Source organism: Rhinolophus sinicus, chromosome 1 (genome assembly GCF_057876585.1).
Source record: "Rhinolophus sinicus isolate RSI-liver-muscle chromosome 1, RSI-T2T, whole genome shotgun sequence".
NCBI lineage: Eukaryota > Metazoa > Chordata > Mammalia > Chiroptera > Rhinolophidae > Rhinolophus > Rhinolophus sinicus.
The window spans coordinates 205678656-205822834 of NC_142501.1; the positions used below are offsets into that span (position 1 = coordinate 205678656).

At 42.8% G+C, this 144179-nt stretch overlaps 2 protein-coding genes and 1 non-coding gene across 6 annotated transcripts; all 3 read left to right on the plus strand.

The window, feature by feature from the left end:
* Positions 1 to 1860: 1860 nt before the first annotated feature.
* PROM1 (prominin 1) lies at positions 1861 to 95647 on the plus strand. 3 transcript variants are annotated; one of them, XM_019713028.3, is made up of 25 exons: positions 1861 to 1998; positions 8201 to 8629; positions 43286 to 43341; positions 53020 to 53225; positions 60801 to 60921; positions 62856 to 62919; positions 64077 to 64166; positions 67730 to 67947; positions 69241 to 69315; positions 71737 to 71800; positions 74654 to 74813; positions 76951 to 77103; positions 78167 to 78290; positions 79690 to 79793; positions 81319 to 81403; positions 83018 to 83164; positions 83775 to 83846; positions 84836 to 84928; positions 86634 to 86687; positions 88444 to 88524; positions 88655 to 88723; positions 90798 to 90890; positions 94184 to 94299; positions 94803 to 94826; positions 95235 to 95647. In XM_019713028.3, the coding sequence occupies exons 2-25, from the start codon at positions 8410 to 8412 to the stop codon at positions 95287 to 95289; spliced, it is 2544 nt and encodes an 847-aa protein (XP_019568587.3). In that variant the 5' UTR covers positions 1861 to 1998; positions 8201 to 8409; the 3' UTR covers positions 95290 to 95647. The 3 variants fall into 3 exon arrangements, with proteins under 3 accessions (XP_019568587.3, XP_088648890.1, XP_088648891.1); XM_088792764.1 differs by lacking the exon at positions 1861 to 1998 and adding an exon at positions 2431 to 2577; XM_088792765.1 differs by lacking the exons at positions 1861 to 1998; positions 94803 to 94826; positions 95235 to 95647 and adding an exon at positions 94556 to 94715 and having other exon boundaries at positions 8265 to 8629.
* Positions 74982 to 75086, plus strand: LOC141570258 (U6 spliceosomal RNA). Its single transcript, XR_012494265.2, has one exon. It is a non-coding gene; the product is annotated as a U6 spliceosomal RNA (small nuclear RNA).
* Positions 95648 to 116183: 20536 nt separating the features above from the next.
* FGFBP1 (fibroblast growth factor binding protein 1) lies at positions 116184 to 120156 on the plus strand. Of its 2 annotated transcripts, XM_088792766.1 has the most exons (3): positions 116184 to 116803; positions 117352 to 117423; positions 119025 to 120156. In XM_088792766.1, exon 3 carries the CDS (start codon positions 119045 to 119047, stop codon positions 119801 to 119803), a length of 759 nt encoding a protein of 252 aa, XP_088648892.1. In that variant the 5' UTR covers positions 116184 to 116803; positions 117352 to 117423; positions 119025 to 119044; the 3' UTR covers positions 119804 to 120156. The 2 variants fall into 2 exon arrangements, with proteins under 2 accessions (XP_088648892.1, XP_019568573.2); XM_019713014.3 differs by lacking the exon at positions 116184 to 116803 and having other exon boundaries at positions 116919 to 117423.
* The last annotated feature ends 24023 nt before the right edge of the window (positions 120157 to 144179 follow it).

A 144179-nucleotide genomic window follows, 5' to 3' on the forward strand; every position in this document is an offset into this window, starting at 1 on the left:
CACGAAAAACGAGGGGGCAATTCCAGAAAAGGAGACCTAATTTTTGCATCTAATGACTCAGTGTATACATGGGAATAACTTCTGGACTTGCATTTAACAGATGACACAGAAATAAATGTACGGGACTGTGGGATTAGGGCTCCAAACCAAACTGAACAGAGCAAATCATGAGGTCCTGTCACAGTCTGCCTAAGGCTGCTCAAAACAGACCTTCATGTTTTGTTCCTGTTTATTATATATTTATTCACTGATTGAACACCGATGATGGTCTAGGTGGAGTAGGTGTTGGGGGTAACGAAAATGGATAAAAACAGTTGAAGCATTCACTGTCACATTGCACTGTCTACTGGGGGGGGGCACAGGCAGGTGGGGGTTTTATGTTATCTATGCACTGGTGTATTAGGGCAATTATGGGCTCTGGAGGCCGGATCTGGCTTTGACATTGGTGCTTCACTTACTAGCTCTGTGAGCTTGGACAAATTATTGAAATCATTTAGCCTTCTGTTTAAGATGGAGTTAGTAATAGGCTGCTGTTGTTGCTAAGATTACATGAAATGATGCACTTCAAGCTCTTAGTGTAGTTCTCATTCACACTGAACACTCACTAAGCCTTAGCACTCACCACTTATAGTATTGTTGTAGGTATTAGTATTATTAGGAATAAAATTGAGCCCTGTGAGGCAGTCTCTTCATTTTGCAGACAAGGAAAATGAGGCTCTGAGAGATAAAGCAGCCAAAGTTACAGTGACGAAAAGCGGCAGGACTGAAACTCAAGGCAGGTCTAGAGCAGCCCACTCTGAGAAGGGAGCGTTCACCTGGGAGCCCATCCGGAGAGGGCTGCTTCTGAGCAGCAGTGCTGGGTTCGGCAGGTGTTCAAGGAGAGGTCCCTGACCAGCAGGGGCTCTACAGGGGAAAACATAAGGCCTGATTAGAAGTCTCCGGGTACCACCTACCCTTGGCAGGCCTGTAGGGAAATTTTCAGAAGTTTCCGAACCAGTATGGGTTGTCCTGGACATATGCACACTCAAGATGAATTTAAACTTTAAATCAAACAACACTCTTTCCAGAAGCATTTTATGCTAGACTCTGGGGTAAGTGAAACAGCCACTGAGTTAATATTCCTGTCCATCATTCAGTTGTCTGTTCATCCTTCCATCCATCCATCGATCTATCCATATGATGAACATTAAACGCCGACTGTGTACTAGCCATCGTCCCGAAGAAAAGGTGCTTTTCTTCCATACGTCTTATTTGTCCAACCAGACAGCATTCTCAGTTCAAGGCAGGAAGTGGTGAGAGAGACACAAGAGGCACACTGGTCAGTGCACTTGGAAGAGGGATTACTTTCAGCAGGTTTCCACTGGGCAGCCTAGCAGGAAGGTGAAGACTGTGGGGGATGCCGGCAACTGACAGCTGCCAGGATCAGACCCATATGAAATGATTAATTAAGGCACCGTGTGTTTCCTGATCAGCGGATGCCGGCAGGCATATATGGGACAATGACTGTTTATGCCGTTTTTTGCTTTTTTTTTTTTTTAAATAGCTCCAGCCACTAGCCTTGTGATTGGTACATACTAAGAAACCAAATAATTTGGCTTTTGTTTTGTTTGGGTAATTTTTTTTTAAATTAAACTCTGTTGGGAGCTGGCAATAGAAGCATCTAAAGCAGCCTGGGACGGAGGGGGGTGGTCAGCTCAGGCAGGTCTGAGTTGGAACCCGAGAGAGGAGGAGTTTGTAAAAGGTCAGCGGCGTTCCAAGAAGAGGGCTCTGCCTAGGTAAAGGAGGCGTGGGTGCTGGGAAAAGGGCGTGCTCCGGTGAGCGGGACTCGCGCCACAGGAAATGGATGCAGTCCAATCTGGTGGTGCCCAGGGCCATTGTGGCGAAACCGCCCTGCTGGTCCAGTGGGAGAGCGTCCAGAACCCCAGGCTTAGCTATCTTTAAAACACCGAGCCGGGTCCCCCACCAGGCACCTGGCCGCATGCACCGTTCCCGCCGCAGGTGAGTAACTTTAAGGAAACACTGCCACGCCGGTGGCTCCATCCACAGATCAGGGTCAGGGAGCAAGGGAGGCCGCAACAGGTCCTGCGGGCCCCTGGGCCTCTCTTACGCGCCTTAAGGGCAGGCGCCTTTCTCCGCCCGACGCGTCCCGGAGCCTCTCCGGAAGCCTTCCTGGTGGTCCCCGAAGCCGGCTCATAAATCATTCATGAGCCGGGGCCAGGCGAGCAAGACTGCGAGGGGAGGGCGCAGAGGCTGCGCGGGCCGAAGCCGGAGCTGGACCTGGCGCACGGTGAGTGGCCGTATCCTCATCCCGAGCACAGGAGGCGCCTGTGGACCCAGCCAGGAGCTGAGCGCACTCCCTTCCAGAGAGCTGGGGGTGGGGAATGGGGAACGGAGGGGCTAGTTCTACGCGCCTTACCTCCCAGCCCTCCACCGCCCCCGCCCCTGCCCGGCGGCAGCAGGTGATGTGAGCCCTGAGAGCGTCTGGGGGGGCTGCAGAGCAGGCGAGTTGGTCCGGGCTCCCGGCCAGCGGGAGTTCCGGGCAGAGCGCGGACGCGCGCAAACTTTGCCGGCTGCCTGGTGGGTCTTCTTTCCATCCAGTGGAGGGGAACTGGGGGCTGTGGCTCGCCGAATGCCCTGCGCGAGCAGGCAGAGGGAGCGGGAGCGGGAGCAGTACCGGGACCCCCGAGGCCGCGGGCTCGCTCTCGGAAGGGCGAAGGACGGATGGGGAGGCCCGTCAGAGTCTTGGGAACTGTTCCGCGGTGAGGGAGTACTGGGGGTTGGTACCGGCGGCGCGGGGCACTGAGCCTCTCGAGTGGGTATGGAAAAGGGTCACCGTTCTCTGATTTGCCAAATGGAGTACTCGGTGCAAGCGACCATAGCAGGAGGGAGCTCTGGGGCTGCAGTGTGAGGCCGTCTTCCCGCGTCCGTGGGGGAGCGCACTCACCCCTGACCTGAAGCATTCCCCCTACCCCCTTTGGGTGCACAGCGCCGGGGCCTTGGCGATTGCGGGATCAAGAATGGGTGCTGCGGGCGTCCCCGGCTGTATGGCGCCAGCCGGGACAACAAAGGGAAGCATGGACAGAGGAAGGGCTTTGCGGTGCAGGAGAGTAGGGGTCGAGGTCAGTTTCACTAAAGCAGGCGCCGAGAGAGGCTAGGGATCCGATCCCGGGGGCGGTACACCTCTCCAGACCCCTTTCTCCTTAGCGACTCCCGATCCATGCCAACCAGGGCCGCGGCGGGGAACCCGCGCCAACGCGCCGCAGGCAGCCAAGTTACTCCGGCAACCCCCGCCCCCAGGCGGCGGCGTATTCCTCTAGTCTTCGCGGTCGGCGGACCCTCAGCCGCCTGTTCTTTTGTGTCCTGCAGCCCCAGAGAGGCTCCTGCCGCGGAGGGAGCCAGAGCAGGGGGCCCGGCCTGGCGACCGGCTGGAGTGAAAGGCTGGGGAAGCCGGTGCCTCAAGCTTCCTGAAGCAACAGGTTGCGGTGCTACCCGCGGCCGCTGCTCATCTTTCTCCCGCCCGGCTGGAGAAAGGTTTTCCCCAGGTCCTGTGGGAGGCCGCTGACCTTGTTAAGATAAGGTGTGTGAGTGGGCACTTGAACGTACCTCCCCGCCCCGCGCCCCAACATAGACCCACTGAAGACACAACTGCGGTTACGTGTTAGGTTGAACCTTGGGAAATTGCCGTTTTTGTGGCCCCGAGACTTGAATGTTGATTCAACTTGTGTGACAGACATTACTTCTTATTTTTCCTTTCTCGCTCACTTGTGAGTTTCCGCTTTCAAAATCCTCGGAGCAGCCCTGTGTTTTCAGGGTGCGAGTACGGATTCTCTCAGCGGCAGTACAGACTCTTCACTGACTGCCAGCTGTGTGCCAGGGGCTGTCCCTAGTCCATCTCGAACCCTCCAACACTATTTGAAACCCCATTTGACGGATGAGCAAAGGAAAGCGTGGAGAAGGTAAACAGCTGCTCCCTGTACAGAGTTAATAAGTGGGGACTAGGGAGTCCTTCCCTGTTGCCTCTTCAGCAGTGCCCTTCAGTTTTGTTCGCTTACTGTGTCCCATAATATTTTTTTATGAACTTCCTTATGAGTACGTGCTGGACTGTTTCTGTGCTTCTAGTACAATGACGCAAGCAACTGCATCAGAGGACAGGTTGAAAACAATAAAACTTTAACCCACATGCGCTTTTGTTGGTGCTGTTTGAAATGTGAAGGGAATAGGTTTTGCAGGGAGTCAGGCGCTCTCTCTGAGGTTTGTTCAACATCAGGACGCTTTGTTACAAATGATAGAAGCCAACTCTGGGTAACTTTAGCAGAAAAAGGACCAGGTCCTGGGTGGCTTAGAGAAGTGACAGGAGGCTGGCTAGCCAGGCTCGGAAGTCAAGGAGAGTGCGTCTCCGGGACGTGCAGCAGGGTCTCTGGTGTATGATGGCTGCCACCATTAAGACTCTGGATGTGGCTCCTGGCACTACTGCCATCATTTCTAGAATGAATTAGAAACAGTCTGCCTCAGTGTGGTGCTCCATTCATAAGCCCAGGAGTAAGCATCTGATTGGCTGAGCTTGAGTCACCCCCCAGGGCACAGTTGGGGCACCTCAGCTGGCCTCACAGTGAGAGTCAGGGCTGCAACCCACAGACTCACAAAGGTGAGCTCAGAGCTTGGGCAGCTCCCATAGCCTCGCCCAGCCCCACCACCAAAACCCCACATGACAAACATCCAGTACAAAGATCTTTTGAAAAGAAGTTCTGGGTGTGCTTTAGTGCAAGCCATTACTTGGTCATGGCAGACCACTAAAAGAAGTTCCGTCAAAAGAAGAGAAACAATGATGCTGGATGGTCACCATGTTTGCTTTTAAACCAGGATTTGAGTGCCGAGCTGTGGTCTCCATGCTCAGAATCATGTGAAATATTTGTTTAAAATTCACACTCTGGGGCCCCTTCCCCAGTTTGAGATCAGTGCTTTTGGAATGGAAACCAGGAAGCTAATGCCCCATAAACCAGAAAAATGGTGACATGACCTTACTGATTAGTCTAGTGCCTGCTTAAGGAGATAGCCCCTGAGGGAGCAATTTCCAAAGCCTGCAAACTTGAGGGTCCCAGGAGAAAGTATGGCCCCCCAGAAGGGTAGACCAGTTGTTCTGCCCTTGGTGACTCCGGTGAGGAGACAGTCTGCTGCCTGTGTGGGAGGAAGTAACTACAAGCAACCCCGCTACTCCCACTCCAGAGGCCATAGGACTGCTCCTAAACAAACGCTTGATACAATTTTAAAACAGGTAAAAATGACCATTTTGTCACTCCTCCCTCATTCCTCCACCATTTGATTTTATCAGTCCTTACTGAGTGCCTAATGTGTGCCTGGCTGTGGGGCCACAGAGGTGAGTCAGTCATGGACCCCACACAGCCACTAGGCTGGGTCAATGCTTTACTTCTGTTGTCCTGCAGCCCTGCTTGGGAAGCCTGCGTGTCTTTGGAAAGTGGTCTGAACGTACTAAGGTGCAACTCAGGAACAGGGCTGGTTCTCAAACCTTAGATGTCTTAAGAATCAGCCACCGGGGGAGAGTGTTAAAAATGCAGACTAATAGGCCTCATCTCTAAAATGAGGTCTGATAATCTGCATGTTAAACAGGCGCCTCATTTCAGGCTGATGCAGCTGTTGGTCCCTGAGTGGTTTCCTGGGTTTTATGCTGGCAGTTCTGGGAGCTGCTCTCCTTCCCGCTTGCTACCTGTGTGGCTCAATAGACGAGCACTCAGAACTTCCCTTTTAGCAGTCAGTTAACACAGGGGAAACACCCTTCGTTTTTCACTTAACTTTTATTGTCTAGTGTTTCATACGTAGTGAGATTTTAATATTTTCTTAATATTCACTCTACACTTTAAGAGGGACCTGCACTTTGGAGCAAGATGTACAGGCGTCTGGACGTGCGGTTCCAGGTGCCTTATAGCTCAACTGCCACATCCACCTTCGCTAGTGAGAACTAGCATCTCCTTTCCGATTTCCCTGCCCCTGCTGTTTCATGGAGGGAATTTGTAAGTCAGTTTATTCACAGCTCTCCCAAGGGCCTTCTGCCAGTCTCTCCTGCTCTGTTTCTCTCCATCCCTGGCTGAGACTTGGTGGCATTACCAGGAAGCCAGTCTTAGCAGCTGAGCCTTTAATCCTTCCTTCCAACTGCTGAGCTCCCTGCCTGTCCTTCAGCATAAAACAAGGCAAGATGTGAGTGTAGTATGAGTGTGTGTATATGGTGTGTGCTTTGTGTGTGATATGTGATTGTGCGCTGTGTGTGCACATGTGTATATGTGTATGTTGTATATGGACATGGTATGTGGTACATGGTATGTACAAGTATGTGCCCCTGTGTGGTGTGTGGGCATACCTGCCTGCCTGCTCAGAGTTGCCCTGTCCTACTTGAATAATCACCCACAACTATCCTTTCATACTTTCCTCCTACCCTGTGCATCTCCAAGAGACTTGCAGACTGAGGGGCCTTGCAAAAGCGGACAGGCTTTGTTTTCTTATTTGTTCTCTCTGGAAACAACTTGAAGACTGAGCAGAGCACTGGTTTCCCATGAGAACCAATGAAAGGCAAGAACACTTCGTAGCTTGATGACAGTTATTTGCAACAGCCATGCCTGGCAGGGAAATTGCCTTTTGGGAACAGTGCCCAGGGTTCTGGTGTATTTGTGGGTGAGACAGAGAGCTGACATGGAAGCTTGGGGTTGATAAGCTTGGTACTGGGAGCCATTGGGGAGCTACAAGAACCACGATTTGAAAAAAGGGGGAGTTTGGGGTGATTCTATTGGTAGCTCTGGGCAGAAGTAATTGGAGTGGGATGGGACTTAGAAGATGAGGCAACAGCTAAGGGGATTCTATATGAATTCACATCTGTATTCAAATAGCTCATGAAATCCTACCTCCGTCTTTGACTTGGTGGAATGTAGGCAGTGATTCCACCTGCCCCTTGTACAATGTGTCACTGTCTTGATGGTCCCTCTGCCCCATCTCACAGTGTTTCAGGAGCGCCTTTGTCCTTATTTGGAAGTTAGTAAGTGTGTCTATAGTAAAAAATAAAATCTGAGTGTTCCTGACACAGGAACAGAGAGGATGAGCAGGACATCCCATCCCCTCTGGTAGGTCCTGTTTTGGTTCGCCTAGCCTCGTGCAACAGCACAAGCGAGTCAGCTGTTTGGGCTTGTTTATGTTTATATTCAGCAGCGCTTACTGAGCTCCGTCTATGTGCCCTGTCTCGTGTATAGTTCCCAGCACAGAAATGAGGAGAACAGTGTCCACGATGGGAATCTCAGTAGACCCTGGGTGGGTATTCCTGTTTCTTTCTCCCTGTCCCCAGGATGAGCAGAAGTCCCCCCTGCCCTGACTCTCACCGCCTGGACCCCCAATTGTCCAGGTGGTTGTGACTTGGGGTGAAGGTTTCCATCAGCTGCCTGATGAGCGTGTGAGAAAGATAGATTTTAGTGTCACCTAGCCTTAAAGAGTTGGGTCCCTGCCCTTGAGGCCATCCTCTTCTGGTTTGTGTTGAGGGTGAGTGGAGAGGGGGATGTTTGCAATGAGGTCAGTGAGCAGTAAGTAGAATAACAGGCAGAGTACAATAGATCTCCAGAGACAGGGACAACCACACAAACTTGGAGCAAAAATAAACCTACAGTCTATTGCTGGGCACCCCTGTGCCTCTGACTGGAGCCTGAGAGACAGGGCTCTGTAAGGAGAGTGTCTTGGTGTCTAGAGCTTGGGCTCTGAAAACAAAATCTGGGGTTTAAATTCTGGCTTCCCCATTGATCAGCCATGACCTTGGGCAAGCCACCAAAATCCTCTCTGCATCAGTCCCCTCATCTGCAACATGGGATAATGCCTTAAACAAGGTCCTACCTGTAAAGCAGGTACAACGGTGTCTGGAATATAGTCAATGCTCAAGAAATGTTAGTTTCTAAGACATCACAGCCATCTCTGCACTAGCGGGTGTTGCTTGAACCCCTAAAGAGTTTGTGTTCTGAGTGTGGCCCCGCACAGAGGGACCTGGTCGCTTTCATGGCCCTGTGGCTCTGAGGCGGCCTCTGCTTGCTTCCTCGCCCCTCATCCGGATTAGGCTTCAGGGCTTGCTCGCTCTGAAAGCAGTGCAGCCTCCTTGGGGCAGCTCCTGTTGCAGGCAGGCTGCTGTGTTGGTGACCGCTGCCCCTTCTCTCCCTGCCAGGCATGCTGCCTTGAGCGACTGACCCCCTGGAGATCGCGCATGCCAGCCCTGCCAGAAACAAGGACTCTGCAGACCCAGTCCTCCCCATACCTCTTCTGCACAGAAACTACGCTCCTGTCTTACCCACCAGAACCACCAGAACACAGCTTCCAGACCTCTGAGGCAGGAGGCCCTCAGTTCTACCTCATGTTTGGGGCCCCTTGCTAACTATGGCCCCGACACTCGGCTTCCTGCTGCTGCTGGGCCTGTGCCGAAATACCGTTTCAGAGGAGCCACCGTCATCCACAAGGGGTTCTGATGTTCCGGAGTTTGAACTGCCAGCAACGAACTATGAGACCAAAGACTCTTATGAACCTGGACCCATTGACGTTCTCTTTCAAATTGTGCAGACCTTTCTTCACGTGCTGCAGCCCAATGCTTTCCCTGAAGGTAAGTGCTGATTGCGGGAAAAGATAGAATCATTTTCCAAACACGCACATGCACATATGCAATATTGCTTGTTCATGCCGAAAACAACCAGTAAGGAAGCTAGTATTTTAAGGTATGAGACTTCAAGTGATTGAATTGCACATGAGCAGGAAGTATCAAAACAGATGTTAAGAAAACTTGTACCACATTAAATAGGTTGTCAGAACTGTGATTATAAGAAATGAAGTCAAACTCTGTTGCTATGTTGGTTTTCCAATTCTCTATCCTCCTTCTCTCCCTCTTTTTGTTTTGTTTTGTTTTGTTGGCTAGAACAATAAATTATTCTCAAGTGCATACCAAAGGTAAAAATTAGCGTAAGAACGAAACTTCTCTGTCATCAAATGAGAAGTTAATAATTGCCTCCTGACTTACAGTTTTAAGTCTCCTCCACCCACCACAAAATGCAATTTTGACATTGCTTAGGGCAAGGACAGGCCTGACCAAACCTATTTACCTGAGTAACTGTTTCACTTCCAAGAGTTTATGAGGGAAGGAGGCACAGCCACTCATCGGAGCTTGCTGGCATCGTGCTATTATTCATTCTTTACACGTTCGACTCCTTGGCCTTCTTACCATTGTTTCCCCTCCTCATCTATATACCCAGTCTCTGGGGTATGCGTTTTCAGGAACAGGATTATGAAAATTAAAATGGTCTGTGGGAAGTGTCTGTGGCTAGGGTTTAGCAGCCTAAATTTTTACTGGTTTAATGTTAGCGCTATCCTAAGCTTGTTCTTTAAACTACAAAGATTTGAACACTATCATGATTACTAAAAACTATTAAAATTTGTAGTAATTTTTATCATTTTCCTTAGCTGTTCAGCTATTGTTCATAAGAGACATGTGTGTTGAGAGAGAGAGAGAGAGAGAGAGAGAGAGAGAGAGAGAGAGAGAGAGAGAGGCAATGTATTTAATGAACTTCAGCACTTTATATACTGGGCAGTTTATAGATTTTGATTAAAATACATTTATATTGAAGTTTTCTGCATTTATTTGCCTTAGATTAAGCAATTGAAATAGTTTGAAGTGTAGTTTTCAATTTTTTGTTAAGTTTAATTTCAATTTAATGAAATAAAGCACTCTGAGACCTATTGTCATTGAAGAGAGTCCTGAAGATTACGGCTTACCATTTATGTCATGGCTTAAAAGACTACGTTTGGAAATCTAAGAGACAGAAGTAGAAAATAAGCTGAGTTTCTTTATTTACATTGAATGCAAATTCACTGTTTTCAGTAGATATCTCTGTTTATTAGCAGAATTGATATAAATATTATTGAATAAACAAATACCTACTAGTGTTTCTACTGGCTTCTTATTTTATGTAAAGGTCATAAAATTTAGTTGTTTACTATGACTTCTTCGAAAAGATTGTGAAGTATCCATGTGTCATTCTAAGGCATACCATGTAATTAGCTAATAGTGTAATCTCTTTCCATGTGTTTTATTTCTCTTCCCCTAGATTTCAGAGGAAGGCATCATCACACTTATTTTACAAGGGAAAGCAGTATTTTAAAAAAGTCTTCATTCAAATGATCGTGTTAAAAGATATCCTACTTCCAGTCCACTTTAAGGTTTTGAACTCCACCATCATTGTTAGTCTAGAAGGAGGCGTCAGAAGCATTTAAATCCTAATGTAATCTGAGCGAGTCAGCCTTGCTTGTATTATACCTTGGCCTTATTCAATACGCATTACTTCAGAGAAAGAAATTCCCAAAAGTTTCAACAGTAGACCAGAGCAGACCAGCACTACCCTTTTTAAAAAAACAATCGTTAGGTTGCTTAAAGAATATAATATTGAATGTAGCAGGTGACATCTTGGAGGGTTGGTGTTTTTTTCTACCATCCTATTATTTATATTCTTTCACCCAGTTACTAGATTTCATAACAGTCTCAAAGTACCCATTTGGTGCTTTGCAGCATAAAGGAAACAGGACACAAACATGGTTTTTCCATTTGAAGCCAGTGCCTTTCATGAGCAGCAAGTCATACGTAGGTGTCTGGATAATTGAAGATGAAAAGAGAGAGAGTGAGAGAGTGAGAGATACTGATACCTATTTATTAACTTAACAAAGTTAATACATTAACCAAAACAGAAGACTTTAGGACGAGTCATCTGTGGAATAACATCTTCACAGAAGCTGTTGTCCCATAGGTATATTCTTTCGTTTGAAATAGAAGTGTTTTGAATGCAAAGTCCCAGTGCAGGAGCAGAAGAGGAAGAGGGGACTCTGGAGTCTGGGTTCCCTCTTTTTCTGCCATCCTACTGAGGAGTCTTCTACTTTTATGTGCACATCCTGTGTTCAATTAAAAGGGTATACTTTTTTTTTGTTTTTGGCATTTGGAACTCTAAAGAGAAGTACATGTTGTATCCTCATAAATATAAGATATTATATTATAAGTAATAGATTTATATTATATTACATTATATAAATAATAGCTAAACAATAGAAAGGTATTGTTTAGCTGGGACTTGAGACAAAGGCCTACTTAACTTCCTAGAAGAAGAAAAGATTAGCTCAGATAAGACCAGGAAGCCTACACACTGAGGCAGAACCTAGACCTGCCCTGGTCTGAAGCTGCAAGGGCAACACAGTGTCCCGGGCTTAGACTCACTAAGAGAGTGATGGCCGACATTTGGGAGGACTCATTTGTCCATTCGTTCAATTTAGAAAGGACATTGATGGCAGGATGACCAGGGGGAGTTGAGGAAAGGGTGGCCAGGCAGAGGGAACGCCATGTCTGGAGAGTAGAGGAGACAGTGGTTTACAGTGGACTCATCGGGTGGGTGTTCATGTAGTAAGACTGCCAAGGTCAGGGAACCAGAGCTCAAAGACCCTGACGGACAGGCCAGGGAGTTTTGTAGAGGGAAGGAAGCTGAGGCAGCAGGAGCGCAGGTTTCATTCATTCTAGAAGTATTTATTAAAAGCCCCTGCCTTTTGTGGTATGTCTTGCTGGGATCTGTGAGCCAGGTTTTGGGAAAAGAATCCAGTAGCAGCTGGTAGGATAGGACACAGGGAGGTGGAGGCTCCCGCAGTGGTCCAGGGGGAGGTCATAACGAACGAACGTAGAACTAAACAACAGTAATGGGGGAAGTGGCGGCAGGATCCATTTTATGTCCAAAGGATGTGGTTCAAATCCTAGCTCATGCCTATTACCTGCTGAGTGATCTTGGCCATGTCGTTTAATGTTCAGAGCCTCTGTTCTGGTAGATATAATATGACTGTGATCATAACGCACTTTATAGCTTTTATCGGTGATGCTTAAATGAGATGATACATGTAAACCCAGTGTGTAAAACCATGCCTGAAAGGCACAGAGAAGAACCCTCAATAAATATGGCTACTATTAATATTATTATTTGAGAGGAAGAACTGGTCGACTTTGATGCCAAGATTGGTGTCAGGAGGGGATGTGGGAAAAAGAAGGTGTCTCTAGATGGTTAAAATGTCCCTGCTGCTGCTTCCTTGGAAACATTCCACATGGAGTTGCCTCGTAAGAGGCAGCTCCATTACTTTTGATGTTAGCTGGGCTGTGTCTGCTGGCGAGTCCCACGGTAGCAAAACTGGGCCAAGAAGCCAGGACTCAGGTGTAATGCTGGTTTACTGAGCAGTCTTTACTCCTCCAAAAATATCTACATCTAATGAACTCTAGCTTTGCTCTGCCTCTTTCTTGTTTCTTGCTGTGCCCAGTATCTGCTGTAAGGCGTACTTTGCTCAGTGTTCGCTCATTTGAATCTCCCAGCAACTTTTGAGAGGTAGATAATGGTGGTCTTACTTCTGTTTATTATATTCCCTTTTACAGATCAGAACATAAAATCCACACAAGATTACATGTTCAAGGCACACAACCAGCCAATGGCAAATTGAGAAACTTGCCTCTAGAACTGGCATTTCTCCTATATTCCACAGTTTATCTTGTGGATAATTTATTTCCCTTTTATTTTATCGTAGTGCTTTCAAAATGGTCATGAGTTACTATGAAAATAGTAATTTTTGCAGAAGATGATCTGGTCTGGTTGGTGAACAGTGCCTTTTTCAATTTGATGTGTCTGTGTTGAATTTGGCAGAAATCATGACCCAGATGAGAACCATTCTAATGGAATAAGAAAAGAAAAAAGAAAAAGTCTCCTCTGCTTTTATTTTTATAGAAATTTTCTAAAATTATTCCATGCCCTGTTTTGTCATATTTTAAATTAAATATTAGAATGGTTGAACAGTGTTCTACTTCAAACAGTGTTTTAAGCTAATCTGATTTGTTCCTTAGATTTGAGGGTCGTGGGAGTGGAGTTGGGTAAGTGGTCAAATAGGGAAAGGAAGAGTGAAGCTTGGTTTCTGTGGAATTGGGATGCCATCAGGATGTTCTGTTACATAGGAGCTCTCTCTGTTGCAGGTAACAGGAAACTATGAGCTCAGGCAACCAAAAGCAAGGACTTCGCACCAGGATACCAAGGTGTCTGGCACTCAGTGAAGGGTCAGCCGCCAGGGACTAGAGCTTGCTCTCTTGGGACTCTGCCTCCCATCTTGGCTCCTCTCTGCATGTAGCCCCTTCATCGCTATCCTTACCCACTCCCACCGGGTTCCCCACCTCCTGAAGTCCTCAGGCTGGGGAACCAGGTGTTAGTCCAGTTTCCTAGAGAGTGGCTGGGCGTTCTTTCTCTTTCAGCCCCAAGTCCCGGTTCCAGTCCTACCTGGGCCAGTCACCAATCATGGGCCCACTGAGTCGCTGTGACCAGGGTCACAATGCGTGGGCCTGATATACCATCCCTGTGTGCGTGGTATCACAGGCAGGGAGGTCTTTCCAGGAAAGAGGTGGCTGGGCAGACAGCCCAATAAGTGTGTCTGTGCCAATATCCACGTAGAATCAGGACGTTACATCTCACCATCTCACATCTGCAAGTTCTTACTTAATTCAGACAAAGCTAGCCCTATCCTTTAGATCATGTGACTCACTGGCAACGGGCCTGGCTATAGAAGGCCATGGAGGGAAATAACTAACATCTATTGTTCCTCCCTACCTGGTGTCACTCATGCTGGGCAGCCTACAGCTGTCATCTTTTTTCCTCCTAACACTTATGAGAGCAAACAGCTATTATGTGCCTGCGTTCAGGGATTTGGACAACTCTGTGGGCTAGGTAGTATTCTCATTTTACAGAAGAGCAAGCTCAGGTCCAAGCAGCCAGCTAACTTAATGAGGGTCACACTCTGCTCAGTGGCAGAGGCAGCGTTTGAATCCAGCCAGGCAGGCTGGCTTTATAGAGTCCAGGGACATAGTGGCCGCTTTTGTTTTGATGATAAGGAAAGTGATACTCAGGGAGAGTAAGGGACTGTTCCCAGGTCACACACACTGGTGGCTAAATAAGTGGCTGAGCCAGGGTTTGACCTAGGGCCTGTGACCCAAGCCTGGGCTTATCCCCAGTGCCCCATGTTGCCTCCTGGAGGAGACCTGCGGCACAGATTGTTTATAATCCACTAACCTGTGGGTGTGGGGTGGGTTTGGCTGGCAGGTGATGTGTACACACTTTGTAACTGGCATGCCTCTAATCCTCCATACTTGTCTTCCGCTTCTTAGTACAGCTTTTTCAGCTGAACTGAAAATTGGGTCCTATTGACTATTTTCCCATAAGCGTGTCTACAGAGTCCGCTGAAATGTGCTTTGTCTTTCCATAAGTAAACAACAGAGACAGGCTGCTTCCTTTTGGGAAGTGTGTGCCTTACCTGCAAAAGACAAAAAGAAAAACTTCCTGCTCTCCAGGTCTCCAATGATGACGCTTTTTAGGAGGCCTTCAAATATGTGCAAGAGGTGAGAGATTAAGTATAAATATAAATAAAGACCAACCCAGCAGCTGTTGGATGAAGGCAACGTGGTATTAAGCGTTATTTGTCCATTGGGGTCAAAAGTGGAAGAGCAATCCTAAAATTTGCACTTGGAGAAGCAGCTGTAAAGTGTGTTCTGTACACAGCAGTACCGGGTCAGAACCGTAGAGCAGGATGGACCTGACCAGGAAAGATGGCCCCAGGCAGGCCTGGCACGTACCCTCTGTTTGGCTGGGGTCTAGACTTGGAAATGAGCCCAACACTTGAGCAGTGGTGAAGAGCTCATATTCTGAAGCCACTGTCTGGCTTCGAATTCTGGCTCTGAAGTTGGCTAGCTGTGTGACCTTGGGCAAGTTGCTTAAACTCTCCATTCCTTACTTTTCCCTCTGTACAATGGAAATAACAATAGTACTTTTTGGGTCATCATAATATTTAAATAAACTGGGTCATTTTAAACAACAGAAATCTATTCTTTCACAGTTCTGGGGGCCAGGAGTCCAAGGTCAAGGTGTTGGCAAGGCCATGCTCTCTCTGGAGGCTCTCGGGGAGACTCCTTCCAACTTCTGGGCTCCAGGCATTCCTTGGCTTGTGGCTGCATCATTCAATCTGTACCTCTGTCTTCACATGGCTGTCTTCTGTGTCTCTGGCTCAGATATCCCTCTGCCTTTCTCTTATGAGGACACCTGTCATTGGATTTAGGGCCTTCCCCATGTCCAGGATCATCTCAAGATCCTTAAGTTAATCACAGCTGCGGAGACCTTTTTTCCAAATAAGGTCACATTCACAGGTTCCCAGGGTCAGGACTCGGACATATCTTTTGGGGAGTCGCCATTCAGCACACTGCACCTATTGCATAGTTCTTTAATTTTCCCCAACAGCTCAGAAGTATTAAGTAATGTGCCCACGGTCATATTTCTGAAAGATGGTGGGACCGGATGCAAACCTATGTAATTCCAAGTGCTCACATTTCAATCCTATAAATATGTAGTGTGCTCCTACTGGGGATGAAACCTGGTGCTGTTTGTCAGAGATAGTGTTGACTGGGTCTCCCTGTTCTTAGAAGGCTGAAATCAAGCGAGGAGACCTCCCCTTCCACAAGGGGCTGTGAGGCAGGGCAGGCTGGTCCGTGCACTGTCAGGTATGAAAGGTTTGCTCACGGCCATCCAGAGGTGGGATGAATCATGACGGGGCAATCAAAGAAGACTTCATGGTGGAAGTAGCATTTGAACTGAGTCCTGAGGGTATGGAAGGGTTCAGGAAGCAGAGGAGAGTGCCCCAGGTAGAACATTCCAGGTGCCCAAGCAGAGGCCTGAGTGATGCAAGTTGAGACAGAGTCCCATAGGATACGGCCTGGACAGCAGTGTGACTACAGGCTCTGCTTCTCTGGGAGGTTGTCATGAGCCTGGGGAGTAGCTTGTAGGCAGATGGCCGGCCAGGTCTGGAATGTCCTGCCAACACGTCTGCATGGGGTTCTGCGGACAGTGAGAGTGGGCACCACTCAGTAAACCTCTAACCCCGACCAAAGCCTCAGGAAAGCCTCAGGAAAGACTCAGTGTTGTCCACTGAGTGTGTTCCTGGAAATTCTCATGCATCCTTGGACAGCAGTGGCCTAGCTCAGTGCTACTCCAGATGTGGCTCTTGGGCCAGTAGCATCAGCATCACCTGGGAGCTTGTTAGAAATGCAGATTCATAAGCCTCATCCCATGTCTGCTAAATCAGAATCCTTTCTTTAACAAATATTTAACTTTTTGTGTTGAAGTATAATATGCATACAGTAAAGTACACCTAATACTACAACGTGGTGACTTTTCACAAATTGCACACATCTGTGTAACTAGCCCTCAGATCAAGATAAAAAATAAGTGCACAGAAGATTTTCTTATTTCCTTAGAGCCTCATGTTATTACTCTGGTTTCTGGCTTCTTTTACTCCATATTTTATTTGTGAGATTTATCCATATTGTTGCATGTAGTGTAAATATTCATTTTCCTTGTTGTATACTTTTCTATCACATGAATATATCATAATTTATCCATCTTAGTGGGTTGGCATTTGAGAAGTTTCCAGTTGGGGCCTGTTTTGGTCAACTCGCGATGCTATAAAAAAAAACCAAAAAACCAAAACAAAAAACCCAAAAAACAAAACCAGAGACTGTGTGGCTTAAACAACAGCTATTTATTTCTCATAGTTCCAGAGGCTGGAAGTTCAAGATCAAGATGCCACTAATTTGGTGTCTGGTGAGAGTCCTCTGTCTATTTTGTAGATGGCTGCCTTCTTGCTTGGCAGAGAGAGGGGGCTCTGGTCTCTTCCTGTTCTTATAAGGGTGCTAATTCCATCATGAGGGCTCCACCCTCACGACCTCATTTAAACTTAATTACCTTCCAAAGGCCCCACCTGCAAATGCCATCACTGGTGATTAACGCTTCAATATATGAATTTGGTGGGGGACACACACATTCACTCCATGGTAGGGCCATTATGCATCATGCTTCTATGAAGGTTTTTTTTTAATTAAAGTTTATTGGGGTGACAATTGTTAGTAAAGTTACATAGATTTCAGGTGTACATTTCTGTAATACATCATCTATATATCACATTGTGTGTTCACCACCCAGAGTCAGTTCTCTTTCCATCACCATATATCAGACCCTGTTTACCGTCTTCTAGTGCCCCATTTCCCCCTTTACCCTCTGGTAACCCCTAAACTATTGTCTATGTGTATGAGTTTTTATTTCTTCATTTGTTTGTCTTGTTCTTTTGTTGTTTTCAGTTTTATATACCACATATCAGTGAATTCATATGGTTCTCTATTTTATCTGTGTGACTTACTTAGCTTAGCATTATAATCTTCAGATCCATCTATGTTGTCACAAATGATACTATTTCATCTTTTCTTATGGTAGTATAGTACTCCATTGTGTGTGTGTGTGTGTGTGTGTGTGTGTGTGTGTATCACAACTTCTTCATCTATCGAAGGACATTTTGGTTGTGGCTTTTTTTATTATTATCAGTTTCAGGTGTGCAAAACAATGTACTAGTTAGACATTTCACCGCTCACAAAGTGATAACCCCCTCCCCCAATCTGTTGCCCCTCTGACATCGTATATAGCTGTTACAATTCCATTGACTCTATTTCCTATGCTATACTCCATATCCCATGACTATATATATATTAAATTATAGTTGACATACAATATTCAGCTTCAGGTGTACAGTGCAGTGGTCAGGCATCTACATCATCCCTGAGGTGGTCTCCCTAATAAGACATGTGCCCATCTGACACCCTACAAAATCTTTACAACATTATTAATTATATTCCCCAAACTGTCTTTCATATCCTCATGGCAATATTGTAGTTACCAATTTGTGCTTTTTAATTCCCTCCCCTTCTCGCTCATCTCCACCCCCTCCCATCTAGCTACCATCAGTTTTTCCTCTGTATCTCTGAGACTATTTCTGTTTACTTTGCTCATTTTATTCAGTACTTTAGATTCCACATATAAGTGAGATCATATGGTATTTATCTTTCTCCGTCTGACTCATTTCACTTAGTATAATGTCCTCTAGGTCCATCCATATCATTACAAATGGTAAGATTTCATTCTTCTTTATAGCCCAGTAATATTCCACTGTGTAAATGTACCACAGTTTCTTAATCCAGTCATCTACCGATGGGCATTTCAGTTGTTTCCATGTCTTGGCTATTGTGAATAGTGCTGCAGTAAACATAGGGGTGCATATATTTTTTCGAATTAGTGTCTTGGATTTCTCTGGATAATACCTAAGAGTGGAATTGCTGGGTCATAAGGTAGTTCCATTTCCAGTTTTTTGAGATACCTCCATACTGTTTTCCATAGTGGCTGCACCAATCTGCAATCCCACCAATAGTGCACAAGGGTTCCCTTTTCTCCACAATTTCACTAGCACTTGTTGTTTGTTGATTTATTGATGATAGCCATTCTGATGGGGTGAGGTGATATCTCATTGTGGTTTTTATTTGCATTTCTGTAATGATTAGTGAGGCTGAGCATTTCTTCATATGTCTGTTTGCCATCTGTATGTCCTCTTTAGAGAAATGTCTCTTCATGTCCTCTGCCCATGTTTTAATTGGGTTGTTTGTTTTTTTGGTGTTGAGTTGAATGAGTTTTTTATAAATTTTGGATATTAACCCCTTATCAGATATGTTATTGACAAATATCTTCTCCCATGCAATAGGATGCCTTTTTGTTTTATTGATGGTTTCCTTTGCTGTGAAAAAACTTTTTAGTTTGATGTAATCTCATACATTTATTTTTTCTTTTACTTCTCTTGCCTAAAAGGATATATCAGTAAAAATATTATTCAGGGTAATGTCTGCAAATTTACTCCCTGTTTTCTTCTAGGAGTTTTATGGTTTCAGGTCTTGTATGTGGCTTTTGGTAACTATATATAACAACCAAATCCTTAAAAACAATTTTTTTTTTTTCTCCAGAATTTCAAATGTCCAAAAATAGAAGAGTCTGATGAGCCCTCACTTACGCATCATTCACGCTTCAACAATTTTCAACTTATGACCAACCTTGTTCTATTTCTACCTCTATCTACTCCTACTCACTGGCTTCGTTTTGAAGCAAATCCCGGTCTGTCTATGATTTCATCTGTAAATATTTTAGTGTCTCTAAAAATTAAGACACAATACTATTACACTACAGAAAGTTAACAGTAGTTCGTCAATATAATCAAATATTCAGGAAGTGTTTCGATTTCTTGATTGTTTCATAAATGCAGTTTTTAAAAGGGTTTGTTTGAATCAGGATCCAATTAATGCCATATGTTGCATCCAGTTATGTTTCCTTATGTCTCTTTTTAATTTATAGGAGGCTCCTCCATGTATTTGTTTTCCTCTTGCAATTTATTTGTTGAAGAATCTAGTTACTTTTCCTGTAGCATTTCCCATAGGCTGAACTTTACTATTGTGTCATCATAATGTTCCTTTTTTCCCCCCTCTGTCCTCTGCATTTCCTATAAACTAGTAAAGATCAGATGCAGGTTCATTTTGTGGGCAAAAACAATTTCTAGATGGTTATTGTGCATTTTCGTCAGGAGACGTATGTCTGGTCGTCTCTCTTTTTATGATGTTAATAGCGCTGATGATCAGTATCTATATTCATTATTCATAAAAGGTCCAATCCTTTCAAAATTGTTTGCAAACATGCTCTCAACTGTATTAAAACTCTTAAGAAAAAAATGGGGCACTTTGCATATTCTGTAACTTGAATTTTTCATTTAACATTGCATTGTGGACATCTCCATGTCTGTTCCTATGAGGGTGTTGACTAAAATAAAAAGGTTTTTAAAGCAAGGAAACGACAACATTCTTTTACCAATCTTTTGATGTAGGGCCAAGGGCTTAAAAATATTTGTATTATGAGCTAATTGTTTGAAGTTTCACGATTAGTGTTTCTGATATAAGCAGCACCCAAAATGCATCCTCTCTATTTTTGGTTTCTTTGTTTTGATTTCTTTGAAGTGGAGCAAAACCCTTGGAGCTTAGCGTTCTAGATTCGTAGTTTGTTGTTTTCTCCCCAGACTTTTACAGTTTACCCACATGCAATTTCATTCAACTGACTGGCTTTAATTAAGTCTTTATAGAACATTTGACTTAGTTTTCCTTGCTCGTTCTTTTTATGTTCCTATTTCCTTCGTTTGTGTAATATTTAATTACACATTGTAGCTATTATACATAAAGAGGCCGAAAGAAGCTTGGGAGCAAACCCAGTGTTATGGGTTGAGTTGTTTCCCCCAAATCCATATGAAGTCCTACCCTCCAGTACCTCCGAATGTGACCTTATCTGGAGATAGGGTTGTTGCTGCAATTATTAAAGATGAGGTCATACTGGAGTAGAGTGGGTCCCTAACCTGTTATGACGAGTTTCCTTATAAAAGGGGGAATTTGGAGACAGATACAGACACTGGGAGATGCCATGGAAAGACTGGAGTTTTGCTGCCACAAGCCAGGGAATTATCGGAAGCTAGGAGAGGTCTAGAACAGACCCTTCCCTAAGCCTTCAGAGAGAGCATGCCTTATCAACACCTTGATCTTGGACTTCCAGCCCCTAGAACTGTGAGACAGTAAATTTTTGTTTAAGCCACTCCATTTGTGGTACTGTGTTACAGCAGATCCAGCAAACTAATCCCCCCATAAAATGAACAAGTGAACAAAGGACAAGTGCAGAGGACCAAGGCCACTGGGCAGAGGGGGTCACCTCACCCCATGAGGGATGGTGTGCAGCCAATTTTCTGAGGGAAGGAATTTATGGCTGGGTAATCTGGTCAGCTGGAAAGTGGGGTTTATTGAGTTTAGCTCCCAGAGTCTCTACTGTACATTTATATATACATTAGAGTCACAGCATCCATTCATTTAATTCATGGATTCAACTCTATATGCTGAAGAATAAAGAGAGAGAGAGAGAAATACATAGTTCAAATGATTTTTCTCACCTTTCTACAATGGTATTATGTAGTATTTACCTTCATCAACACCTAAAAGAAAAACTGCCACGCTTGCCCTTTTAAGGGATTTTCACGGATAATTGCTGCTTTCTGTTCATTGCACTACCTGCCAGATTTGTGGACCTAACTTCCCTCAAGATCAGACATCTCATTCTGTTTCTTCCTGTCCTCCATTTGCCTCTTGGCAAACTCCTTTTGTTTCTTTCAATCTTTTCTCATGTGACACATATTCTGGAAATCTGGTTCCTCTTATCTCATCGTTTTGTCTGTATTATTTCTGTATTATTTTATGCAATTTTACATTTTCATGTTTAACACTGCCTTTTAATAGTTGGCAGTCTTAGATTACAAACTTATTGATGCCAGCTGTGCCTGGTACGTTGGAGATCCTTCATAATTGCTAGCTTTTGTTTTAGTATTTTTGAACTTTTCAAGAGACTACACTCCCCTACTCCACCAAATATCTTTCTCTATTCACTCAACAAAGGTTGAGTATTTGCTGTCTGTCCTTTCCTGAAATAGTGGTTCATGATGATACCACTGAGCTATCAAATTGTACCACCTTCAGGGCCATGAGCCTTTTGCTCTGCTTTTAAATTTTCTTTTAGAACTTCCCTTACTGTTGGGTTTTCAATTTTTTTCTTTTTGCTTCTCTACCATCAGTTGTTGACGCATCTCTGTTTTTTTCAGATCCTAATACACACTTCTCTGTATACAGCTAGTTGGGTGAGTTGCAGCAGGAGGCAACATTTTTTCTATAGGATTCAACGTGTATGGACTTTGTGATAGTATTTATATTGCAGAGACTTGAAACTTTATTTCCAAGATTCCACTTTTTTTTTAACTTTCATGGCAGAACTCAAGTTTATAATTTTTTAGCCAGCAAGATTCCCAAACTTAACAGTAATTAAATATCTGTGAGTAACTCAAGGGCAAGGAACAGTTGTGATGTGAGGACCACTTGCGTGATTTCCTCAAAAGGTGACAAGGGCTCCTGGGGCTACCTGAACTGAGAAGGACTAGGTTTTGAATTAAATACAAATCATCAAATGAGTCCAATTATGTATGAGTACATTACTTTTATGCTCAATATTTATTAAAATAATTTAAAAACTAAGTTTATTTTTACTTTTAAATATAAAAGCAACGACTGTACATAAAAAGCAAATACCATTTAAAGGTAATGATTGTTAATGAGTGTTTTACATAACCATTTATTCACTCATTCAGTTAGTGGATGCTGAGTGAGTGCTTTAAGTGCCAGGCTCTGTTCTATGCTCTGAGGACTAAACATCTGCAAAGTGTTTTACACACACACACACTTTTTTTTTTCAAAAAAATTTATTCAACATGCTCTTCTACCTTTGCTTTTAAAACTTAACGTGTCTGGCAGATTATTCTAGACATCCATTTCATTTCTCTTTAATTTCACAAAATGCAGAGAAGTACAGAGAAAGATTTCATAAAACATCCATAGTGCATTTATTCTCCCAGAATGAACATGTAGTCAGATAGTTTTAAATAAAAGAAAGAAAACATTATTGACAAAATTGGAATTACATACCACCCCTGATCTTTCTCTCCTGCCTTCTCTCCTCTCCTTCTCCTCAGAAACTAGTATTCTTTTAATACATGTTTTTATGCACTCACTATATATTGACAGAGTATTGTATTGTTTTGTGTGTGAGTATTGTTTTGTGTCTGCTTTTTCTCTTTAACTGACTGTGATGCTTTTGGTTTCTATCTATGTTGAAACCCATGGATGCTAACAATTCATTTGAGCTGTGCTCTGATGTCCCACTGTGTGAGTAAGCCACACTGTGTTTATCCCGTTCCCCAGTGATGTTGTTTAGGTCTTTTTCCTCATCTTGGTAACTACTACATAGTGTTCCATTTATTAGATAATGCATTTCACTGTTATTGATGGGTATTTGGGTTTCCAGTTCTTTTGATGTTTTAAACACTGCCGGAGAGACCACTGTTGAATGTATAGCTTTGTGTATTTGGACGAGTAAAATCAATAGGAGAAATCCCAGGAAGAGTTACGGTAGCAAATGGTATGTGCATTCAGAATTGTTTTACCAAATTGTTCTCTAATTTGTGCACCAAATTATACTCCCAGTATTAGGACATGAAAATGCTTGTTTTCCTACACTTTTCCCAACCCTGGTTATTAAGAATTTTATCATTGCCAGTTTGACATAGAAAAAAAAATCATGTTTTAATTTGTGTATCGTTACTCATGAGTGAGTCATACCCTTTTATCCATTTGTATTCTTTCTTTTCAAAGAAACTTCCTGTTCTTGACTTTGCTCATTTTTCAGTTGACTTATTGGTATTTTCCATTTTGTTTTGTTAAATAGTATCTTATCAAATTTAAAATACTTCATGTCTTGAATAGATAACATATTTACATCACTCAGAATTTGAAAGTACAAAAGGAATGCCGTATGAAGCTGTCTCATTCTTGATTCTCAGCCACCCAGGTAGCTTCTTCACAGGCAACCACTGTTCTCAGATTTTGTGTGTGCATTTGTGTGTCTGTGTCTTTTCAGACATATTTTCTGCAAGCAAATATGTGTATATGGTCTTTTCCCCACAAATGATAACATATTGCACATTAGTTGACACCTGACTTTCTTTTTAAACATACAACTTGGTCATTGTTTTATACTAGTACACAAATCTTCCTTACCCTTTTCTTATTGCTGCAAAGTCGTTCATTATTTATTAACTTGTTTCTACCATATTGCTGTTCTAAACAATGTTATAAATAACTTTTGTTATTTCACAAATGTGCAGGTATGTATGTAGAATACATTCCTAGAAATAGAATTGCCAGATCAATTTATAATTTTGTGAATTTGTACTTTTAGTAGATAGTTGCCTTAATCGCACTCCATAAAGTTTGACTCAATTTAATCCTACAATAGCAATGCAAAAATATATCACTGAATTGTGTCCAGTGTCTTGTAAACAAATTCTCTATACTGCATACATGGAACTCAAGACTCAGAGAGAAGAACTCACTTAGCCAGGGTCACACAGCTTGTGAGTGGGCAGAGCAGGAATTTGAACTCAAATCTGTCTGATTTCAGCATCTTTCTCATTTCATTATGCCCTTAGACTAGGCTATTGCACATTCCCTCTTAGTGGGATTGAACAACACACCTCATGGAAAATGCTTTGTAAGTTTTACTTCCTAGAAGTCTAGAAAGAGAAGCAAGTAGATTGATTGTAAACATTTGATATAAAGGTTAATTCTGGTTATTACTCATTGGGTCTTAGACCATTTCCAAAGTGCCTTTGCAGATATTGTACTGCTTGTTTTATAAGTAAGGCTTCCCCACTGTAAAAGGAATGGGCTCCAGAATTAAGGGCTGAATGGCCTCTACAGGCTCCTAATGTGCCTTTAAATGAAAAATTAATGTTCATTTTGTTCAATTTATTTTTAGTCATTCTTCCCTTCTACACCTGTTTAATTTTCTTTCTTAAATTTTTGAGTTAAGCATTTGCTTCTCTCATTTTTGTTCTGATTTCCTATTGAGTGCATTTAACTCTTAAGTCTATAACATTTCTCCTGAGAACAGTTTCAACTTTATCCTGTTGGTTTTGAAATGTGGTGTTCTCATTTTAGATTTCTAAGAGTTTATAATTTCAATTTTGGTTTCCCCTTTTACTCAGTTTGACTAACATCAATGGGGTAAATTTTACCCTTTTGAAAAGGATTGAATGACAACCGCTGAGCATGCGTTGTTCTAGTCCGTTTATACGAACATTTCAAGCCTTCATCTGTGTGTATTCAGCTGTCTATCTGGGCTTTGCCCTGAACTCTGAGCTCTGTACCCAGAGTGACTCCTGGTGAGCCTTTCTTTCATGCGTCTCTCCTCATTGCTTTCTGAAATTGCACCATGAAACGCTTCCCTTCAGGAACTGTTGAAACTGTTGTTGATTATGTCTTAGCGTTTCTTTTTGGTAAGAGGATGTGGAAAAAACCCTTTCTGGTCTTAAGTTTTTCCTGAACAATTGTCCTGAGCAATTCTAGGTGGCTTCTGGGGAATTTTAGAATAGTGGCTCCCCCTTTAAGCCACAGGCATAGGACTCGGGTGCCCTTTGCCTCATATGCTCCATTTCCACAAATACCGACGCTATGAGTTCAGGCTGTGGGGATGGAACTAGGGGTCACATCCCTGTCTGCAAGCAGTTTAGGAGTTTCATCTTATGTCCCTGGGCTTGCTTTTCTTTTTTCTTTCTTCTTTTTTGTGTTATGTTAATTTTATACATAACCCTGTTAGCCTAGGTAGAATAAGAATAAAAATAAAAAATCCTAAAGGCCAAAATTTTATTGAGTAGGATGAAAAAAACCCCTCAATAATTTAAAACTAGAGGAGGGGGATGGAGAAGACTTCCCACGGCAACAATCTCAGTGAAAGTCGTCTCTTTAGTCTCGCCAGGAGAAGGGTAATTTACAGAAAGCAGCTTGAGACACAAAACTTCTGCTTAGTTTTCCTGTAGGGAGGACACTTCTTAGTTTAACACTGGGAGCCAAAAGGCGGTGATGTGACTGTTTATTGGTGTTTGGCATGTCTTTAGCATTTACGACCTATAAGTTCCTGAATTATCATTTTAAAACATTTTAATTTGATGGTGTCACTGATTCAATAGGACATGTTTATTACTTGAGATGAAGCCTCTCTTCAAGCCTGATTGGAAGTAAACAGCCTTGTATCCAGGGGACGAGGTGGTTGTACATATTGTAGTATCCTTCTGGAAACTGGCTGACCCAGAAACTCAGCCTAATGAGATTTGGACAGCAGGCTCCTAAGAGGGTGATTGATTGTGACATGCTGCATTTAATGCAGCCAAGTCTACCGTGGCGTGTAGTGAATAGATACCCAGGACTCCTGCATTGCAAGGAGTTGTATTTCTTTAAAGAGCCATTCACATGTAACATGTGCAATAGAAATAAAGCTGAGTGGAAATGAATATCTACTTTGAAATTCAAATTAATAGCGGCCTCCGAGGCCAGTGCTACCCAAGTATTGCATTGCAATAACGGGGAACGGAGCAGCCTTCCTGAAGACCAGTTTGCGCACAGATACATCCAGATGTATAGCAAACTTGTCCACTTCTCTCAGTCAGGACTACCCTCCCCATAGCTGAAGCTGCCCATCACTTGGACCATTGCAGTGTGCTCCTACTTACACAGACAGTGGGGAGGGCTGTACATAGTAACCTCCTAAGATCGTGATAGTTACACCAGCTGGCGTCCCTGCTCTACCGGGAACAAGCCACATGATGTCCTGCCTCAGCCCCTTAGCATCTGACTGTTCCCTTTGCTTGGACCATTCTTCTGCATGGCTTGTTTCTCATGTCACTTGGGTCTTTGATTAAATGTCATCTCCTCACAGAGATCGTCTCTGGCCACACTGTCTAATTTAGCACTCCTCTCCCCACTCCCTTATCTTGCTTCATTTTTCTTTGTAGCACATATCTTGGTGTTCTAGTAAATATTTGTTTGTCTTGCTAATTAGACTCTAAACATCTTGAAGTGTGGGACTGTACATTTCAATACTGTATCCTCAGTGCCTAGAATGTAGCAAGTGCTCAATAATTGTTAGTTACATGCATTAGTGGATACACTCTTACTCACTGTGCTGTGGTCACACTGACCTTTAAGTTTCCAGAAACTCTCCAAGCTCTTTCCTGACGCTGGCACCTTTGCACATACTGTGCCTTCCAGCTCTATGTTCTGTACCCTCTTAGTGGCTGGCTGGTTCCTTTGCATCTTCCAAATCTCTGCCTATGTTTCTTCCTCAGTTGGTAGCATTCCCTGACAGAGTGCAGCATGCTGCCTCTGCTTCTTCTTCTCCAACTCGCCCCCCATCTCACTCTCAGAGCCCCTCATCTTCACTTTGTCAGCACCCACAGTCCTGTGTTATAAGCACCCTCCCCTAGCCCCCTTTCCCACTGTAATTCTCTTCTGGCAAAATCCCAAATCTGCTTGTACTGTTTTCTGGTTCCTCCATTTTCTCATTTCTTTATCAGAGCAATTGACTGCTCCTAGAAAAAAATGCAACTGTGCCTGCTGTTCTCTCGTTATATTCACAGATCTCCAGGACACACACACACTTCGGACAGTTCTGACTCGCTTCTCAATAAATCCCCTGTCCCACTTCTTACTTGCATACTTTCTCTCCTCAAATTTCTACCCTGAACTCTCCTCCACCAGCCAGTGACCTCATACTTCACAGAGACAATGGATGGAATCACATGGAAACTGACTCATTCCTCCTTATTTTTATTTCCAGTTTTTCACTAGGGTTATTCACATATTTAGAATTATTTTCCCCAGTAGAGCTATTCATCAAAAGATAGGATCCTTTTCAAAGTCTTTAAAATAATTATCAGCTTACCAGAAGGTCCAGTAGTGGTTTATGCCACCACTAGTAATGTGTTGGGCATTTTAAAAACTGAATTAATTGCAAGGGACATAACGTCTCATTATTTTAATATATATTTTTGATTATTAGTGAGATTGATTGTTTTCCCATCTGTTTCTGTCGTGAAGAGTTTGTGAAATGCCTTTTGCCTAGTTATATAGCAGAGTCTTAGTCCGTTTAGTATTTCTTCTGTGACATTAGCTCTTGACACAGAAAACCCCTTACCTAATCTGTTTACTGTGAATTGGCATTAGGCTGTTGGGTTTTAGGGAATTTGTCATTTAGGGAAAATCATCTGGTCAGAAATAGTCGTCCAATATCATTCTTCCATTTTCCAGATGAGAACACCAAGGCCCAGCAACAGGAGGCTTGCTCCTTTAAGATCATACAGCTACATGAGAGTTGGTAGCATAACAAACAGGAAAGAGGAGACTGGGGAGGTGCTGCCTGGGAGGTTTCTGAGCACACAGGGGGCCTACTGTGTTGTTTGCAATTGGATTCCTGCTGCTTGGAGCACAGTAGGAGCTTTTGTTGAATACATATGCTCTAATTGACTAAGTAAGCAAACTATTTAATCATTTTTTGTAATGTCATTCATTACAAATGCAGCAGATATACCTTTATTTACTGCCATTTTACAAATAGTATGTGTTAATACAAAATACACAGAAAGAGAGAACAAAAAAGGTGCATTTTTCACCAGCAATAACCTGTGTTTACATTGGCTGATTGCTTTTCAGATTGTTTTCCTAGGCTGAGAGTTATTTTTGCTATTGATTTTATGTTGCTAAAAATCCCACTATGATGTCCCCATATAGACTGTAGGCATAAAGGTCTGACCTAGAACAAAAGCAGAAACAAGTTTACATCATCGGGTTTCAAACCATTTACCACTGGCCTGTGTATGCAAATTGTCTAGGACTGGTGTGCTTGAGGGTTGAATGATTTTTTTTTTTAAATTATGATAAATGAGATAAAAAAATATATAAAAGTTTGCCCATTTAAAAAACAGACTGAATTAAGGAATTAGAACTGTAAGAAAATCAGATTTTGCCTGATGTTTAATGTACCATGGAACAGCGGGGTTTTCAAGTTCAGCAATAATGGTGATTTGGGATTCTGTTGTAGTTTGTAAGAAGTCTGATTTCTCAGCCCCCACCTCCTTGGAGGCTTTAATGAAGAAGCTGAGGTGAAGGACGTGCAGGAACTTTTTAAAACAAGGCAAAACTTCTTAAGAATAATATACCACGTTTGACTTCTAGATTTTTTTTTTTTCAAGGAAAATATTCTTGCCCAGAAGAATATTAGCTTCTGAGATCTCGTTTAGCTGTCTTGTTTGGGGCATGCAAATTTTACTGAACCCTTGACACAGGTGCATACCACTGGGTTGGGGATTATGAGATTTACGTGGGAGAGAGAACATTTCCTACTTTAAAGAATGGACAGTCTCTAGTTTAGGAGACAAAATGTATTTACAGAGAATAAATAGTCCAGGGAACATGTAAGCCAGTGGGTCATCAAATGTCACAAGTGAGTGGTGAGTTGTAAGGGTTTAGCAATAAGGGAAGTCAGCTCAAGTTTTAACTTACAAGGCTAGCGTGAGGGTTTTGATAGATGGGGGAATCACATCAGCAAGTCTCAGAGGGGTCACGAGCAAGTCAGGTTTTGTTTGGGGGACCAGGGAAGAGATGTGGCTGGATTAGAGGGGTCTTGTTTGGAGGGAGATGTAATTATAGCAACTGCCAATTTATTGCTTAGTATGTGTGGGGCATCTTGTTCAAAGCTTTTCACATATTTCATAATAATGGACATTATGTCCTGCATTTTAAAATTGAGGCCCAGGGACGTTAAATATATCGCCAAGGTCACAGCATTAAGTATCAGATCTATTAATAGAAACTGAATTAAGGATTGCCTGATTTATGGTGACCACTTCATTTATCATCTAAACCAGGACATTTTAAGAATAAAAGGGAACACTGGTGATGATTAGGCCAGAACAACAGGTCTGTCTGGGCAACCAGGATTGTCTGGGAAATCCAAAATACACGTTTGGTCACCCTAACTCCAAATCCTGCGCTTACTTTGATTTTAATTGGAAGGAGAGGGTCACATTACAGATAGTTTTAATGATAACATAAAAGTGGTTGTAGACTAATTAATCTAATAGAATGGAATAGAGTAGGAGAGGAGAGGGAGGCCAAAGGAATAATCAGTAGGCGACTTCATTAAAAGTAGATTAGATGTGATGAAGAGCTGAGTTAGATGGTGGAGTGTGAGGGAAGTAAGATTATTTACAATAAAAAATTTCAAACCTATCCCAAACTTGAAAAAAAGATAATACAATGAATTCTCCATATGCCAGTTGTCCTGTTGAAAAAAAAAATATGTGGTTTTATCTTGTTTCCTCTAGTGTCTTCTTTTTTCTTAAATTTTTTTTTTTTTGGCTAGAATTCATGTGTAACATCATTTCACCTTCCACCTCAATGTGAATTTCTAAAGAATATGGAATTTTCTTTTTGCTATCCAACTCACCAAAATTTATACTAGTTTTTTTACTGTTCATTCTCATTATTAAGTTTAATATCCACATTTCCTTGATTATCTTTTTACTGAGTCCTTTCTTCCTTTGAATCAGAATCCCAGCAAGGAAGAAGGAAACCACAAAACGCTGTGACTCTCCAAAACCGAGTCCAAAAGTTTTGAGCTTAATAAGCAGGAAAATAGGTTAACTGGCTACTGGGTACTGGAAGTACAGTTTGGAAAAAAAGAGTTTGAAAGAATTTACAGAGAAAGATGGGAAAAAATCCAGGAACATTTTTCCTTCCTGGTTTTTCTTTTTTTTTTTTTTTTAAAGATTTTATTGGGGAAGGGAAACAGGACTTTATTGGGGAACAGTGTGTACTTCCAGGCCTTTTTTCCAAGTCAAGTTGTTGTCATTTCAGTCTTAGTTGTGGAGGGCGCAGCTCAGCTCCAGGTCCAGTCGCCGTTTCTAGTTGCAGGGGGCACAGCTCACCAACCCTTGCGGGAGTCGAACCAGCAACCTTGTGGTTGAGAGGATGCACTCCAACCAACTGAGCTATCTGGGAGGCAGCTCAGCTCAAGCTGCCGTGTTCAATCTTAGTTGCAGGGGGCGGAGCCCACCATCCCTTGCGGGACTTGAGGAGTTGAACCGGCAACCTTGTGCTTGAGAGCCCACTGGCCCATGTGGGAATCGAACTGGCAGCCTTCGGAGTTAGGAGCTTGGAGCTCTAACCGCCTGAGCCACCGGGCTGGCCCCTGATTTTTATTTTGAATAATTTAAAATCTTTAGAAATGTTATAATAGTATAAATGAACACCTCTGTATCCTTTACCTGGATTCATCAATTATTAATATTTTGCCACACCACTAAATATGTATGTGCATCTCAGAAGAATAAGTCATTATTCTACATGACAACATGCAAGGATGACACTGAAGACATTTAACTTTAGGATGACACTTTTATCTAATATACAGTTTATATTTGTATTTCTCAAAATTTTCTATTAACGTTCTTTATATTTTTTATTCCCTAAATCTGGTCAAGAATCCTGCTTTGCCTGAGTCAATTTAATCTCCTCTAATCTAGAACAATTCCCTAATCCCCCCTTTTTTTTGTCTTTATGATATACAAAATTTTTTGAAGAGCCTAAGCCACTTTTCCCCGAAAAATGTCTCTCAATTTTGAAATTATCTTGATTTCTCAGGATCAAATTCAAATAAAATATTTTGTCTGGGGTCCTACACAAATGCTGTACCCGCTCAATGGATCACATCAGGATTGATGTCAATTTGTCCCATTATTGGTGAAATTAGGTTTGATGGTTTGGTTACAGTGGTATCTTCCAGATCTTTCCATATCCTGTCCTGTTCCCCAACAATCATTTGCCTAGTGCTTTTAGCATCCATAGATTATATTCTTGCCTTAATAAATCATCACTGTGATGGTTATAAAATGGTAATGTTCTATCATTTCTTTCCCCCATTTGTTACCATGTTTCCCCAAAAATAAGACCTAGCCAGACAATCAGCTCTAATGCATCTTTTGGAGCAAAAATTAATGTAAGACCCAGTCTTATTTTACTATAAGACCGGGTCTATAACAATATAATATAATATCGTTTCTTATATTAATTGTTGCTCCAAGAGACGCGTTAGAGCTGATTGTCTGGCTAGGCCTTATTTTCGGGGAAACACGGTAGTAGTTAGTAAGCTTCCTACTATATCAGAAGTGTCCTGGTACCATGTTATGGGAATGAGGTAAACCCACATAGTCTAGGGTTTCCCAAGGATTCAATCAGTGGTGATTTTGTGAGTGGCCTGAACAGAGCTAAAGGATTTGGATTCTGTGGGAGTTCAGTGAATGTATGTTTTTACACACAGATGTAGAAATAGGGTAGGGAGCCCTGAGCTTCTCCGATTACTGAGGAAGTTTTATTGGGTCTGGGATTCTCAGTGAGGGCCCTCCAAGTGCTGAGCTATCATAAAGCATTCCTTTTCTTTTTCTTTCTTTCTTTTTTTAAGTGCAGATATAATGTATTTAGGAAAATTTATTACTTAAATTCCTTACTTCTGACAGTTTCTAGAAATGGCCCAAAGAACAGTACCATTTCTATTCTTAAGGAACTTAGAACTTTTAAGCATCATCTGCATTTTTTTTTAACTTTTATTTATTTTAAGTGTGTTTTTCCAGGACCCATCAGCTCCAAGTCAAGTAGTTGTTTCAATCTAGTTGTGGAGGGCGCAGCTCACAGTGGCCCACATGGGGATCGAACCGGCAACCGTAGTGGTAATGAGCATTGCGCTCTAACCAACTGAGTTAACCAGCCACCCCGTAAAGCGTTTCCTTTTCATCTCCACTGGCTGCCCGTTTTCTGATCCCATAGCTAATAATCTCTATGCCTATAGATAGAAATCCAGCAGAAGTTGGTTTGTGTTAAAATTGAAAGAATTTAATGGTCTTTGGGTATTTCATTCCCTTTCTCTTCATTTGGGGTTTTGTTTTCTGACACTCGGGAAGTTTATGTAGGAGAGATTCAAAGCAAATAAGCAGGTGTCATATTTGTATTGGGTTTGGGAAGTTGTCTTTGGGGGGCCACTGAGCTCTTACTAATCCCAGTCTCATTCTGAGTTTCTATCTCTGCTCTCATCCCCGCCACTAGGAATAACTGGAAGACTGTTAAAATGCTGGGCTCACTCAACTGGTGTCAGGAGTCAGGAGTCAGGTCCCAGCTTACTTGCTTCCAGAAAAAACATTTTGTGACCAAAGACAGCCCTGGGCCTGGGCACCCTGACCAGTCAGCCAATGTGGGTCTATTGTTGATCCCAGAGAGACGGGACCTTGTGTGGAGTCTGACCTCCCAAAGCACATCCGGTGAGGCTTTGCATCCCACTCAACCCATGCCCAAGCCAATGCCCTCCACTCAGCATCTTATGACATAAATATCAGCTCATTTTGAGCTCGTGAAGTCTTGACACACAGTAGGTACATCCTTAACAGAGTGATGGATATTTAGAGTTTTTAGGAAGCTCAGAGATAATTATTTGTTAACGGCCTCCCACTACTCAACAGATTCTTACTGATAAGGTGGCTTAACATTTACAGATGAGGAATCTGAGACACAAAATGGTTAAGCGACTTGCAAAAGGCCACGTAGCCATTAAATGACAGGGCTGGAATTCTCTGTTCTTAACTGCTATGCTAATTTTCTGTCTTTCCTCATCTGCCACCTTGGATTTTGAATTTAAACAGTACCAATTATTTGTAATTCCTTAAACCAGTCATTTTATTTGCACCTATACATTCTGTTCTTTTTCCCTGAAATTTCTTCCTTGTCACTTAATAATTGGATACATTTCTACTCTTTTAAGACAGTTTAAATATCACCTGCTCCGGTAAGTCTTCCTTACTCCCCACAACTCTCCTAACCTACCCCGCTGATACTGAAACTTGCATGGCCGCATCCTCCCACATGGCACCGTCTGCTTCTTTGTATCTCTGTATCCGCCATGCCAGTGGGCTGTTTATGTCATCCCTGTATGAGCCCCTTAACAACATGGATTGTATCTTTTCATCTCTGTATCTTAGTACCCAGTACTGGGTCTGGGACACATTCATGCCTATTAAATATTTTTGTGAATGTAGTCTGACCATGTTATTACACATGTGAGAAAACTTAGGCCCCAAGAATGTAAAGGATGTACTGAATATATTGGAGCCAGTAAATGGAGAACTGGGACTAAGACCAAAGTCTCTCATCTCCCAGTCTTATCCTCTTACCTGCCATTAATAGATGTTTTGCTAATATTTAGCTTGGATTGAGAAGCCCAGAGATATATCTTTTCATAAACTACCACTACAGCTGCCACCATCACCACCATCACCACCACCTCCCCCTCCTCCACCACTTGAGGGCATTTATTTTGTGTCAGGTATCATCTGAGTGTTTTACACGTAGTATTTACATTGCTTAGAATAAGCTCGCAAAGTTAGTTTTATTAACCCCATTTTACAGATGAAGAAAGAAAAGCATAGAGAATTGAAGCCAATGGTCCAAGTTACTCCACATGCCCACAGATGGCGAGGCTGGACCTGCAGTCCGAATCCACACAGGGTTGCCTTGTGGAAAGAGCACAGGCTTTGGCATTAAAAGGATCCTGAGTTTGCATTCCTGCCCCACTATTTATTATCTGAGTGCTCTCCTGCATCTTCCTGAACCTTTCTGAACCCCAGCTTCCACATTTGGGAATGAGAATGACACTGCTTCCCCTCAAAATTTGTAGGAGGAGTCTGCTAGATGCCCACCTCACGTCATTTGCAATCTCTTTGCTAAGCTCACAAGGAGCACTTTGCTTTCTCTCCAACTTACAGATGATGAAACAGAGGCCCAGAGAGTTTCTGGTCCCATATACAAGTCAGGCACAAAGCTTCTAAGTCCTGGAGGCAGCCACATTTTTTGGAGCCTGACTGATCCTACATCTCATGCTTTTCCTGCTCTGCCACCTGGCCCAAAGCACTAAGCTCAGTGAGTGATTCATGGTGCCCAATTAACACACTTTACTTCCCCTCCCTTTCCTCTAACGTACTCTGAGAAAGTTAGAATGCAAGGGAAGAAATAAAATCCATATGTTGGAGATTCGGACAGAGCAGGACCAGTTATTACAATTTTAGAGAATTGCCACTGGGCTGACTTATGGTAAAAAACAAAAACAAAAAACATTTAAGGAGAGTAGAGCCCTCTTATTCAACATGAGTATGACTGATGGTTAGTTAAAGTTGGTAAATACAGGGAATCCTAAAAATTATATATACTTTTCTTAAGCATTTCATTTTACCCTGAATTATAAATATAAATCCCCTTAACATTTTTTTTTAAGTTTCTGTCATTGAAAGTTCTAACATCTGAATTATCTCTGAGTCTGATTCTATTGTATTCTGTCTTCACAATGGGTTATTTTCTTTTGTGTTTTTTTTTTTTTTTTTTTTTGTGTGTGTGTGTGTGTCTTGTAATTTTTTATTGAATGCTGGATACCACCTATAGAACTGTAGAAACTGGGGTGAATGTATCTGGATATGGACATGTGTCCTCTCCCATCAGGCTGTTACTGTGGGAGCTTGAGTCCCTCTGGTTAGGACTTGAGCTGGTTTGAGTTGGTTTGCTGCCCTCATCACCTTCAATGTGCCACAGCTTAAATTCCTTGGACGGTGGACTGCAGCCACTTCGTGTGTAGTGTGGGGCCTGGCATGCCAGAGGATATTACTCTGTGTTCCTGTTCCACCCTCAGCTTTTAGCTGTCCCTACTCAGCAGTGCCACAGACGGCTCCCTCCTGCTTTTGCTACTTCCCTCATGATGGAAGTGCTTGTCACTTGGAGCCAGATTCCTGGTGGGAGGCAACAGGGCGTGTCTGTTATCCTGGTCCAGCCTCAGGCTTAGGCAGACCCTGTGCCTCTGAGCCTGGGGAGAAGAGTGGGGCGTTCTCAGTGTTCCTGTACCTCCTCCACATGGCAGCTAAACTGTTAGCTGGAGGCGGTGTCAGTGTGAGAGCAGAGTTTTATACCCTGATCCCAATGGTAGCGTGCCTACAGGTGTTTATCTTTCCCCAGAGTGGAAAGTTTTGCTACTGCTCCGTGCTCCTGCAACAATGGGCCTTTCCCATGTCCTACAGGCAGGGGGATTCCAATCTCTTCCCTGCAGACAGCTTTTGCCTGTGCTCCCACCTTAGAAGCAATGGGCTTTGCCTTGGCCACGGGCAGAGAGGGCCCACTGCCTCCCCCCAGTGACTTTAAGGCTTTTGCTTCATCTGAGAGAAACATCTAAGGATACAGATGGGGCTTCGTGCTTGTCCCCCAGCTACAGCCCATCACCTCCCCCATAGCTTTGGGGGGACATTCTCCAGGTTTTCTCCAAAGACTGTCCCAGTCTCACTCTTGAGCAACCATAGGGGCTTGCAAGCCAAGGGAATCTCCTTGCTGTATCTGGAACTTAATAGAACCTTCCACACAGGCATGCTAGCCCACACTCGGCCTTCAAGAGCTTGGGAACATTTTAGGTGATTTCTTCTCACCAGCTTCCAAGAGGAAATTGTGTCCCTTGTCTCTCCTCGGAGGACTTGGTGCTCTTTAGAACCGATTGCTTTGCAGCCTCAGCTCTCTGGTGGGCCAAGGAAAAGCAACAATGTCATCTGTGACCTGCCTAGTTCTCCCCGCTGGTGAGAGGGGCGTTGTTCTGCAGATTCCTACTTCCTAATTCCCCACTGAACAATCTTAACGTCCGGTGAGTGTGAGTCTCCTGATAGGAATTTCCCCGGCAACACAGCTTTTATGATTTCCACTTTGTGTTTTATGCCAGTAACAAGAATTTGTGGTGGAAACGTAGGCTGATTTTTTTTCTAGTGTTTTACTGGTTTTCTCTCTGAGCTTTTCCAGTTGCCCCCCCCTACACTGAATCCAACAGATCCTTTTCTTTTTTAAAACAATGCCTCTTGACTGAGTTTTTAAAAGCATAAAAAACACTTTACTGAGTTTTTAAAAGAATTTATATAAAAGACAACCTTTGCTTTTTGTAGTCATGTTTTACCTGTGTACGTAATATTTAATTAAATCATGTACTCGCCACAAGTACAACTAGCAGAAAGCAGTTTGGGGACAAACACACGAGACACTTGGAGAGACCACAACTCAGTTGGCGCAAGCAGGAGGGACTGACACACAACCACAAGAAAGTTGGTTCTGGTGCGTTATTAACAAAACACTGGAAGAGTGTATTTTGCCTGAAGCAAACACTTGTTGGGACAAAACTGGGCTTTCCTAGATCTTGACTATTTAATTATTTCTTTTGCAATCATTATTTATTGGGTAGCATCTACATTTTTCAGATTTTAGCCTCGTTTCTTTTCAGTTTTTTTTTTTTTTAAATGACAAATTCTACATGCTGAAATACTCTAAAAAGGACTCCGGAGCACATTTCCCACACAAGATGTTGTAAAATCTGATTACATTTATAGGAAGTAGAATTTTCATTCAATAGTATTAAGAACTATGTCTTTTTATGATTTGGGAGAAAGGGAAGTGTTAGAAGAGTATGTCAATAAAAGTAATTCATTTCAAAATTTCAAAATATTCTTTTAAAAATTAAAAGTGAACTCAAAGTATATACAGGGGTTAAAAAAAAAAAAGTCCTCCTTCATTCTGCTACTAGTGTCTCTTTCTGTCCCTGGTTGGGGGGAGGCGATTGTCAATATACGAGCCTTCTGTCACACAGCAGAACAAAATGGGGTTTAGATGATTTACATTCTCACAGGACTGTGTGTGGAAGCGTGTTGACCTTGGTAAAGACCAAAAAATGGAATTCAAACCACATCCTCAAGGCAAACTTTTCCCAGTGAACAGCAGAGGCAAAGGCTGTCAATTGAATTACACTTTCCAGGAATGTCTTGGGGAAGGAAACAGACCAGAAAGAATCCACAGATACTCCAGCGGTGTTCCCTGCCCCCTCTCCTTGGATTCATCAGGGCTGGCAATACAGCTGCCCCGCCTGGCCCAGGTCCAGGGGCCCCTTGACAGCACCCCCTCACTAGGGAGGCCACTGAGCCCCGAACCTTATCGGACAGGCAGCTGTGTCGAGGATTCCACGCTCCAGGAGACCCCAAAAGTCCCCCTTCACTTGTGCAACCTGAGTGCCTGCTTCCTCTGAAGGAATGTGACATGATTTAAGGGCAACCCAGGCCAGTAACAGGCTTGGCTGTCTGCTGCTTAAAGGTAAAATTAAATCCCAATGCATGGATCAGTGTGAACCATGGTCGGGAGAAAGCTGCAAGGGCCAGACTGGTCCCAGACGTTTGCATAAGGATAGCTTCCTGTGCAGCATTTTCCTGGGAGAGAGAGTCAGTGCCATCATTCATTTTGGTATGAGTCCATGTGTGTCAGTCCTTCAGGGAGACGCAAGCAGCTCCAGTCAATTAAAGAACTACAGTCACATGTTGACAGCTGTAATGAAGTATAAAGCACACCAAGGGTGCCCGCGTTGTATTTTTTTATTCAATTACAGTTGATGTTCAATATTATTTTATATTAGTTTCAGGTGTATGGCCTAGTGGTTAGGCATGTATATGATTTATGAAGTAATCTCTCCGATAATTCTGGTACCCACCGGATTGTATTTTAAATAAAGAAAAAGGGGGCTCACCCTCCAGAATACTTGATTATATTCTTGGAGGCAGCAGGAATACATCTGATAAGTCCTAATAAACCCGGCTTGGCTTCTAAAGGTCTGAAGCATCAATTCCTTTATTAAAAACCAAACCAAAGAGTTTAGTCATGTTGACAGAGGTTTTGAAGGGTAGAATGAAGTGCTCCGTGAAACTGAAGAGTGCGGGACGTTGGCTGTGTGAAGTGGTTGCGAAAATGCATATCACTTCAGTCTAAATTCAGATAGGCACATCACAGGCAGCAGGAAATATGCTACTCAGGGATTTGGTGAAGTCCAAGGTCAGAGGCAGTTGCATCCTGTGGGCCCCCAAAATCATTTCTTTGCGCTCAGCCTCACCCATACCAGCCACAGGAAAATGTGAGTTAAGGAGTGGGCAGGTCAGATTCATCCCAGTGACAAAGGAGAGTGAACACATTCAACCAAACAAGGCTGTTGGGAAGATGGGCTTCCTAAGTGCCTTCTTCAGAGAAGCGACACTTAACCTTGCAAGTAACAAACTAATTTTGTTCTGTCATTTTAGACAGAAATCTTCTCAAAAGACATTTACTTGCCTGCCTTTTAATTCAGCACACACCAAACATAAGTCAGTTTTGGGGAGTGGCTAAGGGCAATCTCTCAAGGTTAGCTGTCCTCTGAGACAATGCGTGGTCCCTGCCCTTGTACTAACTGGGTCCCGGTTGTGATCCTTTGCTTTGGCAGGGGCTCCCGTGTCAGGAGTTGCCATTAATGGTGGGGAGTCTGCCTGATCTGCATGCGACGGGGCTGCTCTGACGTGCTCTGCTCCAACACGCATGGCCAGAGTCCTGGTTCATGTTCTGTGTCTGCTTAGCCAGGCTGTAGTTCCCAATGAGTTAATGAAACGCTAAGCTGCTAAGCTAGGTGTTGTGGTGAAAGACTTTTGTAGATGTGGTTAACACCTCCAATTAGTTGACTTTAAGTGAAGGAGATTACTTTCAATATTGTGGGTGGGCATCATCCAATCAATTGAAGGTCTTAAGAGCAAAAACTGAGATTTCTGGAGGAAGAAGAAATTCTGCCTCAAGACTGTAACATGACCTGCCTGAGTTTCCAGGCGGCCAGCCTGCTCTAAAGATTTCATCCCCTACAATTCCTTAAAATAAACCTTTCTATATGTATCTCTATCTTATCTCTAGCTTCCTCTGCATCTCTATTTCTTATTGGTCTTGGTTCTTTGGAGAGCCCTGACTGACACAGGCAGTTATCCCAATGTTTGGGGATTAGAGTGTGGAGTGTATAGTTAGAGAAAAGGCTAGTCCTCTCCCCATTGAGTCACTGAAGAATCAAATAAGCCAAGTCCCCTCCTATCTGTAGGCAGTCTATGATCGCTGAGTGCTTTCTCTGAAATACTCGTGCTATGTATAGATGGTGTAATTTTGTGAGCCACTGATGCCATTTTCATCAACACTAAGCTTGTGGCTTGGATATGGTGTGGTTGGCAAAGTCAGCCTTTAAATTAGTGAGGAGCTTCTTTTACCATAGGTGCTATCTTAACTTACCTCCATTCCAGGCAGAGGTCTCATACTCAAATAGGACCTTGGCTTCTCATCAAATGATGGGCAAATAGATGTGTATTTATATGCCTTAAGTTAAGTCTGAGGCACAAGTCCCTGCCTTTCCTTTTTCCATTAACTTCCCATGTGTCAGAACTGATCGCACTTACTATGCTGATTCAACACCGATTTAAACATTTTCATGCAACTGAGTTGGCTTCTTAAAACATTTTTCTTGGTAAAAGGTAAACTAAGTCAAATTATCCAAATAACCAGAAATTTCTGAGTTTGTTTGAATTAATGAGATACATTCCTGTGAATCAGGAATTTCTGAAGCATAGAAAGAAAACCCAGTAAGCCTAGACTAATTAGGGAAGACCAGATTTGATAATACTGAATTACCTCTGTTTGTTATCTAAGATCCCTTCCATTTGGGAGCTCTGGGGAAAATGCTGGGGACCACCTACAGATCACATAAAAGTTTATGTTTTCACCAACAAATTTTGTACCTTGATATAAATCTTCACTCTCCTCCAGAAAGAGCAGCTGGTTCTCCCCATCCATTTTGACGGCATTCTGCGCACATAACTCTTGGAGAGGGTACCAAGATCTCAAGCCAACTTAGTCTTAATCCCTTTTTGATGCACATTTCCCAGAATAACACTGTAACCCGAGAGCATTTTCTTTAAATATTTTGGCAGCAGAGACACGCTTGAATCCGTAGTTGAAACTGGGTATGAACATGTGTTTTGTAGATTAGGAAAATTCAGTTGGTAGCGAAGCTTGTGAAGGGGTTATGGTCATTTAAGGCAGACACGTGGATAACTCTCAGGGCTTTGTAGACCCATGAATAACAGCAGGCAGGATGAGTTTTGTCTGAGCTATATTGCATTGCATTTGGCAGTGAGTTTTCTGGGTTCAAATGCCTTTTCATGCATTCTCTTGTATGAATACAGAAATTTCAATCTTTTAAGAAGATAGCTTTTAAAATCTCAGTTTACGTGAGTGCCAAGCTATTGGCTTCCCCCAGTCTCAGTCTGCTGTGTGATATGTATCTGTATATCCTCTCCTGTGAAAAATGAGGTAACCTTTGTTTGGTCAAAGCTGGTAGAATAGGCTACAGATAGAGGGTACACATAGCAGGAAAATGTTGGGTGTCTCAACTGGTGAAAGCTTTCTCAGTGAGGGTAAGCGTCACCATTTTCTATAACAAAGAAGCCAAAATTTCAGCACCAGTGCTTATTTCTCACTGCTCAGTCCAATGTAGGAGTAAGTGGTGGAGTAGAGAGGTCTGGACCCTTGGGCTTGCTCTGTCCAATGGTTCTGCCATTCCTTTGGGCTTCAGAATTCTCCACCTGATCCTCCATATTTGGCTGGGAGATGGGTAAAGAGGCCAAGCATTAATGGTCTTCTGGGAGGTTTGAGGCCACAGCTGGAAGAGTTGTGCGCACACATCTGCCCACATGCCACTGGCCAGAACTCAAGTCACACGGGCTTACCTTCCTGCAAGGGGGCTGTGGAATCAAGCAGCGGGCCAAAGAAAATGTGGTGCCATGGGTTCTGCTGAGCACTCACATTCTGTGCCACAAGCAGAAGGCCTGGAAAGGACAGAGCACTGACGGGTGCGTAGTGCTAGAGTGGAGGTGAAAAGGGTAACGTTTTCATGTGAGCACATCATATACCAAGCACGGCCCTAAATTTCTTCCTTAGGGCAAAAGGCCTTTTGCTCTTCCACACCCCGTGTAATGCCAGCCCATTCAGGAAGTTCACACTCTTGGAACTGTCTAGGTTTGTGTTTTATCTGGACTTGTCAGGCATTCCAGTAGGTTTGCCTACCTGCTCCTTGTCCCCTCAGGAACTTAGTCAAGACAGGGGCAAGTTGTCCAATGGATTTTTAAGATCCCGTGGAAAGTCTTTTATGCCTGGAAAGAGAGTTGTGTTCTAATTAATATTTAATTTATTAAGGTTATATATTTACAACGCTAGCTTTTATGCCTCGAAATTGAACTTGAATATCATTTTATTCTACTTCTAAAACTAATACTTTTGGTGAAAATCTGAATAATCTTTTTCATTTTGATCAGTGTTGATTTAATGCATACATTAACAGATTACGTCATTCTTAGTACAGGGACCGTCCACACCAGGTAAGTTTAAGATGTTGCCATTGAAGGTCAAAGGGAGATACTATGGTGTCTCCACAGAGAGACACTTAACCCTACTTATGCTCTTAATCACATTTCCCTGCAAACACTTAAGTGTCTGCGAGGGCTGACTCTGTGTGTGTGTGTGTGTGTGTGTGTGTATGTGTGTGTGTGTGTGTGTGTGTAATTTCTGTTAATAAGAGTTCTGAGTGCAAATAATAAACTTAACCTGACATTTAGGGGAAAGAACTGATTCACTCTCTAAAGTTTGTCCCTAAAGAAAAACCTGTTCTGTACATTTTAATCTCCAGTTTTAATGCTGAACACCATACTGCTTCTAAGTCTATAACTTCATTTTAGGCTTCATTTGAATAATTCTGTCTTGTTGCATCTGGTTAAAGAAACCAGAAGACATCAGGTAGAAAAAAAGCAACAGAATAATTAAAATGAGCTGAATATAAAACTTCAGTAAGACTTTTTAAAAACCTTTAAAACAAGACACCATAAAATTGGAACACTTTTGGCAGAAAAAAATGAGCAGCGATGGACAAAATTAATATTTATATAATAAATATGGACAAGTCACTCTCCCTGTCTGGGCATCCGGTTTGCCATATCATTACTAGATTAGGGAGTCAGAATGGGCCGTGGCTCTTAACCTATGTCAGAATTTGAAAATGCCCCAAATGAACAGGCACAAAAAAGTCCAATTTTGTATGACATTTCAGGGTTTCATGCAGTGTTTAGAGGTGGGAAGGGAGAGATGTCCCATGCGATTCAGAACTCTCAGGTTAGGTTAATTGTAAGATTCCTTTCATTTGTAAAACATTATATAAATGTGAATTTATTAAAGAAAAAATTGCATTCATAGTTCCGAATAATTAAGAATTAGCAATTTCAGTGTAATGTTTTTATCAGTGACTATTAACGAAGTATATGTTGTTTGCTAGTCTAGATTAAGGTGTATTGTGAGAAACTGAAAACTCTTAAAAATGATAACCCTCTAATTCTGCCATTGGCAAAATAGTGAGTCAGAAATATTTATCCTACTGTCTTTGCTTTAGAGCCTCATTAGCTCAATTATTTACCTACATTAAGAAATAGGAATAATTCTAAGAATACTACCGTGTTTCCCCGAAAATAAGACCTAGCCGGACAATCAGCTCTAATGTGTCTTTTGGAGCAAAAATTAGTATAAGACCTGGTATTATATTATATTATATTATATTATATTATATTATATTATATTATATCATATTATATCATATGACTGGGTCTTATATTAATTTTTGGGGTCTTATATTAATTTTTGCTCCAAAAGACACATTAGAGCTAATTGTCCAGCTAGGTCTTATTTGCTTAGAAACATGTTATATAAAGGTAATTTGTGAACATATATAGACCTTTATTTTCTAAATATGCATTTTATATTTTTTACTGAAAAAATAATCTTGCTATTGTTTTGTGGCTTTTCTTTTCCCAGATATTTTAAGGAAAATAATACAAAAGAAGTTTGACCTCTCAACTGATTATGAGAAGGTAATTTTTATTGATATATTTGTTGCTAAAATAAGCATGAGCAAAATTTTGGCTGACTTGAAAGTAAATCTTTAAACAACTGGTTATTTATTCTGTGAACTTAGTAACCTTTTCTGACTAGGAATTTCTAAAGAATATTGAAACGTTTTATAAATCCCATTTACAAAAGCTGTGTTTGAAGAAACATTCACCTTTCAAGTTATATGTTATTTAAAAATGAAGATTTCCATAAAGGAAGTATTATGCCACCTTTTCAGCTGAGGAGGGAGAGCTCTACCTACAGTTGACCCTTGAACAGCGTGAGAATTAGGGGTGCCAATGCCCCCACACAATTGGAAATTCATGTATAATTTTGACTCCCCCAAAACTTAAGTACCAATCGCTGTCGAATGAACTCAAAAAAGAGTCTGGAGGCATTGCTATGAATAAATGAAAAAGATTTATTCATGGGTCTTAAACCTTGCCAACCGAAACACAAGTAGGCAAAACCCAGAAGGTGTTCTGAAGAAGAAAGAAAAGTTCAGAGTTGTTACACTAACGTCACATTCTTGAGACTAATACGTCCTGCGTCTTAGCTTCTGGATTGGTCCGAGATGATGACCCACTAGGTGACCAGTGGTCTGGATAATGAATATCAGGTGGTCTGAATACGCGAACACTCTTTCCTTAGTCCTTCAGGGGTCACCACAGGGTTATCTGGAGGTTTGATGTGCATCCAGGCATTGACACTGGATGTGAAAGTTCAAAAGTTGAAGTTCCCAGGTGGTTAAACCAAGAATACAATTGTTTCCTGAGACCTCATCCTATTTGGTTTCATTAATTTAGCAGCTTGGCTATAGTGACTCCATTTTATTTCTTCACCCTACTTCATTCCTCATGGCCTACTCTTGGCCTTACCGATAATATAAACAGTCGATGAACACATATTTTTATGTTATATGTATTATATACTATATTCTTCCAATAAAGTAAGTGAAGAAAAATGTGATTGAGAAAATCATAAGGAAAATACATGTATAGTACTGTACGTATTGATTGAAAAAAATGTGCGTATAAGTGGACCTGTGTAGTTCAAACCCATGTTGTCGAAGGGTCAACTGTAGAATTGTTTGAACATCCTTAGAAACAAGGATGGGTACTTTGTTTTAAAAGATAGTTTGTTAAAAAGTAGCTTCCCATTTGAACAATGTTTTTGAGCGCTCCGTGTGTGTACTTGGCTAGGATTGGAAGGACGATGGAGATGAGCAAGATAACCTTTGGTCTCAGGAGGCACGCTGCAGAGACAGTATCTAATTATTTAAAGAAGAGGGGAAGGAGAAGAAGGAAATAACTAGACTTATAAGTAATGTGCAGAGGAGCGTAGAGGAAAAATAATTCATTCTGACCAGAAGTTGGGACTTGTTATAAAAAGGATAAGGAGGGCTGGAGCAGGTGGGGCGGTAGGTGGCTTTGCTGGCATTCCAGGCTGCGGGGACCACACGAGCCACGAGGACATGGTGTGGAAGACAGAAGCCCATGGACAGGGCTGGTGGGTGAGGAAGGAGAGGAAGGAAAGGTGAGCTGGGGCCGCATCCTAGGGGAGGACCTTGCGTACCTTGCTAAGATAGGTGGACAGTATTTTCAGAAAACATCATACGGTACCTTTCACATCTCTACGTAATACCAAGGTGCTGGTAATTCACTCCGCTGGCATCTACCTAAACTGAAGGATGTGATCTTTTGATTTTGGTTTATGATGAGCATAGGTTGCCAGTGAAACAAACAGGCAAATGTGTGTTGCATTGAATGTTATGAAAATAAAAAATAGTTGAATCTGTTCATCAGGCTTTTAGTCCTGCAGGGCCGGGTACTTTGTTCTCCCCTTTCCCGGTACAAAGTGGTTAACAAGACAATGATAAAAGCAGTGGGAGTCAGGCTGCCACTCTCCATCGCAGAATTCTCAGCTGGGCAAGTCCCAACTGTGGTCAGCTTGGTATTAGATTTGGAGTTCCTGTAAAATCGGGGTTCCTTGAATCCTGATTTCCTCTCTACATCAGATGCCTTTGCAAACTGATAAGAACCATTGGGGTGGGGGTGGAGTGGAGAGAGGAGACAGAACTGAGCCCACCTGAATGAACTGAATCCTACCATAGGTGTGGCTTGGGTCATGTTTCCCACAGTGACCCGAGGAAGACGAATTTGGTTAAGCAAAGACACCAAAGAAGCCAGAGCACCTTGGGAGGGAAGCTTCTAATTGGTTTTAACCTGACACATGCTGCGTGTGTTAGGCTAGACTCCCTCAGAGCAGACCCTGTGTCAAAGACTGAAGGGCACGTCATTTGTTTGGGAGGCAGGGAACCCTGACTGGGAAGTGGGGAGGTGCTACAGGGGCGGGAGGGCAGCCTATAAAAGGTGTGCCCTTACACCCCCTCCCGCAGGGGGTGACTGGGACTTCATCCTGCAGAGCTGCTGTGGGAAACCCTGCAGACCAACTGTGTCCAAATTAGCCCACAGGAAGGGGGAGGGAGCTGAGGTATCTATACACCAAGATCAAAGAGGCACTGGTTATGGGCCACTGGGGGCTGAGGGAGAGTGTTAACCGCTGAGCACTTCGGACCTTTAAGTTTCTGGAAAGTGCCTTGGAGCACACAGTTAAAGATACCAGAAGTCAGAAGTCTGAGGAACACCAAGGTGACTAAGGCCTGAGGGACAGGGAGAGGCCAGTAGCATCTTCCATGCTGGCCAGAACCCACCGGCTGTCTAATTAGCGCAGTCACACAGGTAAGATCTGTGAGGGTGAGTGGCCTGGGCAGGGCCACTCATTGTCCTGAGCTCAGTGTTTCATCTTCTGCTGAGCTCTCAGGTGGTCAGTGACCTCACAGCTGGGGCTCTTTTATTGAACTTTCTTTGTCAGGAGGTTCAGAAGCATTCAGAAGTGCAGACCTTTTGTTCCAAGGGGTGGGGGCTGGGCTGGCTTTGGGAGGGAAACGCTCCCTTTCAGAGAACAGCCTCCCTTCTGACTTTAGCTGAAAGTTGAAAGTAGTACGTACATTAAGATCCTTGGGCCCGTTCTCCCCCTGACATTGTTTATTTTATTTAATGTGTTTATTTAACTGAGATTTACAGAGAACTCACTAGAAACAATGCATGGTAGGGGTACAGACATGTGAAATATGGCCTTTACTCCAAGAACTCACAGTTGGTGAGGGAGAGGCTGTGGGATAAGATACATGCATGAATGTTGTGGGCTGAATTGTGTCCAAAAGTCGTATGTTGAAATCCAAATCCCTAGTACCTCAGAATGGTTTTGTACTTAGAGATAAAGTCTCTAAAGGGGTAATTGAGTTAAAATGGGGTCATTAGGGTGGGTGCTAACCCAGTCTGACTAATATCCTTGTAAGAAAAGGAGATTAGGATTTAGACTATGTGAAAAAGACACAGGGAGAAGGCAGCCGTCTGCAAGCTGAGGAGAGAGGCATTAGAAGAAACCAAGCCTGCCAACACCTCGATCTTGGTTTCCGGCCTCCAGAATTATGAGAAAATACTTTGTTTAAGATTCCGCAGTCTGTGGTACTTTGTTACGGCAGCCCAGCAGACTAATGCAGTAGGTAACTAGTAGACTAATGCAGGATGGAGAGGGACACACATCATGTAAGAAGTTCTGGTAAAAGCCTGTGAATGTTCAGAGGAGGGAGAGTGTACTTGCACTTGGGGAAATCAGGGAAGACTCCACGGTAGAGCTGGCATTTATACTGAGACTTAAAGGCAAGTCGAGTAAACGAGAAACAAGGTCTTGCTTCCATTGATGAACACTTGGCTCAAAACACAAAGCTTCTCCAAGTGTATCTTAAACTGTGTCATCTTCCTCTCTGTGATACTAAGAGATACTATTTCTTGTCTGCCGTCTGCAATGCACTGAATTGGGAGGCTTGCATTGTTTCTAGTCTTCACAATAGCTTGTATCCAAGCAGAAGTATTTCTGCACTGTACATGCAAGAAAATCCTATACTCAGAGAGGCTAGGGAACTTGTCCAAGGTCACCCAGTGACTAAATGACAAAGCTGGGATTCGTACCCAGACTAGACTAACTCGAAACCAAGAAATACACTACCAAGAAAAAACTAGGCTCATTCTAGACCACTGTGCTATATAAAGTGACTAATTTAGAAGAAACAACTATCATGTATCTTGAGCTGTGGGCAGAGTGTGGCAGTCTTTTATCCATTAAACCATAAAATGCTAGAGCAGGTGATTATTGCTGAGGGAAAAAGAAAAGGCAGAAATGGAAGCCTAGGAGGGAAATAGGACTTGGAATTCTGGAGCTATAAGGAAAAAGGAGGATCAGAGAGAGGAAGCTATAGACATCCAAGAAACAACTCTCATAATCCTAGTTTCCTAGCGTTTCTGTAGCACATACTATGGAGCCGACACCCTTGAGAATGACTTACAAATATTCACTCATTTAATCTTCACAGGAATAGTCTATCTTTACCAGAGGTGTTGAGGTAGAGATTTCATGGTCAACTCATTTATCTATTTAGTTCATGGGACATTCAGCATGCCCAGTGTGTGCCATGCCCTGTGCTCAAGATTCAAAAATGAGCCATGCCGAGCACAGCCAGTATTGCAGAGCTCCTGAATACTACCCCTTGGGGATCAGAGAGGGTGGGCAGCCCCTTTCCGGATTCTCCGTGTTCTGGCTGACTGTAAACGAAAGGAAACATCACCCACCTCACCTGCTTACCTGGGGTTTCTGCAGAGAGAGCCTCTTAGCCTAGCTTGTCAAGTGGTGTCTGTACAATTAAATAAAAGAACTCAATCCCCACCCTCAGAGAATGCATAGTTTGGGGCAATTATATATATAACTTATGATCACTCCCCCCTGATAGCCCCTGAGTGGCACCCACGTTTCAGAGAATAGTTGTCCCAGCAAGCCCACCGCCTACCATCTGGTTCATTGTGTGGATCAGTGTCTGTAGGGACAGTGATTTCCTTGGGATGACTTCCTGAATTAGTGCCCACGTGGTCACGGTGCGTCTCCACGCCAACCTCTCAGTTAACTCTTTTTTAGATTTATCTGGTTTGTATCATTCATTTCATTTCTGTCACTACCTTTTCCTTTCTTGAAGCTTCCTTTGGGGGCAGGTACAGGGCTTGGGACCTGTCCCTGTTGCTTTTCACGACCTCACTAGCGCTAATGGTCATGGGACGTGGATTGGCACTTAGTAAATGTCAGGTCATCAGTGCAGGTGGGTTTGTGATGTTTGAACCCTACATTTTTACAAAAGGTAAGTGAATAGGTTCCTGTTTCCCATCCTCCAAGAGGGCGGTGACGTGCTGCCTGTAAGAACACACTCTCCTTTCCAAGTAAGGGAAGGATCTTCTAGGACTCTCAGATGGCATCTCGATAGAAGGCGGTGCAAGATAGTCCATGACTGGGGTCGTCATCTAAGGCTCACGGGAGCTCAGAGATGAGAATAATGCTGTGCATCGATTGTTATTGTTATATTATTATTATTATTATTATTATTATTGATTGAGCATTACTCTGGGCAGGCATTGGTCTAAGTGTTTCACATGTATTTACTCATTTAACATATATTAAATAGTACACGTAGAGTGCTTACAACAGAATAATGCACAAAACATGTTGTTTCTCATGGTTTCTCAAGTTGCCTTTGCAATAACTGCATAAAATAGGGTCTCCTCTAATCTCCATTCTGTCGATAAGGTAACCACAGCTCTGAATAGCATTGTAGCAATGCCTAGACCCAACTCCAGAGATTCTGATGTAGTTAGTCAGGGTTGGCTGGTCATTGATGTTTTTCAAAACCCTGGGTGATGGTAATGGGTAATAATTGGAGTAGGAAATTCACAGGCACTAAGTGGTGGAGACAGGGTGCAAATTGCAGCATCGCATGGATCATAGCCTCGTACCTGCATGACAACCAGTGTAGACACGGAGAAGGTCCACCGAGGGGTTTGTTGGTACCGTACCAAACATCTCGGGCCAGGCTGACTGTTGGGCAGGAAAACTAAACACAAAACCAGCAGCTGACTGGCGTAGCTTACAGGTGGTTCTGCCCTGGCTGCAGCCCACCATACTCAGCCCTGGGAGCTAAGAGCAGGTTTCCCAGACTTACGCCTGGTCGTAGCCATGAGTCAGGGCAGGGTTATGTTAGAGACAGATTCCTGCTCTCACCCAAATCTCCTGACACCCGCTCCAGGGGAAAAGCCCCAAACCAGTGTTTTTCACTCATACTGGGAGGTGCTGATACTGGTGAATTTGGGAGGTAACAAGCCTGTGGGGCACTCACCCAGGGAGGGGGACTGGGGCCATTCAAAATGTCCCATGTGACCCTGGGGGCAAGTGTATCTGAATTGTCCAAGCCAACATTTTGGATGCCTCACTTAAAAGTTATTAATATTGTAAACATTTTTTCTTTCACGTCTGAGAAAATCTGCCATCTAAGGTAATAGTTTACAAATTTGGATTTTTCTGAACCAGACAATTTCAAAAACATCATCTGGGGAACAAGATAGAGCCATCTAATTTTATTCTGTCACAAAAGTTCATTGAAAGTCAACCATAACAATAATAAATTTGTCCCCCTCATACACATATTACCCCCCCCCCAAAAAAAAAAAAAAAAAAAGGATCGTCTTATAAATTGAGCACATTTCACTTTCTGGGAAACTGATTACTTCTTTGTTTTTCTACTTCACTGCGGGTTAGTCTGTCCTCATCCCTCATCAGGCCCCATCTCTGGATCACTGTTTAGGTATCGCTGGTCTAAGGCAGTGGGTCCTATTCCCTCAATTTATTATGTTATCTGATTCTGAATAGGTAGCTACTGTGTGCCAGGTCCCAGGCTGGGCACTTGGGAAAGAATGGTGAGTGTGACTATTATGGTTTTGCTCTCCTGGAGCATACAGCATGGCTCAGGAAATGGTCACATGGGAGCCAGTCACCCTAAGTGGGGTAAGTGCTGTGAAAGGACAAGTGTGGGACCACAGGGCAGCACCAAAGAGGGATGTGTAGCGAACCCAGACTCGGTTGTCAAGACAGACTTCCTGGAGGAAGCAACATCCGAGATTAGACTTGAGTTTCATCAGGGGAAGAGGGATGGGAATAATGTTCTGAACAAGGGAGCAGCATGAGGGAACCCCAAGTGAAGGAAGGGAGAGAGAACATGATGCTTTCTGGAGACTGGAATGGTCAGGAGGAATGGGGACGTGAAGCCAGGATTAAATAAATATAGGACCACATTACAAAGTCTGAATTAAATATGGTGGGGTTGTGGCATGCTATAAGCAAGGCAACGGACCATTAGATTTTCATTTTAGAAAGGACACTTTGGAAGGTGTTGCCTTTGGCTCGGGGGTCCTAGGAAGCTGCCGATTCTCTGTTTTATGAAGACCACATGGTTAGTGTGTTCACCTTTTGTACCTTTCTCCCTCATTCTCCTGTCTATAACTGACTAGCGTACTAAGAACCTTTTAAGAAATCCACATGTGAATTCAGAGGTAAGTTCCAACCTTGATTCTATCCAAAAGACTGTTCCTCTGATAAACACTCAAGTTTTATACTCCTGTCTTGTGGTGTTCTTTCTCTCACTTGGTTTTCTCTGTGTGGGATATGAATGTTCTCGTTGTATAATAGCTTATCACTCACGTAAGTTTTTCTGTTTTCTTGACGCATGCTGCCTCTGCCTTATACAAACTCCTCACCTGCCTTGTCTGCCACAGCCAGAAAATGTAGTCTTGACTCTGAAGGTAAAGTTCATGTCTGCTGCTTCACGTTGCTCTGTTTAAAGCCAGTGAGTCATGTGATGCTTTTGCCAGAACTTTCTATGCTTCACTGTTATCTCCACTGCAATGGTCTTTACATGATTTTCTCATTTTTGTTTCTGCCATTGTCTTTAGCCTTCTCTTTCAGTTTTAGCAGTTCATGGAAGAATAGCGGTCCATCTCGGCAAGTTTAAATCTTGAGCTTCCCTTCAACATAATTCACAAAGTGCTCCAGAGATCTTGGTGTTTCAGAAAACAATTTAGGTCCTTGCCAGACTTCAGTGTCATAGTAAACTCTTGAAATGTCATACCTGTATCTTGTTCCTGATCCTGTTTGATGACCTAATGTTTAGTCAGTAACATAGGCAAGGTCCTATATCAAACATAAAATTTATATTTGGAGCTAAAAGGAGCAGCATACTTAAAACATTTCAATACACCTTCTGTCCTCAGTTTGGGTTCAGTGTTTCCTAAGATTCAGATAGGATTTTAAATTCCTTTAAAAATAGTAAATAATTTAGGATATTGGCTGAGAAATGGTAGCAAAATAAGTAAGAATCTGGAGTGTCTGGGGCTGGTTTCTTGGTTGGCTAATGATGTGAATTTTCAAGAAAGTGTTGACAGTGCCAGAAAATAATGACTTTTCCTGGCCATTGGGAGGGCCAGATAATTTTCACGTGCCATATGCCCCTGATTTAATACTCTTGAGCATTTACTCACAGAGTTCATAAATATTGATTGAATATTTTCTGGGCACTTGGCTTATTGTTTTCACATTAAATCATTTCATTATATGTCCCTTACACTATACTTACGAGGTTAGTGCTACTATAACGTTTTCCAGTTTAGGGAGCTAGAAGCCACTGCTGCGATTGAGAGCAGGTCTTCTGACTCCAAGTTTAGGTGTTCTGTCTCTCAAGACAACACATTTGCCCCTAGGAACAACACTTGTGATTTGTTTGACTCTGCTCAGCTTGGCTGCAGAATCGTTTGCTAACCAGCTGGCCCATTAGTTACAAACTGCCAATCTATAATTTTCTACCGTTCTTTAAAAAGGTCTTGCTTTGTGGAAATGTGAGTAACGGTATACATGGATTGGAAAGAGATCAAGTTTCGTCATCCAGTTGCATTAATTTTTATTTATCCCAGAATAAAGCCAGGAGTGATTATGAAAATATGTTTAGGTCATATGATTGTATCTAGAAGACATGCCAGTTCCTAGGAATCCAGGAACCGTCTGAGATGCGGCACCGGGGAGAACTGCCACTTATTAAGCGTCTGCTCTGTGCCAGGTACTTTACTTGGCACGTTATAACTAATCATATGTTATCTGTAATGTTCACAATGACCTTACAAGGTATGTGTTATTATTCCCAGCGTATGGGTGGGGAAACTAGGTGAGTGGCCATGTCTGACTCAGGAAGTCGGAACCTTTTTTCTAAATGTATGTATGTTCCAGATTTGTTTGGAACTTGTCATGAATTGATCCAATCCAAACCACTTTGATTCCTTAATAACTTCTACTGGTCCTATCTTTCTGGTGAAAAGCCCCCTAAACATAGGTTCTTTACTATGCAAGTTCTTCTGCCAATACCTGTTGCGCCATTTAAAAAGAAACAGACTGCCTCTGGGGTTGAAATTAAACTATTTGCAACTTGACCTTGCATGTGGACATTTTCCTGGGTGTTGGAAGAAAATAGTAGCCGTTTGGTTCTATATTCTGATGACTCGAATCTCTGCTTCCTCTGTTTCAAGAAGGAGCTTCAATATGGAAGCACAGGCTCAGGGGCTCGCACAAACCCAGTCATGGTAGAAATAGGGTAAAGGAAATGAAGTGTGTCCACCGTGAAATGTTCCTCTTGTTAGTTTGTGTTACAGTATGTGCTGTTTCTTTTCTTTGATTTACAGGTCATCCGTTATGAGATTGGGATTATTATCTGTGCTGTCCTGGGACTGCTTTTTATTATTCTGATGCCTCTGGTGGGGTTTTGCTTTGCTTTGTGTCGTTGCTGTAACAAGTGTGGCGGAGAAATGCACCAGCGACAGAAGAAAAATGGGACCTTCCTGAGGAAATACTTTGCAGTCTCCCTCTTGGTGATCTGTATATTTATAAGGCAAGTAGAATCTTGGACAACAGTTGGTTGGGTTTTTGGTCAGTGAGGAACATCTCATGTTTTAACTGTTAAGCCCATGAGTTTAAAAACAAAACAACAATTTAAAAAAACCAAACACCTAAAAATAGAAAAGAGAGAACAAAAATGCTTGTCTAGAGCAGTTAAAAAAGATGTCACTATAACCAGAAATTATCATTATAATCACGCTTCCCTAACTTAAGTAATAAGCCAACCCTTTAGTATTTTTTCATCTTGAAGACATCCTGATAAATCTCAAACTACAGGAAGCATTTATTTCCTAGAACAGCAGCTCCCTCGTCTTGAATAGCGTTTAGAGATAGCAGCCTGCAGGAAGGCAGAGCGAGTGTTTGTTAGTTGTTTTGTACGTGCCTAGGGATCTTAGAGGTGGGGTACAGTCCCTGAATTTGGGAATTTGAGAGTATTGTAGAATGGAATTAACTTTTAAATAATAGATCCAGTTCTCTTGAAATTGCAATTAAGCTGTTACCCTCTCTTGAAGTCTGGAACACACATCTCAATTTAAGATGTTTGTTTTGGAGCTGCTCCCGTGAAAAGTTTTCCAACTAACTGACAAATCAGAAGTACACTGCTTTTAGGACGATGGCATTTTGTTGAGTCCCCAACAGATTCCTCAGCTGAGGAATGCACTTCATGACACTGGCCCCTGGTTGTGATATTTGGTCATCGTTCCCCATTGCCTCATTCATTCAACCAACACGTCATTTAGTCACAGAAACGAAGTGCCTATGACATGAATGACACTCGGCCTCCAGGAGACACAGAGACAGTGGGGACTGGCCGTGTGCCTCCTCCTCGCCGTTTCTCCAAGTGCCACCTTTGCTTGGTAGTCATGAGTGAGATTTTACAAGTTTTGCTAAATAACTGATATTTGGGAATTTAAGCAGAAAACAGACCTACACAGAACTTAAACAAAATTAAATGGAACAATTTAAGTTCTGGCTGCAAATTCAGGAAGAAAAGTTCTTTATGTGTGGCCACCAGCAGGGGCTGGGTAAGACGTGTGCTTTGTCCATTCATTGAAATGCAGCATACCCATTGGAAAGCTGATACAAAACCGTCTCCAAGCGAGATGAAGTGAGAAGAGCAGGTGGCAGATCGTGTGCAGAACATGGTACCAGTGATAAACACAAAAGGAGGAGGGAGACACAGACACTGGGTTCTGTTTGCATAGAGCATATGTGGACAGATTGCCAGGTCCTCCACGGCAGCCGTTGCCTATGGGAAGGAAATTGGCAGTTGTGGGGAGGAAGGAAGGGAACTCATGTCTTACTGCACTTAGACAGTTTGTCTCTTTTGAATCACCTACCATAGTCAGACATAACCTACAGAAGTAATTACACTAGAGATTAAAATTGAACAACCAAAATATCCCCACAAAAACGAAAAGCCAGTGTGTTACCCCTTATAACAGCATTATTTTTTGTTAAGAAAGAGATACTTATACTGAAAATAGTGAAATAATAGACTTTAACAATATACTTGTAAACAAGATCCAAGGGAATGTGTTAGCTAATTTCATGCACCCTTGTTTAGCCACCAGGGTTATTTTGTGTTCTCTCTGAGAGATGGGAGTATGGGCATCTCTCTGTCTCTCTCTGTCTCTCTCTGTCTCTCTGTCTCTCTCTGTCTCTGTCTCTGTCTCTGTCTCTGTCTCTCTCTTTCTCTCTCTCTCTCTCTCTCTCTGTCTCTGTCTCTGTCTCTCTCCGTCTCTCCGTCTCTCTGTCTCTCTGTCTCTCTGTCTCTCTCTCTCTCTCTCTCTCTCTCTCTCTTTCTATCTCTCTCTCTCTGTCTGTCTGTAAATAATTTGAATCTGTTCCTTCACACTGAATTCTGAAAGGTTGCTTAGAATCAGGTCAATGGTAATTCCAGATGTCCCTGTCTCCCTGCTTTGCGCGTGACGTATTTTCAGGAATGCATGGATCCTACAGCTGTTACTTCCTCCCCAGCTACCAGAAAAATGTCATTTATAGCCCAAAGACCTGTCAGACCTTTGTGTATGTCCTGCGAGGCTGAAACCTACATCCTTTATTCATACAAAAACTTGGACAGCTGAGTTTGTCCCCCTTGGTACACCTTGGACAGCAAAGATGAGGCTCAGATGAAAAGCGTCATTTGAAAATACTTACACTTAGCTAAGGCTTCTTGTTAGTGTGGTCACTGATTGAACAATGTAATAGTTTTCACTTGATATAAACACATACGATGTCATTTCAGGAAAATTCTTTATTGCATGTACTTACTCATTTACCCTAATAAATGTTTTTGTTTTGTTTTGTTTATTTTGTAAGGGTTAGGGTCGAGTTTAGGTGTAGTATGTTTAGTAAAAGGGTCAGTGTTAGAGTTAGGATTGAATTTAGGATTCGGATTAGGGTTGAGATTAGGGTTAGGGTTAGGGTTAGGGTTAGCTTTTTCAAATAAATGTTTACATACGTAATAATGGACTTTCAATTTAGTTTTGAATAAAGAATATATCCTGTATTGGGTTTCTATTTTTAAATTGAACTTTTATTTGCATTACATATAATTATGAGTTATATATTATAGTTCCCCTGAACTGATTGAATTATTTATATTATGTTTTAGGTACCAAAATAGATAAACAACAAAGTTGCAAAGTCAAATAAACTTGGCTTTCACTTATATATAAAATGAATGCTACAATATTTTTATTCTTGAGAGCTCAGACCCATCAAACAAATTTAGATAAATTTTTTTCTCTTGAGAATATTTCAGTTTAGAAAATTCTTTTAAAAAACACATTTTGTGATTAAATAGCCTCCTACAAATTCATTAAAATATTTTTCCTCGCCCAAATAAGTTATTAATTTGAAAATCACAATTTTAAATGTCAATATAATTAAACTAACGTTGATCAATTATTTGAGGCTAAGTGACAAATTTAAAACTAGTTTATTTTATATCATACATTGAATGTATATATTAATTATACATAGGTCTAAATAAGAGTAGTATTTGAGATTATTTTGTTTACTTTAAATTCAGACTAGAAGTTTAAATTTTTTTGCCTTTAATTTTTTAATTGAGAATAGCTATTTTGATGTCTTCCTTTTGAAACCCCTACTGGTTTGCAAGTATCTTCAACATCATGGGTTGCACACTAGCTACGTATTGTTTGCAAGTAATCAAAATTAGTCCAGAAAAGTAAAGATTTGGGGAAAGTAAAGGTTTCTATATTATTATTAAGTAGAAAGGAAAAGATAGTATGTGCACAAAATTAGAAGATTAGATAAAATAAAAGGGGAGTGTATGTCAGCAGAACTAGAAGGCAGAAAGAGAAAGGAAAGGAGCTGTTAGCCTCTGGCTTGCAGTGGCCTCAGCAGAGATTGGATACTATTGATAAATAATCCTTGTATATGACTCTTTTTTAAATTCAGAAGGCCAGAGTAATCCACTTGCCTTTTATCACACTCAGTTTCATTTGGTGGCTCTATACAAAGTGTTACGATTAAAAACCAAAGTTGGTTTTTAAATTAGTCTTGAGTACTCTAATTTTTCATCCACGATTTTGTGTTTAAAATTGTTTTTAATCTTTTGTTTTTTATTGAGAAAGGCATAGGTGTTAAGAAGAAAAATCTCCTACTACATGTGGAATATATGTGGTCATGTTCTTTCTCTGTTTGAGCTTTTCCATAGGCAGCTGCGAATGTTAGAATTCCACAGACGTTGACATATGTTTATGTAATTCTGACCATCAGTAGAAGATGGAATTTCCACCTCTCACTGTAGACTGTTTAAGCAGATGTGTCTCACACCAGAAAAAGCCAAGTTTCCTCTTCTTTCTTTCCTTTTTATTTGTCGTCACTGCATTTTTCAGAATTTCAATAAGGTTATACATAAACAAACAAAAAGGAACAGCCATGCCTTTATTTCTCTAGTATATTTCCAAGCTTTAGAGCATGATAAGTCAACTTTTGCCAGTTACCATGGCGAAAATTGAATCCCAGTCATTTTCAGGAAGATGAGTACTTTTCCAAAGTTCATTTTTTATTGTGATGTGATTGTCATTTCCTGAGTTGGAGGCCACAAGATTTCAGAAAAGAAATTAAGCTTGCATGCCTAAAAATCATGAGACTTTCTTAATGTGAATGAGAGGACTAACTAGTTACTTAAAATTGAAATTTAAAAATGATATTTAAAAAATAAGAGATCAGTTACAAAGTGAAATTATTTATTTGGCTTTTTTTTTTTGGCTAATTCCATTAAGTCAGTAAAAATTGGTAGAAAAAAATTGCTACAAATTTTAAAACTTTAGCCTTACCCTTTAAAAGTTTTAAGTATTTACTTTTAAGTGTATATGTAATAAAATTAGTCTGTCCATAATAAAATATAGAAGACATAATGCTAATATGCCATGAACAATAAAATTCCTATCTTCTGATAAAATTTCAAGAGATTTTGTTATATTGCATAAAAGTACATGTTTTTGACAGCTTTTGTGTTTAAGTAGAAGTTTTAAATTAGAGATTGCAAATGGAGACCAATTAGTTTGCATGGTATTTATAGTTTTTTTTCCTTTGATTAATTGCTAACATTGAAAAACAGGTGATTTTACATAAGAACCCAGATTTCCAGATTTTTGTGAAGATCTGGCAATGCTGGTCTGCCATCACAGTGGCACTTGCTAGAACTACAGAGCAGCTGCCCCCACCCTCATCTTTGTTCTCCCAGCTCCTATAGGTCCACGCCTCACACTTTGCCCTTCATTCTTTCTGCCTGCCCATGTAGGCATTTGAATTTTCCGTCCTTAATTTTCATATAAAATTTACAATGTGTTATGGGTTTGAAAATCAGCTTTGACAGTTGCTGAATTCTATTCCAGAATTCTGTTTAGATCAGTTTTTAAAAAATGATCAATGCTTTCATTTTAATTGGATCCACAATTGATTAGCAGAAATATGGGTCTTTTTAAATTTGTTGCATTGAAATTCAGTGTCATATTGTAATTCATTTCACTGATTGATGGTCTTGTGAGTACAGGCATTTATTTATTCAATAAAGGAACAAAGACAGTTTCTGACTTGGACACTCCAAACATACGGCTAATCTTCTAAATAGACCAAATGAAACAAAGCTCAATCCTCAAAGCCAGCTTCACTGAGCACCCTCGATGGCTCATAGACCCAGCATTGTGCAAAGTCGACAAAGAAGCAGTTTCCACTCCTTTTTAGAGAAATTAAACACAGGTAAAAGTAAAGACAAAATAGAGTATGAAGTGAGAAATAGCCCATCAGAATTTCAGGGAGAGCCCCTTGGGAGTTCAGGGCAGGGAGGTTCTCCACTCTGGGGAGGGGTCAGCAAAGCCCAAGTAGACGTGGACTTGCTGTTTGTTCCCCAAGTTCACTTGGGCTTTTTATGATAGAATGGGCTGGAGCATAATGAATGACGAATAATTTGGACATGCTGGGGAGACAGCAAGGGCTCCCTATGTGAAATCTTGTGGTGGACAGGCGTATTCAGGTGGAGATCCTGACTTGTCATGGATGTTTGAAAGTTGGCACGGTAAATAAAGCTCCAGATGCATTGCTATGACCCAACTAGTGTTTTCTTCTCACTGAACCAAAGTCATTATTTGGGGTCATTTGGTCTTACTTGGCATGAGTGCCTCACTTAATAACTATCCCTGGTATGGTGCAAAGTCTGCCTCGAAAATGCCAATGCAGACTTAAGACTGACAAAAATGGATTATAACGTGGTCATTCCAAATGGCACAGAATAATGTTAAGATTCATTTTTGAAGATAACCATCAGCATGAACCCAAACTTAAGAAAAAAAAAAATGTTAGAGGACTTGTGGACATCCACTGCCACTCTCCTTTGCAGCTTGAGAAGTACTTATCCAATCTAATTTTGAATTTTGTGATACCAATGGAAGCTCACAAAAAGAAAATAACTTTCTCAAGTTTGCACAGTGTGAGTTAGTGGCAAAAGTGGCAACATCTTATGTTTCTACCCTAGCACACATTCCACTGAAACATGCTAAACATAAGAAATATTGTTCAACATTGTACATTAGACTTTTTGGGATTAGTTTGGGAAACCTAATGTGCCTAGGAGTATGTAATATTGCTATGGGAAAATGTTTTAAGAGACTAGCGATGAACCAGCGCTCCTTGGAATGAATCAGTTGTAAACGGGATGAATGATTGTCCCCACTTACCCAAAACTGAGAGCCTTCTTGGGAACATGGTTCTTTTGGTGCAGAAATGAACACTTGGCCACCCTACCTGTAAATATATGAATACATAAAGCCTAAGATGTTGCTGTTGGTGCAAAGTATTGATATTCTGCATCAGAATTACTTTTCCCAAAGTTTGCCTATTAGTTGCAAAAAAACCTTTGTTCTATCAAAACCATGTTCTACCTTTGTTCTAGCCACACCTTCCATTGAATGGTTACAAACTGAACAATTTTATTGACTTCTGTAGGTAAAAATAGTGTGTTGTGTTGTTTATGTAATTCCTTACTGCCACCTAGTGGCTAAATCCAACAAAGCTTTGGTAATTAGCAATTTTAAATGTAACATTTTAATGTTGGAAAGCTTTGATACGAAAACAAACCCACTGGTCAAATTAACTTAAGTCAGGAGATTGTTAATAACGAGTCAACATTAAAAACCCTCAGAATGATTAAATGTAGACTTTTTTGGCTTGAAAAATATGTTCCTTATTTTCACATAGAGGAAACTTTCATACAAGATGCCTTTCATATAGTGTTTTTGAAACTCGTTATTGAACTGTATTTTCCGTGGAGAAAAGTGTCCCTGTCATAAATGTATATGCATGAGTTTCCATGAAGTGAACACACCAATTACATCATTAGCTACCCCTCCCCAAAGACAACCACTGAATTTTAGCAGCATCATTTTGCACAATTTTGTGCTTTATATAAAATGGAAGGGTGTAGTATACACACTATTGTTTGCAGCTTTTCACAGAGCATTTTAATACTAAAGTAACTCGTGTTTCTTTTCAACCCAGACAATATGAAAACTAACAAAGACCATTAGAGAAACCAAAAATGTTAGAAAGCCCAAGCCAGTCTTATCATTTGGGTATTTTTCCTGTTAGTCTCCTTTGCAGGGAGCAGAGGTATGTGTGTGGGGTGTGTTCATGTGTGCGCTGCATGGGGTGGGGGGGTGTGCCTGACACATCTGTAGGAATGGGGCTGGATTGTATAACCTTTGTTAATTACTATTTCCTGCACAATTTCTCAGGAACATTGTTCCATTTATGAGATTCAGTGTTTAACAGAACAATGTATCCTAAGTGGATATGTGTCTTCTCTGAGAGGACGGAGTCCTGTTTTGTGGCCCACGTGTTGGCGGTGGATGGATTATGGGATCGCGGGGGGAAGGCTGTAGTAGGGGAGAGTTCCGAGTGGGGAAGAAGGTCCTGCCTATTTGGGGGCTCTTCTCAGCAGCCCTGCTCCCTCACTTCTGCGGTGCTACCCTGGGCCTCGCCAGTCCTCTGAGGTCCCTCAGTAAATGCTCTTTCTTCTTGCCTTTTCCTGCAGCGTTGGCATCATCTATGGTTTTGTGGCAAACCACCACCTGAGGACCCAGATCGAAAACACTCGGAAACTGGCAGACAGCAATTTCAGAGACTTGAGAACTCTCCTGAATGAAACTCCATCGGTAAAAACCACAGGCTCTGTATCCCGTGATGCTTTGTGTTTGGGGCCTTTCAGAGTTCCTGTCTATAACTGAAATTGCATTTGGACCTTGTAGAAACCCACTGAATCAATGTAGACAGGTGTTATCTTTTAATTTTATAGATGAAATAAAGGCCCAGCGAGTAATGTCCAAAAGAGTATAAAAGCTTAATTTCAAAATTGGTGTTATTTTATTTTATAAAAGTGTAACATAAAATTATAGTACATATTATAACAGTGGTTACCCATTTTAATGGCCTCATGTTTTTTTAAAAGGAAAAATCTTTGCGTGCCATTATCTTTTCTTTTTGACACTATAGTTAACTTCTGTTGTTTGCATGAAGTTACCTCGGTAATGAAATCTTTCTACTTTATAAACTTCTGTTTGTTAATACCTATATAGATTGGGAAGGGGACACACACGTGCAAGCGCTCAGACCAGTAAACACACACGTTGTCTTTGGGCGAGGGGAAATGGATTGCCTGAAGACATGTTTTTTCTATGTCCCAGAAGCAAGTTGATGTCTTGTCTATTCAGAACATTGTTTTCTAAAATGTCTGAGCAGAAACCAGCCCAAACATATGTTGCCAGATCATGGGTACCAACCTGGAGAGAAGGATGCTTTCCTACTGGATTCACTAAGAGCCCGCCAGAGCCCCTGGGTCACCTCACATAGGATGTGTTCTTCCAAGTTTATTTCAGTCTAAAACATACTAACACATTAAATATTGTAGTAGTTTTTTAAAATGTGGTTGGAACTAAAAGAGCAAACGATGCTGGCATGTTTTAATATTGAAATTAGAAAAGCTAATTTTATCCATAGTTTTATAGCAATACAGAGAGGGAAATGTTTTATTTTCCTAATCTGTGAATAAGTCTTCATAATATTTTTAACCTGTCATTCTAAACACTCCAAAGTAAAAGCTTTCCCCTAAAATGTTGGCAAAATTAAATACATAGCAATTGTGGCTAGTGAACTTTGGAGTTACTTTCACCAACCTGGAAGGGTAGTAGATTGTTATGTCTTTTGGGAAAACTTATTTACTTCAAAATATATGAAAAGCTCTTAACAAATCTATAAACAATTAGGTGGAGAGTGTGAACAGTCATTTTACAGAGGAAATATAACTGTCCCCAAACATAATAAGATATTTAACCTTACTCTAGTAATTGGAAAAATGAGAAATTAAATAATGATGTACATTTTCACTGAGAAGATTGGCAACAGTTATTTTAAAATGATGGTACCGGGGTTGTGAAGGGTGTGGGGAGCTGCTAAGACACAGGAGACAGAAGAGTAAGCAGTCTCTTGGGAGCCCAGCTCAGTAACAGTAACTAAATAAAACGGTCCTAGTGTGATAGGTTACAAACGGCCTCAAATTCTTTAGAGTTCTGCCCTTCAAGAAGTGGGTCTGTTTCCAACCCCTCAAATCTGGGCTGTCCCTGTGACGTGCTCTGACCCAAAGAATGCAGCAGACGTGACCCTGTGCTAGTTTTGAGCTTAAGCTTCCCGAGGCCTTGAACATCATTCTTGTTCTTTTGCTGCCAGGACCACACTGTGAAAACACTCAGACTGGCCGCTTGGAAGATGAGAGGCCATGTAGAGAGAGGGGTCTGTTTGTCCCCAGCCAAGCCAGCCCTGACCAGACAATCCACCTAGCCAATCCTCAGAAACCTGAGAAATTATAAATCATTAAGCCAATAAGCTTTGGAGTATTATTAAGAAGTCTGGGTGTCAGAAAAATGTGAACATTTCTAAGAACCTGCTTTCTTTTCAAAATGTTCTGATTCAAGATAATTTGTGTATGTTAGATCTCTTTTTATTATAGCTTTGGACCTTAGAAGCGGTTTCATGTAATTTTCTTTCCTTCCTTCCTTCTTTCTTTTTTCTTTTTTAATTTATTTTTATTTTTTAGCAAATCAACTATGTATTGGGCCAGTATACCACCACTAAGGAAAAGGCATTCTCAGATCTGGACAGTGAGTAAAATTTAAAGTTGCCTCAATTTTTTTGTTTGTTTGTTTTGGCTTTAAGGCACTATGGCCACCTCCCATAAAATGTGGACTAAGAAATGAAGTATGCTATTTCTACAATTTCTGTGTGAAAGTAGGGGAAAAACAGAAAAGTAATCCCCTAGAGTTACTGAGAATTGCAGTTTGTTATCAGTATTTATTGTAAGAATGCCTTTGCTTTCTTGTAGCCAGAAGCGTTTGTTCTTTGTGCCTCCTTGAGGGAAGTAACGGGTCTCTGTCACATCCACTGTTGAAGACAGAAACAGGCCCCTGAGAGACCAGAGGGCTTCAGAAATAAAGGGGTGGGCGTGAATGTCAAGTGTAACCAAAAAAAAAAGAAAGATACCCTGAGGTTGGTGGGAGCGTCCACAGCAATATTATATGTAATTAAAATCTTTGTAAAATTTAAATAAAAATGTTAATGGTAAAAAAAGAAAAGAAATACTTGTGACCTTGTACTAGTTTTGAGCTTAAGCTTCCCGAGGCCTTGCACATCATTCTTGTTCTTTTGCTGCCAGGACCACACTGTTCCTGGGCAGTGTTCGTTCCTGCATGCCCACTGGGAGCTCACACACAGCCTAACTTAGTGATTCTCAGCCACAGGCTCTTCTGCCCTCAAGGCGACATTTGGCAATACTTGCAGATATTTTTGGTTGTCCCAGTCAGGTGAGGGTGGAGGGCAGTGCTACTGTCATCTGTTGGTAGAGACCAGGGAATGTAGCTAAAAATCCTATAACGCAGAGGCCAGTCCCCATGACAAACAATTATCCAGCCCCAAATGTTGGGGGTTGAAAGACCCTGGTCTAGTTAGTTGAAGAGATCAGGGCCACAGGGAGTCATGGCCCAAGGCGATTAACACTGAGTTCCTAGTACAATTAAATAGCGAGTTTCTGGTGACTGATTTTTCACTGGGGCACAGCTGGTGTGGGCGCTTTGCAGAATATGGAGAAATCACACAAGAGTCAAGGCCTAAACAAGGTCGAGAATATAAAGGGGATTTCACGGCAGGAGAGACGAGAGATAATTTTCCAGGAAGGGCATCCTGCGTGGTGAAGAGCATGTGTGGTAAGGGGAGGAAATCCATGGAACTACCCTCACACCCCCTTATGCTTCTTTGAAATTAGATATTAAATCGTTGCTAGGAGGTGGAATTCATGAACAACTAAGACCGAAAGTGACCCCCGTTCTTGATGACATCAAGGCCATGGCAGAAGGTAAGTGCTGTGACAGACAGAAGTGACCGAAAGAATGTTCCACCCGGAAATCTCCGGCTACCCAGGTTCACTCTCCCTTTTCTTGGTTCCCCTGAGAGTTGACTGGAGTGAGAGCCACAATCTGTGGTCATGCTAACAGACCAGGAGAAGGCACACTGTGTCATGATAGCGTTTTGTTTGTTGTTGTTGTTTTTGAAGCTTGTGTCAAAGCTGTTGTACCAATGGTCTACAAGTCATTTGAAATAATAGTGGCAGAATTTGATCAGGACTTCCACCCATTGTACACAGAAGTTATCGGAAGGCAGGCATGCTCCTCTCTTTAGACATCTCTGTGGCTGCTTTCACACTGTGATGGTCAACTTGGGGGCAGCAGGGATGCTGTGGCCCTCAGAGCCGAAAGTGTTCACTGCCTGGTCCTTCACAGAAAAGCCTTGTTGACTTCTGCTATAGAAGATGAGTGGTCCGTAGAATTTTAGGCTTTGGGATCTATCGATTACTCTTTTCTTTTCCCCTAAAAAAAAAACAAGTTCTGGAAAGTAGAAATACACATTATGTAGTTTTATCCTGACCTTAATAACTTCACATTCAACTGCAATGACAATAAGACCTCCTAGGCCCTTCCAAAGGTTGAGAAAATGTCTGTGCTGTGAACCAGCTGCTTTTTCTGCGTCACATTAGTCATTGCTCACAACCAACCCGTGGGGTGGGTACCGTCACCTGTATTTTACCAACTCAAGACAGGCTGAGAAATCATGTAACTTCCAATATGAGGGAGCTGGGAAGTGGTGGAGTTGGGATTCAGGCCCCCGTCTGCCTATAAAGCCTGTACTGCCTGGGCCATAAAATTAGGCCGGTGCAAAAGTAATTGCGGTTTCTGCAATTATTTTTAACCTTTTAAACTGCAGTTACTTTTGCAGCAACCTAATAATAGATGGTTTGGGGTACATTTGAGAATGTGAAGATGTAGCGTGCTTCGGTGCCATCCCCGGCAAGACAGCATAGTGTAACTCTGGAGGAAGAGTAAGGAATGTGAAGTTCAAGTGCTGGTGTGGCCACGAGATGATGGCAGGTGCCCCTGTAGCCCATGGCCCTCATGAGTCAGTGCATTTGGAATATTGGCCTGCCGAGATCGCTTCCAGCTCCAAAACTATATAAAGGTAAAGGCTGTGAAGAAGGACTGAGTGATGGAGTGTGGTTGGCATGGACCTTTACTTTTTGCCCCATCATTTGCCCAAGTTGTAATGTTTGAATTAAAATTCTCTTTGGATTAAAGGTAATTGAAACCCATTTTATTTTTCTCTTCGGTACTTCATGTATCAGTGTTAAAGTTCTATTTTTTCTTTTTCTTTTTAAAGTCAGCCTGAATAAGTTAACGTTTAGCTTCTGGTGTTGCTAAGGCTTCTTAAACTGTGCTTAAAAACTGTTTCAGTAATTTTTTTGCTAAACATTTTTTGCAGCCTTATGTGTTTAGTGGCCCATCTGAACGGCAGGTCAAGATCTATCAAAGAATGTGCTATGAGCTGGTAAAATGTTAATTCACTGAAATTGAGAATCTGAAATATCTTTCCACTGACTTCAGATACATAATATTAATATATGTGATCTTGGCAAGCCTAGAATGACTGCCAGAATTACAACCCAGTAGATATTTTATAGACATAAAATGCTTTGAAGACTTTAGGAAAAATATGATATTTATTACCTCTGAGTCAGTACACGTGACCCAGAATGTCTGTAGACGGTGCCTAATTGGACAAAATTTATTTTATCATCTATCATTTTTTGTTGTTTGTTTGTTTCTTGCCTTAAAATAACTTACCTTGAAGTCAAAGTAGAAAGGTTAACCATGAGAGGTAAACGACAAAACATGCAAATATGCGTGTGTCTTGTGGGATATGAAATGCATTTTGGCATGTTCTTTTGCGTTCTTTGTTTCTAGTTGCAACTGTGTTCTTTGTTTCTTGTTTTGCTACCATAGATATTTATTGAGCCTCTAATAAGAGCCAGGTACCAGATCTATTCTTTGTTGATAATCCTGGGATGTAGGTGGGAAAGATGAGAAACTGAGGCCGAGAGTGACTCTTTGGTAAAGTCTTAAATATTATTATAGTCTCAAATATTGTTAAGATACAACTGGGCCAAAATTTAAGATGAAAGGTTGTTTGAAGGAGACCTTAAGATTTCCTATTCAGATAAGGTTGCAGAATTTGGGACCGATGGTCATATAGTCCAGTCCTGGAAGCGTCCCCTGGTCTCATCAAAGCTAGGTTGCTGCGGTGCCATCTTGGAGGACATGGGCACTGCCATATCCTAAGATCAAACCTGCTGGGACACTGTTTAAAATTATAGACTCTTCTACTAACCAGGAGATGACCCTAGTTCACAGATGAGGAAACTGAGGTCCCAGGAGGTGAAGGAAGTTGCCAACGGTGCTGTTACAGGTAGTAGCAGAATTGGAATGAGGTCTCAAACTACTTTTGGTGAGATTCCACTACATGGAAGCATGAAAATGTGTGTGTGTGTGTGTGTGTGTGTGTGTGTGTGTGTGTGTGGTGTTGTTTTAGCAACTAAGTTTTACGTGGTTGCTCAGGAAAGTTGGGGAAACCAGTTCTTAAGGGCATTTTTCCTAGCAACACCCAAATGTGGTTCTGCCATCTGTGTTTGTGAGCCTGGAAGACTTAATTTGCTTAGAAGAAAAGCAAAGCCCTCTAATTTAAATTTTACATCTTTTTCTGCTGTCGTTTTAAATCACTACAGAAAAGAGTTGTTATTTGCTACCTCCTAGTAGTGAGTATGGAGCTCTATGCCCCAGAGAAGTCAGGATAATAGACAATTGCTAGGGATGTCCTAGTATAAGAATGTGTTCTAGGCTGTGGGGATCCCCAAAATAAAACAAATGGACTTACTGCCATTGAGGAGTTTCAGCCTGCCTGTCCTAACCCCCACATTTCATGACCAACATGGTGGCAGTGTCACCATTTTCAGATGAGGAAATTGCTGTAGAATGTTTGGGAATCGGCTCCCAGTTACACAGCATGTAGGGAAGCTTGGATCTGTACCTATACCTGCCTGAATCCAAAACTGTGCTTTTGACTGTTGCTCTGTTTAATTACAGCTCTTTGAATATCTGTAGCTAAAGTATGTCTGGGTGTGATCAGTTTTCAGTGAGAATTCAAACTGCTTGGGATCGAAGATGCTAGCTTGTCGGGTGGCCTTTTCAAAGTTGGGCAATGCTTGGGTGGTGACACGTTTTCCTGAGGTTGCTGCTCCAATGCCTGCCAGTTAATGTCCCCACTGTGTTCCTGGGTTAGTGCCTGCTTCTGCTTCTTGTGGGAAAGAGCCCCCAAGCAGGAAAGCTGAGCTTGTAGGAGTGGCTGGCAGAGGAGGCCAGCAAATGTCCCTGTTTTCAGACTGTCCCTCGCCGCAGGCTTCTCTAGTTGTCTTCCAATGACATTTACACGTTCATCTCAAGTTCCTTTAGGGGACTTCCGTAGATGAGAAGGGATGTGACCATTACCAGCCTAGGGCATGCCTCTGTTCTGAAGCACACTGTGTTCCCACAGCAATCAAAGAAACCAAAGACGCCCTGTTGAACGTGAACAATACCCTACGGGACTTGAAAAGATCAACTGCACAACTTAATAGCAGCCTGAGTGACATTAAAACGAACCTGGAGCAATCACTCAATGACCCCCAGTGCTCTGTAGCTCCAGTGACTGCCACTTGCAATGACATCAGAATGACTCTAAACCAGCTGGATGACAACACCAATGTGGATGAGGTGAGGAGGGTGACCTTGTTCTGGGGCAGTGCCACTGGACCAGCTGGGCGGGGCTAAGGTTGGGTACACCTGTCAGGTACACAGTGGCCTGGGTCTCTGTCGGCCTTCCCAGTATTCTGATCATCGCACTGTAATGGTCACAGCAGGAGAGAAGGAACAATGGGAACCCCTTGAGAGTTCTCTGCGATTGATTTGATAAAACACCAGAATGAATTCAACTTTAAAAAGAAAAAAAGGAAGCAGAATGGATTTTTGCAGACCTTTAAAAGTTAAAATATATTTTGCAATGATGTGCGTAGTATATTAACCACGTATATGTAAATGTAAGGTAATTTCTCAGATTAGAAAAAAAAACAGAATTTGGAGCAACTTGAATATATAAAGTTCTGGGATATAGATAAAATAATCATGTCTATTCATGATTTTTAATTTATCAAGATAGTGATATATATATATCACATTTCATATAATATATATATATATCTCATGTATATATCACATATATATATATCATATTTTATATAAAACAATGTTTTAATATAGCTATATTTTTCTCACTTTTACATTCCATGAATCAATTTTATTCAAACACTTCACATTCAATATCTGCGTCTGCATATCTACTGCAGTCATGTTTGTTGTTATCTAATAGATTGTTAGAGCCTAGGATTCATACTTGCATTTAAATTGTTTGAGATCAAGTTGTTTTGGGGATAACGTTTTATTCTGATGTGCTTTTAAACATGCAGAAAATTTGCAAGGCTGGTACAAGGAACCCCTGTCTGCACCCTTTACCCAGTGATAATGTGTCCTTCTCGGTACATCGTGTCAGGAGGCCCATGATATTTGTCCCAGTATTGGTAAAAAGATAGAACATTTTAAATCTATGTACAGTATAAAATGAAAAAGTTGTTTTAGAGCACTCACCAATATAAGCACTGGACTGTGTTACTTTTAAATGTGTTTTTAAAAAGGTTGTTTACAACTTTATTCAACAGTATTCAGTACCTGAAATTCTGAGGTCACACATGTTCAACCTGTGTTAAATTCCTTTCCTTAATTTTTACCTGACTGTAGCAGGAGAACTCCAAACATCTAAAACTCAGTGCTTATAGAGGCCATTCTGAGCTACATGTGTTTTCACCAAATAATACTCTATTGTTCAAAAGAAACTTAGATCACACTCTATGATACAGAGGCCTTGGAACTTGGATGTAAGATGACTCCGATTTCTATGATAAATAATTATGGAGGTAACTACCTTGCCTTACGTTTTGTTTTATACATTTTCAGCTCCCATCTTTGGATAAGCAACTTGATAATGTTAATGATGTTCTTCGAACAGATTTGTCCAGTCTGGTTCAAAAGGTATGTTTTTTGGAGAAAATGCAGTAGCTTATTTTACATTTTAAAGAGTAGACTGGTACAGAAGAAAAATAAGTGAAAATAAAAAAGCAGAGAAGTTCTGGAAAGAGGTTGCCAAGAAAGGTAATTACCTTACCTTACCTGGTTAACTTCCAGGTAATTTAGTTCATCATTTCAATTCAAAAAATTTTATTAAGCATCTTTTATATGCAAAGCATTATATGCTAGGACCAAAAGAAGTAAAAGAAAATCATGATCTTGCCTTCCTGGGGCTTAGACTTTGATGGGTGTGGTGCTGGACCCCACACTGATTCTGATACAAGCTGCTCTCCCACTCTGCCTGTGAGTCAGACAGGTTGGTTTTGTTTCTTCCCACTTCTGTGCATTTGCACATTCTGTGCCCTATGCCTGGCACTCGCTTCTTTGACCCTCTCCTTTGCCTAGCCACTTAGGCTACTAAGTGCTAGCTACTTTAAACTTCATATATCAGTTTCTTAATGAGGCCTTTCGAAGCCATCTTGCCCAGGTCAAACCCTTTTTAATACATTCTGACAGCATCACAAGTATTCTTTGTTAACCCTCATAATTATCACTTTAATTATCAATTCCTTGTCATTATCACTTTAATGTCTGAGTAGTCCCACTGGACTGTAATCCCTGAAAAAGGTAGGGACCATATTGGTCTAGAATAGCATGATTTCCTTGCTAGCCTACTCATTGTTGCTATTTATTCGACCACGATATTGAGTGCATAGTAAATATTTCTTTATAGATTGAGATTCAGTAAGAGTGTCCTGGTTCTGTAGGAAATGGAGCAGAATTTTTATTCTTGACTCTGTCTTTTAGCATGGGTATAAAAATCATCAAATACCTATTAGACTCATCTACATATAAACCAAGTACGTATCCCCTTAAACAAGTCATTAAAAATTCTTAGTCTTTGGACTCTGGTGTCATCTGGTTTATTAAATAAAGAAATTGACTTAGGAGATCTGCCAGGCTCCTTCCAGCCATAAAACCTCCTATGATGTGTGACCTGCACACGTCCCAACACACATAAATGTAGAGGGGTCAGGTGTACAGACAACCAACACAAGCTCCTGTGTACTGGGTAACTTAGTCACCTAAGTTAGGAAACAGAAGTTGGGGATGTTCTTTTCATGGTATTACTGTTGCTAGATTAAAGTGGAACCTAACTGGCACTATAAATATTATAAAGTTTGGACCTTGGATTGGCCTGCTAAACAAGAATATCATAGACTGGATGTAAAACAACAGACATTTATTTCTCACAGTGCTGGTAGCTGGGAATCTGAGATCAGGGTGCCAGCATGGTCGGGTTCTGGTGAGAGACCCCTTCCAGCTCCAGGCAGCCATTTTCTCATTGTGCCCTCACATGGCAGAGAGACGTCTATGGGGCCCCTTTTATAAGGGCTCTAATCCCATTCACAAGGTTCTACTCTCCTGACCCAAAGACCCCACCTCCTAATGCCATTGCTTTGAGGGTTAGGATTTCAACATACGAATTTTGGGGGGACACAGGCATTCAGTTCAGAACAGGTTCTAATTGCGACAGTGTTCCCTAGCAGATATATACCAGTGGCTAAATATACCAGCGGACAGTTAAGAAACACACATTACACCCCTTCCAGAGGGAAGGTAGGATGTTCAATTGAGTGACTTGGAAATAACGACATTTTCCTGCCATGGATTTAGCCCCAAAGTGATCTAGCTTGGTGTGGCTGTCTGTGTTTTCCTTTTAGCCTCACTACAGTTTGTGTTTTCTATAAGCTGCATTTTAGGACACTGTTGTTTCCTGTGAGACTAGATCTCTAATTGTATTTTGTAATTGCATTGCAAAACAAGATTCTATTATTAGAAATTCATACATAGGCATTATATATGAATGTATATCTAGGCATTATATATGAATTTATATCTACACATGGTACATTGTACAGATCAGGGTTTCTTAACCTCAGCATTACTGACACTTTGGGTTGGATCATTCTTTGCGTTGGGGGCTGTCCTGTGCGTTGTAGGATATTTATTAGTATCCCCAGCCCCTGCCCACACAATACCAGTAGCATCCCCACATAACCAAAGTGTCTCTAGACATTGCCAAATGTCTCCTTGGGGGACAAAATTGCCCCCAATTGAGAAACACTGGTATAGATACATGGAAAAGTATTTTAAAAATTAAAAACTTTCAGCATGATCTTTAATGCATACAATTTAAAGAAAGTCCTCTCTAAAGGGAATTTTTTTAGACTTTTAAAATGACTATGTGATGATAATTTCTGCCTCAAGATAAATGCTACATTTTTAGTTTCCTTCTCTACTCCATACTAAGCTAAAAATAAATACTAGTCAACGGCTCTTCTACTTATTATGTACATCAATTTATTGTGAACTTTTTTTTAGGGCAATAAATCCTTTAATGATATACCTGAGATGGTGCAAAACCAAACCACAGACATGGTATCAGGTGAGATTCACAGTTTGAAATAATTTTGCATCTCTCCTTGTTTAGAATTGTGCAAAGAAATGTGTTATTAAGAATTGTATTGTTCTTTTTCCCTCTTAAAAAAAACGCACTCTCACTGAAACCTAGAAAACCAAACAACTATCAGGGCTTTTCGATTGTGCCACCTTCACTCAGTGACGTAAATTTTAAAAAATAGTTATCTCCCATGGAACATGGATTAACACCATCCTGCTGGCGGGAAGCTGTGGGGTTAAGGATCATGCTGAGAGGACCGGCCCTCATCGTGAGCTGTCAAAGCTCACAACAGCCATGGTTTGGTCACATTCTGATTGTTTTCACTGGGGGAAAAACTGGAGGTTGTTGTATTTCCAAAACCACTTATCATTGATTTTTAAAGGAATACTCTGTATAAGTATGTATTTCGTCATTTGAGGAAAATGTTCCTCTGCTCTCTGACAGACTTAATGGTCTTTTAGGCTCTTAAGGTCACTTACAGTTTTGGAGACGGAACTGATGTTGAGTGAATTGTACCTGTGTTAAATGATCAAATCGCACTATATTTAGGTTATAGCATTTAGGGGGAATGTACAGAGGAACAATGCAGTAACATTTCTTTGTGTAGAAATGGGGATAAACCTGGGTTATTTACTAAGAGGAGAAATCTCTGAAGCTATGTAAGATTAGCTTCTCTTTTTTAAAATATCAACTTCTCAGTTCTTCTTTTTCTCTGTTGACTAAGTGGTTTTAAAATATTGTATTAGAGGTATTTGATATTTTTTTTTCTTAATAGAGAGTTCTTTCAGTTCATTAAGACTTTGGGTAAAAAGTATTTTATCCCACTGCATAGTGCTTTAGATGTTTTGTGGGTTTCCTTTTTTTTTTTTGGAATCTAAGTTTCTACTAGAAAGTATAAAAATATCAAAGACAAAGGTCACGCTTTCCTATGCTAGCATCTGAAGGCTAATGCCTGCTGGATGTCTGATAGCGACCTGCTTACTAATCTCTGTGTTTACTTTCTGTTTCCCCTTCCTGGACCTCTCCTGCTAATATGTGCAGCCCTCCCTTGTAAGTCTGGCAAAGCGAGGTGTGTAAGTGAGGCCCATTGCTCAGTATCCCACCTAAAAACAAGCCAGAGTTTTCCCAGGTCTGGGCGAGTGCTAGTCCATCAGCCTGACTTATTTTCATGTCCTTCCAAAAACAAATAGAAACCCTTAGCGCTTGTGTTTGATTATTTGGTCCTACTCTACACACATATTTTGAGTGCCTACTATGTGCCAGGCTCTGCTGGGCTCAGGGGATGGGAGCTGAGTAAGGCATGACCCTGCCTACCCTTTGGCTAGGCATGTATACAGATGCCGCTTTCCACACTCTGATACATGACGAGGTACATGCAAGAGATCTGAGGTGGGGCGAGGGTAGTGGGAGGCTTCCTGGAGGAAGCAACATCTAAATTGAAGCTAAGAGAGGGCTCCAGGCACATACAGAGTCACCAAAGCTGGCAAGGCTGGGGAGCTGTGTTATGTGGGAGGTCAGGGCAGCCTGAGAAGTAGAAGGGGCCTGATTCTGAGTTTAGGGAACTGTTCGTAGGAGAAGGGGAGTCTGCATACCGCATCTCTCAAACTCCCAGAAATCCCAGAGTTAGAAAGAGGCCCATGGAGTCAGCTTGTCGAGGATCCTGGGGTCTTTTGGTACACAAGCTATTTGGAGGAGGAAGTGAGCCACTGTGCAAAAAACAGTCTCCTCCTACATGCTCTCGAGGTTTCATGTCTTCATGAACAACACACTTTGAAAAAGTTTCCTGCCGTTTCTATGTAGTTCCATTTTGGACCACACTGCCACCTACCCAGAATTCACCGGCAGCCCTGAGGTCGCATTATGAGAACTGCTAATCTTGCCTCTGCTGCTGCACAGATCTCAGGATCAGTGGACTTTTCACTGATCCGTTTTTCGTACTATGTCCATGTCAAGAATTGCTGTGGATAAAGCCAACTTCCGATCTTGTGGCTTTGATCCCAGGTGGCTTTGATCCCAGGACCTGTCATCGTGGACACACACTTTCCAGAAAACTAGAACTTCTCTCCTCACTGAAAGATTAGGATGAATATTAATGGATCTGTATGACCACTGGGAAGACTGTTGCTTTTTGCATCTAAGAAACACGGATATACTTTAACAAGTCTCAGTTTGTATGAGCCAAGCAAAACTTTAACAAAAATATCGCCTTGAGTCACTTGTCCAAAAACTGGGTCCTAGAGAATCACTGTGTTCCCGAATGCCGTTTCTCAGATGGAAGAATTATTATGTGACTAAATTATTTCTCCAAAATCATTTAACAGAAGCTTTAGACTTAGAGAAACCCGAGTTCCAATTCCATTTCTAGCGCTTTCTGAAAAAGAGGCCTATGGACATTATTTAACCTCTGTGAGCCCTCAGGGTCACTGTTAGTAAACTGGGAATAAGAATATCTACCTGAGTGGAATAAATGAGTTAGCATTGAGAAAAGTGCCTGACCCAGGGTAGGTACGTACACAGTACGTTTTAAGCAAGAGAGCCTTATTTTATTTATTTATTTGTTTATTTATTTATTTTAATGAAATAAGGGAAAGAAAACTCTGGCTTGATTTCAGCACCATATCATTTACGTCGGCGCTCATAGCTTGCTGTTTAGTTAAGTAATTGCTTTTTGATGGTCTTGGCTGCATTCATGCTTGTTACAGAAACTTTACATATTTTAAACACATACACAGTACGGGAAAAACTGAAAGTGGTTCAAGTTTTTCAGTTTGGGTCCAAAACAAAGTTTCTGTTTCCTGTATGTTTGAAAATGCATAACTGACGTATCTTTGTTTTCAGATATAAAAAGTACCTTGAATTCCATTGGTTCAGCTATCAAAAATATAAATGAACAGATTGCTATTCAGGATAAGCTGTCGATTTTCCTGGATCCCATTAATTACATTGAGACTTACATCCATCAAAAATTACCCACATTGGAAGAATATGATTCTTACAGGTGCGTGCCTCCTTTGAGCAGGTCAACTAGGAGAGTGAACCATGCTATGGAACGGGGTAAAAATTTGACATTATGACCAGGATAATCTTATGAGAGCAGATTGTACAAACAGGGCATAACCTGGTATGTGCTCATCTTAGTTTATGCTCATGAAAAAAAAGTTGAAGTGTTCGGTTTGTCAGGACATATACTAAAATTGAAACTGTACGAAAAACATTAGTATAGCCACTGCACCGGGATGACATGCAAATTCATGAAGTGTTTCTTTCTTTTTTTGTTGTTTTTTAGTTTTTTTAGCCAAATTTTCAATAATTTGCAATGATGGTGTCCGTAGTGGCTTATAGAATCTGTAGGCATGTCACAGGATTTTAAAACTTAATAATAATTACGAAGGGCAAAGGCGTTTGGATAACATTCTTTTCATCACTGGTTTGTAAAATAAATATGGAGAGGTCGGTTCTTACAGAAAGAGTATCCTTGAAACCAATAAATTGTTCAAAGAGCCCAGGTAAGGAACTGTCGTTTGCCCCATTTGAAAACGCTAGGGGTGGGGCTTGGCCCTGGGAGGTGCCTGTGGACCTGTCAGATGCAGTGCTAAGGAGGGAAGGTGTTTAGAGGATCAGATGAGATGCTAAGATTCACTCTCCTCTCTGAAAGTCTCAGCCATGACCTGCCGCCGGAACCATCCTTACTGCCCAAACCCATGGAAATTCAGACACTTTCATTCCTATTCGGGTTATTTATTATACAAGAGCACAGGATAAATTATAACAATAATCGCTAGCATTTGGGGAACAGTTACAGTGCGCCCACCACCATTGCATGCAAGACCTCTCTTTGAATAGTCATTAAAATCCCTTGGATTGTGTCCTATATGTAGCCCCGTTTTATAGAAAACAGGCTCTAGACTCACTTAAGGTCAGCAACAACACAGCAGAGGTGGGTTTTCAACCCCCATCTGCCTATGCTCTTAATTATAGCCTCATACTCAACAAGCCATTTTCCTACCATGAGGTTAGGCCACCCCAATGGGTATCAGGACAAACAGAAGACAGACCCTCAATGAATTTACAATCTCATTTGAGGTCAGAGTTTCACAAATGGAAAGAATGGTACAGTGATCTCTATACATGTCAGCTCCCCTTTCCTTTCATCTCACCCTGCCTGGAGACAATAAGCTTTATGTTAAAAAGAAATTTAACTAAACAGATGAGGCATTCATTAACTGTAAAAGATTTCTGAGGCCAGATCCGTGGCTTATTTAATTATGTGTCCCCAGTATCTGGAACAAAAGCCACAGAATGAGTACAGGTGGCTACTATTATAATTATCAAGATTGCTCTTAATTGAATAAAAAGCTTTAGTGTTGGCTTTTGTCCCAGAAGTAAATTCTTTATTTTTCAGTGTTTTCAAGGTTGGGACGCATTTCTACCCTCAGCTGCTGGAAAAGGTTGTTGTACATTCCAGGAATGCCAGTAAGATCTAATTGAGGATCCATTATCCTCAAATGTCTCACAGGACCATTACAAAATTGAGGTTTGCATTCTGCAGACATTTGATTTAGGATGCTCATGAAATTCTAAAATATTCAATGTACTCACCACGTAGGGAGTTTCTGTTTCAGTAAAGAACAAAACACCCCCCAAATATTCCTGCAACCACAAAATATTTTAGAGAAAAATGAGGGAAAAGTGCCCAGTATTTCTTTATTTGTTGGCTAGTCATAATCTGTTCACATCTTATCATTATTATAATAAGCACTTATAGCATCAAGAACTTTGAAAGAATGTAAAAGTCTTAAGGATCATTGCTACCAGTAGCCTTAGAGAAGTTGAGTGAACCCTGCTTATGAGCCCCATGGAAGAAAAGCAAAGGAAGGAAGCAATAATCCCATGACTATGGAGTGAGAACAGTTCAAAACCAAGAGAAAAATTAAGGTTCCTTGTGGGTTGGGTTGGAAGACTAGGGGTGGGAAGGCATCTTTTCACAGCAGTATCATCCTCTGAAGAATTAACAGAGGAATCTAATATTTTATTGCCAAGTATTACTCAACTGCTCCAGCCTTAGTATGACAGCTTTTGTGTTATGATAATGTCACCTCTTTCATGTATAAATAACATTGTGCTTGTTTCACCAGGTGGCTGGCGAGCTTGGTTGTCTGCTGTTTGCTGACTCTCATCATGATTTTTTATTACCTGGGCTTATTGTGTGGCATATTTGGCTATGACCGGCATGCCACCCCAACCAGACGAGGCTGCATCTCAAACACCGGAGGCATCTTCCTTATGGCGTGAGTGTTTGCTCTTTCTTGCCATGTTGCAGGGTCGGGGATGGGGGGTGGGTAATTCAGGGAGGAGAGCAGGTGACTGGTGGTACGTGGATCCAGTGGCCTCTGGGCTGAGCACTCTGAGTTCCAGTGGAGTAAGTGTATTGCTGTGATTGGTACTTTTGTCGGTATGGGCAATTTCATCAAGTGTAAAAAAGTGAAAGAAAACTCTAAATTGGTCGCACTTTGGTAGACAAGCTTAGACAACACTATTTATTTGTGGTGAGCTCCTTTTTAAAGCAGTTATCACGAAAATTATTTCCAAGTCTGCTTTCTTGATTTCCATTGTTTTTGTCCCTACATCCATCCACTCATCCACCCTTCCATCCGTCTGTCCATCCATCCATCTATTCATCCACCCATCCATCCACCCATCACCCATTCATCCATTTACCAGATACTTGTTACAGACTGACATGGTATCAGACACTATTCTATATGGTTTTCCAGTTTGTTCACTTTGAAACTCTAGAAACTTGATATAGAACAGAGGTTGCCTGTCTACCCCATCCTTCAGGCTCTTCCAAGAGTGTTCTTCTTCAGAGGAACTGGGTTGTGTTCCTCCTCAGTAGCTTCCCTTCCCTGGATTCGCCAGGCCTTCCCTGGTACACCCAACCGGCCTCTCGAGCTGCCATTTACCCCACTGTCTGTCCTCTCTCTGGATGTAGAGCCACGTTGGTCTCTTTCATACTCCAAAGGGTACATTTCCTGCCTCAGAACCTCCCCACTCACTGTATCCTCTGCAGAAAGTCTTGGTTCACTCAACTGATTCAGAGCCCAAGTCGGAACCAGAATGTTGGACTACAAGCAGACCAGGGACTAATCCATAAGGGTTCTCTAAATACCTATGTGTCTAGGTATTTAGAGACACAGGGCCCACCACTTTCTGTCTTCACTCTGGGTAGGCAGACCTGTTTAAACTGCAAACAGCTGAAGACCGCAGGCCCATTTTTCACATTGAATAGGTAGAGTTAGTGAGTACTGGCTTGTAGAATCCTTAACTTTATTTGTCTCTATTTTTTTCCAGAGGGGTTGGAATCAGTTTCCTCTTTTGTTGGATATTGATGACCATTGTGGTTTTTACTTTTGTTGTGGGTGGAAATGTGGAAAAATTGGTCTGTGAACCTTACCAAAACAAGAAGTTATTCCAGGTAAATGTGGGTTTTGTGACCATTATGGGAGGGCGTTAGCCAAAACTTTGACTTCTCTGTATCTTTACGGGTTTCATCAAGAGCAGGGCAAAAAGATGAGCAGTTTGGCTTTCATTCAAGAAGTCGAGATTCCTTCTATTTTTCAGAGCAAAATATATATATATATATATATATATATATATATATATATATATATATATATTTTTTTTTTTATGTAAGTGAAATCAATAGCTAGAATTAAGACCTACACCTCAATGGGCATGATCATATTTTGGGAGAATAAAACTCTCCTCAGCAGTAGTTCTCAAATGAAACATCAAGAGATAAATTCCTGGGTTCATCCCATACTCCAGAAAGTTCCTTTTCAAAAGTTTCCCAGATGACAGTTGCCCACACAGATGGCTTGAGGCCCTGAATCTGGAGCAAAAGAGACTGATAAATGATGCCCCTCATGGCAGACAGTTGTCCCTGGAGGAAATCAGACGAGGCAGTTAGAAACTGATCTCAAGCCTCCCTTTCTCCGTCTAAAACCAACTACAACAGGCTCTAGGGGGCCATTTTGCAATTTAGCTTCATTAATTAAGAAGGAAGTTTTGGTCAATATGTCTGTCTTTTAACTTCGTCTTTCCAATGTCTTTCTCCAGATCCTGATTTTTAAAAATATATTTCTGTTTTATTTCTATATTTTCTACCTCAAATCTGTTATATAATCAAGTGAATGACTATTAAAGTGGCCACTTGTTGTCATGGCATTTTAATTGTTCATTTGGTTCAGGAAAATTAAATTGGGAGCATCAATTTGTCAAATTATCTTCATTTGGCCTTCTGATAAAATTAATGATAATAATAATAATAATAAGAAGAAGACATCAAACTAGACTTCATTCATACTGTGTTAAATCATTATAAAGGAATTCTTAAAAAGTAGGGGATATTTCAAAACCATTTACCCTCTTCAAGCATATATGCAGTCATATACTAATTAGCTCTTCTAATATATGTATATGATGTGAAGTCAGAGAATTATGAGTTTTAATTCATTTTGTTTAGAGAGAAGTAGTTAAGAGCTGGGTAGTTAATTGCTTCATGGCTTTATAATAGCTATTCTGAATCAAATTGTCTATTCTCCCATTTATAATGTGTTTGTTTTGCTAAAAAGTAGTGTAGTGGTCTCAAAAAAAAAAAAGTAATTTTGGTAATTCCTATTGATGCTACTCAGTGGTCAATTGATTTATTCCAATCATACTATTATTTTCTAGTTTTAAACTGAAAATCAGTGAAGAAAATCATGACGTGAAAAATCTCACAAATATATTTAACAGAATATTAGTTTTATTATATGTATGTATGTTAGAGTAAAACTGTCTTTTTTTAAAAAAAGTTTTAAAATTTGTTCCAGATTTTGGACACACCATATTTACTAAATGAGAATTGGAAACACTATCTCTCTGGCATGGTATTTAACAAACCGGATATTAATCTCACTTTTGAACAAGTTTACAGGTATGAATAATTGCATTATGTATTTTTTGCTACTTCAAATGTTGTTTTTCCAGAACGAGAATTTTGCTTTCAAAGTGTCTTCAACCTTAACGATGAGACTTTCCTGTTTCATAATTAAACTGTTCTCTAGTCTTAGCAAAAAAATGGTAGAAATAAGACCAAAAAGATAGTGTTTCCTCTGAAAGCCTTCGAGACTAGGACTTACTGGTTAAGGTGACCCTAAGATGCGTATGGGATCCTGTGAAAACTCCTGTTCAAGAATTACCCCACCCCAAGTCAATGCCATGTAACAAGAATTCAGTGGATGGAGCCAAATCCCAGATATGCAAAGGGCCGGGCTGTGTAGTCATGCTGCCCAGGCCCCAGTCCTGGCTCTACTACCAGGAGCTTTGTGATCCTGAGTGGCTCCACTTCTCTCTGTTCAAAAGGGTTGAAGTTTCAATGGCTCCCCTTCTTTTCCAGCAGAGACACAAATGAGTGGCACATATGTCCACCCTTCTCACACCTAGCCCTCATGGCAGATATTGGTAATCGATTGTGGTCTTCTACTCAGCCCAGAGAGTCTCCAGATAGTTCTCAACAGCATGTTCTAGGCAGACATTATTAATCCGTCAGTGTCTGTGCATGATTAAACCATCCCAGCTCTTTGTGATTCTGGCTCCTGCAGAATTTCCAGTCTTCCCTCTGGTTGTTAGTGCACTGACTTCTCTGTTCCAACAACACCAACCTACTCGGGGTTCCCTGGAGAGCAGTATCACACTTCCTAGGGATGTGGGAAAGTTGCTTCTCCCATGCATCCCTCGGGGCTAGAGGGCTCTGGCTGCAGAACCAGAAGGAGATGCTCCCAGAAAGTGGCTGTGGCTGTCTTGGTGGCAGGTGACACCTACCCTTTTTAGCTCAGTCAAGGAGGCATATTTTTTTTCCCATTTTAGGGAAGAACAGAGAGGTGAGGCCAAGTGAGGTTTCAAGCCAAAGTGTCCCGACCAGCTGGATGTTTGTAGCCCCTTCCCTGTCTCTATCCTGCCATTAGAATATACATCCAACCATGTTTAGTAAGTGAAGCTTACTAAGGGAGGTAGTCTGACAGGGGCTTGACAGAATCTTTTAATAAAGCCCATGATATGCCTTGTAACACCTGTTTCTAGTAAGTTTTGTTTTGTTTTTTGCTTTTTTTAAATGAGCATTTATTTCACCCCAATTTGTAAACGTGTTATCCCTCACAGCACTGAATGGAGCACTAAGGAGACAGATAGAAGGATGTATTTACCAAACCTATTGGATCTGTTCCCCAAATAGGACATTCAGTAAAGTGGGGAATGAAGGCAGGAATGGTGGACGCTGGGGGTGGGGGTGGGGTTGGGGTTTGTGTGGCCACTGGTGACTGCTTACGGTGTCAACCTCAAAAGCTACTACGTTCACAGATTAAACAAAGATGAACAGTTAACCTTTCTCTTCATCTTTAGCAGTGGACAGAAGTAGCCACAACTGCCTTCCTGGATTATAATTATTCTGTCTATTCCCATAGTGATTGCAAAGAAAATAAAGGCATTTATGCCACACTTAAGCTGGAAAACCGCTACAATATTAGTGAACATCTCAACATTCAAGAGGTAAGTCATTAGAACCAATCATGAAATTGATGTATTTATTAAATCCAGCTGTCTTTGTCGTTTCAAATTGAGGTAAAATTCACATAAAATTAACCATTTTAAAGTGACATTTTGTACGTTCACAAGGTTGTGCAACACTTACTTCTATCAAATTCCAAAACACTTCCATCAGCCCCCATCCCAGCCAGTTGTCTTCTTGAGTCAGGCGTTTCTCTAGTAGGTTATGCAAGATGCTCTAAGGGGGCCTCTGAGAACACTTCACAGGGAAAGATTTTTCTCTGAGTGTCAGTGTTCCCAGAGGAACAAAGCCCACTTGTTCCCCAGGGATATTGGCTCTCCAAGACCGGCCACCCTTTTCTGCCAGGTCCCTGAAGAGGGAATGAGGCACCGGAAATGATGGCGCACGCCGTCATCATTCCTAATGAATCATGGCTGTGGCTGCAGGCCTCCAGGGTGGGCTCTCCTGAGCTCTGCTGGCCCATGGCAAGAGATAGCATGGCTGCAAGTGTGGTAGCACACAGAATGGAGTGACCCCTTCTCCTTTGCCCGAGCCCACACCGAAGGCTTGAATCTTCAGACTCTGAAGAGAGACTACTGCAGAGCACACTGGCTGGAAGTAGGAGCAAGAGAGGTTCAGCTGCCCGGGTCTGGGGTGACATTAGCCTAGGCTATCCCCACTTCCTCTTTCCTCGAGGCCTTCTGGCCTTCTTAGCTAGGTAGGGAAGAGTCTAAGGAGCCTTCTTTCTTCTGGATTTCCAAAATGGAAGAGATACCAAGGGATACCGAGGGAAGAGGTTGTCCCACTGTGGTGTCACAAAAGGCTGTCAGAGGTACCGTGACCTCATGATGGCCTGATAGTTTTCATATGTGAAGATAGTTATTTGAAAGCAGTATACAAATTTTGTATCGATAATCTTACCTAAATATTCCTTGCGTGTAGACATAAATAAAGTATAATTTTGTAACCAAGCCTGAAATAGGTGCCCTCTACACATTTGCCCATCACGCTATGTGTCATTTTCTTTGTGCGCCATGATGAGTAGCGGTGGAAAGTGCCCAGGACACAGGCACGTCACACTGCCTGAAACTAGTGGCTCTAAGGATAACCCTAAGTCATCAACCACGTTCCCATAATCTCCAGTCTCCCTAGCACCCAAGTCCAGTGCATGCTGCCTCCTTTCCTGGGATGCAGCCTGACAGGTCCCTTTCAGCATCTCTATTTGTCAAGACTCACTCAGAAGCCATCTCCTCTCTGTTTCCCTCCTCCCATCTCCTGCTTTGGAAGGTTCTCCCCCACTCCTAGTGTCCTGATGCAGTTCTTGTGCCTTTCTCATGACGCTGCCTCTTCCTCTGGAGGTCTTTGAGGGTAGAGGTGCAATATTTTGCTTTGCACCCCACCTCCTCACATAGCACTTGGCACAGTGCCTAAGGAAGGAGGCAGAGAGGCAGGCAAGGAGTGGGAAGGGAGAGAAGAGGACCAGGACGAAATTGCCAGTCAAGTGCAAGTACATTCTTTTTTGTCCTGTGTAATTTTATTGCTTGTTTAAAGCATTAAGTATGTGACATTATTGGAAAAGAATGGGCTTATTTATAACTTTTCTCTTACTCATGCAGCATACCGGAAACATAAACAGTAGTTTCGAAAACATGAATGTAAAGATTGACAATATTGTTCTGCTGGACGCAGCAGGAAGAAAAAACCTTATGGATTTTAGTTCTTCAGGAGTAGACCGAGTAGATTATGACGCTTACTTGGCTGAGGTATGACCTGTGTGCTCATGCTTGAAATCAGAGCACGGATATGTGTGCTTTTTTGTTTTTATTTTTTAATTGAGGGGAAATTCACATAACATGAAACTGACCATTTTAAAGTGAACAATTCACTAGCATATAATACAATCACAGTGTCATACAACTGCCCCCTCTGACTAGTTCCAGACATCTTCCTCACCCCAAAAGAAAGCCCCGTTCCCATGTAGCTCCCAGCCTCTGGCAACCCCTAGTCTGTGTTCTGTTCCTTGACTTTACCTTTCGGGATATTTCAATATAAATGGAATCATACAGTATGTGACATTTTGTGTTTAATGGCCTTAACTGGTCCCTTTCACAGAGCCTAAAGTTTTTGAGATTCATTTGTGTTATGGCATGTAGCAATCAGTACTTCATTTGTTTTTATCATTGAACAAAACAATATGGTTTTCTATGTGTAAATAAGAATGAAATGTTGTCAGCTATGTGAGAGCTTCCCACCCTACTATACGGACCTACGTTCAATTTGTTGCCTGTCAGATATTGTTAAGGTTTAAAAATCCTGTATCTGTGAACAGTTTTGTTTTTGTGTGTTTTTTTTTCCATCTCTTTTTTTTTTTAGATAGCTAAACCTCCCACAAAAGTGAATCTTTTGTCATTCGCAGAGGAACTAGAAAGAAAAGCCAACCAGTTGGTGAGTTCCAACAGTCCGGTTAAACGCTATGATTGTAGATGTCACATGTCTATACAATTCTTAGGCAAGCTTCCCTTCACCCCAAGTGACCCCTTGTTTAAACCGTCTCTCTCGCGCATGTCTGAAGTTCCACCAGCAGCCATTGTCACGTGGCCCACAAGTCTGTGAAGGTTTCCAGGGCGGCTTTGGGGGCACACAGCTTTTCCCGACCCCTGCCTTTGGTGTTGGCATCCTGAACTGCCTTAGCACCACTCTGTTTTCGCCCCGTGAACCCCTCCACTGCCAACACATGCCCACACATTTTCCTTGCAGTGTAGGGGATGGTAATGAGGACGGGCAGGGAAATTGCATGTGGTGCTTTGCATCGCAGTAAGAAGTGGGCGAGGGAAGGCAAAGGCACCATCCAGGCCCCCTAAGCTTCCCCTCCATCAGCTACTTTGCTGGCTCGTGACTAAATGGCTGTAAGTGGCCCCTTTAAAAAAGCCGCAGAGCGTGATGAAGAGGCACCTGGGCTCCAGAGGACAAACAGGATTTAAATCCTGACTCAGCCACTTCCTCACTGTGGGACCCTGGGCAAGGCCTTCCACCCGTCTGTGCCCTAGTTTCCTCACCTGTAAGATGGGGGCAATGTGATCATTAGGCATTAATATACTAAACACTATGAAGTGTGGACTGAATAAAACTCACTCAGTTGAGCCTTGGTTTGCTCATTGTAAAATGGGGGTATTGCTGCTTTACGGTGGCTATCTCATGGTGAGGTGAGAAAGAAGGAACAAAGCCTCTGGCACGCAGGAAGGGCTAATGAGTGTGGGCTTTTTGATTGCTCACAGTTTGCGCCCTTCTGTGTCTCCACATGGCCCCTCCCAGCACCCCCAGGCCCACAGTCACCATCTTACCAGGAAGGCTGCACCCAGCTCCTTGGGTTACAGAGAGAGCTCCAGGCTCTGGAAAAATGGGGTTGATCTTTGTTTGTTTGATTCTCTTTGTAGCCCCCCGGAAGCTTGAAAAGGTCCCTGACAAGTAATGCACAAACAATTAGAACAGTTTACCACGAGCAAGTCATGCCTTTGGGACAACTGATGGTAAGAATCAACAACCTCGGGCGTTTCACTGTGACCTGAGCACAATCCATTTCACCTAGTTGGCTTGGTGACATATGTGCATCTCACGTAGGTCAAGTCCAATGGGCCTCGGGCTAAGAAACTGAACTACTTAAAAAATATATGACAATAGCTGGACTTGAAAGAAGACGATTTTTCAATTTCACCCCACCTTTCTGTTTATTTCCCTGTCTTTTTCCATCTGAGTGTGAACAGATAGATGAAATCTGTGGTTGCCTCATCCACTGTGCTCTGGTTTCCACAGCCTTCACCGGGCCCCTCTAAAGCCATGCAGTTGGCTATAGTGCTGAGGTCTCTGTTCTGGACTTATTTATTCTCAAATTCTTTTTCTCCAAACCCTGCTGAGAAATATGTGAAGGCAAGGGTAAGTCCTTTCAGTTCTGCCTCCATTGGCTCTGTTCTTTGTCCCAATTAGGCGTTTTCCTCTCTCCTCTCTCCCATCCGACTGTCTGACTTTCTCTTCCTTGTTCTCTCTGCCTGCTGGCCTCTTTCCTGAATGCCAGAGAGGCAGTTTGTAGCAGAGAAAGAATAGGGGCTCTGGAGTCAGGCGGACCTGATTTCATATTCAGCTTCTGCCTCTCCACAGTCCTGTAGCTGCCAGTTTCCTCCTCTGACAATAGTGGGACCAGTTCTTGTCTGGTTCCAGGCGATGAAGGTAAACTCTGTAAATAGGAGGAGTTATTATGCTTGTGGGGGTGGTCAGGTTTGCAGCTCTCAAGGGGAAGACTATGTGGAAAGCGAGTTGCAGATCAGCTTGCCCAGGCTTGGAGACGCATGTTAGCCTACTTGACCGCCAGCTTCAGAACCTTCCAGAACTAGTTTTTACCATCCGTCTCTCTCCCTTTTTTCCTTGACTTTCTAATTCATCAGAGTATTCACAAAGTCCTCCTATTGAATTTTCTTAATTTGTTTGCTGTGCGTACCATAGTTCTCTGCTACACTTGTTTGTGTAGGTTTGCACAAATTTGTTAACATTTTAAGCTGGTTTTTGCATGTTCCCTAAATGCCTTCATTCACGTCAACACAGGACTCCTTGGCCTTTTCAGAGCTGGGGTAACCTGTCTATAAATAGGCAAGTTGTTCTGTACATGTGATCTACAATCTAAATGAGAGGTTAACAAACTATGGCTCTGAAAACTAGCCTGTGGGCCAAATCCAGCCTGCTGCCAGTTTTTACACATAAACTTTATTGGAACACAGCCATTGCCCACTATTCACAGGTGATCTGCGGCTGCTTTTGGCTACAAGGGCAAAGTTGAGTGGTTGTGGCAGGGTACGGCCCACAAAGCCTTCAATCTTTACTAGCTGGGCCTTAAGTGATGTGATCAGCCAATCCCTCATCTAAAACATGCAAATTAAACCATTCTTGTTGGGCAGGCTTTATTTTAAGTAGTCTGCCACTTTGAGCAAACATGACACCTTGCATATCATGTGCCGCCCTTTGAAGCTCTAGAATACGTATTCGAATTTTTCCCCAGTGTTCTCATACCTGAGGTATGTGAGGTGTACATTGTTATTATGGCTGTTGTTTTTTCTAGAATAACACCATTGCAGAGTAATGTTGGATTTCATGGCTGACTTGACCTGGGGGAGGGGGACACAAGTCATGAGGTCTTTGCTACTTCATGTAATCCGTTGGAAAATATTGTCTATGTTTGTTCACCAGAGAAGTTTATACCGAAGTATCCAGAACCTTCAAAACGAAAGCAGTGGATTGGGGGTAAGGATTTATTTTCTTTTTCTGTCACGTGGTCTTTTATAAAAGCACACACAGATTTTCAGAGATGTTGGTTTTGCAGGTATTTTACATTAAAAAAAAAAAAGTATCTGTCATCCACCCATTTTAAATGCCGAACTGCGTTTTCCTACCGTTATCTTTCTGAGTGCTTCTATCAATGCAGACCTCATCTTGGCACGTTGTTAGGTACACAGAAGAAAGCTGTGTTTGGGTGTGCAGGACACAAGCTTAGAAGGTACATTAGTCACTTTTATTGAGATAATGCTGCCTAACAAACAGCCTCCAAATCTCAGTGCCTTCTAGCCACAAACTTTCATTCTCATCATTGGGTCAACTCCAGGCTTCTTCACATAGTGTCCCACCTAGAGACCCAGCCTGAAGGAGCAGTTCCCGTCTGGGTCAGCTCAGGTCCTCCTAGTGGAGAGTTCACTATGGCATTCAGAGGATGAACGGAAACACAGGTATCCTTTGGAGCCCCCACTTAGAACCGGTACACTGCCAATTCATCTATATCCCATTGGCCAGAGCAAGTCACACAGTCAGGGCCATCACCTTCGGGTGGGGAAATATGTTCCACTGCCTGGGCAGCCATGCCTGGAAAGGTATCAGTGATCAGGAACAGCTAATACAACCCATCACAGGGGGCTCCCTCTGGCCACAACATTCCCACAGCAGAAACTGAGCTATCCGAGGCTGTGTCGTATTCCGCTTGCACCTATAATGAATGCCAACAGGCAACTCAGGAAATATTTCTTATGGAATGGACTAGGCTGCCCATAAGCAGTTTGGGATGTCAGTCCCACAGCAGAAACGCTGCATTTCTCCCTGTGTTTTTCTCAGAGCTCCTTGTACTCACCTTTATCACAAGCGTTCTTGCCATACTTGACTGGGCCCCCCCAATGAACCATGAGCTCCTTAAGCTGTCATTGGTACTCTCCCTGGGCCTGCCATTTGTCAATGGACCAAGGCCCTGACTCAGTTCCCCTGCATACTGTTAGGTCTAGTCTGCTCCAGGACGATCCCTGTACCTCTCGTCATGGCTGCCATATCACAAGTGTGTGTCCCATGCCCAGGGAACATGGAGACAGACCAGTGACTGCATGCAGGTTCTGTGTTACCCCGATGCACCTTGATTTTCAGAGTGACGGCATGCAGCCATGCACTGCTCTCCATAAAGGGTCAGGGGGCGGAAATCAACCATTGACCTACTGGCCAGGCTATGTGCCCTGAGGTCTCTGTGCTCCTGTTCTAATTTGCACCAAACTGCCATGTGGGTTGGCAGTGGTTTTGTCTTTATTTGTGTGAAACCACAAAGCGTGTGGACTTTGGAATGAAAATAACAAACAAGCAAACAAAAACAAAAAACCAAACCAAATCAAACAAACAAAAAAACTAGGTGCAAATCCCAGGTCTTATGCTTCTCAGCTTGGTGACCCTGGGCAAGGTCAACTACTCATCTGTGAAGGGAGCCTCACAACACCCTCCTTTTGGCCTTGTGAGTATTCAGTGATGTGATTCAGATAAAGGGCCTGGCCCACTGTCTGGCACAAAGTAAATGCTTGCTGTGTACTTGTCTCCTTCCCCCTGCCCTCAGAAGGCTGCACTGGTTCTGTCATCTCTTTTATCAGCAAACTGTGATGGTGTGGGGCTGAGTTAACAGCACTTGCATCGATATGCAAATGGTCCAATGAAACCCTTTGACACTTGATATCTTGTCAATTGTTGCTGTGTTTTCCAGGTGAAAGTGGTCAATATCATTTCCTCTTTGGATTCTGCTCAGGACTTCATTACAAACCATATTTCCTCTATTATTGTTCAAGTAAGTTTTTTTTATTTTTATTTTTTAAATCGGTATGCCAATAAGTGGGTGTTTTGACCATAACTACAAGATTCAATAGAGTAGGGTGTAGTCATCCTAATGGTTTTCCTACTCTTTGATTTCTTTCCAGGAAAGTACGAAGTATGGGAATATGATACTTGGATATTTTGAACGTTATCTGCAGTGGGTCAAGATCTCTGTAAGTAGTTTATCTTCTATGAACAGAAGGGGGCTGTGTGTTAGGATAGTCATTTTTGAGGATAAAGTCAGGAGGAAATAAAATTAAATTCCCAGTAATGTTGTAGGAGATAAGTAAAAGGACCTTGAACTTGGAGACCATGACTAGAGGTGACATGAGACTCCGCACGAGTGTCACCCACACTGGGCGTCTCCTTAGGCCTGCCCGCCAGGTTGGAGAACCTGCCCTTCATGGTCTCCCCCAACACCTGTGCTCACGTTTGTCACAGGGATTCTTGCCACACTTGACTGCATCTCTGCAAGTGAGCCATGAGCTCCTTAATTTAAGAGTCTCATGCTCTACCGACTGAGCTAGCCGGGCGCCGCTTAAGAGTCCATTTGAAGGTATGGTTTGTACACTCCCTGGGCAGCACTGAGCCTGCTACATTGGAACCAACATCAATCTGGGCAGGAATGGTTAAGTCACATACAAGCCACACCATGGGACTATTAGGCAGACATTTGTACAGTATGGATCAGAGCTACATGTTACCGAACTCAATGTGTTCATTTCGCCTGCAAGCCCGAGGAGACACAAACAGGAATTTGCAGCAAAGAAAGTAGAGGTTTAATTAAGGAAATGGCACAAAGCCCAGAGACATAGGTGAGCTAGTGCTCAAAGATCTGGCTCCCTGATGGTGTGTAGGTTACAGATTCTATAGGGCAAAATCACAAGATACCATAGGTTAGGGGTTCAGGGCTGTGTTGGGAGCTGATTGGCTGGAGGTGAGGTAAGGATAATGAATCATTTCTTCAGGTCTTGAGGACAGTTCTGAGGTCTTGAGTGCAGTTCCTCTCCTGTCTCATGGGAAAGTAGCCAGGGGGTCGTTCCACCTTAGGCTTCAGGAACTGAAACATAACTTAGGTCAAGATGTTATCTTAGCTGCCAGAGGTCTCATCGTGTGACCATCAGTCAGATCCAGGCTACTGTTTCCTGCTGCCTCAGGGGTTGCTGATTATCCTGGGGAAAGGCTAGGTCTATATGTATATAGAGGGGCGGGATATGATTTCTAGAGCTAGAATTTAAAACTAAATTTAATCAAAGTCATAGGAGCCCTCAGTTTCATACACCACAGGGTTTGGAGAGTAAAGCAAGATGCAGGAAAACATACAGAATAGGATCCTTACCCCACTTTCTATAAAACTAACAGTGAAAAAGCCTGTAAAAAAAAGTGCATAGAATTGTTTAAGCTTGGAGCGATATAAGGTGATTAATACGGGTTGCCTTGTAAGGTATAGGTGAGCTAACCAGTAAAGGAAAAGAAATGACACCCCCCCACTCAAAAGAGCTAATATCTATCGTATTGTCCATATTCCTGAGTGTTTTTCCGTGAATGAATGTAGCTCTCTTAAGTCAATAGGATTAGAGCATCTGTCTGGGATGCATTAAACTTGTATATGAGTTCACCTCATTAATAAGTACATTGTTTTCTGTCTTCTAAAATGGGGTCAGCAGGTACTGCTGTTTTTATAAATAAAACTTTATTGGCACACAGCCATACCCATTTGTGTGTATATTGTTTATGGGTGCTTTTGCCATACCATGGCAGAGTTAGGCAGCTGGGACAGATATATCTCAATCTAGCCTGCAAAGTCTAAAATATTGCCTCTCTGGCCCTTTATAGAAAAAGTCTGCTGAACCCTATTCTGAAATGTACACTTATTAGTTAACTCACTTTCCATTTTCTTCTCACATCCTTTGTCAGATCACAAAGGGGTCAGGAAAGAAATTCAGACTGAGACACTGTGCTGGACACGTGTACTTTTTAATTCTCTGAGTCCAGTAGGATGGGTTTTATTGTTCCAAATAGCAAAAGAGGAAACAAAACCAGAAACCGGATTCAGAGAGAATCAGCGTCTTTCTTTCAAATACATACTTTTATATGTCGTTGAATTCATCTGTACAAATCAGCTGTCAGTTCCATGTCTTTACAAGACAGAGAGATCCTTCTTGTGGAAACAGGCCAAAGGTAACTGGCATGGAGAATTCTTGTGGATCTTTGTGGCTCAGAGTTTGCCTGTTTCCTACCCCTTAGATCACCGAGCAAGTTGCAGCCTGCAAACCTATGGCCACGGCTTTAGATTCTGCTGTTGACGTCTTTCTGTGCAGCTCCATTATCAAACCCATGGTAAGAATTTCACCTTTCAAAATAAGGAGACACAATAAACTCATCATCTTTGGTTTTTATTTTTATTTTTTCCAGATTGCACTACACACTGTAATATAAAATAGTTTCTTGCTTGGGTCTATTTCATTTAGACCTAAACTCTAAAATGTAGATGAATGTGTTCTGACACCTAATAGACTAGAAAAATCAAAGACCTAGCTCCATCTTCGTATATTTACAGAAATCAGGAGACTTTCATGAAGAAAACTCCTATTTTTCCAGAATAATTGGAAAGGAACAACCACTGGTGGGCAGATTAGATTGCCAATATTCGAAAGGATTCCTAGTGCAACTATATATATATATATATATATATATATATATGTATATATATATATATGCCCAGAGCTATAGCAAACTTAATTTAACTTTTGATTTACAAGCCCTTTGAGATGTTACTATTGGGATGGTATGTTCCAATTAATCAAATCTATTCCTCAGTTCTATTTCCTCTGCAATATACACTGGCTGTCTCCACGAGCCAGTCCTCTCACTCTGCTCAAAGTACCTCATTGGCTTCCAGCTGCTATCACAATACGATTAGAATCCTTAATAGAATACACTGGACCCTGCACGATTGGGTCCCTGCCCATCTAGGCTACATTTTGCACTATTTGATCACCTTTCTCACTGTGCTCTAGACATACTTGTTTTCCTTCATTTTTTCAAATGCATTTCGATTTCCCCACCTTCGGGCCTTTGCACATGTCATTTCTTCTAGCTGGACTAGAGACTAGACACATACTCTTTATGTTTCTCTCATTCTTCGCTTCCATACCCACACCCTACCCGGCTACCTCCTCTAGGTCTTGTAATATAATGGTTGAGAACACAGATTCTGAATTCAAATTCCACTTCTACATTTTGTGAATTCTGTGACTGAAAAATGATTGAACTTTTCTGAGCTTCATCAGCTAAATGGGGTTGTTTCAATGGTTGAGTGAGACATTACACGTAAAGTCTTAACACCATTCCTGGTACATTAACACACTAAGTGTTCACTGCTATTAGCTGTTGTTCTGTTTTCAGGTCTTAACTCAAACGTATCTTTTTTTTCCAGGAAGACTTTTGTTTCTTTTTCTTTTTTTCTAGATTGTACTAGACAGTATAATGTAAACTAGACAGTTTTCTGCTTGGGTCTGTTAGGTTTACACCTAAAATCTAAACCTGATCTTCACAACTAGATCAGGTTCTCTTGTCTACACTCCCATAGAGCTCGATGCTTTTTCTTTAGAGATGTTATTGTTGTTTGAATTGTGTATTTGTGTGGTTCTTTAAGACCTGTCCCCCAAAACTCACAAACTAACCTCTAAACTCCAGGATCAGAGACCCTATGTGATCACTGATGTGTCCCTGTCACCTGGCATATGCCTGGCACAGGTGATTGAATGAATGACGATCAGGTAGCTGTCTGACACAGTGCATCCAGATTGTTCTATCTGTCCATCTTCCCGTCCCACGCCCACATGTCCATCTTGTCTGTGGATGGGCTTTCATATCTGCATGAAAACGATCCTGCACTTACCCAGGCATGCAGACCCTAAGCCTTAGCTTCCTGGCTGCTTCCCCCATCTTCCGACCTCTTACCCTTTCACCTTGCTGCTCGGAGCCTCTGCTGATGGCTTTGGTTGAAGCCCTCATTGCAGGGGTCCTAGGTTAGCCTGGTTGGCTCTGAATTGATTTCCTTGCATCCAGTGTTCACCACTGACCGCAGGCTAAATTGCCCAACCATGAGATACCTTTCCACAAATAATAAGAGAAGTAATGGAGGGGAGGCCTGGAGACCATTCAGGAAGATTATAGGCTAGAGTTTTATAGTTGGTGGCTTAAATAGTAAGGAAGAGCTCTGGGCTCTGGCATCACCAGCAAAAGAGACTGTAGGTTAGCATGTTTCTCTTATATCTTGATTGTTCCCAAAAGGATTGAAGTAGCATCCAGTAGAAAGATACAGTTGTCATAAAGCTCTAAAGCCTCTCAAAACAAGGTAGAAAGCATAGAAATCTACCAATAAAAGAATGTGGGGGGAAGGAGAACAAATTACTGGAGCTTCTGGGCCAACAGGTGCCATTGCTCTTCATCACTAAACACCGCCAGCAGCGGAGCAGAAATGCAGTGGCTGAGCCAGGAATGTTGGGGTTGTAGCCTTTGGCTTCAGAGTGGTCCGAGGAGAGCTCTCCTGGTGTTACCTACAGCATTACCCTAAGGCAGGGGACGCAGACTTGAACCTGTGCAGGGACCTGGCTGGGTGTAGGTTTACAAAGCAGGCCAAGTGTAAGACCCTGGCTGGCATGTGGCACCCATAGGATCATGCTGGCTGTGCACAGCTGTGTCTGTTCTGATTGGGGGATAAGTTTAGATAATGTTGGCTATCACCCCTTCAAAAGGTAGTGGTGTCGTCGTGGCAAACTGAGGACAAATGCCTCTCTTAAAGGAAGAACCAACACTCAGCCACAGCCGATGTTGCCTTGTGGGAATGAGGACTCGTCATTAGGTCAAACGTCAGAGTTTTCAAGATGAGACATAAATCCGGGTTTCTATAGGAAATCGGACTTGTGCATATCGGCAACTATTTTTCAAAAATACTTTAACGTTGCTTCTTAGACAAACCAGGATTGAACTGAGCCTAAGATCTACCTTAAAGATTGGTTAAGTTAATCGTGGAGCGCTTCTTGAGAGCCTTGCCTGCGCTAAGCATTGCTCTGTCTTCTTCACATAATATTATTATGGGATGAGGATGCTGCTGTCCCACTGTTCAGATGCAAAACAAAGCCAGAAAGGTTTATTAGTCACCCTACCATCGAAACAACTCATAAAAGGGATTTGAGCTCAGGCCTGCTGGCAGTCCATGCTCTCAGCATTAGCAGCGAAGGGAGACTATCTAGTGGGGTAGTTCAGTTATTTCGGAGTGTCCTAGAAGCAAACCCTGACTTCACCACTCCCTACTTCCATTCCTCATTTATAAAATAGACATAATATCACATAAACATAACATACACATAATACACATAATATAAAATGAACATAAACATAATCTGCTCAAAGTTTTTAAAAAGAGCTAATGAATTATAATAATACATAGCACTGCACACAGTGGCTGCTGGTTCCTATTATAAGTTCACAAATGGTTTCAATGAACAAAATTACAACACTCATGAGAAAAGAGTTGAAAAATAAAATTATTTTTCCCAAGCAACTATTGTTTTCCATCTCTCATCTTTAAACATTTAGTCTTCCTGATTTTCTTTCACCTCTAGAATCTGTTTTGGTTTGGCATTGGAAAAGCTACCATATTTTTACTTCCGGCTATCATTTTTGCTGTCAAGTTGGCCAAGTACTATCGTCGAATGGATTCAGAGGATGTGTATGATGAGTAAGTAGTCGACTTTCCAGAGGCTGGGGGGGAGGGGGAGGGGGTCATTTTCTAAGTGCTGCCCCGCCCCCTCCAACAGAGAGCTTGCTAAAGATGAGCTCTGATGACATGAAACTTGATTTTTTTTTTTTCTAAGGGGGTCGTGCTTGCTCAGGGGTTTTCTTTGTACCAGTTTTCTTAGGCTTGTTTTTGCTATTTTTCCCTCTTGCTTAATCTCCTCAGCTTCCTAACCAGTCTTCTTATTTCTTGTTTGCAGTTCCTCTGTCTCGGGGACTTGGCACTTTACTTTATAACTGTTCTTACTAGTTTGTATTTTGACTATGCAGTCCGCCCTTCACTCTGTGTCTAGTGAACTTGTATGCTTCATTTTTACTTCACTCATCTCCTCAACACGTGTTTCTCCTGAATTTACTCCATCAGCCATCTGTATCAGAGTAAAAATGTGGGGGGGTGCAGCTGTTGAGTAATAAAAATAATTACATCTTCTTTTTTGTATTTTATAGTGTTGAAACTGTACCCATGAAAAAGTAAGCCTTTTCTTTTTTGAATCATATTAATAAGATGGGATGGGGGGGTGGGGCTCTTTATTATTATACAATGGGCCTTTTAAACTAAATTAATAACATTTTAAACTTATATAACAATAGATATGTCCAGATTATAAATGCTGATGCCTCTTAAAATGAGGGTGCTGAAGAAATACTTGTTGAATTAATTTAAATTTTACGTGTTTAATTTATTAATATACAAAATGATTGTTTTGGTATTTGTTTTTTAAAGGGAGCAAAATGTAAACATACCTTTTTGCCTTCTTTGTAGATTTAACAAGTTGTCACATACTGTAAATGACTATTACATTGTCTTTGTAACCCATGACGTCAGTACTTTGTCATAAAGATAACATGGTGTTCTTGGTATATTTGTTTTTGTTACAGTGTGCAAAAAGGTCATCTTGGTTTTCATAGACATCAAACCACTCAGTCTCTATGAACAAAGTTTTTAAACAGATCCAACTGCACAAGCTCGTGATCTGAGCATCTCCAAAAATTGGAAAAGAAACGTGCCCTTCAGGAGTTCTCATATTTGGTGACACCATATGAAACATGTACCAACAGGTCCCAAAAGGAAAAGCCTGCACACCTATTTTCCACCTTTAGAAGTTTGGCTTTAATCATCTGAGCCTTCTATGAAAATTCAAATATGTAACACATTAATTAACTTTCAGTTTAGCCTTGGGGACCAAACATCAATTTTGTCACATTTCGTTGCATGGGAACTTAGGCCTGTAGTTAGACAAAGTCAGCAGATAGCAATATGTGTGTGAACAATAAAAGAACGATTTCAGAAATATGACTCCAATCTTCTTGAGAAGTATATCTATGCAATAGTTATCATTTAAGTCACTGTGTTATTTTCTTAAGGCTGCTACAACAAAGTACACAAACTGAGTGGCTTAAAGTACACAAATTGTGAGAGAACTGTATTCTGTCACAACTATGGAGACCGGAAGACTGAAATCAACATATAATATTAGCAGAGTTGGTTCCTCCTAGAGGGCCAGGGGAGAGTCTGTTCCATACTTCCAACCTAGATTCTGATGACTGCTGGAAATCCATAGAGTTCCTTGGCTTGTACACTTACCACTCCAATTTCTGCCTCTGTCTTCACATGGAGTTTGGAGTTTTCTTTTCTATGACTAGGTCCAAATTTCCCTCTTATAAGGAGTCACTGGAGCAGGGCTCATCCTCATCAAGAATGAGCTCATTTTAATTTCATTATATCTGCAATCAGCCTATTTCCAAACATTCACAGGTTCTAGGTGGACATGAATTTTGAGGGGACATTATTCAACTCAGCATAGTCACCCAACAGCAATAACAAATACCTAAAAAGATAGAGAAGTGGACATGAAAGACAGCAACCTTATATGCACAGAAATTAAACTAAATTACCAAAATCAGAAAGGACAGAAAAGAAAAAAATTTATTAGACATGGTGACTCACTCCCTTCTTAATTTTATGTTTCTCTTTATCTACAAACACATTGGGAATCCACATAAATTGTCTCTAACTTAGTGATGGCCAGCCCCTGATACACAGCGGATTCACCTGGGGGAACTTTTTAAAAATACTGATGCTTGGGTCCCACGCCAGGAGATTCTGATGTAGTTGGTTAGGGGTGTGGCTTGAGCATGTGGAGTTTTAAATTTTCCCAGATGATTCTAATGTATAGCCAAAGTTGAGAAATACTGCCCAAGATTAATTAAATCAGAATTCCTGGGATATAGCCCAGGTAATTCCCATATGCGACCTGGGTTGAGATGACTAATACAGCTTCTCCATGCATTTCATCTAATTAATATGTATTTATCATCTACTATGTCTCCAGCACTGTGCAAGACACTGGGTGGGGGAGGGGTAGGCTAACAGGCTAGGTCTAGCCTCCTGGAGCTCAGAGTCCGTGGTGGAAACCAAGACGATACATTTGATGAGTGTCTGAGAGACAGAGAGGTGGGGGGGCGGGCAGGGGAGTTTTGCTGCCATTTTCTAAAAAGTATATACATCAAGCCTGACACACTTATCAAATCTGTTTCTTAGGAAGGCTCTGTGCCTTCCACTTGTCTCCTCATATAATCCTCACCACGTCCCTGTGAGGTCAGCAGTTTTATTCCCAGTTATAAACTAAGTGGCCTGAAGCTTACAGAGGTGAGTTGTCCAACATCACACAGCTCGTAAGTATTCGGGCCAGAAGAGGATCTGGGTCTTTCGATTCTACAGCTCCTGGTTCTCAGTACATGCACATCAGAAGCTGGGGTGGGTGTAGCACAGACCATTTCCAACAGCTGTACAAACTAAAACCACCATAGAGCTGTCCAGTGTTTTCTAATGATGAAGCGCAGTGTAAATCAGCTCTACTCAAAGTGCGTCCTGAGGATCACCTGGGGAGCTCTAGAAACGCTAATTTTCATACTCCAACCCAGAAGCACTGAATCAGAGCCTCTGAGGGGGAGGCCCAGAAATGTGTATTTTAACATGCTTTCCAGATGAGGTCAAAACAAAACAGAGAAAGGTTGGCCAAGCAGCATTTCAAATCACCATAAAGGAAAAGGTCTTGACTCATTTAGCAAATCGCTTTAACCCAAGAAATGTGGCTGTGGGGGCAGAGCCCCAGAAAGTAGTTTCCAGGCTCTCGGCCTCACGTGGAGGAGTGCTGGCTCGGGTAGTAGATGGCCGTCAGCTGCGGCTGATGGGCCGTCAGCTGTAGCCAGTTAGCCAATTAGCCGCTAATATAATTGCTGCGGCTACGGAGGAGAGTGAAAGAGAGTCGGTGGGTTGCAGACAAAAGGGACAGCAGGTCGCACGTCCAGTGAACCCAGCCTCCAGTGAGACCGTAGTGGTATGACTCCCCCATCTATAGCTCTGTGGGTGTTCCTTTTTGGCCTCACCATATCCTGCGTTCTTGTATGGGGAGCGGGAGCAGAGACCCCGCAGGCCTCACCGCACGACAAATGGCACAGCGAGCAGGGTCTCCCGCACGACAATGGCTAAGCCCCATCGCAAACCACAGATTGTTGGCAAAAAAGAAGTCTGTGCCTGGGCAACCTCTGCAGGAGGAAAGGGAGAAGGTGGAGCCAGTCCTGAGAGTGTTCCTGGCGGAGTTTTACAGGGCTAAGCACCACTCCGAAGCCCTCTGTCCATCAGAAATGCCCGTCCCCACTCCTGTCTTCCCCACGGAGGGATTCCTGCACGCCCTCAGGCCTTTCCTGAACTGCTGCTACCACCCCTAGGTCAGATCAGTGATTCCCACCACTCTTCTGTTCTCTTTTCAAGGAGCAGTTACTTCATTGCCCACTCCCAACAACATCTCAAACACTTGTGCACAAAGCCCATGTCTTAAGTTCCTTTGATTCCTCACCATATTTAGAGCAGGGGTGTCCAAACTGCGGCCCGCAATCCATTGTTAATTGGCCCACAGCAAATTCCAAAAATATATTTAGTTTACTTAAATAAACCAGGTGAGGCAATACGTACTTCACCTCGAGTGAGTGGCCCAGCTGTTTGTGTCTTTTACCGCACATGGCCCTTGGTAAAAAATGTTGAAAAAAGTTTGGACACCCCTGCTTTAGAGGCAGAATGGGCTGTTATCAGTCTCGGAAAGCCTCAGTTCATACGTGGCTCTACCCTTAGCCTCATCCTCACCTCTGTTAAGTGGGGAGGGGAGTGCATCCACCTCACCAAGGGCTGAGGTGATCAGCCTGATGCCTGGCACTGAAAAGCTCCAGGTGGAGCCAATGTCACCCGCCCAAAGCAGGCTTTCAGGAAACGGCAGATCAAGTTTCTTTGTGAGGCAGTGAACTCCTTGTCACTGGGGAGTCAAGAAAAGGCGTGTCATGAAGAGGAGTCTCCGTTCAGTTCAGGAAAGGAAAGGGAAGATCATGGGGTAGGAAGCATCAGGACCTGTCTTCCATCTACAACAAGTCAAGCAGTTGTTTGCCACCATCAGAAGTGTCTGGACGCTGATGGTGAACACTTTGAGCACCTCTTGTCATTACAGAAGTCAAACGTGACTTGTATTCATCTTTTGTTATGGGTACACATTGAGTATTACAATTTTAATACAGTTTTCCTTCCTTAAAATGTGTATACATTTTTTTGGCACCCTCTGTACTTGTCATTCTCAACCCCCAGCTAGTTTGCTAGCCAGAACCCAAGAACAGGTGATGAAAGGCTTGCCCTCTCCTTAGGAGTATTGTCTAAGGCAGGGACAATGGCTTCCAATTTAGCCCAGATTGGGAAAGGCCCAGGAGAGCAGTTTCCAGGCTCTCGGCCTCACGTGGAGAGGTGCTGGCTCGGTTATTCACTGACCATCAGCTGTAACCAGTGGCTCCTAGCCACTGTTGTTTTGTATATAACTGCCGTGGCTACGTCAGCAAGCGCGGAGTGCGGATGGTGCGGGTCTTGTGGATCTTACTTCCTGTGTCTCGCCCGACCGCCAGCGAGACGGGTACAGGAAGACCCCTTGTTGGGGTACTGGCGGATGTTTTCATCTTGTGTCTCAACCGGCTGCCATAGTGATATGAACCCCCTATCCATGGCTCCATCGTCATTCCCTTTTGGCCTCAACCTCTCCTGCATTCACTTGCTGGGAGCTGAGACCCTGCATTACAGCCCGTTAGCTGATGGGTTCCTACTGCAGTAGGTCTTCCAGAGCTACTGGGGCTAGATGGCTGTGCCACCCAGTGGACTTCATGAGCTTTCAGTAAACCAGGCCCAGGCATCCTCAGGGCTTCCTGGGAGCCATGTCCAGGTAGAAGACTGTCCCTGTGAGTCATCAAGAGAGATACAATGGGTCTCTAAGGATGTAGCTTCAACCTTCCTGTGTGAAGAGGACTCATCTTTGGTACCAGCCTTGCCATTCTGGAATACTCCATTTCCATTTTTTTTATGAGAAATCTGTTTCCTTTTCCAATTCTGTCTTTAGTGTTTTAGCATAGAGGGGATCAATGCAGGATGGGGATACCTGAGCAGAATGCTATCTGGCAATTCTCTCTAAGGCACGCAGTCTCCACGAGTGCCCCAGAGCAGGCCAGCAGTTTTTCCGAGTAGATTATAGCAGGGAGCCATGCTGGCAAGAAGCCTGTACCCCATGAGGTGACACTAGACAGAGGCTGCCTCCTTTTGCCAGAGGCTCCTCTCAGCATTGTTCACAATATCAGAGACCAGATTTCCCCCAAATCTGTGGGGTTTACAGGGCCCCAGGGTAGGTAGCTTGTGGAACTCCCTCTAGCACACCTGCTACCCAGGTCCTCAGACAAATGTGGCAGATTTTCTGGTCAATTTGTACATGGGGCTCAATGAAATACCTGGATGAAGCACATATTGTCGCCTGTCCCCAAACAGCCCAACTAAGTCTGGATTTTCCTTTTGGTCATGGGGTCTGTAGGGTGAATAATTTTTCCTTTACTGTCTCAGGAATCAATTTTTGAGCCTCAGTCCACAGTGCTCCCAAGTATTGAATTGGATGGCTGATCCCTGATCTGCTCAGGACTAATGAGCCTCCACCCCCATGCTTCCACTTTCATACGAGGCCTGACAATTAAGTTTGCAAACTTGTTGCAACGATGTTGCTCACCTTTTTTTATTTCAGAGGGATTATTCATTATGAATTTGTACCAACTGGACAAACAGTTAACCAAGTTTACTATTTGGAAGTGCTGAAAAGGCTACACGAAAAAGTTAGACTATCTGAACTTTTCGCCAACAACTCATGGCTCTTATATCACGACAATGCACCAGCTCACACAGCACTGTCTGTGAGGGAGTTTTTAGCCAGTGAACAAATAAATGTATTGGAACACTTTCCCTACTCACCTGATATGGCCCCCAATGACTTCTTTCTTTACCTGCAGATAAAGGAAATATTGAAAGGAAGACATTTTGATGACATTCAGGACATCAAGTGTAATATGACAACAGCTCTGATGGCCATTCCAGAAAAAGAGTTCCAAACTTGCTTTGAAGGGTGGACTAGGCACTGGCATCAGTGCATAGCTTCCCAAGGGGAGTGCTTCAAAGGTGACTGCAGTGATATTCGGCAATGAGGTATGTAGTACTTTCTAGGAGGAGTTCGAGAACTTAATTGTCAGACCTCATAAGTCAGTCTGCTCCTAAGCTGTTGCCACCTGCTCTTCACTGAAGCCTATCAGCAGATGTCATCATTATAGTCACCGCCTGGAAAGGTAGGCTGTCCCATTACTTTGCCATCCACTAGAGACAAATAGTATGAGAATTCAAGTGCCCCTGTGGAAGGACAGGAAATGTGTTTTGGAGGTCCATGATCTTCCAGGCAAACTGATCTTTGATACTTGATGCCAAAGAGATTGAGAAAAAGGCATAGTCACGTCCAGGACCGATTACTACCAGAATATAATCACTTTAGCTGCAGTCACAAACCCTGACAAGGCTGGGGCTATAGAGGCAACCGAACTTTGTTGGTGAGAATTCACTGTGGAAACATCCATTTTGGACTTCAGATATGGCAGAAATAAGTTTCCAGTATGTTCAGCTCATAAGCTGGGGCTTTATTGTTATTGCAACTGGCATTACACAGCTAATACATTCTGCTACTTATAGGCTCTAGGACCTCGTCAGGGACACACACCCTGTCTGAGCTTCATTTCAGCACTCAGATAATATTTGTCAAATTAATTGAATTGATAAATTTAAACTGACGACATTGAACTACATCATATCTAATACATATTTCTCTTCTCACATTCAATGACCAAAAGGTTATTTGAATGTTGGACCAATTTGGGCACGACCAATTATTGACGTTTTCAACAACCATCCCATTGTCTGCAGGAGGGATTTAAGAAATACCTGAGCGATGCATAAATTGTAGTTGGAGTCAAACCACTTTGAATAAAGTGGCAAAGAAAATGTCAGCATGAAAAACCGCTTGCTGTGTGTCTAGTTGCAAATCCATCCAGATATCTGAGCTCCAGAATGACTGCAGTTTATAATCAGCACAAACAAACCCTTCAAAGGACCTTTTTCTTCCTGTGGAGCTCAAGTTTAATGCCATCCTAGAGGCGGCTAGGAGGTCTACAGCTGTTCCTTTAACAACCTTTAGGTTCTCTGAAGTCATTATATATGCACCGACATTTAGTAATTAGAGGTGGAAAAAACTTCAGACCTATTACAGGTAGTGACCAGTTTATGAGAAGGCATATTCCGCACCCCCTCCAGCCTTTGAATTATTCACTCTACATCCCATACCTCCCAGGGAGCATCTGTTCTTTCTTCCTGGACTGACTTTCTCAGGGCCTCTCTACTTCTAGAAGCCAACCCAGGCCAGGCAGTGAGCTGAAGTCTTACCACAGTTTTTCTTCCTGGATTCTTCCTGGAATCCTGGACTCAGTTGCTATCAGGCTTAGTTTTGAGTTGCGGTGTCTGTTTCATTGTTTCCTATCAGAGCAGAAAGAATACTGTCCTGGAGTAGGAGATCTGGGTGCAGCTAAAATAATGAGTTCTTAGGGACTCATTCACGAGTTCTTAAGTGACTTAGGGAAGTCAATTATGTCGGTTTTCTCATCTTTATTTCAGGCATAAATGACAGTCACTCATTGTTTAAAAGGTCTAATGTAATAATATACAGTGAAGGCTTTAACAATGAAATTCTGTTACGCGGATGTGCAGTATGATTACCAACCAAATAGAAAAGAAACAAATATTCTAAGGGAAAGGAAAAAAACTCTTGATAACCTGATCAGGGCGTCCAGGATAAGACCACCACACGGTGGCGATATGGAGTCACCAATGCTCCAGAAAACTGGAATACTTGTCTCCGGAGGAGGACAGGGCTAAGCCTGAGCAAATAACCCTTAACCGTGAAAATTTATCATAAAAGTTGGTTAGTGCAAGTTTAAATCTAAGACAGATTAAATCTTTGAATTCATTCAGAGAGTTGTTTTAAAGAGAAACTAAGAAAAGGTGACTGACCCTTTTTTTGCTTTTAGTTAATTTGCAGCTGAAAGAGGAGGGGAACTTGTTACTAAACCAAACCCGTTGAAGGAGGCCCCCTGGTGGATAGGAGGCGTCCCAGAGGCATGGGGCTGATTGGCAAAGGATGGCTTCCTGGAGGGAGTGGGAAGCTGGGAGTGGTTACCTTCCAAGTGCTTGGATGGTGCTGAGATGGACCATCTCACCTGTCCTGACCATTAGAGCACCAGCAGGGGCCACCACGGAGCTGGGCCGTGAGCCCCAGGTAGGCTCCCTATTTGTAACCTTGTCTTATGCTGGTGGACAAACGAGTCCTGGCGAATGAGGTCCTCCTTCAACAGTCCATCGGGGGCCGATGTTGACTGTCGGTCCCCTGGGCATTGCCACCTTCTGGAGGCACCCATTTGATTTTGGAATCGGGTCCATCAATCCTGATTGGTAGCTAGGTAGGGAGCCCTCCCTAGGGAAAGCCGTGACTGCGCAAATGTTAACGTTGCTTGAAGGGCAAATCTCTTTGCTGTTGCTTGCCTTGCTGATCTCATGACTCATCCCCAGGCCAGGTGTGACAAAGGGATCACATCCTTACAGACTAATGATCCAATGTTTACGGAAAAAGGGAAAGAGGAAAGAACATTTGGCTCCTGCCCTCCTGAAACACTTGATCTTATGAGTGGTTGTGATCTCTGTCCAATGTGCTTGGCCCTCCTGAGTGTCCGTGCTTATCAACATGCTGAGAGCCTCCTCTTAAAACTAAACTGTTGGAAAATCAGGATGCTGCCGCCGTTGCTCTCTTGGATGTAGCCCCCAGCCCCTCTGAGGGTGATTGCGACTCCCTAGAAAGGGAGTCTGCCATTCACAGCAGAGGCCCTCGGGACCACCAGGAGCTTATCAGGAAAACACCCAAAGGAAAAAGTGGTCAGGTGCAGACCGGAGACCTGGAGATACGCATTCTGAAAGGTTTTCTTTAAGAGAAGAAAAAAAGGGGGGAGGGGGAAAGGGACTGATTATGCTGCAGACAGGGGCTTCCACAGATGCACCTGCCCTTTTCCTCTTGTCAGCCAGAGACAGAAACTAAAAAGTTTCTAAAAATTAAAAGCCTAAAACAGAAAAAAGATAAAATAAATATTCCCCAAATACAGGGGGAGGAGATAAAGATAATTAAATAAATTACATATATTATAAATTATATATATGTGCATATAAAACTGAATTAAAACAAAGTTTCATAATTTGATCTAATTAGAAATCCAAAATTTATATACTAAACATTTATATAAAGAGCATACACACAATATACATAATTATATAAAACAAATGTATACACTAAAAGAATTTATATAACAGGGACAAATTTGGTCTTTGTCCCTGGTTCCTGGCACACAGCTCCTAAATGTCAGAAATGATCACAGTGTCTTATATGCTAATGAGATGACAGGTGACTAAGTGCCCCTAGAAAGCTTCAGATTAGGGCTGGTAGCCAGAAAGACGAAACCACGTAATTAGAGGGTTGGAACTTTCATCTCCTTTCCCCACCAAAGACAAAGAAGTTAATCCAAACTGCTTACATTAATGAAACTTCCATAAAAACCTCTAGCCAATGGGGTTTGGAGAGCTTCCAGGTCGAGCACGTGGGGATGCTGGGAGGATGGTGTGCCCATAGAGGGCGTGGAAGTGTCACCTTGCCCTCTGCGTCTCTTCCACTTGGCTCTTCTTTCTGAGTTGTATCCTTTATAATAAATTGGTAATAGTAAGTAAAGCAATCTCCTTAGTTCTGTGACTCATTCTAGCAAATTATTGAACATGAGGGTTGTGGGGACCCCGGAATTTATTGTCATCCCAGCAGACATGGAGGCAGCCTGGGCACCCCATTTGAAGCTGGTATATGAAGTGGGGGCAGTCTTGTGGGACTGAGCCCTTAACCTGTGTGGTCTGCACAAACTCCAGGTAATGTCAGAACTGAACTGAACTGTAGGACACCTAATTGATGTCCGAGGGTTGGAGAAATGGTGTCAGAAAAGACATTATGTATTTGGTGTGTGTGGGAAAAGGACCCCTTAGTGACAAAAAAGATTTAAAGAGGAGCTGATTGGCTTTTATGCCTCTACAACATAGGTTCTAAAATAACTTTTAGCAATGGTTAAAATACACCAAATGACAAAACTCCACGGACTTAATCAATACTAGGGCTCAAATAACAGTTACATGTGGGGTCCTATTGCCCTTATCAAGGTAGCCCATATTGGGCGTAGATGCTCTAACATAAAGAGTAATTAATTAAAATTAAAGTAAGTCTTTGACACTTATAAATTGGCTTGATAAAATGAGATCTAATGACTCCCACCATTAAAATAGTTAATATGGCCCAATGTAAATTAAAACAGGACCTTCAAGGATTCGAACTTGTAATGTAAAACCTAATTAATGAAAGGATGTTTATCCCCACTTCTCCACTGGACAGCCCAATTTTACCAGCTCTTAAATCTGGGAAAAATACAGGGTGCCTCATGGCGGATTAGGGCAACTTGAATGCTGTGTTTCCACTAGGGCCCTCGCACGCAATATGCAATAGTATTATAATCACCAACTCTATCCAGTGACCGATAGTATTTTGCTCTTAAAGATAGATGTCAACTTAAAAAATGTCCAAACCTGTAAAGAATTTTTATAAGAGCTTATTTTAGCTAAAACTGATGACACAGGCCAGGGAGCAAGATACCAAATGCTCAGGAGAGCATTTGCAGTTTCTTTTATGCATTTGAGATTAAGGAGTGAACCTGAAATAAACGATTACATTAAAGTGGAAGGAAAGCAAGGCGGGGATCGGATTACAGAATAGTTAACAAGATTGTGTGTTCTTTTGCGGGTGGTCAGGCTTTAGAAGGAGGGGTCTGAAGAGAGGCATTTCAAAGGTGTGTTAACCTAGTTGCACAGAAACAATGGATGGGGCTTGCTTTGAGGCAAAGAAGCTAAGACTTCACTAAAGAAATCATGTGCCTGGGGTGTGACTACCGACCCTGACCTGCCCAGTTAGGAATTTACGAGAAGATCCCCTATGGGGTTACTTTCCATAGAACCCCTTATTTTGTCCACATAGATTTAGCTAACATGTTCTGTTCAGAGCCTCTTTCAATGGCTTTCAGCTGCAGTTTGTCTTCACCTCCGAAGGGACAAGGTGTATCTTTTCCAGACCACCCATGGAGAACCAAACAGCTTTGTCATCACACACAGTCTTGGCTGCATTCACCTTTATCCTGGAGCACAGGGATGACATTACATTGATGACATCCTCCTCCAAGGAAATTCATGTGACACTCACTGGGGACATACAAGTCCAACATCTTTCGGTCCTTTCTGGAATCTGGTGGCAATATTCATGTACAAACTTTACTTCCAAATTAAAATCAATAGGCACGCCTATTAGTTCCCTCAGAGACCCCTTCACTTAGAGGCCTGGGCAACCTCTCATGACCCCTGGTATCTCTGGACCGTTTGTGAAGGCCGTAAGTCAGCCAAGGGCGCTGACGCAAGAAACTGCCCCTCTCAGCCTTATGCGATACGCCATTAAAACAAGTGACTGGCTACCCACTGGGATATGTTGGACTTAGAGGCTTTGCAGGCCCATACCTGTGATCCTGTTTATGATCTGTGTCATGGAAACGGCACCCCGCAAGCTCAGCACAGCTAACAAAGCCTTATTAAGATAGACTGGAGCCAAACTGTGCCCTCTGGTATATTCCACCTGCAGGAGGAGTGGCTTTTTTTCTCCTAAGTCCCTTGCGAGACGCCTTGGTGCTGGAGGAAGTCAACCCTCCCCCAGGACTCTGACACCGGGGAAGCCTCTTGAGATTAACTGAGTGAACAGCAGCAGATTTTCGTAGCCTGTGCAAATGGTATATGGGATGGAACTCAACAGAACGTTGTTACTTTCTATCTTTAGCCAGGATGATTCTGATAAAGAACCATATCCAAATTGTCAAATTTCAGGCAGTCATCTTAGCACTGGATGCCTTGCCAATAAGTGGCCCCATCTTTACATTATTCTAAACTATTTGTTCATGGCCTAAAAATTTTCCCCTCCAGGGTAAGGAACTCTGGGAATCTCTTTCCTCACAGGTACCCAAAATATCAATCAAAATCATACGTCTGTCCATATACTAAGGTCACAATACAAGGCCATGTCAGGATACTTGTTCTCCGTTCAGAGTTACACACATTATTATAATGTAACTGAGACACACATTTCATTTCTCAGAACACAATGCCGGGCTCCTGGAAGAGGTTTTCAATAGAACTGTCATATCCCTGATAGTTCCCAGATAACCAGTATAATTGAGAGGCACAATTGTTTCCTTAAACAACTCGCTTTAATATTCCAGTCTGGCAAATAAACACTACACGAGTTTCTACTGTGCCACAGGCCTTAATCTAGTTTTATAAACTTTCTATCTTGCCCCCATCCCATAAGGTTTGGACGCCAGATTGAAGGCACATATTCTCCTGAAACCTATCAACCACATATTGTCCCAGAGCCAGGCAACTGTTCATGTGACATGAGACAGATTCGAACCAAACTTCCACCAAAACTGAACACCGGTTAGTGTAGCTGCACACCCTTATGTAGACTGTTGGTCTTGTTACTCCTGGTCTAGGTGCTTTCTTTGGTTTACAATCCAAAGGTTCAAACCCTACAATTAAGCCACTTCTTCAACCAATCATAGCAAATCCTTAGACCCACATCAGTTGGAGTGGGTACCCACTTGCAAAGGATACCCCCATCCCACATCTGAGATGACATCACCTCGTCCAGGAGCTCACCACTGGAAATGACATCACTCCAGATGACATAGCAGCTGCCCAACACCTCACCTTGGACTTTAACCCCTGTGCTGGAGACAACTGTACCCTGATCTAAAATCTCTACCACAGCGATGCCCGTGGACTGCCTCTCCTAAGGTGCACATTGGACACAGGACATTTGTTGCTTTTCTTCCTTTGGTGTTAGGAATTCTGTTGTGTCCCTGAGCTCACTGTCTGCTTAGCCCATGATCCTGGTATACTCCTTGCTCGCTGCCAAAAAGGACACACCAACCTCCCATGCCTGAAAGGAAATCTGCTCATTCTAGAAGTTAATGGAGATTATTGCGTTCCCCAGGAGACACCTGCCTCCTATTAGTCAGCCCCCTTAGCCCCCGGGGTAAAGGACCACTGGCTCCTCAGTGCCTTGTCCTCCTACCCTCCTCCTTCTGCCACCACAACGTGCTGCCTGGCATCTCCGATCCTGACCACCGTAACCAGTCCTTCAAATTGGTCACACACGACCCCACCAATCTTTACATATGCTTTACTAACTTCAGTTCACATCCTCCAGCAACATAACTGCAGGTCCTGCCTTCTTCCCCCAAGGAACACACCAAGGCAGTATTGTCAAACTCATAATTTTAATAGTTTCCAACTCTACCACGTTTGTTAGAGACCGCCCAAAAGTCCAGATCTATTTTCTTGGATTATGCATTATGGATAGAAAACCTATTAATGGTCTGACCTATGAGGGTTCCATATACCTCTACTTGTGTTGCTCCATGTTACTTTCATAATAAAATGCTGCCTTAGATGTTTGGGGCAACTTATGCCCTACTCTCTAAAAGTCTCTATGATCGTCACACCAACTCTTCCTTATATGATGTCAAAACATCAGACGACAGATTGAATTGATCATGTTTTTAGTATTCTGTGTCTTATGTTTGACTTCTTGGAGAGCCTTACAAACCCGAAGAAAGACTGGCTGTCCCAGAGCTAGTTAATTACTAATGATAGGAAATAGCTTTCTGGGAGCTTACCTCATATACAAGTTAAGTACCTCCTTTATCTAACTCTCACACATCAAGCCAATATTCCCCGTGCCCTAAATCCACCCAGGGCTAGGTACCAGGCCGCCAGGCACCACACCCCTATGCTCCACAGCCCTGTAGGGCTCTGGCCTAAGCTCACTCCTCCCTCTTAATTCTGCCTCTTGACCAAACCGGTTGCTGCCTCTGTGGCCCTGGGTGGCATGGCCTGCCCTCTTGTCTTAGGCAATGTAAGTTCTTCTTCTGATGGCATTAGCCTCTCTTATAGTCACTCAGTCATCTCCATAAGTTAACATCCCAAAGGTACATTTGGCGACAGTGATCTTACACAACACTTGCCTTGCACGTGTTAACCTAAAAATAAAAAGGCCTTTCAAAGTGAGAGGCAAACCAACATTTATTTGAAATCAATAAGAATAGCTATTCTGGAATCATTAATTCAGGCAGAAACCCAAATAATACTCCAATTAGGAGACAAAGGCAATGGGTATTTATGAGAAAGGGAAGAGGAACAATTACATCAATAGAAGGTAGGCATTTCTATTGGTGCAGATAACATAAACATAGTCATGTTCATTCTAAAATACGTGCTTTTTTTTTTTTTAATTTCAGTCCACTACATAGTCATAATACCTGCCTTCTTGCTATTTTGCAAACAGTATTTTTGGACATAATGTTGCTTAGGCCCAGTCCAAAGCTAATCTTACCCTGTTTTTAACTTTCCAAAGGTTTCAGGCATAAGATGTGCAAGGCAGTTCCTCTGGGGTGGCGACTCAGGCTCGGTTTTGCAGTGGCTCCATTTATATGATTATTTATACATGAGTTATAAGGAACTTCCAAAAAATTCCCAATTTTCTTTCTGTTGTTTTCAGTTTTCTTTCCATTATTACATTCAGAATAATCTTGATAAATACAAAATCCAATTCAATCCAAAAATATTTGCTACATGCTTTCTAAGCTTCATGATTGTGCTTTAGGCTACAGCTGTCACTACCCAGGATGATGACGGTGGCAAGTACAAGAATGAACCACAACAAGGTGACAGATCAACAGGAATAATGGTGAAGTCTGTACAAATGTATGAGAACATAGTGTCGGAACAATGAATATTGTCGTGGGTATGGGTCAGGTAGATAGAGAATTTTCCCCACAGATAAGGGTGCTGTGGAATCTTAGGCGAAGACAGCATTTTGGCAGAGGCACAGTGTCCTGAAGCAGCCTGGCACGTGGGGAAAAGAGTGGAAAGTAAGATTTAGCTGGAGCCTAAGGGTATGTGTGAAGGGTGTGTGGCATATTGACCTTGAAGTTAGCTGGGATCAAGAAGGGAAGGTCTTCATATGTCACTCAGAAATTTGGACTGTGTTCTGTAAACAGAGGAAAATCACCAGAGGCTTAAGGTTAGGACGTGACAAGTTGTCATCACGACATCAAATAGTGAACTGTAGACTAAGTCAGCCAGTCTTAAGGGCAGGAACCAAAGCATGTTCACCTTCTCATTCCCTGCACTTTGTGTAGAGTGGTTACTGAGTAGTGATTGGATAAATACTGTTCTTTCTTTTCCAGCTGTCGAGTGGTCTCTTAACCAGTTGCAGGCTCTTGACAAAGTCTCTCTGCCTCTGGCTGGGTTGGACGTCCCCACCTTGAGCACCCTAGCCTTCCCTCCAACATAGCAATTACCCCTATATTCTCATGATTGATATCCTTGCCTTCCCCCCTGTTGTCTGCCATCTCTTTGAGGGCAAGGACCGTGTCACCTTGACTGCATTCCAGTCAATGACACAGACCCAGGGGCATGCTAGCTGCTTCTTGAGTGCTCTTTGGATGAATGGAAGAATGAATGAATGACAGCACAGTGACAAATTGCTTGGCAGAATAAATGAGATCTTGTTAGGGGCCAACCTTGCCCTTTTTAGAGCAAAGCAGTGTCTTATTCTCCTGCCTCCCTGTCTTCCCCTGAACAGCACACAGCATGTGAGAGTCTTGTCCTCTCCCACCGTGGCTGCCATCTTCCCCTTGCAGGCCTTCTCAGAGCAGCTTCCTGGTGCCTTTCACCTACAGAAGTAGATATGACAGAAGTAGTAATTCATATGCCCACGTGCCTGGTGACTCGCAACACCAACACAGAGGAAAGGTAGGTAGTCTTCTCCTTTTTCCAGCTTTCCAGGTGGCAACTGGCATTTTTGTAACACTCATAAGTTACAGACTGAAAATTCTAACGGAGACTCTAGTGCCTTCTTCTGCCCCAAGTATGGAAGTGATAGGCACACACCTGTGTTCATACCCAAATGTGATGTAACTGTATGAGTGTGTGTATGTAAATGTGTGTCCATGTGTATGTGTGTGCATATGTGTATACAGGTAGACGGCCATCTGTGAGCTTTGGGAGTTTTATCTCAAGGGAGCAGACATCTTTAAAGTATGTGTGGGAACAGAGTCCCAGAGAGCGGTTTCCAGGCTCTCGGCCTCACGTGGAAAGGTGCTGGCTCGGGTAGTAGATGGCCGTCAGCTGTGACTGGTTGGACATCAGCTGTAACCAGTTAGCCATTAGCCACCAATATAACTGCCCTCACTGTGCTAGTTGGATGGTTGGTTGGCAGACAGAAAAGTGCATGGCCGATTGCAGATGGTGTGGATCCTACTTCGTGTGTCTTGCCTGGCAGCCAGTGAGACTGGGGTGCAAGAAGACTCCTTGTTGGGGTACTGGCGGATGTTTGCTCTCTGTGTCTCCAACCCAGCCGCCAGCAGTAGTGGTATGACTCCCCTACCTATGGCTCCGTGGGTGTTCCTTTTTGGCCTCACCATATCCTGCGTTCTTATGTGGGGAGCGGGAGCTGAGACCCTGCAGGAGACCCTGCATGACAGTATTTTTAACCTGTTTTACAATGATTTCCTTAAAAACATATATATGAAAAACCTAGAGATGATCAATGAACTCCCTTGTGTGGAGTTTATTATAAAACACATAAAAATAATTTTAAGGACACTTACGGCTTTGATATAGCTCTATTAGTTGAGAAAAATAACTATTATTATTAGGTTGCTCCATTCAAAATTACTGGTATTCCACCACTGCCACAAACAGTAATTTCATTTGGTTCAATTTAATATAAAGACTGTGAATTTTGAGATGGATTCAGAATCAGAACCAAGTGTTGCACATGGCTTCAAAAAAATGGGATCCGTATTATGGGGTTTGACACAGGGCATTCCTTTCCAAGAAATGAACTTTAATAGATTATGATTTGTATCCATACTAAATGTACCATCAAACTTTGATGTACTAAACAAGAAGGCTGAGCTCTCATGAATCATGAGAACTTTAAATTTGGTATGCCAGTACCAGTCAGTAGGTCTGAGATGAGTGCTTTTGACACCTGAATAGATTTAGCTGATGTGTGTTTAGACAATTTCCTCATTTTCTGACATAAATAAGTTTTTAATGCACATGATTCCATGCAACAAATTAATATCACTTTGATGCAGCAACTCAGCATTTTGTCTGTGTATATGAGGTCACGTTTGAAGAAAAGAGTGATTTTTAACCTAAGTCGACCTGGTACAATGCACCGTTACGACTCACCTCAGAACAAAATTGGATCCAGTGATATAATCTCTGGTGAATACATCCACAGGTGCCAGCCCTCTAGGTCAATGAACCAAAAGGTAGTGACACATGAGTAAAATCAGCTTTGGAACTTGAAATCGCCTGCCAGGGACCAGACTGCATGAGACATGTATTCAATCACCAGCTTTAAGCTGTGGGTGGTTGGTTACAAGTTGTGTTCAGACTTCCTTTGAAGCCCTCAAAAGGAAATGTGCTCTCCATCATTTAAATCTTTGCTGAAGAACAGAATGACATAACCTGGCTGGGACTAAAGAAAACTCTCAAGGTCATCAAAAACAAGGGACACCTGAGAAACCGTCACAGCCAAGAGCCTAAGGGGTTATGGCTATTAAATGTCATGTGGTATCTTGGATGGGATCCTGGGCAGAAAAAACCATTAGGAGTTGAAAACTAATGTCCACACCAAAACCTGTACAGGATTGTTTATAGCAACTTTATTTATAATTGCCAAAACTTGTGAGCAACCAAGATGTCCTTCAGGAGGCGAACAGATAAATAAATGGTGTTACGTCAAGACAGTAAAATATTATTCAGTGTTAAAAAGGAATAAGCTATCAAACCGTGAAAAGACATGGAAGAACCCTAACATCATATACTGAGTGAAAGAAGCCAATCTGAAAAAGCTAAATTCCATATGATTCCAACCATATGACATTCTGGAAAAGGCAAAACTGTGGAGACAGGAAAAAGATCAGTGATTGCCAGGGGTTAGGGAAGATGGAGGGATGAATTGGTGGAGCCCAGAAGATTTTTAGGACAGTGAACACACTCTGTATGATACTATAATGATGGATACATGTCATTATACATTTGTGAAGACCCACAGATTGTAAAACGCCAAGACTGAAAAACTATGGATTTGGGGTGAGTATAATGTGTCAAGGAAGGCTCATCAACTGTAGTGGCCACCAATCTGGGGAAAGATATTAACACCATGGGCAGCTACGTCAGTGAGCAACAGGGTATAAATAGGAATTATCTGTATCTTCTACTCAATTTTTCTGGGAACCAAAAACTACTCTTAAAAGTAAAGTCTGTTAAAGAGAACATTTTAAAAAGAACATTAGGTAAAAAGTAAGACGGTCTAAACAAAGCATGGACTTTAGCAATACTATATGAATATTGGTGCAATCGTTTTATAAATGTGGCATTATAACGTAAGAGGTTAATGGTAGTGGATCCTGGATGAGATGTGGGGCAGGGAAATGATCTTTATAAATCTTTTGTAACGCTAATACTACTTAATACTTAAATATATATAAAAGAATGATAGGGTGAGAAAAGAGAGAGAGAGGGAAAAAGAGGAGTTTATAATTTATACAAGGATGGGTACCTCACCTTGTTTTTACTAAAAATATTAGACATGGCTTTTGTTTAATTCCCCTCTAATTGTGTGTCAGGCATGTGCTTGAGTCACCTAAGCCTCAGCTCCACATCTGTACCAGATTGGACTTTCCTCCAGGTATCCTTGTGAAAAAAGCAATGAGCCTTTACATAGTTCCAGGAGTCAGTGATGCCCTCAATCCGGGAGTATGGGGAGATGGTAGCCGTGTGAACAGCAGTGCTAGGACTCCAGATCCTCTCCAGTTTCCCCAGTGCCCTGGAGTAAAAGTACAGCATTTTCTCAGTATATTGAAATGTGAAATAATGTGGGGAACAACTTTAGCACAACGCTGGTACATTGTAAGCTCTCATTGGGATTGACTGTTACTCTTCGTGAACCTCCATAAAAGGGTGGGAACATGGGCAAGGATCAGGGGACCAATGACACCAACAGAGAGAAGATGAAATACATTGGAGCTGGATCTTGAAGGATGAGCCTGTGTGTGCTTGGCAAAGTAGGACTGGAAGGGCATTCCAAGTAAGAGGAACAGCAGGAGCAAAGGCAGGAAGTGAGCAGGTACACCAAGGATTCAGGAAATGGCGGGAGAGTGCTTAGTGTGGCCAGGTTGAAGTGTGTGTGTGTGTGTGTGTGTGTGTGTGTGTGTGTGTGTGGAAACAAGTTTGGAATAACAGGCTGAGCTAACAGGGGAAGATTTTCATAGCCTGGTCTTACATATTGTGCCCCTTTGCTTGGAATAGAAAGAGCAAGGCAGAAATTGGGCTGGGAATTACAGGAAGGTTGAAGGTCAGGGGGGTGGGGGTGGGGCGGAATTCCGTGTTCCCTGCCAAAACTTAGAGAAACACTTCTCAGAAAGGATCCTGGAGTCCACATGTTTCCTTTAAATACGCTTTGTGTTCTGACCTATAGTCTTCCTCCAGAAAAAAAAAAAAATCTGGCTGCGTCCTGAGGATCAAGATGAATTTCTCATTATTTCAGAGGCTACCTTGATCTATATCTCCCTGTGGAACAAAGCTGCTTTATCTATGTCCAAATAACTTCCTAAAATACCGTACTGTGAGTGCCCATTTGTGGAGGTCATTGTTCCCCAAGGGGGTGGTCAGGACAATGAGCCAATTTTAGAAGAGGCTTACAGGTTGGGGAAAAGGCCACCTCTGATGGAATGTATGAAGAGACCCTGTGAACTTGTCAGTGAACCAGTCAACATTCATGGCTCTGTGAGCCTGGAATTATCAAACAGGTGGATCTTATTGTGGGCCAGGACAGTGTTTTTAGAAAATTTCAATTATATGCCAGCTGAACTCCATATACTCACATCTGGATGTTGGGGCATCTCTTAAAAATTCAAGAAGTCTCCATTTTTATTTAAAAAAAAAAAGTACATACAAAAAAAATCATGAAGTCTGAAAATACTGACCCCACGTCAAATGTTCTCAGTTAGCTGGAGCTGAGTGTTGGTCCTTAGATGCCAGGATCTACCAGATTGCACAGTCCACACTGCGTCCTTATTTTCTCTGTCCCAAAGGCAAGGGTCGGTTGCCATTTATTACCATTATTGTATTATTGTTTCCTTGTGGCTGAATTAAGAACAATTTCTTGTGTCCAAACATGAAAAGTGAGGTGACAAAATATAGTGAAGTCCACGTCTTTGTGGAAGTGAGTCTCCTATGTGTTTACTAGGAAAACAAATTACAGCTGTTTTTAAAGAGGACAACTTGAGTTCCCCGTATGAACCAAATCTGTTCTGCTTTACGTTATGTTAACAGCTCGGCCCCCTAAATAATTTATTATGAAACCCTACATGATGTACTGTTATTATCAGCCGTCTGTAGATGAGCAAATAGAGATTCAGAGAGGTTAGGTAACAGCTGGATGGATGCTATATCCAGTATTTCACCTAGGTCATTGTGGTCCAAGACTATACCTATCGAAAATTGACCAGATGGGCTCTCCCGGTGGCTCAGGCAGTTGGAGTGCCGGGCTCTTAACGTCAAAAGCTGAGGGTTCGATTCCCACATGAGCCAGTGAGCTGCGCCCTCTACAGCTAAGATTGTGAACAACAGCTCTCCCTGGAGCTTGGCAGCCGTGAGCAGCTGGAGGTTGGCATGTGCTGCCGTGAGCTGCTGTGTGCGGTCAGGAGAAGCCGGAGGCCAGCGTGAGTGACCGGCAGCCAGCGTGAGGGACCATGGGCTGCTGTGTGCTGCTGTGTGCTGCTGTGTGCTGCCATGTGCTGCCATGGCTGGCGACCAGCGTGAGTGGCCAGCAGCTAGTGTGAGCTGCTGTGTGCTGCCGTGGGCTACCATGTGCTGCCATGAGCGGCCGGCAGCCAGCGTGAGTGGCCGGCAGCCCGCGAGAGCTGCCATGAGCTGCTATGAGCTGCTATGAGCAGCCGACCGGCGACCGGCGACCAACTGCTGCAGCCGGAGGGGAGCGCAAGGCTCATAATACCAGCATGGGCCAGGGAGCTGTGTCCTACACAACTAGACTGAGAAACAAGGGCTTGAACCAGAGTGCAGAGGGAGGCAAAAAAAGGGGGGGGAGGATGTAGGAGGTTGAGGAGCAACCAGGAGAGGAGGAGACTGAGGAGTAGGTGTGACATGGAAGCCAAAACCAGGAGAACATGGTGTCATTCTTAAAATAAAATATTAACAAAAAGAGAAAGTTAACTAGAAAGTAGGAAAAAGGCAGACAATGGATGCAGGGAATCTCAGTCTTAAATTCTGGGCTTCTCATCCTCCCAGCTCTGTGATCTTGGACAGACCCTGAATATCGCCCCGCTCCAATTTTCCACCTTTCAGATGAGATGAATCACAGCTTACCATATTGTGGGGACAGAGCCCCAGAAAGTAGTTTACAGGCTCTCGGCCTCACGTGGAAAGGTGCTGGCTTGGGTAGTGGATGGCCGTCGGCTGTGGCTGATTGGCCGTCGGCTGTGGCCAGTTAGCCGATTGGCCGCTGGTATAACTGCTGCGGCTACGGAGGAGAGCCGAGGACTGCCGGAGACTGCCGAGGAGCCGAGCAGAGCCGAGCAGAGCCGAGGAGAGTGGAAGAGGAGAGCCGAAGAGAGCGGAAGAGAGGAGAGGAAGAGTCGAGAGAGTGGAGGAGAGTCGTTGGTCGGTCGGTTGGCGGAAAGGCGGACGGCAGGTCGCGCGTCCGGTGGGCCCAGCCTCCAGTGAGACCATAGTGGTATGACTCCCCTACCTATGGCTCCGTGGGTGTTCCTTTTCGGCCTCACCATATCCTGCATTCTTGTGTGGGGAGCGGGAGCAGAGACCCCACAGGCCGCCCCACCTGAAAAATGGCACGGCGAGCAGGGTCTCCCGCATGACACATATCATGGAGTGAACGTGATGAGCACGAAGGGAGAGTTTTAGGTAAAGTGAACCTAGCACAGTATTTGGCAGCTATGATTATTTTTGTTATTATTTATATCTTTCCCCACATATATTGCTGCTGGGTTCCTCGAACCATCAAGGAGAGTCTTTGCCAGGCTGAGCTGTCCTCCCAAGCTGGCCGTTGGGGGAAAGGGAAAGGCTATGAGCAAGCAAGTCTAATGTCCTGTGTGTAACACCCGCCTACAGGATTACACCAAACACTTTCCCTGCAGGAATTGGCTCTCTCTGAAGGGGCGGGGCTGGGAGGAGTGTGAATAGAGCTACACAGGTGTGTTGTGTTGTAAAACCTTTGTCTGCACTGGCTCCTATAAAAAGAGCCTTCCCTGCTCTGCACTGCAGATGAGACAGCTGTAAGCCCGCAAGCTCGCTCTGACATCTGGGATTGCACTGGATCTGCATACTCAGAACAAGGTAAGGGCCTGGTTCTCGTAAGAATTCATTGCCTCCCCCACTTATAGCACCCCCCAGGAACTCAGGTTTCTGGGGTCTGGATCCCATCAGGACATGTGGGGGCTGAGTGCCAATGCTATGAGGAATGAGTGGGTCTTCACCTGGTCTTCATAGCCTCTCGTCCCACCTTCATTTGGAAGTCCACATGCTTGTGACTGTCTTCTCCTTTCTCAATCCTAATAACAGCTCAGATGCCCAGGGTGGCAATGAAATGAGGGCCATTTCCTAGGCCTGCCTCTTTTCAAACAGAATTCAATATTTTCTTTTAAAATGGAGCACTTATCATCATGCATTAAGCCAAACCAAATCTTGAGTTGTTCATAGTTGCTTTTTTATTTCCTACCAATGCTTTTGAAAGGCAGAGAAAGGTGAAGGCAAGAAGTGATTAATAAGGGGTGATGTAAAGGACCAGAGAGATAAGTTTTGTCTGCCTGTCCCAGCTTTGTCACTTGCTAATCATTGAATCTTGAGCAATTTATTTACCAGTCTGAGCCTTACCTGCCATATCTGTTACCTGAAAGAGATTTATTATTACCTACAAGCAGGGCTCTTGTGTGGATTGGTTAAACGTGGTTTTGTTGCCCACCTAATAAAATCCATGCAGTTTAGTGTAGTGTTTAAGGTCATCCTATTTATTCAATGATTTATTTTTAACAGCATTGACTAAGGGTGTTCTATATGCCCCGCAGTGTGCCACAACCGTCTAAACGCGTTGGTGGAAATTCACCCCTATCCACGCTGGTTCACTTTACCTAGTGAAATTGGCTAACGTCCCCACCTTCGTGCCTTTCCTGAGACTCTTACTGCATCCCAAACACCCTCATAAACCAACCCATTTCAGAGTGTACAAACCCCATGCATGTTTAACCTTGGGTCAAATATCACTTTTCATGTCACTATGTCCTTTCTTGTAGTTTGCTCGTCTGAGTCCGTGTAGAATTGTGAGATAGAAATCCAGTACACTGGAACTGGAGGAGAGTGGGCAGTCATCTCATTCAGCACCTTGATTTCCAGATAAAGGAATTGAGACCTGGCAGGAGGGGGGGGGGGTGCAGGGGAGAGTCGGGGGAGGGTGGAGTGAATTGCCCAACATGAACTTGGGGACACAATGGGGACAGACTTCTGGTCAATACTATTCAGAATCCCCAAAGGGCTGCCTCTAATTTTTAAAGATGTGAAACTTTCTTATTCCCCTTGATAAATTCAACATCTAGTCTAGTGCATGGCATGTAGTAGGTGCTCCAAAAATGCTTGTTGAATTGAGTGAATGAAGGAGTGAGTGAGTGAGCAAATGCAGGAGTAAATGAATCAGTGAGAGTTAACGAGGCTCAGAGAGTGGTGAAGGGAAGAATAGAGTGGGAAGTTTAAGTCTTTGACATTCAAGACTCAAGTCAAGCAGAAATGTGAATAGACCGGCAGCTCGTCCAGCAATTCAGGAAAAAGAAGGATTCTTGATCTCATTCCTAAGCAAGCAGCCATGTGTCAGGGCGGAGGGAGGGTGAGCGTGTACCCTGCACTGCTGAACTGCTGCCGGCATTGACTCACTGCCTTTTGTCAAACAGGTTCCCACCAATCTGAAGACATGAGGATCCATAGCCTCGCCTTGCTGTCCTTCCTCCTTCTGGCCGCTCAGGTTCTCTTGGTGGAGGGCAAAAAGGAAGCAAAGAATAGACGTGGCAGCAAAGCCACCACAGATAAAATGTATACTGTGGGCAAGTCCCAGGCTGGGCAGAAAAGCCAGCCACCCAAGCAAGTGACCAAAGGCAAGTTTGTCACCCAAGACCAGGCCGACTGCAGATGGGTGGTGACAGAGAAGGAGGGGGGCATCGTCTTGAAGGTTGAGTGCACCCGACAGGATGACAAGTTTTCCTGTTTCTTTACGGGCAATCCAAACCCTTGCCTGGAGTCCAACAAAAAGAGCACCTATTGGAAGCAAGTTAGCCGGAGCCTGCGCTCTCAGAAGGCCATCTGTGGGGACGCCAAGAGCGTCCTGAAGACCAAGGTGTGCAGAAAGAAGTTTCCAGAAGCCAACCTCAAGCTGGCGAACTCCACTCTGATTAGGAAGAAACCCAGCCAGGAGACAATGGAGCCCTCTCCCAGGGAGCAGAGTATGGCCAATGAGGCCTCCCTTATGGAGCCTAACAAGGTCAAAGATCAGGTCATAGCCAAAGAGAACATCCTCCTTGGCCCAGCAGGGTCCAAGACTGTGGCCAGCAACGATGCCGAGTGTGTGGAGGACCCAGACATGGCAAACCACAAGAATGCCATGGACTACTGTGGGGAGTCCTGGGGCTCTTTCTGCAAATTCTTCATGACCATGGTACAGAGTGATTCATGCTAAGGAGATCAGAGGAAGTCAGAATCCATTAGGAGGTGTCATGGCAAAGCCCTTCAGTATGCTGTAAGCTCTCCAGGTTCCCTGTAAGCGGAAGACCGTGCTACAGGAGTTCAGTGGATTATTTAAACAGATTTTGTCATTTTTGTTACTGTATTTTGGAATTTGCTTTATATTCATTTCCTTAGGTGTGATTTTCTGAGGTTGTTGAGCTCGATGTTTCCACGGCCCGCAAAGCTATGTGCATCTGAGCAGTAACAACCAGTCTTTGAGCTGAATGAGCCAGAGGGATGATTTCAGTGCGATGCACTTTCTGCCGAATGAACAAAAATAATAAAGCTCTGTGCATTTTTCAGAAATACGTTCAACCACTGTTTGGTTTCTCTGTGTCTAGTTCCAACGAGCTCATAAGCAGGCCCCCATGTATCAGTGCAAAAAATAAGGAACGACTTCCTATTTCCCGCCCATCCCAAGTCATCCCATAAGGTGACCCACTCCAAACCCCTGTCTTCATACTTCTATCTATTGGTCTGTGCTGTTTGAGTCTAGACCTAAAAGAAATGGAATGAAGAATAAAGGCAGGTGACACTCTGAGGTAAGGATTTCTAAAAAGAGGGAACAGTCAGTGCACATGCCCTAAAAATTAATAAGCTATAAGCTCCTACTATGTGCCAGGCATGGTTCTAGGGGAAGGAAATAACAGAAAACAAAAAAGAAAAAACTGTCCTCTTTTCATGGTGCTTATATCCTAATAGCAGGATCATACTTGGCATGTTCAGAAGTATCAACAATTGCAGTGCATTGTAGGACAGGGCCCAGGACCTGACCTGTGCACCTTACCCCTATTCCCAAGAGAGTGGAACCAACATCCCAGAGTCTCCCCATGGACCTCCTGGCTACACCACGGGAATGACTTTGTCCCTTAACGTCTACATAGATTTTCAACCATATGCCTCCCTCCCCCACTCATACATCTCAATTCTACATAGTCAAGAAATAGGAAAACACTTCTAAGGGTCATTAAATAATAACCCTGCTCTGGTCTGGGTGATATAACCATTGGAGAACTGACCAGATCCGACCCAAGGGGAAGCCTTCTTAAGATCCCGTCCAGCCCAAGAAGCTAATGGTTCTTCTAGGTCACGCATGGCCTCTGGCCACTGGCAGAAGTGGGAGGAGGCTTATTTCCAACAGGGCAGAGTCACGTGGACCTGGACGAGGTTTATCTCTGCTGCTTCTCAACCAAGGTGTCTGGCTCAATGATTTAACTCTCTGAGCTCCAGTGAACTCATCTTGACAATGGGAATAATGAAACCACCTTTAAGGGTGGTTGTAAGACATACGTTAGTCAATAAATCTACAGCACTGAGAGACTCACCTAATGCTCACATAGTAGGTGTTCAGTACAAGTGACAGTCCGAAGTCCAGAGCACAAGACTGGTTATGGGAGGAGCTCAAATTCTCTTATGCAAACTCTCTAAAAGTATGAGGTTTGTTCCTTTTCTCTCTAATACAATAAGCAAAGCGGAATAATTATTGATCACCTACTATGTACAAGTGGCTTTGCCCCATTCTCTTATTTTATCCCCCCAACAATCCTGTCTGATAGATGCAATTGTCCTCATTTTCTAGATAAGAAAACTGAGGCTCAGAGAAGCTCAGAGACTTGCCAGAGTCACGAAGCCTGTAAGAGGCACAGCCTGGAAGTGAGAATCCCAGGTCTGGAGGTCTCCAAGCCCTTTCTGCTCGTAATTTTCTGAAGCTAGTAATTTTCTTCACCTGATGCGAGCAAAGTGACATTTGTGGTCTTTAGACATGAACCAAGCCATAAAGTGAACAGGATGTATCAGTCCCTTTTATGGTCTTTGAAAGAGAAAGTTCCAGATGCTAAATCTTCCATTCCTCCTCAGACTTCTGTCATAGCCACACCTGAAGTGGTTTTAAGAACACAGTAAAAAACACGTAAAGATAACACAGACTTTACATTAGGCTCTATTCAGTTTGGGACTCTATATTTTATCTCTGAGGACTTTCTGGATATGAAGTAGAGGAGCCAGGTGTGTGTGTGTGTGTGTGTGTGTGTGTGTGTGTGTGTGTGTGTGTGTGTTTAAGATAGAATCCCCCTTAACAGCAAGAGACGGGAGGCTTTCATGGTGCTTATATGCCAATAACTGGAATATAAGCAGGTAGGTAAGAGGCGCTGCAGGATGGCATGTCTGCATCCGTGACAGCCACTTAGTGGTGGGAATGGCTCCTGCTCCTTATTAAACTACATCTCTTCCCTCCAGTTGCCTGGGCCCTCTGTTGTAACTCCCATCCACACCAGTGCTGACTTGACTCTCCGGAGTCCAGCGCACCTTACCTGGCCTCCTACCCATGGACCTCTTTCCCCAGACTCCCTCCTAAATTGTTTTTGGCAGAACAAGCAAAGGAGGCCTAAGTGTCTGGGCTGACAGCTCCCATTCAAATACGAGGCCAGCCATCACCTGCCGTGCTGGTTTTCGTAACACCATGTGTACAATGCTCACCTTGAAATCCCTCTCTCAAAAAAACTGCCTGAACAATATGCAAGAAAACCTTTATTTGGAGGCCTGTTAAGTGAAGGATCAGGGTGGATGATGGGGAGAAGTGTCTTGAGAAAGGCTGTTTTGAGAACTGGTAAGTTTGAGGTGGGTTATCCAGGGGGAGTTTCCATCAGGCAGTTGGATATATGGATCATAATATAGCAAAGATGGTCTCCCTTGTGTCTATCACTACAGCCCCAGCCCTTAGGGAACAGTCCAGCACATAATAGAGCCTCAATAAATACTGGTTGAGTGAATGAAAGAGAAGGAGAGAAATCATGGAAGTGCAGATTAAAGGCTTCAGAGTAAAAGAAAACTGGGTTTGACTTTCTATTTGTGTGACCTGAGACAAGTTATTTTTTCTGTCTAAGCCTCAGGTTCCTCTTCTTAAAATGTACTTAAGAGTTTCCGTCCAATAAGAATTAGACATGATTTAATTAAAGTCTAAAGCATGATCCTTATGTAGTGGATTCTCATTAAGATTTTGTTATGAATGAATGAATGAATGAATGAATGAGCCAATTAGCTAAGAGAGGAGACAAAAAGGCAATTTTTTAGAAAGGTTGCATGAGACACCAGACACACCACACCAAGGCCTGCCTGTCAAACGGAGCCTGGCTGTTCCTAGCCACCTTCCAAAGGCCACCCCCTACTTAATGGCCCTTGCGACGTCCCACGCTAATGGCCTGAACAGAAGCACTTTCCATGAAGTAGGAGGAAGGTGAGCACAAAGCTGGTTCTTTAGGGCAACCTTTAAGGTTTCCTTAACCTGCCTTCCAGTTTACTTCCCATGGCTCCTCCTCCTTATCTCGCTCACATCTCTAGTTTGATTGCTCTGGGGCTGGGATTTGGCAAGAGCAAGAGTCCAAGAAGCCAGATGAGCCACCCACACTAGACACCACTGTTATCGGGGATGCTTGAGGCTGGAGCCTTCAGACTCTGGGAACAAGGTAGGGCAAAGGGGTCAGCTCCAGAGCAGAAGCAGGTGTGAAGGCCAGCCAGGACTAGTCACTTACTAGGTGCTTCCTGCGTGCTAGGGCCAGTGATTCCCAGCTGGCTGCAGGCTAGAATCACCTGGGGGGCTCTAGAAAACCCCAGTGCCCAGGCTGCTCTCAGATCAACGACATCAAAACCACACATGTGGACAGCTTGGGGATTTTTTTGAGCTTTGCAGGTGAGTGTAATGTGCAGCCAAGGTTGGGATCCCCTCTGATCTCATTTCATCTTCAGGACTCCTTGCTGTCAAGACTGTCCTACAGATAAGAAACTGGGGGTGCAGGGAAGTTTGGCATTTGCTGGAATAAAATTTAACAAATAATCATAATTATTATAGTAAAAGTACTTGAATTTTGATAATTCAAAATGTTCATGATAATAAGAACAACAACAAACCAATGAGAAAACACACACATAAAAAAAAGAAAGAGCTCCACTGCATCCACTGAGACATAACACTGTTTATCCCTGCGTATAGATCCCCCACCCCCCTTTAGACGCACGTAAAAAATATTTGTAATGGGATTATAACATCACCTGCTTGTGTAACTTATTTTTAAACTTAAATTATCATGAACATTTTTGATGATACACTTGCCTCTGCAACATCTTTTTAAGCTTAAATAGCATGCAGTGTGTGATATATTGTAAATTATGGTAGGGCTGTCCCACTGTTGGGAAATTAGATTGTTGCTGTTGTTTGTTATTATAAACAACGCTGTTAGAAATCATCCTTAAAGATAAACCTTTTTTTTTTTTTTTTAACATTAGGAATTTTTTTTCTTTAGGATAAATTCCTAGAACATACACTGTCAGGTTCAACGGTTTGCTTTTGAAAGAAGCTTTTTATTATTTTAAAACTCAAACATTGGTAAGTAAAGAGATGAGCTCAGTGAATGTCCAAGTATCCTTCACCCAGTTTAAACAACTATCAATTTGTGGCCGATCTTGTTTCACCTACAAAAGGTCCCAATTATCCTCTCACTTGGATTGTTTGAAGCAAATCCCAGACACTTATCATTTCATTGGTAAGTATTTCCACTTGTATCTCTAAAAGACAGGGCAAGAGGACACTCTTCTTTTAAAGCTCTTGGAACATATTGCAGAACTGTCTGCCAAACAATTTTGCAACAAGTTCCATTCCCACCAACAGTGTGAGAATGTGGCCATTTCTCCACACTTTGTCAGCCCCAGGTGTACCAGTTCAGTGATAAGTTAAGGTGAGGGTGGGGGAGTGGGAATTAAACAAAGCTAAAGCAGAGTGTTCAATAGAGGTGATTAAAGATGGGAAACCAGTTACAATAATATTGGAAAAGCTAAAAGGGCAAACAAGACTTAGTGAGGCAGGCAGCCCCACAGCCAGAAGCTTCTCACTAGCAACCCCAGGGCTGGAGAGACAAAGGGAGCAAGTGGAGTGACGAGAGCCCAGGGACCAGGGCACTCAGCTAGTGGAGGAACCCTGGAGGGAAGAACCCTCTGAGGGGAGCTAGAGTCAAAGCTGCTAGAAATGCCACCAGAAACAAAGAGAAGGAATATCCTGGCTTCTTCCTTCTGTCGGTTCCACTGGCCAATCCTAATCTGAAGCCAGTAAGCAAAGGAGTCTGGGAAATGGGTTTGCTTCAGCCTCCCACCCCCACAAAGACAATGGGCAGCTTGGGAGAGGAGGGGGAACGGATCTGAGAACCCACAAGCCAATGGGAGCTCTCTGAGCATGCCACTTTAGTTTAGTTCTGTTAATTAATATGAGCATACACATGTCTGCAAGTCATGAGCGAAGGCATGAGATTGACAAGTAGAAAGTGTAGATTACAGAGTGAGAAGACGTGCTGTTGGGGAGAATGTAAATTCGTGCAAACCATTTTGAAAGGAATTTGTCAACATCTCTCAAAATTTAAAATCACAAGCCTTTTAGCCTAATCATTTCCCTTCTGGAGATTTAGGCTCCCATATACTTGCATATAACAAAGATGTATCCTTGAGGATGTTATGATGGCGTTGTAACAATAACAGACCACCGGAAACAGCGGACATATCCATTGGGACTGGTTGAAAACCATGAAGGAGTTGGTTGGAATGATTCTAAGAGATGCAGCTGGAGAAATAAAGGTTGAAAAACTGCACAAGTCATGCTTCCACATTCTTATAAATCAGTATGTGTGTAAAATGTCTCAAATTCTACAGAATTGTTTCTCAAATCACTGGCAGCAGCTACTACCTTTAGGGAGAGGAAGCAGGACAGTGGGGTAGGAGAGAGACCTCTGTACCTTTTGACCTTTAAGTTTTGTTCACTGTATTGCATGTTAGGCTGAACCACAGGAAATCGCCAACATGGTGTCACTTTTGACCCATGAAATAGTTATTTCTTATAGTCTGTACTAACATTTCTTTATTGATAATAGCAGTAACTGGTTTTTAAAAGACCAGCAGGAAGAGTTATTACTCTTGGAATACGAAATTGGAGTTGATACTTTCAGTAAGTTAAGAAGGTGACATGTGATATGTCACCCACCCAGTATCACGATGATTTCATGTCTTTCGGGATTAAATTAGAAAAGCTAGAGTGACATCCCACAAACTTGGTTCTTTCAAAAGTTTACAAGAATGGCTTCTTGATTCTCAAGACAATATCGAGCTTTAAAGAGGCTTAAAGTGAAGGTGATCTGAGAGGCAGTTTGGGGCTGCATGTGCTTCATCAGTTCTAAAAGCTGCTGGAGGCACAAACACACTAAACTGAGAAGCACGTCATCCCTCTGCCACTGTTTGAGGAGCTGGTCATCTGTTCCCAGAGTTGAAGTACGAATTTCTTCACTTTCAAAAAGACAAAAAGAATCTTAAGCAATATTGACAGCTTCTGATGAAAAACAGCCCACGGCCCTTTGCTTTCCAGAGCCTGCCAGGGACATGGAGTTTCTCTGACAGATGACTGGATTTGTTCTCATGCACCAGGAGCATCTCATGGGGGCAGGCGCTACAGCCTGGACAGAGCACAGAGAAAGGTAACTATAACACCAAGAAAAGTAGGGGACTTTGGTAGAGCACTAAGCCACTTACATGTTATCTCACTACCCCCAACCCATCCCACCCCCACATGAAAGGGTGGTACCTGATGCCCATTTTACATGTGAGGAAAATGAGGCTTCAGGAGGTCAAATAACATAGCCACCATCTCCCCTAAGCTAGAATGAGCAAAAGAGGAGACCATTACCAAAACCTAAAAGGAAATGGTGGCTGTGGCTTCAACACTAGATAACCTGTCCTATCACCACTGGAACCAGAGCAGATAGAAGAACCTGGGGTTGGGCCCAGAGAGAGGCAAGAGAATAAATGTCCCAGCTTCTTTCTCCCTTTTCACTTTGATATCCTTCTGGTGGTTCCCAATGGCTAAACCCAACCCAACGCCAGAGAGCAAATGAGCACAGCTAAGCCAGTCCATGAGGTCACTCATCTAGGTTAGAGAAAGCTAGAGAAAGGTGTCATGTGGATCTGGAAAGGGAGAGTAAGACCATCCAGAACTTCTAGGTTAAGGAATTCATATTTTATCCCATTAGTGACGGGTATCATGGAGCCTTTTAGGTAGGGAGGCCACATGGTCAGATATGGGTTTTCATAAAGACCTCTCTGGCAGCGGTTTCATGGACAGACTGCAGGCAGAGACACATGAGCCAGGGAGGCCAACTGGCCCAGGGAAAAGAGGAACCAAGGGGAGAGATGACGAGGAGCAGAAAAAGGGTAGAGATAGAAAGAGGGGTAAAAGGAGGGTAAGATTTGATTTTTTAAAGGAGGAAGGAGCGAAGAAAAGAAGGAAGGGAGGGAGGAAAGAGAGAGAGAGAGAAAGGAAGGAATTAACTGATGGGTCACAGTGAAGATAAAGGCCAGGATTTATATTTGGATGACCAACTGAATTTTTGTGTTAAGAACTAAATATATATATATATATATATATGACCACAAACAGGTTTAGAGGAAGGTGACTAATGAGATTTATTTGGGCCAAGTCGAATTTACGCTGTTTATGGGACATCAAAGTCTAGATATCCAGCTGGCATTCTGGTTTAAGTCTAAATACTGAGTAGTCTCTGTCCAGAGACTTAGATATGAAATCTATCAGTAGGCGGACTCTAGTTAAACCCATGAGGATGGGTAAGATGTCCCAGGGGGACAGGCTATCCAGAGAAGGGAGCCGACTTGCCTGGGGAGGACCAGCACTGAGAGACGGGAGGAGAAGAGGAAGCATCTCCCAGTCCATAGACCAGTAGGAAGGCCAGAGAACACGAGGAGAGCCAGGAGAATGGCGCTTCTTGAGAGTAGAGGCTGCAGTGCTCAACAGCATTATACTCAGCAGTAAGAAAAGGACAAGAGTGTTTGGAACTTAGGAGGTCGTAGGTGACTTTAGAAAGAGCAGGTGTGACGGAATGGATTGCTGTGGATTGAGAAATGAAGGGAAGGTGAACTGGACACTGAAATGGACAGTCTTTGTAGACTACTCTCCTTACAAGTTGGGACGAGGAGGGAGACGGGAAGAATGATACCTCGAAAGACCACCGGGTCAGTGAAGTTTTATGACATGAAAGAGGCTTTGAGGAAGAGCCGCGAGAGAAGGAGAAGCAAAGAAGACGAAGATGCTCGTGATATTTTAGAAGAGGGAAGAACCCAGATGGAGCCCAGACCTGAAGGAACCAGGATGGGACAGAGCCAAGCACCCTCTGTACTGTGATTACCTATTATTTGCCTGTCCTCCCAAACCCCACTACGAGGCTGGGAGCTCCATATCTGCTGCACCAAGCACATTGCCTGGCATATGGGCACACTCGATCAGTGCTTCCTGAGAGAATGCAGGAGTGGGTGGCTGAGTGGATACTCAGTTCTACAAGGTCTGGGCAGAAGAAAAGATACTTCTCTCTACAACTTGCACGAGAAGGCTAAGGTTTAAAACATGAACTCATCCCACAGAGCTGCAGACATCTGGAACAAGATAACAGTCTACAGTGATGAACTGTTCAAGATTTACATGAAAATACACACCTAAACACAAAACTCCCAACCACATCAGGCTGGATGACAGCCTCTATGCTGAGAGTTGTTGGATTAGAATCAAAGAGGTTAGAAACCAACTATCTTTGTGTTTAGATTAATTGGACATTTTAATAGCACTTATTTTTATTAGCTCATTTAATTTGGCTTATAGGATGCTGTGTTTGTGCTGTCTCTTTTATCTTGGCAGAGTGGGGAAGTTAGTCAGGCCTTTCTCAAGGTATTTCTTTAGGTTTGCAGTTGAATTTCTCTCCCAGAGCAACTAAGAGTTTGGCCACTTGCAAAGAGAACTGAGGAAGGGGTTCTTGTTTTACTGGATCAAGGTCTCCAAGGACTGTCTCACAGAACCAAGGCAAGCACTTACATTTGCCAGTTTATTAAAGGATATGAGAAAGGACACAGATGAGCAGCAAGATGGAGAAATACGTAAGGCAAGGTCTTAGAGGGTCTCTAGTGCCTCTATCCCCGTGAAGTTGGGGAGCGTCACCCTCCCTATGTGGATGTGTTCACCGACCTGGAAGCTCTCTGGACCCCATATTTTGGGGATTTTATGGAGACCCCCTCAGTAGGCATGATGGATCATTATTAACTCTATTTCTAGTCTCTCTCCCCTGTCTGAAGAATGGAGAGTGGGACTGAAAATTCCAAGCTTTTCGTCTTGGAAGCTGCCAAACTGCCTTATTCTTTCTGGTAACTGGCCCCCATCTGGGCGCCCACCAAGAGTCAGTCACCTCATTAGAACAAAAGGCACTACTATCATCCAGGAATGTCCAAGGGATTTAGGAGCCCTGTGTCAGGAACCAGGGGCAGAGACAAACACATATTTTTTCTATTATTTCACAAGATCCTACCTATGAAATTTGAATCTGTTTGAATAAATGTATTTGAAAACAGATTACACACATCCTTTCTTAACTGAAGTTAATTCAAAGGGGGCACATGGATCATAAAGTAAGCAACCAAAATAAGAGTATTTAAGCTTTTGGTGAAGGCCAGAAGCATGCACTTATCTGTCGCTAGAGTAGACAAGCTTTAGTGTCCCGATGATACCTATTTTGGTGCTTTAAGAGATGTTTATTTATTTCTAGCTTTTCAGAAACTTATAGTGACACTAATTTTTATTAGTATAATTAAAGTCAATATCTTTACCGACTCTTTCCTTCCTCAAACGGGGCAAACAAAGTTTAAAGAAGCAAAGTCCCCAAAGACTGATGACTGGAGAACGATGGAGCCTGATTTCGTGTCTATACCGAACAAGTGACATTGTCAGCCTAGTGGCTTGTGGTGACTGGTGTGTTACTGAGTTTTCCCAAAAGCAGGACTCATCAGCAATGCTGTGGGAGGGACGTGAAACGCCACATAACTTACAGAGGAGCAGAGTCAAGCTCCAGCTGGTAGATTCTATGATGAACGCACCACCATATCATGGCTTACTTAGGGAGATTTTACTCCACAGATGTTTCTGTGCAGGAACCTCAGAGATTCTCCAACTCTGAGAACGTTTTCTCCTGCTCTTTGTTGGTTCGTTTTCACTTTCCCAAATGTCATGACTGTTTTCACCGGCGCTACATAATTAAGGGTCTAGTGTCTGCCCTGGTTGCAGTTTTGAAGCTGACTGACCCAGAGCTGTGCAAGTCTTTGCCTCAGCACTTCTACTTTCAGCAAAGTAGTTTTGAATGATTGATCTTGAACTCCTCAGTGTGGTAAATTTGGTTCAGGGTCCACATCACAAGTAAGATCTCCCCACTTTCTAGTGCACCGAGACTTGATGGTGGGGCTAGAAGACTGGGTTCTAACTCCAGCCCTGCTAATGTCAAGCTGTGTGACTGTGGGTAAGTCATTTAACCTCTGTGAACTTTCATTTTCAGGCAACTCACTTAGAAACTATTCATTGAGGTTCTACCTAGTACCAGGCCCTGGGCTAGGTCACACGGCATAGAGGTTAAGAGCACAGGTTTTGGAGCCAGATAGACTTGAGGTCACATTCCAGCACATTACCTTCCTAATTGTGTGGCTTTGGGACAGTCATGTCCCTTCTCTAATCTAAGATTAGCCAGTGTCCTGGGACCACATGTCTTCTCCATTCCCCCACTAGAACTGATTAAACATGTATCCTGTGTCCAGCCCTGAATGAACAACAAACCTAGTAAAACCAGACACAGGACAGAGCTGACCACCTGCAGTTATCAGTCTGGGACACACATTAACTCAAATGAGCCTCTCCACAATCTATGAGGTAGGCACTCTCATTATCCCTGTCCTGCAGCCAGGAGGTATGGCATAGAGAGGTTAAACAACTGGCCTGAGGTCACACAGCTACTAAGTGGCAGAGCCAGGATTCAAACCCAGGCAGTCTGGCTCCATAGCCCCTGCCAATCACCCAACACAAGTTCAGGCTTTCAGTGACTTTCCCAGAACTTCAGCAACAGATTCCTGTGTGGTTTCTGCCACGACTCCTGTCCCCTTCAGTGGCTGTTCCAAACAATAGTCCGCCCATGTCTCTCATAAAACCCTCCAACAGTTCCCTGCCACCTTCAGGATCACGACCAAACTCCTCGCCAGAACCAAAAGGTCCAAAGTCCTGCCATTGGACAACTCCTGCAGGCTCAGAGCTCATGAAGACATGCTCCCCCCACCCTCAACCCCACCCCCACTCCCACGCTCCCACCACATAAGAACACCTGGGACCTTGAACTTGTGTGCTTTTCCTTATTCTGTTCCCTCTGCCCTCTGCCCCACACCCACACCACCAACAGACCATGCCCACTTCATTTGAGAATATAATACTTAGTATAATTTTATAAAATATAGTAATGTTAAAACAAAACTCCATGTATATATACATACATATGTATGTATTGGGGGTGCCAAAAAAAGTATACAAGTGGACACTTTGGTCAATGTTGCTCAAGCAGTAGTTCACCGTAATCAGAAATGTCTGGACGCTGGTACCACTTTGAGCACCTCTTATAATTGCAGAAGTCAAACGTGACTTGTATTCATCTCTATTATCGGTATATATTGAGTATTGCAATTTTAATACAGTTTTCCCTTCTTAAAATGTGTATACATTTTTTTTGTCACCCCCATTATGTATAATAAAAGGAATACATTCACATGGTGTTAGTTTGCTAGGGCTGCCATAGCCAAGTGCCACAGACTAGGTGGCTTAAACAATAGGAATTTATTTTTTCACAGTTCTGGACGCTGGAAGGCCAAGATCAAGGTGATGGGAGAGTTGACCTCTCTTCTGAGGCCTCTCCTTGGCCACCTTCTCCCACTGTCTACTGTGTGTGTCTGTGTCCTCCGTGTGTGTTTGGGTCCAAATCTCTTCTTATAAAGAAGACAGTCATGTTGGATTAGGGCCCACCCATGTGACTGAAGTCTAACTTAGTCATCTCCTTAAAGACCTTATCTCTAAATACAGTCACGTTGTGAAGTACTGGGGGTTAAGACTTCAACATATGAAATTTGGGGGCGGTGGGGCTGCACAGTCCAGCCCATAACATGCAGTTAGACAAGTCCAGCAGAACAGAAGATACAAATAATAACAGAATGCGTTTTTTTCCATTTCCCATGGCGTTCTCCACAGGAAACCATGCTGAAGAGTTTCTTTGGATACCCACCCACCTAATCCATATGGACAGACCAGCATATCCACCTCCCCCGCCCACTAACATCAGTCAGAAGAATGGGGTCTTAATTTCCACAGTGTTTCGTCTTGCCTTTTCCGCCTAATAGTATATCTTGGTTCTCTTTCCATAGCAACACATATGCATCTGTCTCATGAGCTACAGAGCTCCCAGCACAGAGGTAACTATGTTCTTTAATCTGACCCGGGGCGGTGAACACTTTGCTGGTTTCCTGTCCTCTCACTATTACAAACAATTGCAGCGAACACCATTACATATGTATCCAGCAAACTTTTGTGTGTAAATCCACAGGCTAAGTTCCCATCAGGGGGGTTGCTGAGTCAAGGATATTTGCAGCCTTTGTTTTGGTGGGTTGTGCCAAATCTCTACCTTTAAAAAATGTCTCAATGTATGCTCCCACCAAGAGTGGATGAGAGAACCCACACTGATGGGTGTTGTTAACTCATCCTAGGAATAGTTTCAAGCTCTTTGTGATTCTTGGGCTGAGTGCTGACCCCTACAGGTGAGCTAAAAGGCGGCTGTCTTCAGATCCGCAAAGCCGTTTTTCTTTGTTATGGCTGCCACCACCGCTTCCTGCTTCCTTCGCTCATTGATCTAGCTTTCAGTTCCTAAGGCATTCCCCTCTGTATGTCCCTTCTGGATCATAGTAGGTGCTCATTCAAGTTTATTGCATTGCTGATTGCCCCCTGCAGTTCCATCGTAATCTTACAATCCTGTGAGTCTAAATTGGGTGTAGTGTTTTATTGACCTGTGTCTCTAGGGCTGAGCACAGCACCTGACATAGATCAGATATTCCAGAAAGAGCTCTGGAATGGAGCATGTTCCTAGGAATCCAGGTCAACCATGATGGGCTAACTGCTTGTTTCTACAACTGTCCCTCTGCACCTTGACAGAGAGGGAGGGAGGAAGGGGCAGACAGGGAGGGCTGGAAGAGGGCAGGAGGGAGAGAAAACTATACCTTTATACACTTGGGTGGGCGCGTAGATGCATAGAAAACAATCTGAAATACACAGCAGGCCTGGACATTTTCCGGGTCCAGACATACTCTCCATACTTAATCCAGGAGACTCCCTATTCTTTAACCTTAATCACATCTGCAAAATCCCTTTTGCCATGTCAAATGACATAGTCATAGCTTCCAGGCATTAGTACTTTGGAGATCTTGGGGCAAGGGAGGTGTGATTCTGCCTGCCATGGGCACGGGCTCCTCTCTCCTCATCTTAGTTCAGTTTTGTTTGTCCGCAGGTGTTAACAGTGATTGTCTTTGGGTATGAGATTATGGGTCTCCACTGTTTACTGATTTGATGGTATCTGGGGAGAAAATATTATTTTGAAATGGTTCCATTTGGTTTGGTTTAGGGAGTTACCTATGTTCCTCTATTGTTGGACATCTAGGTTGTTTGCAACATTTATCTATAACAATCAGCACATAGCAGAAATAACTGGCAGAAAATGAATTAGAAATGAAAAGCAACCAGTGCCAGACAAAGCAAAACAAGGCCAAAAATTCTAAAAACAGCCATCTGTTTTCACTGTGGCATGGGGACTTCTGACAGGTCCATGAGCCCCATTCAGGGGTTCACAAAGTCAAAACCGTTGTCCTAATACACTAAAATGCCATTTGCCTTTTCACTCACTCCCTCAGGCGTGGACAGTGGAAGTTTCCAGAGGCTACAGGAATTTCAGGACAGATTGAATGCAGCAGAGAGGAGACTCAGCTGGCTTCCACTCAACCAGACACAAAAGAGATTGGCAAAAATGTAAAACAATGTCACCTTTTTCATTATTATTTTGTATTGGAAATCATAGTTATTTTTCACACAAAAATGTTTCTGTTAACATGTCTAGATTTATTATTGTTTTAAAATAATTATTTTACAGTTTACCAGTTTTAATTTCTAATACACTAAATATTTATAACTATAATTCACAAAAAGAAAAGCTTGTAGGGGTCTCAATAATTTTTAAGAGTTTAAAAGGGTCCTCAGGCCAAAATGTGTGAAACCATTGAGCCTGGCAGTCAAGAGGCCTGGTCACATCCCACCTAGAGGGACGTGGCAGGGACGGAAAGGGCCTGGCTTATTCAGCGGGGCTGGAGTCCAGGCTGGGGGGAGTCGGGGGTGGGAGGCAGAGATGGTGATGAGTGGGCAGAGGAGGAAAGCCCCCCAAGGAAGAAAGAAGAAGGTGGTTGACTGAAGTGGCATTTCAGAGAGCTCCCTCTCTCTGCCTTCAGAACAGTCTGCAGGGAGTGGGGAGTGAGGACCCTTCTGGAATTTCTGACTTGCTGATTGAGCGACATAAGGAATTCAAGAGAAGCAGGTTTGAATAGACAGACCCAGGTGTGTGGTGCGCGTGGGTTCCTTGTCACCACCTGCAATGCAGGAAATTCGTCTCAAGTCCGTAAGCAAATCCGGGATAAATGAGAAGATGCATAAGACAGTAGATCTTAGAAGTTCTCTTCTCAAGAAAAAATTGTAGTTTACATGTGGTGATGACTATTAACTAGATTTACTATGATCATTTCGTAATATATATAAATGCCAAATCATAATGTTGTACACCGGAAGCTAATATAATGTTATATATTAATTGCCTTTCAATTTTAAAAGACACTTTCTTAATGGAAACTTATAATCCTTTGAAAAATGTATACAATAGTGCTTCAGTCCCTTTAGAGGTAAGAGCTGTGTGTGGTTTGGAAGTCTGACTTGGCCACTTCCTGACTGTAGTGGGTGGGCAGTTCTTGACATCTCTGGTCCTCACTTTCCCCATCTATAAAATGAGAATAAAAGCAGCCCCTACTTCTTAGAGTTGTGACAGAATGGGTCAGGGTGCGGGGAGTGGCAGTATCTTTGGAGGTGACCAACTGTCAGTCAGGAAACCTTTATCATTCTTTCTAAATTCACTTTCTCTCTCCCTCCCGGGCTGACTTAGCGACTCACTTGGCAGCGGAGGGGGCTTGCTTGGTGGTTCACTCTTGCCTAAAGCATGAAAAGAAAGCCAGCCCTCCCTGCCGCTCCCGCTCCCAGGCCCCCGCTCCACCGCCCCCCCCCCCCATGTCGCCCCATTCGCGCGGGCCAATCAGCGTGCCACAACCCTTGCCAGGTACCACGCTCACACCTGCTCCAGCGAGCCCCGCTGGAGCGCCAGATGCAGGAGCTCTGCTCTTCCGGCCCCCACCGTCTCTCCCTGCATCCAACACCAGGCTTCGCTGAGCCTTGACCCCCCCCACCTATGCTGGCATCTGGCCCATCCCATTCCTTTTGACAGCCCCCTCCCCTTAAAAGGCAGGTGCCCCAATTCCTAAGGAGGGGAAGGAAGGGCGCCACCCGCAGCAGGGCATTTCCTACAAGGTTGGCCTTGAGCCACCTTTTTATTATGTTTCCTGAGACCCAAACTGGCTTTTTCTACTTCGCTGGCAAAGATTGTCACGGGGGTGGGGTGGGGGGGGTGGGGGGGGTGCAACTGGAGGAAATGGAAACCTGGGGAAAATCGGCTGGTTTGGTGTGGAGACAGTGGGAGGAGAGTGTCATAGGCAAGGGCCTACGATGTGACTGCCAGGTCACCCCCACCTGATTCCACCATGAGTTGCCTTAGAGCCAGGAGCTTCAGCTGACCTTGAGGACTTCCCTTCAGATGATTCTAGGGAAATACCTGATGTCAGTAATTAAGCTCTCGTGAATACTTACAAAATGGCAGGCATCCTGCTAAAATGCTTTTTACCTTGTTATCACATTTAACCTTCTCTCCTGGGAGGTTTGTGTCATTGCCCCAATTTTCAGATGAAGAAATGTGGGTCCAAGGAGGGTGATTTACATGGTAAGAGACAGAAGCAGGGAGCAAAAAGCTCTTGGTGTGATCACTCTGCCTTTCCACTCTCTTACTCTATAGTGAATCAGTTGACATCAGTTGAGAGTCAGAATAGGACTTTCTAGTTTCCTTAGCAGAGGACAAAAATAAAACGAGGGAAAATATACATTTTGATGGTAAGTGTCCAGCCCATTTTATCCTCACAGTAGCTCATCAGAAAATCCCTCAAATATGTGATCATGTATTATAGAAATGTATACTTGAAACCTGTATCATTTTACTAACCAATGTCACCCCAATAAATTTAATAAATAAATTTTAAAAAAAGGAAAATAAAATCCCATGATTCATTTATACACTCATTCAACAAACATGTGTTGAGTCCTTCTGTGGTTGGACACCACATTTTGGCAGTGCAACAATCAAACTAATCCCTGCCCTCATGAAGCTGACATTCTAGTGGGGTGGGGGTGGGGGAGACAGGCAATAAACAATAAGTGTAAGACAATAAAAATGTAATTATATATTAAAATAAGTGCTATGAGTAAAAGTAGAGCATGATGAGGGGGATTCATAATATAGGGAAGGAAGGTGCACATTGGAATTATAAATAGGGTTTTCAGGATAGGACTCTGACAAGAAAGCAAGGGGGTATGAGGTTGCTGCTATCTTAGGAAAGAATTTCCTAGGAAGAGGGAATGGTGAGTGCAATGGTTCTGAGGCTTGACAGTAACTGGAGCAACTAGGACGCTAGCAGGCTGGAGAGAAGGGAATGAAGGGAGTGAATAAAGAGGAAAGCATGATAAGATATGAGGTATGAATGAGGAGGCATGTCGTGTCCTGTAGGACAGCTCGTTGTAAAGACTGACTTTCACTCTGGGTGCCATAGGAGGCCATTGGAGGAGTGACATGATCAAACTTTCATTTTATCAGGATCGCTCTGCCCCTAGGCCAAGAATAGCATGCAGGGGTCATAGGTGGAAGCAGAACACCAGGTCTGAGGCATCCTGGCAATCCAGTTGACAGATAATGATGGCCAAGGACCAATGTGGGAGCAGTGAAGGTGGGCACATGGACTTGGGTTTTGGATCTCTTTTGAATGTAGAGTCAATGGGATTTGGTGATGAACCGGACATGGGTTGACCAAGAGGAATAGAAGGTGATCTGAACGTTTGACCAACCTGAAAGAATAGAGTTGCCATCAACTGAAACAGGAAAGACCGTGGAAGGAATGTTGGTGGTGAGGATTATTTCACTTTTGTTTCTCAGCAATTGTGTAAACAATTGATAAAGCACAACCACATTTGGTGTGGGGGCTTTCCCTATGCCCTAGTGTGCTGTTTCGTTATGTTAGTTGGACTTCCATAACATGTATGCCCCCAGCTTCTTTTCTACCACTGCTGCCTGGTAAAGTTCAACTTATCTTTAAAATCTTAGATAAATGCAAACTTTCTGTGAATCCTATGATGACACTGGGTGCACAGTGTCAGGCCTCCCTCTTCTGAACAATCTCAGCTCCTATCGTCTGTACCACCCAATGTGATATTCGATGTTATGCTGTCATTTGTGGTTCACTACATCATTAAGGTTTGCTAGCTACCATTCATAAAAGGTCAAGACTAACAAGTTATCCTTTGTATCTCACAGGGTATCTAACTCGCTGAGGTCGACTCTGAATGGGACTTGATCACCCCTGATTGATTGAGCTGCTTTTAGACATCGTGGTGAATGACCATTGTCATATCAGATGGGAATCACAGATTTGGTATCATGGAGTCAGCACTTCTCTAATTCAAAGGTCTTGTAATCAGATGAGGAACTTGGGTCCCAGAGAGGGAAAGTAATCGGTCGAAGGTCTTAGGGAATTAGAGAGCCTAGGGCTAGGACACAGTTGCTCTGATGTTTAGACTGGTGCTCTTTCCCCCACCCTCATAAACTGGGCCTTGGGCAACTGGCATCTCCTAAAACAGATTCCAAAAGGAGACTCTAATTGCTTAAGAGTGGGTACAAAAGGTGTTTTGAAACAGACATTCTCACACTCTAGAAGGACACTACCAGGTGGTGGTAGTATCATTGCCACAGACTCTTTGAATAGCAATGTGGCAATATCGAATCAAACTTGTAAATGAGCAAACACTTCAACCCAGCGAACCCATTCTAGATATTTGCCTTATAATAGACTCTAGGTTATAGACTCAAGGTTTTCGCTTCCTATTTTAGTCCGACCACACTGGCATTGGTTGATAACTGCTTCAGAGCAGTGTTTCTTCAGTCTGGCTAACAGATTCATCTATCAAACTTGTATTGACTGTGTTTGAGCCTGAAGACAGCTACGAGGACATCAAACCTCTCTGCCCATCTGGCCTTCACGGCAGGGTTGGAACAACTTCTCAGTGAATCCAGTAGTGAATTATCTGCTTTTATCACTTTCCCATGGCCTACTGAGTAACTGCTATGATTAAACGAATTAATTTTTACACAAGCCCAAGCACATTTCAATATCCTTTTAACACTAGAATTGATCTGAATGAAGAATGTGTTGTGCTTTCCAGAATCAAGCCTTTCCTTGAGCCAGTTGAGCAAAAGGAGACACAGGACATTATTTTTTTTTTTCCTATTAAATAAATGGTATATTAGTTTCAGAAGTTATTATTGTTGTGGTTGTTGTTAAAAAAAAATCCCTCTTAGATAAACACCACAGTTAAATCTGCTCCCATTTCTAAATCTCTAAAAACATTTCCATTTCTCTTTAAAAACTTGAAGATACAGCAACGCCCAGGGCTCATGGAAACAACTGACTGCAGCTGACGATGGCTGCCCCTGCTTTGCTACTGTCCCTATTGCCTGGTCACGAACTCTTATCACCCACCCCTGTAGGAATCTGAATGTGTGGCAATGGATCTGCTGCGTTGAGAATTCACAGACACCTGGGTTTTATCTCCTTCGTCCTGCCCTCAGCATTAAGAGACCTAGTCATTTTGCCCAAATAGACCACAGATGCCTCATCTGTAAAATGGTGGTAATGAACATACTGGACTAGACCAAATAATATTCTGAAGCCCTTTTCCAACTTGCAGATCTCATATTCTTGCTTTCTCTGCCTCATTTCCACTTTCCTTCATGCAACACTAGAGTGGGGTCTTTGGCAGAAAGGGTCTCAGGGTCCAATGCTTCCTTCCTCACCTCTGGCTGCATTGCGCACACAGAATGAATACCCTGGTAGAACATTCTTGAATTTCTGGGATCTGACACAAGCCCAAGTTCATCTCAGTTTGTCTGTACATAAGGTCTTTCTTTTATGCCACCAGGCCCATTTAGGTGGTTTGGATCTAGAAGAGAAAGCCTATTAGAATATAGGGGAGTCCCAGTGGTGGAAGCCACATTGAAATGCTTTAAATTGTTGTTGTGTATTGAATACATACACGGGAACAGCACCAAACTAGGCATTTTACATATGTTTTCTCATTCAATCCATACAACAAATACATGAGATTGAAATTTTTATTCCCACTTTGCAGATGAGAAAATAGGCTTTGAGTGGCTAAATATGCCCAAAGCTACATAATTCGGAAACAATTTTCCCTTATCCGATATAAACCCAGAGGTTGTGGAGCAGGATAGGATGGTTCTCCCTGTTCCAGTTGCTACAGCCCTTGCTTCTACAACTCTCCTCTGTCACCTTGTATTAGTTTCCTATGGCTGCTATAACAAATACTGCAAATGTTATGACTTAAAACAACACACATTTATTCTTATAGTGCTAGTGGCCAGAAGTCCAAAATCAGCTTCACTGGGCTGAAATCAAAGTGTTGGCAAGATGCATGTTCTCTCTGGAGGCTCTAGGGCAGAATGTTTCCTGGCCTTTTCCAGCTTCTAGAAAAGCATCCCTCACACACCTTAGCTGTGACTCCTTCCTCCCTTTTCAGAGGCACTGCTCTAGCATCTTGCTCTGGTGGTCACACTGCTTTCCTCTTCTGCATTACATCCCCTCCCCTTACAAGGACACTTGTGATTACATTTAGGGCCACTTGGATAATTCAGGGTAATCTTCCCGTCTCACAATGCTTAATCACACATGCAAAGTCTCTTTTACCCTGTAAGACATCATTCACAAATTCCAGGGATTAGGGCCTGGATATCTCTGGGGGCCATGATCAGTCCCCCACCCATCTTTCTTGCCCTGCAGCTGTACTGTCCAAGTGTCACATTAAGCTGACGGATAGGAGGCCCCTGTCCTCATTACAGTGACCCCTTTCTTCTCTGATGACCTCCAGATGCCACCTAATCCATCTAGTCTCTCTGATGGCCTTGTGGGAGGGAGGACAAATCTGGCCTCCATTCATCATGACAAGAAGAAACATCTTCTGGATGCAGTGCCATCTGAAGACCATTATCTGTGTAACAACAGGCACCCCTTACTTTTCTCTATTTTCTTCCCCCCAAACTTCTCTTTGCTCTCCTAACACGAAGATAAGTGACAAAATGGCAGAAAGTAGAGCGTAATCTCAAACTGCGGCTGTCACAACCAAGGAGTCAGCTGAAATTCATCAGCTCTTTTCTGAACCGCAGAGTGTGGGTTACAGTTGGGCTTTTTAAACAATTGTGGGCATCATTATGGTTACTTCCCACACATTATCAAATCAGAATTGGCGTCAGGAAAGGGGTAAAAAGGAAGAGAGGTTAGGTTGACATTTTGGTGGTGGTTCCTCTGTAAATGAAATAGTTTGAAGGAAACTGGGAAGCTTTGTGCTTCTGCTATTTGCATTCTGATTATCCACCAACTCTTTGTCCTTGTCATCATTGCTGGGGACAGTGTCCTACAATACTAAGGGCAAAGATTCATGAGTTGCTTTGCCTGAACACAAATCGTTGTTCTACCACTTGCTGATTATGTGCCTTGTGCAAATTATGAACTTTCTACTATGCCTCAGTTTCCTCATCTGAGTATTAATACTCATAAGAGAATTAGTATCGATGTCACAGAATTTATTTTTAGGATCAAATGAAATAGTATGTAGAAAGCATTTTCGATACTGCCTGGGCCTTAGCAAGCTGAACCGTGAGCATTGTGGTCAAGTGAAAAGTACAAGTACACTGGCGATGAGTAGACTAGGGTTCAATGCTTACTACTGGCAGGACACCTGATAGGACTTCATTTATCCACTCCACCGAGGCTGACTGAACACCTACTATGTGACCTGCCCTGTTCCAGAAGTTGGGGTACATTAGAGAACTAAACAGACAACAGTCACAGCCTTTGAAGAGCTTGCATTCCAGTGAGGGGAGGGCTGACAGTAAATAATAGACATAAAAAATAAGCAAATTAGACTGTCCTGCTAAGTACATTAAAAAATAAAGCATTAAGTAGGGTAAGGTAGGTGAAGGCTTGAGTTGCAATTCTAGAAAGAGTTATCAGAGTAAGCCTCATTGGGAAGGTGACATTTGAGGGAAAACTTGAGGAAGAGAAGGGACTCAAGTAGGGAATAGGATTTCAGGCAGAGGGAAGAGCTGGTGCCAAGGTCCTGAGGCAGGGGTGGGCCTGGAGTGCTAAGGACTAGCAAGGAGGTCAGTGAGGCGGGAGGAGGGGCCAAAGTGGAGGAGAGGTAGGAGACAAGGTCCAAGGAAATACCAGGGTCTTGAGGTCTACAGGAAGGATTTCAGCTTTTACATGAGACAGATGTGAAGTTATTGGAGAGTCTTGAGCAGAGGAATGTCTTGCTCTGATTTATGTTTTAAGGGGACATCTTTCACTGCTTTGTGGAAAATATGCTATAAGCAGCAAGAGCAAAAATGGGGACCAGGTTGGAGATTGTGGCCAGCATCCAAATAAGGGGTGAGAGTACCTTGGATCACAGGGACAACAGGCAAAATGACAATACATGTGCACATTCTAGACACATTTTGAAAGTACAACTGATTGGACTGCCTAGTGTGGGCTATGGTATATAAAGAGAAAGCCAAAGGTTGTGGCCTGATCCACTGGAAGGAGAAATTTGCCAACTGAAATAGGTGAAGCCTGAGAATCGAGTAGGGTTTTGGTGGGGCGTGGATGGGAATTAGTCCATTTGGAATGTGTTAAATTTTGAAATAGCTCTGAAATAGCCAAGTGGAGATTTCAAGAGATAGTTGCATGTTTGAGCCTGGAGTTGAGGGAAGAGGTCTGGAAAGGAGATATAATTGCGGGAATCATCAGTATATGGATGATATTCAAAGCCATGAGATTAAAGGCAAACAAGGGAGCAGATGGAGTTCCGAGGAGTGAGACCTGGGCCCCCAACATGAAGACGTGTGGGTAGAAAATATGAAACAGCAAAGGAGACAGAGGAGGAGTGAGCAATAAGCAAGGACATGACCCAGGAGAATGCGGTGTCCTGGGAGACAAGTGTAGAAAGTTTACTGAGGACACAGTGTAGAGGGTATGGGTACAGATGCTGGTAGGTAGAAAACCTCTCTGGGTCTCAGTTTCTTTATTCATAACTAAAGCTTATAATGCTCACCTTACCTAGATTTTGTAAAGGCTAAATGAGTTAATATAGATGAGTGTCTAGCTCCCAGTACCACTCAGAAAATGACACCCCCTGACTTGTCTCCTTGTCCCTTATTCACAATTTCCACTTCTGGGAAGCTCTCTGTTGAGAGATTGTGCTTCTATTTGATAAATTTGAGAAGCTAGTGAGGTTAGGTTTATTCATAAATACTCATCAGATTTTTAAAAACATTCCATTCTTAATCAAATGCATCAGGCACTGCATGAAATGCCTCCTATTAGAATATTACAACAAAGGCAATAAAAATGTCAGAGTAGCATATTTCATATCTTTACCATCCTGTTTGGATAAACTAATTTTAAACCCAAAGATTTATTTAAATGTTCCACAGCCTTTATAACAGAATTAAGGTACAGGAGCTGCTTCAGGCTGTGGGTCAGAATCTGTGAGAAACCACCTCCCTTCCAACTTGATTTCATAGCGCAGATCAGCCAAATGGATGAGCCAAAAGTTTGAAGTCAGCCAAGTTGCATTGATTCATTTCACAGGAATTGAGGTAAAGGTCAATTCCCTAGGAATCAGGAACCCTGGGCTCTAACCCTGAGGTTAACTTGTCCTATTGGATTTGACCATTGGAGAGACCTGAACTTTCTGGGCCTGTGTTTCCTAATATATAAAATAAAAGGCTTGGATCTGATGGCATCAGGGCCTGTGATTCTGAGAGTTTGAGATTGTGTGAAGCTTCATGGCATAAAAAGAGATTGACTGAGGCCACCACAATCCCACAGTGTGATTTGGGCAGATTGTTCCACTTCTTTGAGTCTTAGTTTCCTCAACTTTCACCTGTGTTGTGAGAACCGAATACAATCCTGTAAGAGGATCCCTTTATTAAGAGAACTCTGCTCTTCCAAGTTAAGGGGCTAAAGCCCTGGCCTCAACCAGGAGAGGGCAGGGAATATGAGGACCAACCTGTGGAGTGTATTCAAAATATCCTCACCTCCCTACCCCTCAGCAGGTGAGCCAGTGTGGTCAATAGGCTTCTTCTCTTTTTCAAACTATTAGATTGACAGTGGTTTCCTGAGAAGAATGGTAAGGATGTGAATGGACTTCATAAGAAAGCTTTGATGCTGACGAACACTGTCTGCAATGGATACAGATACAGGACCAGTGAGAGGTAACTGCATCTCTGTTCACAATCCCAGGTTTAAGTGTGTACAAGTCTGTCAGAATTATTTTTCTCCTGCATTTTATTCTTTTTTTCCATCACTATCCTCTTTCTCCCTTTTGAGACCCCATTCTCTCCCTCGATAGGCCTCTCTAATTTTTAATTTTGACTACTGCTGAGAGAAGACAAGTTGGTCGAGAGGTGTGGCAAAAGCTGACTTTCCTTGTTGGTTTCTATCACAGGTCTTCTGCAAAGAAGATCACTGTGCTCCTCTTCCCATCGGGACAAGAGTCAATTTCCCCCATCCTGAAATCAGGCTGGCCCATGACTTAGTTTGACCAACAGTATGTAGCCAATGTGATGTTCTGAGACTTCTGGACCTAAACCCTAAGAAGCCACATAAATTATTCTTTAACTCAGGGAAATCCAGCTGACCATGGGAAGAAGGCCAAGCTGTCCATGTGGACAGAAGAGACCATGTGGAGGAGAATCTAGGCTTCAGACATAAGAGTGATTCCACAAAACCACAAGAAGAGTGAGGTCCAGTCATCCTAGCAGTCCCCAGCCTTTCAAGCCATTCCAGCTATGGCACTGGACACATGAATGAGGCCATCTTGAATCCTCCAGTCCCAGACGAGCCATATGGGGGCAGTCATAAGCTGTTCCAGCTGGACC

What these genes read in the sequence shown, in the direction of transcription:
- PROM1 (XM_019713028.3), top strand. Translation starts at nt 8,410, where the DNA reads ATGGCCCCGACACTCGGCTTCCTGCTGCTGCTGGGCCTGTGCCGAAAT. An exon ending in TGTCCAGTCTGGTTCAAAAG is followed by an intron (nt 69,316 to 71,736) that starts GTATGTTTTTTG and finishes ACTTTTTTTTAG; the next exon opens with GGCAATAAATCCTTTAATGA. An exon ending in AAAGAAAAGCCAACCAGTTG is followed by an intron (nt 83,847 to 84,835) that starts GTGAGTTCCAAC and finishes TTCTCTTTGTAG; the next exon opens with CCCCCCGGAAGCTTGAAAAG.
- FGFBP1 (XM_088792766.1), top strand. Translation starts at nt 119,045, where the DNA reads ATGAGGATCCATAGCCTCGCCTTGCTGTCCTTCCTCCTTCTGGCCGCT.